Source organism: Rattus rattus, chromosome 6, assembly GCF_011064425.1.
Source record: "Rattus rattus isolate New Zealand chromosome 6, Rrattus_CSIRO_v1, whole genome shotgun sequence".
NCBI classification, from domain to species: domain Eukaryota; kingdom Metazoa; phylum Chordata; class Mammalia; order Rodentia; family Muridae; genus Rattus; species Rattus rattus.
Window position 1 is genome coordinate 28892264 of NC_046159.1, and position 144179 is coordinate 29036442.

General features: G+C 46.9%; 1 protein-coding gene and 1 pseudogene across 1 annotated transcript in view; one reads left to right on the plus strand and one right to left on the minus strand.

Annotated features, from left to right (window-relative positions):
- The window catches only part of Znf32 (zinc finger protein 32), a 4336-nt gene extending 685 nt beyond the window's left edge, over nucleotides 1-3651 (minus strand). Inside the window, exons 1-3 of the mRNA XM_032905830.1 lie at nucleotides 3553-3651; nucleotides 1703-1842; nucleotides 1-250 (exon numbers count right to left, since the gene is read on the minus strand). The exon at nucleotides 1-250 is cut by the window's left edge and continues 685 nt beyond it. Coding sequence (XP_032761721.1) covers nucleotides 1-250; nucleotides 1703-1772 — 320 coding nt within the window. The 5' untranslated portion in view covers nucleotides 1773-1842; nucleotides 3553-3651. The remainder of the gene's footprint in view (nucleotides 251-1702; nucleotides 1843-3552) is intronic.
- Nucleotides 3652-19102: 15451 nt separating this feature from the next.
- LOC116904253 lies at nucleotides 19103-102430 on the plus strand (annotated as a pseudogene).
- The last annotated feature ends 41749 nt before the right edge of the window (nucleotides 102431-144179 follow it).

Genomic DNA, 144179 nt, shown 5'->3' on the forward strand with positions numbered 1-144179 from the left:
GTGCACTCAAAGGGCTTCTGACCAGTGTGGATTCTCTCATGCAATGTTAGACTACCTTTCTGACGGAAAGACTTCCCACACTCCTGGCAATCATAGACCTTCTGTCTCACTCCAGGTGAGTCTTCCTGGAGTGACTTAGAATCTGGGGACTTTTGTTCCAGCTTCTCTCTTCTGAAAGAACTCTGGAAATCCCAGCTTGAGGATCCTGTGGCCTCTGAAGAATCATACTTGTGGGCTTCTGTCATCACATCTGGTAAAACGAGAGGGAAGTCATGTAAGATGCACCAATACGCTGAGTGAGAAGAACAGGGAGAGAGAAACACAATCCTTAGCGGGCTTATGTGCCAGGCGTTAGCCTGAGAACTCTGTATACATAACTGAGTCTTGACCATCCTGAGATTTCATAGATAAGAAACTAAGAGCATGGGGAGATCACCTAACTATTAATCTAGGATTCAAATATTAGCATGCTCCATAGCTAGGCCTTCAAATTTAATGTGGCCTCTCAAATTCTTGGGACGTAGACAGTATTATTACTATTAATTTTGTTGGAGGAGGTGTTTGGGAATGGGTCTTCTGGAAGAACAGCCAGTGCTACCCGCTAAGTCATCTATCTCTCCAGCCCTCACAAGATCATTTCAAAAGCCCCCCCAAAAAAGAGGCTCACAGGCCAGGTGGTGGTGGTGTACATCTTTGGGTCCAATGCTCAGGAGGCAGGGGCAGGCCGGTCTCTGTGAGTTCAAGGTCAGCCTGGTCTACAAAGTGAGTTCCAGAACAGCCAGGGGTACAGAGAAAGCCTGGTCCAAAAAGATAATAAAACAAAGGGCTCATAAAATTAAGGGGATTATATAGAGAATCACACAGAACCTTTTACCTAAGTTTTCGCTGACTCCCAAACAGGTGTGGAGCCAGGATAGGAAGGGACTAAAGCTTAAAAGCACTGCGTTCAAACAAGCATAAAGCCAAGCAAAGGAGAGACGGATCCCAGTGAGAAGCCACAAGGCTTACCCGGCACTGGCTTCATCACAGTCACCCTACCCCAGTCTGCTCCCTTACAGACGTTTATGATCTCAGAAAATATTTGGTATAATTTCAGATATTTTCCGTCCATGCCTTGAATTCTTACAAGATGCAGCTTACTGTCTGTTCCATTGCCCAGATGAAAAGCCTGAAGCTTCAGGAACTTCTTTAGTATTGCAAACAGGACTGGGATTCCTTCTTCTAAAACCCATGTTATTCCCTGCGCATTAAGCTACAGTAGCACTGAACAAGCATATACATTCTCTCTCTTCCTTGCTTCCCTATCTTTTTCATACTCAGTGTTAGAGCAGAGAGCTCTCCTTCAGCCGGAGACGACCTCGAGATCTCCTCCACATCAAACTGCTTTTCTTTTTTCTTTCTTTTCCCCCCAAGATAGGGTTTCTTTACATAGCCCCGGCTGTGCTAGAACTCAATCTATAGAACAGGCTAACTCATAGAGATCCACCTGCCACTGCCTCATAAGTGCAGGGATTAAAGGCATGCACCACCATCGTCCCGCCTCAAACTGTTTTCTTGCTTGGTTTTGACTCTCCCTTCCAATTCCCTTCCAATTCAGCCTGCAGGCTTTTCCTGCGACTGGAAGAACAGTGAGCTTCACCAAATGACTGCATCTTCTTAGAGGGACTCTGAAGTCATCCCAGCAAGCAGCTGGCGCACTCACTGAAAAATGCTACATTCTGCGCGTATCTTCCATGACAGTCCAGCAGAGTGGCTGTCGGAAACCCAAACATGTCCACGCCTGCTCGATGACTTTGGTCACCGCCTCTTCGTATGATTCTTCCATGGGCTGGGCTGGAGTACCTGAGGGACAGGAAAGCTTGGATAAACCAAACCAAAAACCAAAACAGTAAGGGGCAGAGCTGAGAGTTGAGATCAGTCTGGAGTGTAAACACAGGAAACCCGACTAACTGAGGTAATGTCACCGCAGAGTGGGCTACAGGTAACAGGACTGATGGAGCAGAAACGGATCTAGGAGCAAAGAAGCGGAGGAAATTGGACGGCAGAGAAGCAGGAGTTCCTACTGTTAGTCCCCAGGTAAGGGCCACTTCTGTTTGTATTTGGTCTTGACATGAAAGTGGGGTCCTCTACTTCCCAGGCAACTGCCGATTTTATTCGAGCCTAAGAAGTCAGCACTTCAGTCCTCCTGACCCGTGTTATGAAGGAATAGCATCAGGCCTCCTTTCCAGTTCCCCTGAGGTTACAGGGACCTAACAAAGGCGGTCTTGTTACCTTCTGGCAATTCTTAGTAGACTCTAAACCCAAACCATCACTTTTTCCCCCTCTGTGGAATGCTTATTTAAGGATCAAATTCCTGAATTTGTACACTTTATTTAGGAAGTGGTACAGTATAATCTTTGTTCAAGTATGGCCAATCAAAATGCTGGACTCCGAGTTTAATGAATTAGCAATCTGATGGTACACTTTTCTATTTTATTAACCAAGCGGTGAACCCGTCTATCCATTCAGTTATATATCCTGATGACAAGAAATCTTTGAAGGATTCACTTCCAACTTGGAACACAGGGGTCCCCTGTCATGCTCCAAATGCACTCAGTTAGAAATAAAGATATTTTTGATTAGAAATAAAACCAACAACCCCTCCCCACCCCCTCTTGCACATCCACAAAGAAAAGCACATGGTACCTCCTGGGGTTGGACATTTGTCTCTGGGAACATGGTAAAGTCAAAGTAAGAGAGCACAGTATGTACCTGAACCTCTCTACCTGCTAAGAGGTAGCCAGCTGTGTCTCCAGATCTCCCTGATTAATAACAGGGCAACTGACAACAGGAGATTGTCAAGTCAGAGCAATCAAATTCCTGAAGACATTGGAAGAGAGTGGTTTCATAGCACAAAACGCTTTTTCCTATCAGAAATGTTATCACGGCTCAGAATTAGGTTCTGACAGACTTGGATTTTTGCCTTATTTCCCTCGGTGATTGACCTGGAGCAAAACAGCCTAACAGCCCCGACTCCAGTTACTTCACTTAGTAAACAAGTTAACACTCTCTCATTAGACAGCTCTCAGAAGAACAGATGACCAGAAAGTGAGGGATCTCTTACATTTGAGACACGCCCTACACATCCAAGACCTAAAATGGTGCTTTTTCAGGAGACAGGGGCTGAAGGACAGACATGGTGATCTGTAGGGTTTGGCAGAAATCTAAGGAGGTATTAGGAGCTTTTGGGTGAGGATGAATTCCCCCCACGCTGGACGCCACTCCCTCTTAGCTCCCTAGGCGCGGACTTTGCATTTCCAGGCCTAGCTGGACATTCCTGTGGCCCCTCCCACGCTCGCGGGGCCCCAGCCCCCAGGACCCCCGACATCGCAGCAGGGCCCTTCCGCAGCAGACCGCGGCCCACCCGTTCTCCGACCAGCGCATCCTTGTCTGCGGCTGGCGATTTTGGCCCGGGCGGCCGGCCTGGTCTGCTCGCGCGCCCTGGCCGGAGAGGCAGGCTCAAGATACAGCCCCCTCTCTCGGGCGTACAGACCCGGCCTCAGCCTCACTCACCGCAGCGGCGCGCGCCCGCAGACAGACAAAGCCGGCGTCGAGCCCGTAGCAGCCGCTGCAATGCTGCGCGTCGCCGGACCACAACTCCCAGGAGCCTGCGCGCGCCTTGAGGCACTATGGGAAGCGTCGCCGCGGTGCTGCGGCAGAAACCAAGATCGCTGGCCCGGCGCTGGCTGGTTCTGGTTGGAGGGGAGCGCCGTCCAGTGGAGGAGCGGTAGTTAAAGCTTAGGGAAGCTTGTGGCGTTAAACTACAGAAGACTCAGGGTTCTCTGTAGGGCTCAGAAGCCGGGAGCAAGTATTTTGAACAAAGAATCAGGAGCACTCTCTGGTCTGAGTAATAAGTTTTTTTCACCCAAAAGATGGAGGAGGCACTGTAGGGCTTTGGAGTTTAGGTACTACCCGGACAGTTGGGCGACCCAGGGCGGGGATCTCACTTGTGGGGAGCCCTGGACCGACAGCTCCAGGACCCCACAGGGCACCTACGCGGGCTCGGAAGACTTTCGAGCCAAGGGAACTAACTCGAGGAAACAGTATTCCCTGAGTTGACAATATTTCCTTCTTAACTGACGAAGTGTGACCCAAGGGTTGAGATTTGAATGCTCTAAAAGTTACCGAGGAGATGGGAGAGTAGCCCTCTTCCAAGGAGCTGCGAGAGCTCCAGCAGTTGGGTAGCGCAGTCCTTGGCCCTGAAAAGGGCGTGGATGCTATTGAACATCCATAAAATAAAAGCTCTCTTAAAATGCCGTAAACGTCCATCGACTGCACTTATGTATATGCATTTCTAATAGACTTTCTTAAATTTTTGGTTGTGAGCCTAGCCTTTAACGGCCGAGCCATCTCTCCAGCCCTTAATAGCTTTTCTATTAGGACACTAGTCTCACCCTGGAGCCCTGAGTGCACCTCCTCCGAACTCCTCCCTTAGTGGACTTAGTTATCTATCCTATTGAATGAAAGAGACCATAAGAAATGTGTCCCCTTGCAGTTCCCTTGTTCTTTCCCCAGAATTACCAATGTCAGACTGGACGAAACATTTGACTTCACAGGATATCTCTGTTCTGTGAGACCAGATGTGGGATCAGGACAAGTTTCAGATCTTGCCAAGGAAATAGTTGAGAAAGCTTTGGTAGGAAGAGGGGGCCGTCAGGGGAGACAATAAATCACATTTCCTTCATAAATCTGCAAAGCTTCTCTTAAACAGCCTTGGGGATATGGGTACACTTATATTTTGAAAAAACTGACCCCATTTTGTTTAGTGTGTGTGGATGTGAGGGATGCCTTGCTAAACTTGTGGAGGCCAGAGAATCATTGGTATGAGTGGGCCTGCCCCTTCCTACAGGGGATAGAACTCAGGTCATCAGACTTGTCAGCAGGCATTATTAACTACACACCATCTTACAGATCCATTTGATAGAGTGACTAGGATTGGGTTTGAAAGATTAGAGTCCCCAGACATAGTCTTTGCCCAGATCTTAAATGGGGTGTAGTCCTCAGCTATCACTTGCATCTTAACATGTGCAAGGACATCTTAACATGTCCTTAACAGGAAGGGGGTGCTGAGGGAGGGCTCGAGGGGAGTTCCATCCGTGCAGATTCAAATGCTTGTTAAAGACATCCCCACCCCTGGCACTTTAGATCACTTGGGGAAGGAATGACAAGTCAGAAAGTGAGAGTTATGACAGTCTCACTATTTGGATGAAGAAACTGTTCAATGAACTCCTATTGTAAGACCCTCTCCACATGGATCAAATGTGAAATATAAAGCACAGAGCCATCAAAGCCCCACAAGAACAACTGAATCAATGCGATTATAATCTTAGCGTAGGAAAGGGTTTGTGCAGCCATGATAACGAGGACAAAAGTAGGCAAGGAAAAGATTAAAAGTCAACATTCTTTGTGGCCAACACCACCAAAGGAAGACAACACAAGACAAAGCTAAGGGGGGGAGGGGACCCTAGTGACAGGCACCATGTAAGGCAATAAGAAAAGACATAATATGCTAATAGAAATGTGGCCAACAACTGCAACACACACCAAAAGTAAATAAAAAAAATACAGAGACTCAACTATTAAAGAGACAGCAGACTGAAACAAAGAAAAATACTCCCCAGTTACTAAATGGCGTCTGTAAGGGGGATAGGGATGCTTATACTTCACTCTGGGTGTGTGAAGTGTCCTAGAAAGGATTGATGACATGGGTGACGAAGGGGACTTGCCCAGAGTCACAAAAACCAGAATCTGTTGAGATACACTGCAGGAGGCCGTGGACATGTTTCTAGAGAGAGAACACAGCTGAGGGGGGTTGGAGGTCCTTTATCATGGTTGGGGGAGGGGCTTCTTGGTCTTAAAATAATGCTCTCAGTTCTTTCATTTTCAGTTATACATTCCTGCTGGGTGTTTAAGAACAGTAAGGTGGTAGCCCCAAAGGAAGTTTTCTTTCCTTTTCTTTTTTAAGAAAGATGTGTGTGTGCGTGCGCACATGCACGTGTGTGTATGTATGTATGTATATATGTATGTATGTATGTATGTATGTGAGTGCTCTGTCTTTATGCACACCGGAAGAAGACATCAGATAGATGCCATGAGCCATCATGTGGGTGCTAGGAATTGAACTCAGGACCTCTGGAAGAGCAGCCAGTGCTCTAAACTGCTGAGCCACCTCTCCAGCCCCTAGTTTCTTTTCTTTTTTTCTGTCAAGATAAACTGATACTCTTTAGAAAGTTTTCTCTTACTCTTAGGGGCCTTTCAGGAGTCCCTTGGCTCTTCGTTTTTATGTAAAAAAAGGAAAAGACATGTGTGTGAGTGTTTTGCCTGCCTGTCTGTGCACCACATGCCTGTTTGGTGCCCACATGGTCAGAAGAGTAATAAAATGATAAAAACCAGTCCCAATGTTGTTAGGACTTATTACAAGGAATTAAAAGCCTGATAAACAGCAAAAATACAAGTACACATTCTTGATAAATTTGATAAACTTGTTTGGTAGGTCACATTTTGTAATGCTGGTGTAGATCAGAGCTTAAGAGAAGCACGTTGTTTCACACAGAGGACTGGGTTTTAGTTTATACCAGTGTACTTATCATCTTTGGAATGTTAACAACCTTTACACAGAATAGCTAACATTTATAAACATTTTAATACAGTTGAACCCAAATTATGCTTATGACATAATGTAACAAACTTAAGATTTTCTGTATGATGACTGTCCACCTGATAGGAATCACCTAGGAGACAGGTCTCCAGACATACCATTTGAGAGAGTTTTTAGGTCGGGTTAGCCTCTTGGCATGCCTTTGAGGAAGCATCTTTTTTTTTTTTTTAAGTTGAATATGTCTTTTTTCCCCCTTTTTTTTTTTGTTAGTTTTATTTTTTCATTTCAAATGTTATCCCCTTTCCTGGCTTCCCATCTATAAACCTCCTATCCCCCCCCCTGCTTCTATGAGGGTGCTCCCTCACCCACTCACCCACTCTCTCCCACATCCCCACCCTGACATTTCCCTATAGTGAGGCAGCAAGCCTTCACAGGACCAAGGACTTCTCCTCCCATTATTGATGTCCAAAAAAGCAATCCACTGCTACACATTCAGATGGAGCCATAGGTCCATCCTTGTGCTCTCTTGAGTTGGTGGTTTAGTTCCTGGGAGCTCTGGTTGGTTGGCATTGTTGTTCTTACAGGGTTGCAAGCCCCTTCAGCTCCTTTGATCCTTTCTCTAACTCCTCCAGTGGGGACCATGTTCTCAGTCCAATGGTTGGCTGTGAGCATCCACCTCTGTATTTGTCAGGCTCTGGCAGGGCCTCTCAGGAGACAGCTATATCAGGCTCCTGTCAGCGTGCACTTCTTGGCATCAGCAATATTGTCTGGGTTTGGTGGCTGTGTGTATATGGGCTGGATCCCCAGGTAGGGCAGGCTCTGGATGGGGGATAATCTTTATTAGGTTCACTGAGGTAGGAGGACAGACTCTGAAAGTGGGTGCAGCCATTCTTCTTTGGCTTGGACACTGGACTGGAAACAGATAAAGTGTTGCTGAGCAGTATCAGTTATCAGCTCTGCTTCCTGACTGCGGATGCACTGTAACCAACTGCTCCTCTGCCATGGTTTCCCTGCTGTGATGAACTCTATCTCGAAACTGTCAGCTAAAACAGGTCCTTATTTTCTTTAAAATTTTTTTATCTATGCAGTGGTAGTGTCTACCTTTAATGCCAGCACTTGGGAGGCAGAGGCAGGTAGACTGTTCGTTCAGGGCCAGCCTGGTCTACAGAAATGAGTTCCAGGACAGTCAAGGTTATAAAGAAAACCCTGTCTCAAAAAACCAAGGTGGGGGGAGGTATGTGGGTGTTCCGATTGTGTGCATGTCTGTTTACCACGTGTGTACCTAGTGCCTGAGGAGGTCAGAAGGGTGTTGGATCCTCCGGAACTGGAATTACATATGGCCATGACCTACCACATGGGTGTTGAGAACTGAACCGGGTAAGCCAGTACCCTAACCACTGAGACATCTATCTAGTCCCCTGTTGTTTTCTTAAGTTGTGTTTGTCGGGGTGTTTATTACAGCAATGGAAGACCAAGACAACCTGTCTCGGGATAGTTAAAGCGTAAGGGTTTGTTTGACAGAGGTATGCAAACTCTGTGATCTTGAGCAACACAACAAGCAGAGAAAACACACAAAGGACCAAAAATATTTATAAGTTTGGCTACAAAAGGCATCTTGCACTTTAAAACTTTGGGAGAGATAGTGATAATTTTTTGGAGAGACAAAGGAGAGAGCAGGGAGAAGGGGAGGGACAAGAGGGAGGAGAGGGAGGCGAGGGAGGAGAGGAAGGAGAGGGAAGAAAGGGAGAGAAGTTTAGCAATGTTGCACATTCTAAAGGCTGTGACAGACCAGATCAACCTGTACAGTGGTCTCAAGGCTGTCATGGAGGTGGAGAGGCCAGTCTTCCTGGCCTAGGGGTATATGTAGTTTAAGGATTTTTAAAAAAATACTTATCTTATGTATATGAGTACACTGTAGCTGTCTTCAGACACCAGAAGAGGACATTGGATCCCATTACATGGTTGTGAGTCACCATGTGGTTGCTGGGAATTGAACTCAGGACCTCTGGAAGAGCAGCCAGTGCTCTCAACCACTGAGCCATCTTTCCAGTCCCCCTCCCCCCCCAAGACAGGGTATCATTGGTATCACTGGCTGTTTTGGAATTCACTCTGTAGACCAAGCTGTCTTTGAACTCATGGAGAGCTGCCTGCCTCTGCCTCCCAAGTACTGGGATTAAAGGCATGTACCGTCACTTTTTAAGGATCTGTCTTTGAGATTATATCCCAGGAGCAAGCTGGAATAGAGGGTGAGCCTTTTGGGGGTGTGACCCCCAAAAGAAGGCTCCTGCTGTTGGTGCTAGACCCCTGTCCACTTGGGAGAAGCCTGAGGCAGTACCATAGTGAGGTGTCTCCTGAGGAAAGGAGGCCCCCTACGTGTAAAAGCTAAACTCACTTCATCCAAGAGCCATCCGTGGTGGTGGAAGCAGAACGTGGGCTGAGAAGCCTGGCTTGAGAAGGGCCTCACAGCTCAAAGGGCACAGACTGAGCGGTTGTGAGGAGAAGTGGGGAGACTCACTGTTCTGGAGAAGCAAAAGCATGGCCACCTGAAAGTTTCTTGGATCACAACATTTGGTTGGGAAGAAGTGGTGTATGTAGTATCTTAGTCAGCGTTTCTATTCCTGCACAAGACATCATGGCTAAGAAGCAAGTTGGGGAGGAAAGGGTTTATTTAGCTTACACTTCCATATTGATGTTCATCATCAAAGGAAGTCAGGACTGGAACCCACACAGGACAGGAGGCAGGAGCTGATGCAGAGGCCATGCTTACTAGATTGCTTCCCCTGGCTTGCTCAGCTGCTTTCTTATAGAGCCCAGGACCACCAGCCCAGGGATGGCACCACCCACAGGGGCTGGGTCCTCCCACTGATCATTAATTGCGAAAACACCTTACAGCTGGATCTCATGGAGGCATTTCCTCAAGGGAGGCTCCTTTCTCTGTGATAACTCCAGCCTGTGTCAAGTTGACACACAAAACCAGCCAGTACAGAGGGGCACACAAACACAGGTCATATTAGGATACCCCACCCGGAAGTTGCTGCAAGTGCTGGAGAGAGAAATGAAGACAGAGGAGAGAGAAAGGTGAGTCTTTACAAGCAGGACAGGGAATAGAGGCCAAGGGAGACTAGGAGAGAGGTCTCACATGCTGTTCACTGAGGGGTCCCGAGTTGGGAGAAAAGGAAGAGGAGATGTTAAGTCCCCCCACATTGTAAGATGTAGCCGGTAAGGGTTGCTGATAACCATTGCTGGCCAGCATTGCCTTTCCTGAGGGCAGCCGTCACAGGCAGTGACTGTGCGGTGTGACCCTGTCCGCACGTGCTGTGAGGTTTTTCCCTTTCTACAATGCAGTTTGGGAGAGAAGACCCCCTCTACTCCACCTACTCATTACGTTCGGGCTCAGTGGATTTTAACCCTGGGAGGGTCCAGGGGTAAAAGGGAGGCCATTGCCAGCGTCCTGGTTGGCTTCTAGTAGTTAGCTCTGATGAGGTGGTGCATGGGGAACTGGGAGAGGTGAGGAGGGATCTCCTGTGTGTCTCGTGGGTGAGAATGCAGAGGAAGTTCGAAGGAGATGTCCCACAATGGGAACATGGCCCCACCATCTCATGAATGGATGTCACATATTGAGAACACACAGAGAATGGTACCCTTATTTGTGATGGTGGGCCTGTCCGGTCTCTTAGAAAAAGAAACCCCAGTTTTAAAAGCCTTAGCCATCTCTTGCATTGCCTCAGCCCAAACTAGAAAAGCTCAAGGTTGGAAGTAGTGAGCGCATGGGCCCATCCTTCAGAGCAGCAGTAACAGTGCAGTCCCCATGGTCTCCCAGTTTGTCTAGGGGCTTTAGAGGAATCCCGTCATGGCAGTGGCAGGCTGTGAGTGACGCTCTGCACACTTACCCAGTCCCATCTCCACGCCTATGGGGTTCACAGTCTGGCCCCTTTATTGGATGTAGTTTAGAGACCTTGTATGATGTGATGTCCAGGTTCTTTGGGCCACAGCACTGAGAAAAACGCGGTAAAGCAGTAGCAAAAGTGTAGCTTTGTTAATAGTGAAAGTAAAAGCAGAGAGAGCAGCTGAGAGAACACGGCGGCGGATGTTAAGATTCCTCTCTGCACATCTACAGGTTGTTATGGTTATTCTTAAGGGATGGATGTGTACAGGGCTTTGTATGTCTAGATGAGCAAATTGTATCTTATTTAAATGGGCAATTATATCTTATCAATTGGACAAAAAAGAAAGTAAAAGCAGGGAGTTTCTGACACGGTGTGAGTGGGCGGGGCAAGCATGCAGCTCAAGACTCCCCTCCCAGTCCAGGGGCATTTCACAAAGGTCAGGGGATGGGAGGGGTCCTCTGTACCGTCAGACCTTTCTTTCTGATGTAGGCCATGGATAGGTCATGATACCGTCGCTGCACTGGCACCATCTCCAGATCGTCTGTTACAGGAATGAGATGTAGTCTGTGTAACCCTTACGTGGTTTGTGATGTCCCAGAGGTTACCTTGGGGTAGCCTTTTCTTCCGTGTATCTTCTTCAATATGCTTGCCTGTCTCTAGGGAACTCTCTTACTGGGTTTTGATTTTTTTCTTTTCAGAGCTGAGGATCGAACCCAGGGCCTTGCGCTTGCTAGGCAAGCACTCTACCACTGAGCTAAATCCCCAACCCCCCCCCCTTTTAAAAGATTTATTTATTTATTTATTTATTTATTTATAAGTACACTGTAGCTGTCTTCAGACACCAGAAGAGGGCATCAGATCTCATTACAGATGGTTGTGAGCCACCATGTGGTTGCTGGGATTTGAACTCAGGACCTCTGGAAGAGCAGTCAGTGCTCTTAATCACTGAGCCACCTTTCCAGCCCTGGGTTTTGTTTTTCAATTGTGGCCATTTGGTTACTTGTTACCTATTTTGATTGGAGGAGGTTTATACAAGGGCCTATATCAGTTGCAGGACACCAGCGTTAGCCTTCCTGTGGTGGAAAGTTATGTGCACCTGACTTTATCTCTCTGTCTCTGTCTCCTCTCAGTCTGAGGAAGGGTGTTTCTCTGGCTCTGATGGAATGGTAATGGAGGGAAGGAGAGGGAGTCTTGGCACCAGGGAGGCAGAGAGAGCTAAACTGCTTCTTTCCATTGGCACCCTGATGACCATCAGCCCCACAGAGGCACATGATAGAAGGACACAAGGAAGAGTGGTTGCATGTGTGTGTTTATGTCTGTGTGTATGTGTGTGTGCGTGTGTGTGTGTGTGTGTGTGTGTATGTGTATGTATGTATATGTGTGTTTAGGTGTGTATATATATGTGTGTTTATGTGTATATGTTTATGTGGGTGTGTATGTATGTGTGTGTGTGTATGTGTGTATATGTGTGTGTTTATGTGTGTGTGTGCATGCACATGCATTTCATGCTTCCCATTTATCTGCCTGTGGAGAGGAGCCTGGGAGGGGACAATAGAGGGAGGATTGGAGACCCTTTTCTTCTCTCAAGGAAATGAGCAGGAAGCAAGGGGATTACAGGGTTGAGGCATGGCAGAGAGATAAAAGTCTGGATATCAAACCCTCCCAAAGTTTAAGCCAACAGGGTGCTTTTAACAATTTTGGGGTATGGCATTTTTGGCTTCAGTTACCAGAAAAGAGAGGCAGAAATAACAGATAAGACAAGCAAAAATGAGATGAGGCATATCTGGGCTGTAGAATGTGGCCACTTGTCTTTTTCCTTGAGGTGTCTCCTTTTATTTCCCATATGGGCCACCACATGCCGTTTAAAATGCCATAGGGAAGGCTGTTGATGCAGGAAGTTGAACATGAAAATTTACCCAGAACATGAAAAAACAAAGACAATGTACCGAAATACACTGTCAGGGGCGGGGCCAGTCTCCAGAGAGGCTGCTCAGCTGAGACAGGTGGCTTCTGTTAAAGTAGTTGGAAGGAGAGTGGTTGGGTCTTACCTTGTGTGCCTTGAACATGGGGTCTACATCTGGGTAGAGACTGAAATATAGCTTGGCCATTTGTTTCAGCGTCACATGTCTGTGTTGGACATCGCAAGTCACTAAAAACCAGACTCATGTAGCCATTTATGCTAAAGTATTGGGAAATTGTTTTATTTTTGGCTTTGGTCTCTACAGTTTTGATTTGATGTTTTGAAATATGTGTCAAAGGTCCTAAAATGCATGAGGTGTGTGTGTGTGTGTGTATATATATATATATATATATATACACATATATGTATATATATGCACTCAGAATTATTTCAGAATATGTATAATATCTAAGAATTCTGAAATATATATATATATATATATATATATATATATATAAAAATTCAAATTATTTTCTTCAGGAGGAAACTTAGACGAGTGTATACTAGTGAAATGAGAACTGCAGGGTCTGTATTTCTGAAATGAACAATTGGCTTGGAAAGGCCTCTCAGTTTCTGTGAGTGGAGTGCCTACTCAAGAAGCTTCCGTGGGCTGGGCAGCTTAGGGAAAGAGGAGCCTCCACTTCCTGTCATCCTTCTTGTCCTGGAAGAGTTTATGAGAACAGTTTCCATCCTGCCTCAGGGCTGCGTTTATTTCCTCACAGAAGAGCAGGCTCATAGCCTGGGGGCAGCTGAGCCCCCCCCCCAGCAATGACCTCACATTCCACATCTCACATCTTTCTTACATCACAGAGGCCAGGGCTCAGGAGAGAGGTGACTTTCTCAGGCCCTCATGCTCAGTGACCACCTAGAGCTGCTGGGCTCATCTGAGAAGGAGAACCTATACTTTGGTGAAATTCTCTGGAAAGGCTCATGGACCCTTGGCCAGGGCCATGGCAGTGTCTTTTTGTTTTTGTGTTTTTGGAGACAAAATTTTTCTGTGTATCCCTGACTGCCCTGGAATTCTCTCTGTAGACCAGTCTGGCCTCGAACTCATAGATCCACCTGCCTCGGCCTTCTGAGTGCTGGGATTAAAGCATGGGCCACCGCTGCCCAGATCATGCCATGTCTTTTGACCTAGTCCCTATTTCTTGGGGCTGGAAATCATGTAAACGTCTGGTTCTCTGAAGTCACCGCTCTGTTCCTTCACACAGAAGTGTATTGAGTTTGAGTTCATGGTACCTGATTTGGTAACTCAGGACAATGTTTTTCCTGCATGAGCCTTAGGTGGCCATCACTGATCGTCTCCCCAGAACTATTTGAATCAAAAGCTATGGTTAAGCTTCAGCCATATTTTCACTCTTGCTATGTGGTTCTGCCCTCTAACGAGCCATGGTCTTCTCTCCTGCTGGAGCAGCATATAAAGGTAGTAGAAGTGTGGGAAGTGGTAATGACTGAATGTCGTCTGTGTTTGTATCTTTTCCCAGGGCTACGGGACAGACTGCCATTTCTTGTTTGGCATTATCATCCAGACCTGACTATCCTGGTTGGCGTCACTAAGCTTGGAAGGCTGCAGTTAGGACCCTTTCAAGATGTACTTGGGGGTGTTGCTTGACTTACAGATGGGAAGTGACCTTTGTTAGTGTCATTCTCTTAAAATGAGAAAGGCATGGTACAGGGCTCTGAACGTCTGTCACCCATTTTGTAGGAAGGCCTCTTACGAATGGCCAGAAGTAAAGTGTGATTGAAATTTGGATGTAGACAATGTAGCTCTTCAGATTCTGTTAACTGCCAGTTTCTCCCATAATTGACACCTCAGTTCAGACCCTTGGATCTGGAATTTTCTCTGAGGATCTCAAGATAGCTCTGTGTGGGACTGTGGATTCATGAATTGTAGAAGAGGGATTGGAGGACCTTGGGCTAGGTGGCCGACTTCTTTTTGTTATACAAGGTCTGGTTGAGCCTCCAAATGATTAGCATGGTTGCCACTATTTGAATATGTTCCTCAAGGTTCAGATGTTGGGAAATTTAGTGGCATTTGAAGTTGAGGCCCTTGGGAAGTAGCTTAGTTTCTTTTCTAGTTTGGTAATAGAACACTAGGACCAGTCAGGATTTGGTGGTATGTTCCTTTAATCCTAACACTCAGAGGTAGAAGCAGGCTGACCTCCGAGTTCTAGGCCAGCCTGGTTTACAGAGCAAGTTTCAGGATAGCTAGAATTTCACAGAGAAACCTGTCAAAACAAAAGCAAAAACAAAAACAAAAAACCACACAAAAAAAGAACACCCCCCAAACAAAACCAATTAATAAACCAGTGAGCCAATCAATTAACCAAACTGCCAACCAACCAACCAGTCAACCAGCCAGCCGGCCAGCCAGCCAACTAACTAAACAAACAAAAACCCCAGTACTACCAAGAGCAGCTTGGGAAAGCAAGAGTTTATTTTCTCTTATTGTAGTTCATCATGTGACAAATTGGCAGGAACTTAAGGCAGGAACCGGGGGCAGGAACTCTGGATGCAGAGGCCATGGAGGAATGCTGGTTCCTGGCTTGCTTAGCCTGCTTTCTAATACCATCCAGGACCACTATTATCACTCAGGGGCGGCACCACCCCTACAGGATAGGCCCACCGACACCAATCATCAGTTGAGAAAATGTACCACAGGCTTTTCTACAGGTCAGTCTGGTAAGAACATGTTCTCAACTAAGAGTCCGTTTTCCAGAATGACTCTCCCCTGTGTCAAGTTGCCATAAAAACTGGCTGGCAGATGAGGTAAATGAGATTAAATGAGGTCATGAGGGTGGGACTTCATGATGACTCCAGTGACTGCATAAGAGAGAGAGAGAGATCCCAGTGAGCATGCTTGAAGCAGGTGATGTTATGGTGCAGCGAGAAGCCAATCACCAGGAGTTAGTTCCATGCCTTTTAAACTTCCCACCCTCCCGAAGCCACAAGGCAAATCCATCTCTAGACTTTGTAAATTACTTGTTCTTATTATAGCAGCAGGAAATAATAGAGACCACAGTTTTTCGGAGAATCCTTTGGTAAAAGGTTATTTAAGAATTGAACTATGTATAGAAATACAAACTCTACAGACACACCAGAAGAGCAGATGGTGCTCTTGAACCACTGAGCCATCTCTCCAGCCCCAGTTGTTTAACGTTTTTTGAAAGAATTTTTAAAATGATTATAGGCTTGCCAAAGGTTTGCAAAGCAACACAAAAATTTAATGCCTTTTGCTTCTTCTAATAGTACACACTTACAGAATTGTAACATAAAGGACATTGTTACAACATGCCAGACTAATATTTAAGCATAAGTTTCTGGCTATTTAAATGTAATTAGTTTTTTAATGTGGTTGATTTTATGTTCCAAGATTCAACTCAGAGCCCCACACTTCACACAGTTCTCGTGTCTCCTTAATTTCTCCCAATTTGCATTTATGAAATTTAATGGCGATGGTAGTAATAATGTTGAAGTATACGGTCACTCTATAAGGGCATACAATGACCTGCTTCCTTTCTCTTCTTTTTGTCCTCATTTTTCCTTATCAAACAAGACTTAGATTAACTTTATTTTCATTTGTTTTATTTTTATTTCTGATTTTTATTTCTGAAATAGGCGGAAAGCAACGACAGTCATTTCAAAGGTTTTATGGCAGTCTCATCTGTGTTTAAGAATAGTTGAGGTCTTTCTTGGGATGTAGAGATCACAGCCATAATAGTCACACAGCTGATTTTATGGTTAATACATAATCTGAAATTTAGCCCAGGGCGGCTTTTTGAAGTAGCTGGGGGAGGTTGGGGGCGAGTGGCGTTATGCTCTTTGTCTCCTGTTGTGCGGCTTCAGCTGCTCCTGCTTCCACTCTTCAGAGGTATTTCTACCCAGGTAGAACATTTTTGGGTTTCCCTTCACAAGCTTGCCATTTCCTGGGGCTCCCAAGAGAGCCAACTTCTGACACTCTGTGTAGGCGATCTCTGAATTGAGGTGCAGGTCGCTCTTGGTGCCCATAGTTGACCTCGCTGTTCTGTATTTGGGCTTCTGTGTGCGCTCAGGTCCGAGTCTGTATGTGGTACACGGTAATTTCCAGACTTCTTAGAGATTTTCTTGCTTCACCTAGGGGCTTCCCTAACAAGTGTTCAGGAGGCGGAAATTTTTCCCAAGCCCAGAAGCCTTTTTGCCCTTACAGCAGCAGGGGGCGCTGCGGGCACGTACAAGACCAATTCTACCGCGGCAGTGGTCATGAGGCAAGAGTGGGATCCCAGGCCCTTGAGTTTGGATTTTTAACTCCAACCTGGAGCAAAGATTATAAAAGAAGAAAGATGGAACTTTCTTTGTCCCTTTTCTTTGGCTATCTGTTACCTTCGTAGGACAACCCGGCTCGGAGGAGGAAGAATTCACTGGAAGGTGGCTCTTTCCCACGTGAAGAGGGAAGGTAATTACCATCCTACTTTAACGGACAGAAACTTCCTTGCTGGGCCAATAACCCCAACTGGACCTGGGTATCTTAGTTCTTAGTGATGCTAGACTAGCTTTTCCTTTGGGCCTGAGAATGATAGTCAACCAATTTAGGGCTGTCTTCCACTCGGGTGATGAATTAGGCATGTTGGGCTAAACTTTTATGGTTGTCCTTCATTTATTATTTGGGTGGATTCTGCCAGGGGAGTTCCAGGTTCCATAGAGTGCCTACCTGGTGCCCGGGGACGACTGCTTCCTTCCTGGGCCTTGGTTTCTTCAGGCTTCTGTTGACCTGCCTATTTCCCTCACGTTTGCAACTTCTGGGGCTTTCACAGAGGGCTGGGAAAGGTTCTGGAATGGAGTCCCTGGGTGATATGGGCAGAGATGTGCTGTGGCAAGAACAGCGTGGGCACTTCTAAACCTCCATGGAAGATGGTTTTGAGGACTCCCGTGATGAATGTCACACACCCCAGTTCCTGCACTGTCTAGATCGTCAGTGGTGCCCAGCTTCCCAGTCACCTTGAACTTAGGGCTATACCCCCATGCTTTGCTGGTGGAGAGAGGATTGCTGTAAGGGTCCTCTGTTTTTTCTGCTTCCTACCGCCCCTTTGTCCCCCATCTCCCGTGACTGATGGCACATGTCTTACTCCTAGACAGTCTTTACACCTTCATGATGGAGCTTGGTTGTGTGTGCGGCAGCAGACCTGGCCAGACTCTGTCCAAGTAGTTGTGGGAAGAGGCTTTCCAGTCAGTTCTTCCTCCCTCATCTACAGGGGCTCCCACAGAGACCTCAGAGATGGAGACACAGAGACACTTTCACACTCGGAAACTCCGACATGGAGACACTTCCAGAGACACAGATACACAAAGAGACAGATATGTAATGATGATACAAATAGGCAGAGCTGTACTCATACAAGCATATCAGCAGAGAACATGGATGCACATAGAAGCACATAGGCATACACAAGACATACAGATAAGAACACACAGATGGAGACACACTCCCTCCAACAAGGCCACGCCCCTCCGTCAAGGCCACACCCCAATAAGACCACGCCTCCCAAGACCACACCCCAGCAAGACCACGCCTCCTCCAACAAGGCCACGCCCTTCCCACAAGGCCACGCCCCTCCGAGGCCACGCCTCCTCCAATAATGCCACACTTCATAAGAGTGCCACTCCCTATGGCCAAGCATTCCAACACATAAATGTATGGGAGCCAAACCTATTCAAACCACAGCAGATGGGCACACAGAGAGGTGTACATTGATGCACACAAAGAGATGGTGATACATGTGAACTTTAAGAGACAGAGATTCACATAGGAGTAGTAACATGCAGAGAGACACACAGAGACACGGGGACACATGGCACACATATTTGTTTACAGATGGAGGCTTGCACAGATATATAGACAGACATGCCTATGAGACACAAACAGACATACATACAAAGTTAGAAAGATAAAGACACCCTTGGCTTCTCATGCCACATACGTGCACGGGATAATGGACAGACCAACCTTTTGATCTTTCTGTCATTATCTTTTCAAGTCTTTGGTCTCACACCTGAGAGCAGGGTTTGGAATGAGAAGCTGTGAATGATGCCACTTTGTCTTTTGTTCTGTAAAGACACTCTTTACAGAGTGCCACAGCTCGTGTCCTGTGTCGCTGGGATCTAGCTGCTCTTCTTTGGGACAGTTTTGTATTAGAACTGCATCTGATGTTTGCACATGTTGTCCTTCCCTGCCCAGACCCCAGGTCTGACACGGGGCTGTCCGAGTCCAGACACCATGGCTTTATGACCTTCTGTGGGTCACACCTACTTTGTGTGGGATCTTGACTTGTTCTTTTCATGTCTGTAAGTGCTTGAAATGTCCAGAGAGGAGCAGGGCACCCCTATTTCTGCATTCCCTGATTTCCTAGTGAGTGGTAAGGTTTTAAAGGACAGTAGCCCCACAGCTTTTTATAGCATTGTAAATATCGTTTGGTCTCAGCCCTGACCTTTCTCCCTGACACTGGCAATTTGATGTGGGGTCCAGGAAGCCTGATCTTACTGACCCTCTGTGGGGCTCTTGTTACATGTAACTCCCTCTGCCAGCCCCTCACCTTCCGTTTTATCTCGAGCATTCCTGCTACAGGACTGCTGATCTGAATTACGATGGCGTTACAGCACAGTCTCTACGAGGCAGCAGCATCCAGACACGTGCTTCCCACTAAGGGCCGGAGAAACCACAGCAGGAGGATGGTAGGCGCTGGCTTGCAGTTAGGTGGGAGTGAAGTTGAGTCTCGTCAGTGCTTCTGATGTTCCTAGCCATGTTTTCAGAGTTAGCAGCATCTAGTGCTTGACCATATTGGTGCACGAGCTTGCCCTCTCCTACGCCGCCGCACGTTGCTACTCATATCACTCTTCCTCACACGTATATGGCCAAAGCATGGTTATAGGTTTCTCAGTAGCAGGGAACACCGCCCGTTTGCAGAACGCCTCTTGTACCAGCACAGCTCACATAACTGAGGATACATAGACTTCTTTTTCCCTTCCTCCACTTGCCCTTTTGGATCCCCTCACCCTGATATTAGCACAGTGTTCTCAAGCTCCCTAATGCTGCCACCCTTTAACACAGTTTATCATGCTGTGATGACCCCCACCCATATGAATTGTAATGAAAATATTTTTGGGGACAGAGGTTTGCCAAAGGGGTTGCATGAAAACTGCTGTACTAGTAAGCTATGGAATGAAGACGTTTTTGTCATTTACTTGGTGAGTTTTGTGACCCCTGTGAATTTATTTATTTTTCTTTTGTATTTTCTGGACCCGGGGCCAGAGTTCCAATCGAAGCATCACAAAACTCCAAGGGATGCGATTCAAATTTGGTGGGTGCTGAGCCGAATAACATTATAATAATGTTCCAGCAGGTGGCAGCAAAGAGCCAGGAAATTGAGTTGCCTTGTAATCACTGGGCTGCATCACTGAGTCCTGGGTGGCCTGCCCTCGGCACAATGGATTTACAATAGTCATTACTGCCATACATCCAGCCTCACATTTCTTTGTGCCTATTAGGTTGTCCCCAGAGAGCAAGGGCTCAGGGTGCAGGAGTCTCCCTTCCAGCCCAGTTAATTGGGGCCCAGGATTCGGGCCAGGGGTCCTTGAACTACTGCCAGAAAACCAGATCCAGCTTATGCTGGGCAGCAAGATCAGAAATGATTTTTAGGTAAAAAAATTAATTTAAAAACATCTATTTAGTTTTAATTTATGCCTATGTGTTTTCCCAGAGGTCGAAAGAGGGCATCTGATTCCCTGGAACTGAACTTACAGGCGGTTGCGAGCAGATTGACGTGGGTACGGGAAGTCACCTCGAGCCTTCTGCAAAAGCAGTAACTGCTGTTAATTGCCTTGTCTCTCAGCTTTCATGTGATTGAAAATAGTCAATCACATTTTGTGAGAGCTGAAAATGAGACAAAAATCAAGTTTCCGTGTTTATAAATAAAGTTTTATTTCAACACATTTGTGCTCACTTCTTTTCCGGTTACCTTTGCTGCATCTAACCTACAATGGCAAAGCTGAGAAATCCTGTCGGATGTTGTATGAGTGAAAAGCATAAAGCACTCTCTCTCCTGCTCTTTACAGAAATATGGTGCAAATCTCCGGATCAGTTGCCGAGGACTTCTGTGGACTCCCAACTGTTAAGCTGGTTTTGGAGAGAACTGAGGGTTGCTGGTGTGCTGTGGGGCCCTGAGAACCCTGGGAGATGTCAGTGATGGATCCTCTCTCAGTTCTATCCAGAGAGCATCCCTGGGGATGCTGGGTTCTGTCAGGCAGGGGTCTGGCTCCAGGAATTGTGGTTGTTTCCAAGGATGTGTTCTTGCTCAAATTCCCCAAGGGTCTTGGTTCATGTACTAACTTTGACCCTGGAATTAAAAGAATGCTTTCGACCCCTCAAACTCCTCTAGTGACAAGTTGAGCATCTCTTAATGTCTTAGCTCTGTCTAAAATTCCTGCTGAGCCGATATTGCTTCAAAGGTTACATAATGTCTTTGTGTATAGAAATGTCACGTGGTATTTCACAAACATGCAACATTTTATATGTTGACTTAAAAAAAAATCCCAGCTGATTGAAAATTTTGTAAGGGAAATAAATACTTTATGGCATTCTGGATAACAGGGTTCACTGTATTCTGAAAACCTGTGCTTGCAACCCCAAGGCAGGGGTCCGAGTTCTCCATGGAAGCATTCCAAACAGACCAACTCAGTGGAAGGTGCTTCCATAGCAGGATCCTTGATTTCCTGTACTGTGTTCTGTTGGACCTCCAGAGCAACTGATAACATTTTCACTTATTAGGAGCTTTGAGAGTTTTTCTTTTTAAAAGAGCTCTGGAACCCAACCTTGTCCCCTCCTTCTGCTGATGTTTATCTAAAGACACCGCCACATTGTTGCTCCTGAAGATTACTGAAGAGCTTCTAGGCAGCCCTGTTGGTGCTTGTTTCCTCCAGCTGCAGACTGCAGACCAGGACTGGGATGGTCGCCCCTGTACCGCAAGTCTATGCTTCCTTCTCCTTTGCCCAGGATCCTGCGAGGTCTTAGACTCACGGCAAGCAGAGGCTGGAGACCTTTCAGTGGTCCACACTACATCCACCTCTCTCTGACCTCTGATGCGTGTATGTCCCTCTTATTCCTGTGTGATCCCAGTGGCCTGCTGGAGGGCCAGTGTGCTGGGGCACACTGTCGGTGCTAGTTGGGGTCACCGCTCTTAGATTTTTCTCTTTCATTCCTTTCCTCAGATGTAGTTTTTGTCTAGGGGCCAATCTCCACCATCAGTGATATTACAACTTGTCCTTTACCCTTCCCACCACTACCCTGGGCTGCTCTGTTTCTTAGGTTGTGACATTTATCCCCACTGTCAGGACTGTTCAGTTCACAAATCACCTATCCCAAGGGGCTTATGACAATGTCTGTCATGTGCCAGGCCCTTAGCACTTATTTATTGAGTGAACCATCAAGTGACTTCTTAAGAGGTGAGACGCAAATTAGCAAGTTATCTCAAAAAAGGCTAGCCATTATTTTTTTAAAATTAAAATGTATTTTTATTTACTTGTGCTTATTTTTAGAATTTAATTTTTGAGGACGTCCTACGTGGGTGTTGTATTTACATTACTCATCCTCTCTCTGCTCCTCCAACTCTTCCTGTGTTTCCCTCACAGTTTTTCAAATTCAAGACGTCTTATTTCTCATTCTTTATTACTCGCCCCCCTACCCCCACACACTAACACAGTCTGCCAAATGCATTTAGTGTCACTGGTTTATGTGTGTGTTTAGGACTGACCACTTGGGACTGGATAATCTATCAGGGGCCTCGTTCTTGGAAAAATCATTCTCTGTCTCCCCAGACTTTAGTTGGCTATAGCTCTTCGTCTAAAGGGTGTTGTGAGATTTCCCTATCCATAGTGACATGTCCACTAGGTTGTCTCATGTAAGTCTTGTTTACTTAGGTGATCACAGTTTTGAGATTTTATGGGTACAGATTCCCAATCATGAATAAAAGACACTATCTTACAGCAGATGTTCAGGTCCTCTGGTTCTTATACACCCATTCCCTATCTTTCTGGGATGTTCCCTGAACCTTAGGTGTATGGGTTGTGCTATAGAAGAATCAGTTGGTGTTGGGCACTCCAGTCTATGTTTTGACCACCGTGGCTTTCTGTAATGACATCTGTATGCTACAAGAAGCTTCTTTGATGAGGGGCCAGGGTCACATTTGCATGTGGGTGTAAGGATAAGTATTTTGAATGTAGTTAGGAATTATATTGGTTTAGGAGAGCATCGGTATAGATTCCCCTCTGAGACGCACGAACTCACCAGCCACAAGCCAATGGTTGGCTGAGTTACAGGACCAGGCATGGTTTCCCTCTTGTCAAGTGGGTCTTACATCCAGTTAGAGGGTTGTTGGTTGTCCTCAGAATATAAGGACTGCCCTTGGGGACCTCTGGCCATAGTGGTCACTGCTGTGGTTTGCAGGCTTTGGGGTTGGGTAGGATGAGCCATTGCTTTTCTCTCTTGGCAGCTTCTTCTGGTACTTTCTGGTGCTACGAGATCTAGTCCTCAAGGAGGAGGCTTCCTGATTAGACCCAGCTTGAGTCCTCTAAGTCCCGAGTTGGAAGCTTGTGGTGTTCTCTGCAATAATAGCATCTGAATGTCAAGTTCTGGAAGGCAACCGAGGGCAGTGGCAAAGGCCCAGGCTGTCTTGAGAGTCTCTTTGACTCCACTGGCCAACAACTTGAAGGGAAGTTTCTCACGCCTGGCGCTGGGACTTTTGCTACATAGTCTATGGTTCTTGGGGGAACCATTATCACCCCAAGTGGAATAACTTATTCAGACTATACACATATGTCCATGTGTGTTCACACATTATACATATATATGTATAATGCATATATTATACATTTATATGTATATATTTTATGTAAGCTTAAAATAATGTTTTGGGTGGCTTTTTCAGGCTGGTTTTTTTTTTTTTTGAATTGCTGGCCAGCACCCTTAAGTTGGGATATTTAAGTGGGCTCATTCAATGTTTTTGTTTTGTTTTTCTCAGTATAACAAGCTAAGAATCACTTGGCAGGGTTGTGTTGGAAAGTCACTTATGAAACAAACCTGGAAACTCTGTAAGCGCCACCTGTCTTGAGTGTAGCTGTAATTAAATTACGGTAAAGACTCTGATCTTCAAGCCTGGGAAACTGTTGGCGAGGTGATGCGGATAGCTTCAAGAACTGGGTTAAAGCCTGCAGTACTCTGCGTTGGTTTATTTCATTAAAACCAGCCTACTTCAGCCTGACAACCATGACCAGCATACTATTTTGGCCTATTTCATATAATTTGGCACACCAAATGGAAGTAATCTTATTTTCTATGTGACAGTATATGCACACATAGCGTGGATGGTTGGAATAGAAAATTTTGCAGAACTTGAATGCTTACTTTAATACTACATACTCAATCATGCCTATAGCCTATGGCTTACCTGTGGTTAGTAAATATCATCCCACTTACATGTGCGTGGGAGCGGCAATGCCATTAGCTTCTCCTTAGAAACACCGGGAAGATGAAACAGAATTAACTGTGAAACGACATTCTGGCAGGGTCAGGGGATTTTCAAGATGGCGAGGATGTTCAAGATGGGTCTATTGTCGAGTTTGTCCAGAGGAAGGACACAGCTGCCGCCGCCGCCAGAGACACTTCCTGGCAGTGTACAGTCGTCTCCCGTCTTGCTAAATCATCACATTTGGCACGAACTCCAGAGGACTAGCAGGCCTCTCAGTCTCTTTCAATTAAATTCGACCATGCCATCCTTCCTGCCAACCTGCTGTTAATTTGCCCCCCCCCACTGCCTCATTTTTAGTGGCTTCCCATTTCCTTCAGGATCAGCTCCAGGAAACCTCATGCCCTGGCACCAGCATTCCTGAGGTTGTTTCTTCCTTCATTTATCCTTTGTTCTCGTCTTGGTCCTGGTATGAGCGCGGCCTTCCACACCGGGAGACCACTGTGTTCTGGGGGGTTCCAGAGTTAGAGGGCCAGGTGCATCTTGGGAAACTGCCTTATCCTTGGGTTCTAGGGTCCCGTGTGTTTATCTCCTCCCACTTCAGTTGAAGTGGTGACGATCAGGAAGGCCCGTCAATGCTACTAAACGGCGTGAGCCTTTCAAACAGCTGAGATCAGGGTCTCACGTGGGCGATACTCAATTAACAGCCAAACAGGGTCTCTCACGTGGATGAGCCTTCCTTAGTGCTAGAGGAACCTCGTGTGGGCTCTTCGTTTTTGTTCTTATAGAAGAATCATTCCTGCAGTTAATACAGGGTCCAAAAGTTCTCCCAATAGACTCTGCTGTAGTTGGGGTCCCAAATATCCCCAAAGGACAAGTGTCAAAGGCTTGGTCCCCAGACCACTGCACTACTGTATTATTAGGAAGTAGATTCTACTAGGAAAAAAAAAAAAAAAAGACAGGCCTTTGGGGAGCATGCCCAGAGAGGATACTGGGGCACGGCCCCTCCCCTTCCTCTCTCTTTCTTTCTGCCTGTCATAAAGTGAACAGCTCTCTTTGTAGCATGCAGCCTTCATGAACTGCTGTGCTACCCAACCCCAGAAGTAATGGGCCAAATGTCTATGGGCAGAAACCAAAGAATTTGTGCATTCAAATCAGCTTTTGTACCTTTAGGCTTGATTATTTAGGGTGATGTCATAATAGTAGGAAACCAACATGACCACTAAAAAGTTTTTGCCTTTAAAGGAATCGTGAATTCCTGTCATTTAAACTGTTCCAGAGACATCAGAACACATACAGAAACAAAGAAAGAAACAAAAACCAAACCCCAAATAAACAAACCCAAACAGAAAACCCCCCAAAGAAAAAGAAAACAGTCGACACGTTCCCGTTCACATCAGACAAAAGCACCGTGAAAAGAAAATTATACAGGTTAATTTGATGCAAAAACAAAGATCCGAGGATCTCAGTGAATTCTGAGCAAATCGAATAAGCAGTTCTTTGCAGGGCTATGGCTTGAGAGAAAACTGAGTGATGTGACTACAGCTGACCAAAGAGAGCTGTTAATGTGGCCTGAAGTGGAAAGGAGCACTCTACTGAACGAAGGTGACAAAATGTGGAGAGACTGGCGCAGTGCGAGGCGTGAAGGCGAGCAGCGTTCGCCAACCAGAGTCAAGTTTGAGGCCTGTCCCTAGGGGGAGTTCACGCCTGGCCATGGCTAAGGTCACAGGTCCTACTACTGTTGTCTTGCTAAATGGACATGTTGTCAGACTACCTTCTAAATATTAATACTTACACATACAGTTTAGTGCTGCTTTCAAGCTAGGCCAGACTGCTTCTCCCTGCAGTGGGTAGCAGTTAGGGGCCAAAGTGCAGAAAGAAAGTGAATATTGAGCATTCAGCCCTGGATGGACAACTGTATTAGTACATCCCACCCAAGACTAAAGAAACATTTAGGAAGAGAGGGTGGGAAGGATGAGAGAGCTAGAGGATGGGGAGGACTGAGGAGCGCTGTGATGGGGAGGAGCACTGTGATGGGGAGGAGCACTGTGATGGGGAGGAGCACTGTGATGGGGAGGAGCACTGTGATGGGGGAGCACTGTGATGGGGGAGCACTGTGATGGGGAGTACTGTATGGGGAGGAGCACTGTGATGGGGAGGAGCACTGTGATGGGGGAGCACTGTGATGGGGTGGAGCACTGTGATGGGGAGGAGCACTGTGATGGGGAGGAGCACTGTGATGGGGGAGCACTGTGATGGGGAGGAGCACTGTGATGGGGGAGCACTGTGATGGGGAGGAGCACTGTGATGGGGAGGAGCACTGTGATGGGGGAGCACTGTGATGGGGAGCACTGTGATGGGGAGTACTGTATGGGGAGCACTGTGATGGGGGAGCACTGTGATGGGGAGTACTGTATGGGAGTACTGTGATGGGGGAGCACTGTGATGGGGAGTACTGTATGGGGAGTACTGTGATGGGGGAGCACTGTGATGGGGAGTACTGTATGGGGAGGGCTGTGATGGGGAGGAGCACTGTGATGGGGAGGAGCACTGTGATGGGGAGGAGCACTGTGATGGGGAGCACTGTGATGGGGAGCACTGTGATGGGGAGCACTGTGATGGGGAGTACTGTATGGGGAGTGCTGTGATGGGGGAGCACTGTGATGGGGAGTACTGTATGGGGAGTGCTGTGATGGGGAGGAGCACTGTGATGGGGAGGAGCACTGTGAGGGGGAGGAGCACTGTGATGGGGGAGCACTGTGATGGGGAGCACTGTGATGGGGGAGCACTGTGATGGGGAGGAGCACTGTGATGGGGGAGCACTGTGATGGGGGAGCACGGTGAGGGGGGAGCGCTGTGAGGGGGAGTACTGTATGGGGAGTACTGTGATGGGGGGGCGCTGTGATGGGGAGTACAGTATGGGGAGTACTGTGATGGGGGAGCACTGTGATGGGGAGTACTGTATGGGAGTGCTGTGATGGGGAGGAGCACTGTGATGGGGAGCACTGTGATGGGGAGTACTGTATGGGGAGTGCTGTGATGGGGAGGAGCACTGTGATGGGGAGGAGCACTGTGATGGGGAGGAGCACTGTGATGGGGGAGCACTGTGATGGGGAGTACGGGGTGGGGAGGAGCACTGGGGTGGGGGAGGAGCACTGTGATGGGAGAGTGCTGTGATAGAGAGGACTGTTGTGATGGGGAGGAACACTGTGGTGGGGGGAGTGCTGTGAAATGCTGTCTTCTGGGGGAGCTTTGAGGAATGCTGTCTTCTGGGCATGACACCACTGATGCACTTGGGAACTCACTGTAGCTGAGGTTACATGCACAAGAGCAATGTTGGCTGAACTAGATCAACTGGCAGTGCTAATTGGAGAAGTGGAAAAGAAGAGGAGGAGGAGGATGAAAACATGGAAGGGAAGGAAGGAATTATCAAAGAAAAAATAAAAAAGGAAAATGTATTAAAAGAATTACAAAATCCTTCTTTGAGAGCCATCATGGAAGGATGTGCTTGACAAAGCAACCCAACACCAGTGTGACAATAGCCCCTCAATAACCCCAAAGGCAGATCCCAAGAGACTCCGTGCAAGTCGTTATGAATCATCGTACTCTGTCTTCAGCTCTGTCTTGGGCATTTCAAAGATAAACGCAGAGGGCTAGGAATGGGTTGGGTATGTAGCTCACCTCGTGTGTACAAGTCCTGAGTTTATCCTCCAGACATAAGAACACAAGTGAGCTTACTCAGGGCTCCGTGCTAGGCCTCATGACCTGAGTTAGGTTCCCAGAACCCTCCTCGTTAAAAGAGGAAGCTGACCCTCACCAGCTCTCCTCTGAGCTACGGTTTAACGCCCACCCCCATGTTCCCACCCTTACCTCTCCACGCTTCCTCCCATGCACGAGGACACACACACAAATCCATACTGACTTTCGGTCCAGGGCAGATGTGGGGTTGAAGTTTCTCAAGGTCCCACAGGGCACACATTGATGTTTCGGGGCCTCAGGTGAGGGCAGGAGGCTCTCATTCCAAATGGGAAAGGGCTGCAGTTGACCAAGCTGTCAACACGCACAGCCACACTTCAATCTCTCTCATGATTCAGAGTAACTGGAGGAGTCATACGACCAGGGTTTTAATCATAGCATAAGTTAATAATTTAAACCAGACAAAGTGCTCCTGGGAATCCCTCATTCCATGAAGCATTTTTACAAACATTCGTGATATTGCACCTAATTCTCCCATGTTTACTTTCATCGAGACGCTGCAATATTTTATAATTTGGCTTTTTCACCTTTGGAAATAAACCAGACTTGGATTAGAAAAAATGTTTTGTCAGGATTTTGGAAGAATTCAGTCATGTGGGTAACTTGTGAAATTGGGATGTGGATGGCTGAGATGAGGAAGTCATTCTGAGGGAGCCTTGCGTGTGGCCTCCTGACCCCCGCTCAGTCTCAGAGAGGACGTGGCCTTTTGAAACCCATCTTCATCTTGAGTCCCCTGGAGCAATCGTCCTGGCTCTCTGCCACACTTGGCATCCAAGCATTTGGCTCAAAAGTGATCTCGAGAGGAGCCGGCTGGTCAAGTTGGACGTTTGATTAGATCGGCTCACAGTCTGCACTGATCACCTTCACGCATGCGTCAAGTTTGTGGTGGGTAACGCAGCTAATTACCTAGTGACTGACTGTTCTTAAAGCCACACTCAGGGGGTCAGGGACCCATTGGCGAGCCCTTCAGCAGCTGTTCTTGCCTGTGTTCTCTTCAGTTTCTCCCCTGGGCTGCTGTTTACTGTTGGGGATGAAGCTGAGGACCCATCCTAGTTCTTTTAGTGGAAGCTTTTTGGCTTACTAGAGTACACGCAGTCTCTCCCTGACCATGATTCCTAGGCAAGGGTGCATGCGATTGGAAAGTGGGGTCTCTTTTCTAGAGTTTAGTTGAAGAGCTGGAGTTACCGTTGGGGCACAGAGAAGGAATTTTTTCTTTCTTTAAAAAGAGTTATTTATTTATTATACATAAGTACACTGTAGCTGTCTTCTGACACATCAGAAGAGGGCATCAGATCCCATTACAGATGGTTGTGAGCCACCATTTGGTTGCTGGGATTCAAACTCAGGACCTCTGGAAGAGCAGTCAGTGCTCTTATCCACTGAGCCATCCCTCCAAATCCAAATTAGGGATTCTTAATTCCTTCTTCCTAAGCTGACTTGGGGTGGAAAACAAAAAGTACAACCCAGCTTCACTAAAATATCCTTTAAAAGATTGTTTAATTATTAGTCAGCAACAGGAGAAGTCCAAGTAATGTTGATGCCTTCCCAGAGGACCGAGAATAGGGTGGCCTCAGGGAAACCTAAGGTGGAAGGATCCATTTTGGTCCCTGGTGCAAAAGGTGTGAGGTGAAGTCTAGGAGACGGGGCCTTCAGGACTTGTGGCCTTGTGAGGTCGCAAGGTATGGTCTTCAGTTACCAGCTCATCAGAGAAGCCAGGTTTTCTAACAGTCTGTGTCGCTGACTCGGTGGGCCCAGCCCGGGCTGCAATACTCCTTCCTCACCTGTCAGGTTCCACAGTTGCCACATTTGTCTCCACCCAGGTCCCAGCTCAGTCTGGGCAGCACTGCTCACCACCCTCATTTCTCCTTTTCCGCTCTGGACCTTAGTGTCCTCCCTGCCTTCCTCCTGTTCCTTCCCGGACCGGTTCTGGTTCTGGTTACTCCAACAAGCTCCCTGCCCACTGGGCCAGACTGGGCTAGCCTCCCTGCCTGGCCTCCTGCTAGTCCCTCACCTTTGGCTTCTTTGTCCTCTCTGCACCCCTCCCAACCTCCCCACCCCCACAGGCTTCCCTGCTCTCTACCCCTCTTCCCACATGGGCTGCCCTCACTTCCTCAGGGTCGCACCCATCCAAGCCCTTCTCAGACTCCCGGTTTGCTTTCTGCCTTCCCTTTTCCTCAGGCCACCATTAACAACAGTAAAGTCTGCACACATGCAAAGTAAGGGCTTCATTACAGCACTCTCACACGTATGTGCGATATGTGGGCAACACGCTGTTTTTGCTGTTCTGCACCTTCAGCCAAGGTCAGTCAGATGCAGAGCTGCGAGTGCATCCTGCTTACACAGGTCTCATCCTGTTCGGATTTACATAAGCACTTTCAGACTTTGATTCGAAGGCAAGGTGTGCTGAGCTGGAATGCAGATGCTGTTCATGGAGGTTGGCTCAAAACCCTGGCTGACTTCCACGGTCTGGTGTTGCTTTTTAAAATTTTTATTTTGCGTCTGTCCCTTTGACTTTTGGGTTTTCGGAATCTCCATGTTAGAGATCCATCCTACAGGTTAGACATAAAAATTTTTTTTTTCTTTCAAAAGTAATGACTGTGGTTCAAAATGATTTTTCCTGGTCCATCAACATCTTTTTAGTTACTGTTTTTGTTTAAAGCCATGGTAACATAATTGAATTACTTTTGGGAGTAGCCAATTTGCAGAACTTTAAAAAGCACTGAGCCAAATCCGTTTGACAGAATACTTCACAATGCTGGGTTAAATCTTCTTTGACAAATGTTTTAATTGCTGAAAGCTGAACCTTGGAGAGCTTTTGGCTGGAGTCCTGCTTAGGAGCTTGGGAAAAAGAGGCACTGGTGGTCAGACCTGGTCTGGGACTTCCCCTAGTCCCCTTCTTTCTGTGCTGCCATGTCCTCATGCCTTTGGGGACACAGTAGGGACTCACTGCTGCTTCAGCCCTGGCTTCCATGGGGATAAATGGAAGGAGGTCTGCTGAGGGGCAGGGGCACCAGAGGGTTTTCTCCTCCGGTCCTTTACTGTTTGAAACACTGCTTTCTTTTAAAACTCACCTGACAGGAAATTGCCATTGTCACAGTGCTGGGAGAGAGGACATTTAAGAGGTGACTGGACCATGACTGGACCATGAGGACTGTCCTAGTTAGGGGTACTATTGCTATGATAAAACACCATACTGAAAACAAGTTGGGGAGGAAAGGGTCCGTCTCTGAAGGAAGTCAGGACAGGAACTCAAACAGGACAGGACCCTGGAGGCAGGAGCTGATGCAGAGGCCATGGAGGGCGCTGCTTACTGACTTGCTCCTCATGGCTTGTTCATTCTGCTTTCTTCTTTCTTCTTTCTTTTCTTTTTCTCCCTGATTCAGGGTTTTTCTGTTTAACCTTGGCTGTCCTAGAACTCACTCTGTAGACGGGGTTGGCCTTGAACTCAAAGATCTGCCTGCTTCGGCCTCCAGAGTGCTGGAATTAAAGTTGCGTGCCACCACTGTCGGGCTCGGTCTGCTTTCTTATAAAATTAAGACCACAAGCCCAGGGATGGCATCACCCACTGTTAGAATATCTGGTGTACTCCCGGACAGATCACACCAGCGACAGGTCTCATGTGGCAGGTTTTATTGGTGGAGGCGGCCTCTGAGGGGCGAGAGGGAAGTAAGAAGAAGGGGGCTGTGGGTCAGAGTACTCATCTTTTAACTGCCATGATGCATGTGTGGCGGGTGCCATGGCAACGGATGCAGGAGCTCTGGGGTTTGGGAGCTGGCTATAAAGAGCTTTTGGCTGCACACGGATGCGCCTGATGCTAACACCCACAGTGGACTGTGCCCTTCAGTTCTGCCTCCAGCCCGGTCTTAGGGGGGAGGTACTTTCTTAGTTGGAGTTTCCTCCTCTCAGATGACTTCAGCTTGTGTCAACTTGACCAAAAACTATCCAGCACAACTGACCCCCTTGTCACCTTGACACACGCACACATCGCTTTTCAATTAGAACCTTTCCTTTCTTATTTATCTCCAAGATGGCATGCATGGTGATATTAAAACCACAATTTAAAACATAACAACTTTAAAAGTCCCACGGTTTTTTACCATGCCAAACACGTGAAAAGTTCAATCTCTTTAAAAATCTAAAACATCCTTTAAAAATTCAAGGTCTCTCAGCTGTAGCTTCTGCAACATTGAAATTAGGTTAAATGCATCCTTACCTCAGGAGAAAAGAGTCAGGGCACAGCCACAATCAAAGCAAAACCAGGTTCCCACTATAAATAGCTCAGTGTTCAGGGTCTGAGATCCACTCACAATTTTCTGAGCTCCTCCAAAGGGCTCGGGTGACTTTCCTGGCTCTGCTTTCTGCAGCCCCCACAGTTTGCCTTCTAAGCTTGGGTAGGTTCCTTTTGGCTGCTGCTGCTGTTCTTGACGGACAGTTGTCCCGTGGTACGACCATCTCCAAATGCTGGAGTATCCTACTGCAACTGGGCTGCACCTTTACTAATAGCTCTGGGACTTTCTTCATGGTGCTAAGCCTCAACTTCTCCATGAGCCCTGGACCGTCAGTCCTGGGGCTTCTACGGCTACTCTGGCCATCTTCACCAATGGCCTCTCCTGGCCTCTCTCAGTTCCAAGCCTCAGCTGCTCTCCATGACTCGTTCATGCCTTCAAAACTAAGCCGGTACCATCGGGGAGATCCTCACATAGTAAGGAATGCTATAATTGTGGTAGTGCACCCCCCCCTCCATCTCTTCCCCTCTCCTCTCCCTGCTTCCTCTCTTTTTATCTTTCCACTTTCCAACTTGGGATGACTCAGTGATAAGGGTCTCTTCCTAAGTTTCTGCTCTTTATAAATCATCTACCTGCAGATGCTTGTTACAGTAATATACCGAGACGTGTCCCTAGGATATCATATTCCTCATACCTTTGCTTGCTCTCCCATTCAGAGTCATTCGACTCTCACGTATATGACGCGGTTGTTGTTCATGGATTCGCAGTTGTTTAATCTTTAGGTTTTATTTATTTTTGAAAGCTCCATAGCTGTATGTAATGCATTTTGATCATATCCACCCATTGCCTGCATGTATCTCCTTCCCACTCCCACTGAACTCCCTCCTCCCAGGAAGTGCTCCTTTCCATGCATCTCCTTCCCACCCCCACTGAACTCCCTCCTCCCAGGAAGTGCTCCTTTCCATGTACCTCCTTCCCACTCCCTCTGAACTCCCTCCTCCCAGGAAGTGCTCCTTTCCATGCATCTCCTTCCCACCCCCACTGAACTCCCTCCTCCCACCCCCACTGAACTCCCTCCTCCCAGGAAGTGCTCCTTTCCATGCATCTCCTTCCCACCCCCACTGAACTCCCTCCTCCCAGGAAGTGCTCCTTTCCATGCATCTCCTTCCCACCCCCACTGATCTCCCTCCTCCCAGGAAGTGCTCCTTTCCATGCATCTCCTTCCCACCCCCACTGATCTCCCTCCTCCCAGGAAGTGCTCCTTTCTATGCATCTCCTCCCCACTCCCACTGAACTCCCTCCTCCCAGGAAGTGCTCCTTTCCATGCATCTCCTTCCCACCCCCACTGAACTCCCTCCTCCCAGGAAGTGCTCCTCCTTCCCACCCCCACTGATCTCCCTCCTCCCAGGAAGTGCTCCTTTCTATGCATCTCCTCCCCACTCCCACTGAACTCCCTCCTCCCAGGAAGTGCTCCTTTCACTTTTGTGTGGGACTCCCTGAGTGTGATCCGACTTTGGGTAAGTCTGAGCGGTGGATTACTTGCTGTAACGTGGCATCTTACCAGTGGCTACACCACTGAAAAAAATAATTCTCCTCCCCTCAGCAACCATTAACTTTCAATACCTATGTAAGGAGGGGCAGGCTTCAGGAATCCATTCTCTGTTCGAGACGGCACGTTTTCTGCCCAGCTCGTTCAGGTCTTGCACAGATAACCACATGGCTGTGGGTTCAGGACAACGGTGGTCGTGTCACTCCCAGAAGACAGTTTTCACGGCACTCCGTCGCATCTTCCAGCTCCTGCATCCCTTTTGCTCCCTCTTCTGTGTCCCTGAGCTGTAGAGGATGTAATTTGGATGTCCCATCTAGGGTTAAGCACTTAACGGTCCTCAGCACCTGGACCAGTGATGAGTCCCCACATTAACTGTTGCCCACCGCAGAGAGAAGCTTCTTTGAGTAACACTGAGACAAAGCTATAAACTACAAAGCCCTGAACACAGACATCCAGAAGCAGCTTGATAACACGACAACAGTAGTAGGTGTCCATCTGTGAGGTCGACGACCTCATCAGCCTTTTGACAAGGTTTCCAGTGTCACATGTGCTGCCATCCAGGGCGGGGTGGGGGTGGGGCTCACATCCAATCCTTGCCAGCGTTTGTAGTTACTTGGTTTCCTTTTTAAAACTTTATTTTTAATTTTCTTCTAGAGAATTTCATTCACTAGTAAATACCGTATTTACATCATGCCTCCAACTCCCCCTCCTCCCTCCAACTCCCCCTAACTCTCCCTCCCTCCAACTCCCCCTAACTCCTCCCCAACTCCCTCTAACTCTCCCTCCTCCCTCCAACTCCCCCAAATCCCCTTCCTCCCTCCAACTCCTTCTGTGTCCTCCCACTCCTCAGGTTCATGACCTCAGCCTTTAATTGCTATTGACATGCATTCATGCACATACATTTACAAAGACAACTTCCCTTTGTCATTGCCCCTATGTACACGTGTTTAGGGCTGACCTCTTGTGACTGGATAACCTATCAGGGGGCTCCTTCCTGAAGAACTGAGTCTCCCTCTCTTTGCAGCCATTTATTGCCTGTAGCTCTTCATTTAGGGATGGACCCTTCTGAAACCCTGGTCAATAACTTGGGGTTTCTTATGCCTGGTACCTGGAATTTTGTTAGACAGTCTACAGCCTTTTGGGGTTGCTTTGTTAGCCCAAGTGGTTTAATTTCATTAAAACTATATATACAGACACACATATATAGATTGTATATAATTTCAAATAAATAAATTTAAAGCAGTGTGATTCCATGTGGTTTTTCTTTTTTTTTTTTTTTTCCGGGGCTGGGGATCGAACCCAGGACCTTGCACTTCCTAGGCAAGTGCTCTACCATTGAGCCAAATCCCCAACCCCTTCTTTCTTTTTTTAAACAAACTACTTTTTAAAAATTTATTTTTATAAGTATACTGTTGCTGTCTTCAGACACACCAGAAGAAGGCATCAGATCCCATTACAGATGGCTGTGAGCCACCATGTGGTTGCTGGGATTTGAACTCAGGACCTCTGGAAGAGTAGTCAGTGCTCTTAACCACTGAGCCATCTCTCCAGCGCCGCCCCGCCATGACTTATTCTAGCCATCCCCCCTCATATCCCTCCATCCCATCTTTCCTCTCCAGAGCTCTTCTCTGCCCGTGCTACACTGACCCTCTTTACCTGCCTGGTTTCTGCACTCACTCCAGTTTATGAACTCATGTTTGAACATTTGGGTCAGCGAGAAAGTGTGGCATTTGTGTTTCTGGGTCTGGGCTACCTTACTCCATAGAATATTTTCTAGTTTCATCCATTTGTCTGAATGTTTTTCTTTACAGCGGAGTAGCATTCCATTCTATAGATGCACCCCACTTTCATTATCCATCCATCGGTTGGAGGACACCTGGGGCGCTTCCATTTCCTCACTGTGGTGATGAGTGCAGCAGCGGACACCGCTGCATAGGTTTCCGCAGAGTACGATGTTGAATCCCTTAGGATTACGCCGAATATGCCGAGGGCGCGCCGTAGCTGGATTATGTTAGCTTTCTGAGAATCCTCCACGCTGATTTCTAGCGTGTCTGCACCAGTGCGGTTGCGCCAGCATTGTCTGAGGTTCCCCTTTCCCTGCGTCCTCACGTTGGTTGGGGGCTGTTTTCTGACTGGGCACTTTGTGTTTTCCTGAGTGTCACCCAGCTGTTTCTAGCTATTGTCATTTTGTGGGAAACACCATTTTGGCTTTATCATGTTGCTTGTGTTTTCGTCATGGGTCCTGGGAGTGTGGACCCTTGACTTGTGAGTCTGATGTGCAGAGGGCTGTGGGACCATAAGGGGTCTGTTCAAGATGCATAAGTCCTACTGCACTTGGGCTCTGTGGAGAGAGTAATGGATGGGGAGTGGGAAGCAGAGAGGATCCTTCAGGGAGACTGAAGAGGTTAGGGGATGGCCCCAGGTGTCGCCTCCGTGCAGGGGAGACGAAATGGGGAACTTCACCTTTTCTGTTTTCTTAGGGAGATACGAGGGAAGATATCATCTCAAGGCCAAGATGTGCTGGGAGATTGAGAAAGGACAGGGCATCCAGAGTTGCCAAGGACACTGTGGGGTTGAAAGGTACAAGGACTTCAGAGAAGTTATTTCTTGGCAGCCCTGGACCCCCTTGAAGGTGCATGCTCACTAGTTTAAAGTGCCACCACTGTCCCCTATTAGTATCAGCTGAGGGGGTCAGGTCACCATGAGAACAATGAAGGGACTGACTCAAAAGATCATGTGATTCAAGCTGGGCAGGAGGTCAATCTGTAGAATGAAGCTCTCAGTGGGAGAAAGAACGTTGCAGTATAAGGCAAAACTTTGTGCTCATACATTTGTAGGGTCTTGGGTGTGTAAGCATGGAAATCTTGGGGGTGAGCGCCACCAGGCCTTGAACTGCTCAGGAGGGGAGGTCTACCTGCATCAGTTCCGCTGGCTTCAGTGCGGCCCTAAGTTATGGAGGAGAAGAAGGGAGGAAAAGGCCAATGATCTCCCACATCCATCTCCCTTTATCACAGTGGGATGAAGGCTCAAAATGGTGGCCTGGTGGGACACTCCACCTCGGGCCTCTGGCAGCACCTGTGCCCTGGGCAGGCCTCTATTCCTTGTTTCGTTTCGTTTCTTTCTTTCCTTCCTTCCTTCCTTCCTTCCTTCCTTCCTTCCTTTCTTTCTTTCTTTCTTTGTTGTTGTTGTCGTTGTCTGTGTGGACTTCACACATCTCAGCCCTCAGGTAGCTCTTCTGAAATTTCCATTTTTGCCTCTTACTCTGTCTACTCTGTCATGCCTTGTATGGCTCAGTTCATGGGGAAGTGAGTTCATCTGCAAATCTACAGGAGTGTCAGAAATGAGGTACCCAGATCTTCTAACATCCCAGCCTCTGGAAAAGAGATGCTCCATCAGAAGTGTCTGGGAGAGAGACGCCCCCCAGGAGCCTCTGGGAGAGAGACACCCCACAGAAGCCTCTGGGAGAGAGGCGCCCCACAGGAGCCTCTGGGAGAGAGACGCCCCACAGGAGCCTCTGGGAGAGAGACGCCCCACAGGAGCCTCTGGGAGAGAGACACCACACAGGAGCCTCTGGGAGAGAGACGCCACACAGGAGCCTCTGGGAGAGAGACACCACACAGGAGCCTCTGGGGGAGAGATGTCTTATAGGAGCCTCTGGGAGAGAGATGTCCCACAGGAGCCTCTAACGAACTATATTCTTGCCTGTTGGCTTGCCTGTTGCATCAGGCTTTCCACATTTTTGGGCCAAAACCTTCCTTGGCTTGGTGGCTCTGGGTACTTTGGGACAGCAATGGGACATATCTGGGGTTCTGCTTTTGCTTCAGCAAGCATCCCTGTTCCTCACTGGCCCTGCATGGTGCTCCTACAAGCAGCTGCTTGCCCACCCTCAAGCTTATTTGCGTGTTGGGCAAACTGTAGTTTTCTGGGAATTTGTATCTTCAATGGCTACAGAGAAGGCAGCCAAGTCTCCCAGTGTGGGAGAGACGAATCAGGTGGAAACCCACAGTAGCCCTGTCCAGGGAGGGAGCAGCCCACCCAGGTGGCACAGCACATGGTAACTATTGGGTCAGGAGGGGACAGGACGCCCATTTTAGATAAGAGAACAAAAGTTGTTTCCAGAAGATTACGAATAAAGATTTCAAGGAAGCTGAGTCCCCCAAGGACAGTGTTCCTGATACTGGCAGGGGGACATTATTAGTGTTTTTGACTGAGTTCCCAGGGACCAGGGGCCATGTAAGGGCACCAGGAACTTCCTATGCATGTGGACAATTCATGAACTCTCCAAGAGCCTTTGATTACTTTCTCAACTTCTTCTTCTGTTTCTGAGGCTGACTTGGAAGATGCCTCTTTAATATCAATTTATGATGTGTTGAAAGGGATCTGGGTGGGGGGACGGACACGATCAGGGAACCCTTTGACCAAACTATGTATTGAAAACAGGATCCTGGTGATACAGAGGTCTTCTTTCCAAGTCCCAAGACAACACACATTGCATCATGGATTCCTTCCTGTAAGTGTCTTCTCAAGGTCACGCCAGCCTCAGCTAACCACTCTTCCCCTGACCTTCTGCCAGCGTCCCACTGTGGCTCACTAGAGCCGTCTGCTCTTCCCTCTTCCTCACCTGCTGCTGAGGGCTGGTCAAGAAGATAGGAGAGCTATGTTGCTGTTTCGATGGCTAGCATGGGGCCTTGAAGCTCTACTGCACACAGGACTCGGTCTGGCATCTTCTGTTACCATTCGCCCTGACTCCCACCCCTCTACCCCCCTTCTCAGCATCTGCTCTCAAGTCTTCCTTGTGTTAAATGTCATCTTTCTGGCTCGACATCCCTGAATGCCCTTTCCCGATCTGCTTGGCTCCGAGGCAAAGACACCACCGCATCCATGGATCATCTATCTCTCCAGCTGGGATCTTGACAGTTCACCTCTCGTTGGGTACCTATTCTTTTCAATGTTCAAGCTCTTGCTTTCCCAAAGCCCATGTTTCCTTCCTCAACTCCTTCCTTGCAGGGGATGGGCAAGCAAGGCTTAGGATGCTAACAGCAGCAACTGCTCTCGTTAGGAAGACTGTATTGATGCCTGCTTCAAACTCACAGTGGAGATGCAGCCACAAACCTCCCCTTCCAGCCCCTCTATCAGACTGTGCAGTCCGGCTCCTACCCTCCAACCTCCATCTCCATTGTTAGAGATACCTGATGTCTTGCCAGATCCTGGAGGTATGGTCTGTCTGTTCTGTGGCAATCCTGATGCCGACACACACAGCCTGTGTTTGAGGGTCAGTCTCAATGGCAGGCCCACCAGGGATAACTCTGTGACTTTGGACTTCCAACATAATTGCTTGGATGCTCACTTCTCTCATCTTTCAAATATAGAAGGCATTGACTAAACCAGAGTGTTTGGGACGATGGAGGAGGTGTTACAGATGAGCAGGTGTCACCCAGGACGAGCTTTGTTCTCCGTCCTCCATCTGATGCCATGCCTACCCGTGTGCTTCCTGCTATGACAATGGACTGAACCTCTGAAAGTTTAAGCCATTCCCAATGAAATGTTGTCCTTCGTAAGAGTTGCCTTGGTCATGGTGCCTCCTCTCACAGCAATGGAAACCCTACAACACCATGCTGACCTATGACACTAACAAGTTAGGTGATGTTATCAGACTTGCTGGTATTGGAAATGGAAGCACTTTCAACTATTATTCTGGACCACCAGTCGGTTTTCTTGAACAGACTGAATAAGTAATTTTCTATGAGGGGAGAATTCCTGGCAGCTATGCCTTCTGTCTGTCCGAATGGTGTAGCAGCATCGAGACCTAGAGTCTCTCTTGGAAAACTGTCTCACACTTTCACAGGGAAGCATGGTGCTGGGGATGCACAGTGCCCTGATTAGGTTCCATGTCAACTTGATACAAGCTAGAGTTATCCGGAAAGAGAGAACCTCAACTGAGAAAACGCTGCCATCAGATTGGCATGTAGGCAAGTCCGCAGGTCATTTTCTTGATTAATGACCGATGTGGGAGGGCCCAGCTCACTGTGGGTAACACAATCATTTGGTAAGGTGATCTTGGGTTGTATAAGTGAACTGAGCAAGGCACGGGGACAAGCCAATAGTCAGTGTTTCTTTCTGGTCTCTGCTTTTCTTCCTGCCCCGATTCCCTGGTTCCCTTCGCAATGAACTACAAGCTGTAAGATGAATTAACTCTTCCCCAACCAAGTTGCTTTTGATTGTGGTGTTTGTCATAGCAGTAGAAAGCACACCAGGACAGAGAGCATGGGCTCCATGGTTTCTCCTGTCCTTTCACCCCCTTGCCATGTGCTTTTCCAGGTTCACCCTTCCTACTACTAAGTTTCACATCCTGGCCTACCGAAGTTTTAATTCTCTGGGGAGCCTCTCTCCTTACCAAATGCTGCTTCTTGCTGCTGAATTGGTAAATAAGAATTCCCATCAGTCGTCTGGTGATAAGCAAAGGGTCAGGAAGCAGGGCAGTGCACACTCCACACTCACGATGGACTCTGGAATCTACCGTCCTGGTTCCCAGGCAAGTCCTCTGTCTTCTTCTCTTGCTGACTCTCTGGCTGGCCTTTCAGCCCTCCCCTGGATTTTACCTTTCACGGACTTGACAGCTCTTTAACAGGGTCCAGTATAGGGAAGTTTCAGCAGAAGGGACACTGTGAAGGAATGTACTATAAACACTCTGCCTTTTCACACTGAGCCATCTTATCCCCAGAGGAATAATGACACATCATGGCTAACCCCAAAAGAAGGGATTCTGGGGATGTCAGCACAACAGTGTCTGAAGGGCTCCTTGTGACCAAACTTCAGGCAGGAATCTAGGGGGAGACTGGTGAAGGGCTTGCCTTAAGGAAAACTTAGGTCACTTGAGAGCAGAGGTAACAGTGGCAGGGTGAAAAAGGGTTTGAGGCAGTTCCCCTGGCCCTCTACACCCTGATGCATATACCAGAAAAACTCACACCACATATCTGTGGGACCGCAGAACATTCTGCTCTGCAGTGTGGGCCAGCAGTTTTAGCTGAGTGTAGGAAAGTAGCCGAGTGTAGTGTAGCTGAGTGTAGTGTAGGTGAGTGTAGTGTAGCTGAGTGTGGTGTGGTGTGTGGTGTGTAAGTGCAGGTGTAGTGTGGTATGTGGTGTAGCCAAGTGTGTAGTGTGGTGTAGTGTGTGGTAGGGTGTGGTGTGGTGTGGTGTGGCCAGTGTGGTGTGTAGTGTAGTGTAGCTGAATGTAGTGTAGTGTAGTCGAGTGTAGTACGGTGTAGCCAAGTGTAGTGTAGTGTAGCTGAGTGTAGTATAGTGTAGTATAGTGTAGTGTAGCCAAGTATAGTGTAGTGTAGTGTAGTGTCACCGAGTGTAGTGTAGTGTATTATAGTGTAGCCGAGTGTAGTATAGTGTAGTGTATTATAGTGTAGCTGAGTGTAGTGTAGTGTAGCTGAGTGTAGTGTAGTGTATACAGTTTAGTGTAGCCAAGTGTAGTGTAGTGTAGTGTAGCTGAGTGTAGTGTAGTGTAGTGTAGCCGAGTGTAGTGTAGTGTAGTGTAGCCAAATGTAGTGTCCTCAAGTTCTAACTTGCTATAGCTGATGGAATTCTTCCTCCAAGGTTGTCTGCTTGCTCTCTGAACAAGTTTCTCAGGGGACATGTGGTCTCTTCCCTCTCTCTGTTCCTGGTAATGATGATAATTGCTGATAATTGTCACTTTCCACACCCCCCACCCCCGGCAGCTCTAGAAAATTCTGTCCCCCTGCCGCAACCTTGCCTCCGCTGTGTGAGGGAATCCACAGCTTATATCTCTGTGACCTCTGACCTTTTCTGTCAGTCTCAGTTCGGTCCACGTTACGCCTGGATGTTAGGTAGCATACGAATGTAGACAGCATCTCACAGTCCTCTTCCCCATCCACTGGCTCTCACAGTCTTTCCACCTCCTCTTTTGAAATCTTCCCTGAGCCTTGGTGGTGGATAAGGATAAGTCTCAGTCTGCACTTTGACTAGCCACACCTCCATTGACTGCTGCCCACTGCAAAAGGAAACTTCTTGGACATAGTTCAGGTCTATGGGTATAAGCACAAATATTTTAAAGGCAATTTGATATCTGGAACATTTAGCAAAATAATAATAGCAGTTCTACCCTAGGGCCCATGTGGTGGCTTGTATAAAAATGACCCCATAGGCTCATAAGGAATGACACCGTCAGGAGGTGTGGCCTTGTTGAGGAAGTGTGCCACTAAAGGGTGCCTTTGTGGTTTCAGAAGTTCAAGCCAGACCATGCTCTCTTCCTGCCGCCTACCAGTCTAGATGTAGAACTCTCAGCTCCTCCAGCGCCATGTCTGCTTGCATGCGGCCATGCTTCCTGCCATGATGATAATCACTAAACTTCTGAAACAGTAAGCTGGTCCCAGTTAAATGTTCTTTTAAGAGTTGCCATGGTCATGGTGTCTCTCTACAGCAATAAAACCCTAATTAGGACAGTTTTCATTGGTGGAACTGTTTTGAAAGGATTAGATTGTGTGGCTTTGCTGGGATGGGCTTTGAGATTTCAAAAGACCAAGATTCCTAGGGCTTTCCCTTTCTGCCTCCTACTTGTGGATCAAGATGTGAGCTCTCAGCTGTTCCAAGCTCCATGCCTTTGCTCTGCCATCACATGCTGTAACTCTCTGAAATCATAAACACCACGAGACACTTTGTTTTATAAGTTGCATTGGTCATAGTGTCTTATCACGGCATGACAAGTAACTAAGGCAGCATTGACTTCCTTCCTTCCACGGGCTTTTGACCAGGATTACAGTACCAAGTGTGGAATTCCATTCTGAAATACAGACCTTAAAATCCCATCCAATTTACGTCTGTGTTAATCACTCCACAGCAACCATGCTTCTACGGAATCAGTGGGCACACCTTGCCTGGCTTGCCTGCATTGCAGCATACAGGGTTTATTTTGGGTAGGACTGTTTATGTCTTTACACTCTCAGCATCTTGGATAGCACCCTCTGGCACTGAGAGATGGCCAGCAGTGAGTATGTTTCCTTCTCAGCTTGGTTGATTTCTCTAGGTTCTGAAGCCAAAGTGTGTGGTGAATTCAGCAATGCAGTCTTTGAAAATTAAATTAGGGCTGAAGAGATGGCTCAGTGGTTAAGAGCACTGACTGCGCTTTCAGAGGTCCTGAGTTCAATTCCCAGCAACCACATGGTGGCTCATGACCATCTGTAATGAGATCCAAGGCCCTCTTCTGGTGTGTCTGAAGACAGGGACAGTGTACTTGTATAAATGAATAAATAAATAAATAAATAAATATATATACACACACATATATATATACAATTTTAATATATATATATATACAAATTTAATTTTATTTAAAAAAGAAAATTAAATTAAAAATATTTATTTTATTTAAAAATGTCTTTCACTGAATGGGTGTCTACATGTTTGTGTACCATGCACATGTCTGGTGCCAGCAGAGGTCAGAGATGGTATTGGGGCCCCTGGAACTAGACTACTCTTCATATCGGTGCTGGGAATTGAACTCATATCCTCTGGACAATCACAAGTGGTTTTAACACTGAGTCATCTCTCCCAGACCCTATATTAATGAAAACAATTAAATTAATTAATTATTTGTATTTATGTTAATTTGTATGTCTGCTTGTTTGTGTACTACACACATGCAATGCTCAGAAAAATCAGAAAAGGGTGTTGAATTCTTTTGACCAGGAGCTAACAGGTGGTTCTTAGCCCCTAATGTAGATGGTGGAATTGAACTCAGGTCCTCTGTAAGAGCAGCAAGTGCTTTTAACTGCTGAGCTATTTCTCCAGCCCTAGCAACGAGGTCTTCAGTAGTTACAGTGATTAAACAAGGCAGTGGCAATAGCTTGTGTGGTTTGGAGGCCACCAAAACTTTCCTGAACAATTATTTAGGGAGGTCCCCCAGCTCTGTATTGCCATTTTCATTTAATAATCCATGTCTTCTGGGAGCAGTGTGGTCCACCCCTTCTGGACAATAGTTCACTAACAGATGGGCTTCCATAGGTGATTACATAAGCCTTAGTTTGATAACCACCTCTTACCCTCCTCTTCTTCACTCTCTCACCCCACTCTCTCTTCCCTCAATCCCCAGTTTTTCCCAATTTCTTTCATTGTGTGTTTCACTACCTTCAGGTACACTTTTTTCCCTAAGAAAAGGTTTCTCTGTGTATCCCTGGCTGTCTTGGAACTTGCTCTGTAGACCAGGCTGGCCTCGAACTCAGAGATAGGCCTGTCTGTCTCCTAAGCACTGGGATTAAAGGAGTGTGCCACCACCATCCGGCCCTCCCTCCGGCCACCGTCCAGCCCTCTGGCCACATTTATTTAGAGCTGAGTTGTGAGAGTGTAGACTTCTGCTTGGTGTCTCAGTCCTACCCTGATTCTCCCCACACTACTATGGTTCCCCCTGGTTCTTTCTGCTCTATTGTTCCCCCTCTGTACCTTTGATTGGCCCGTAATCTGCTCTCCCCATCCCTTAATGTGTCCCTTGTTGAAGGCCCCTTTCTAGTTTTCTGGCTTCAAATTGCTCACGCAGAGCAGAGTTTTGAAGTTGGGATCTGCATGAGAAGGAACATGTGGCCTTTGTTCTCTGGGCCCAAGTAAAACCTCATCTCATGTAATTTTTTTCAGTTCCATTCATTTACCTGCAAATCTCATGATTTCATTTTTTTTCTTCACAGCCCAGTAATATTCCACTGTGCATGTGGACCACGATTTTCTTATCTATCCATCTGTTGATGGGCATCTAGATTGCTTCCGTTTCCTAGTGAATAGAGTAGCCATGAAATGAGTTGTGAGATGAGGATTTTACATTTTGAAGCAGGACAATTATGAAACTATGTGCAATACCTATAGTTTTTATGTTATCATTTAATGACTCAAGACTGAATTTCATCGAAACTCTATTCTCTCATCTCATGGGCATAGAGAGCCTCCTTCCTTTTGTCAGTACCCATTGCGAGAGGTATTAACACCGTGACCATCTGCTGCAGAAGGCTGAACATGAAGGCCATATGGCTGGGAGGCAGGAAACCACAATTGGCCCAGGTTCTTACCCAATAAGCTTCATGACTTTAGACATGCCACATGGTCATTCCACCCCTCAGACTCCTCATTATTCAGATGAAGTGATTAGCTAGCTTCCGCATGACTCCATGTAGCCATGCCACTTTAGAATCTTCCCACTTCGAGGTTTTCATTGGAGACTGGTTTTATTTATAAACCAGTATTACAGCTCTACCCAAATGGCTAGTCAGCAATTTGTATTCACTTAGCCCAAAGCATTGATAACTAGGCAACCCTTTGGGTCTGTGCTCAGCAGACAGTGGGTACTTACTTTGTATGCACTAAAAATGGCCACACTGCTTTGAAATTCATCCCATTTTAAAGGAGGCATGTGCTTCCCTTCTCCTGGATTCTAGGCTAGCCGCACCGTGTACTGTATCTCACAGTGACGTGAAAAAGGACAGAAGGAAAAGGAAAAAAGTCAGCCAGGCACAGGGATGCAAGTCTTTAATTCCAGCACTTGGGAGGCAGAGGCATGTGGACCTCTGTGAGTTCAAGGCCAGCCTTGTCTACACAGCGAGCTCCAGGACAGCCAGAGCTACACAGTGAAACCCTGCTTTGAAAAAAACCAAAAACCAAACCAAACCAAACCAACCACCACCACCAACAAAAAGGATAAAAGTTTCCCACTTCCAATTTTATTCTGTCTGAGTTTATGTTGACTTAAACTATGGTAACTTAGTCCAAAGTTTTGGCCAACTTCAAAATATACGCACAAGGCCACCTGTAATAAAATGTTAGAGAGAATCAACTCATAAAGAGACAAGGGTGAAGTGCCTCACAGTTTGGGGTGTCTAGTCCACAGGTATCCAACCTTCTGTCACTGTGGTGCAATTCCAGCTACAGTTGTGTGGGGTCTCACAGCCATCCTGGGGTGCAAGCAGCCTGTGGGCTGGACGCGTCTGTTCTACTCAACCATGAGCAGAGCCTGGAAGAGCACATGGTGATGCAAAACCATTCACACCGTGGTCAGAAAGCAAAGGAGAACAGGGGCTGAGGTCCCATTGTTCCCATTGAGGGTTTCCAGTCCTCAGTGTAAAGTCCCCAAATGGGGAGTGTCAGGGAGGGAGGCAATATTGGCTTTAGAATGAAACAAATGTATGATGCGCCCTAGAATAATCCTCACAGGTATCTGAACCTGTAGGGCTCTTTGCCAGTTATCGGTACCATGTCCCTGCCCATCCGTGAACCTGTCCACAGCCTCACTTACGGCACGGAACAGTCTGCTTTCCCCCCCAATGCCACAATTGAAGCATGCCAGCTCACACGTCAATGCTAAGGTCATGTTCTAGTGGCTTTATTTTTATTTTTATTTTTTTGAGACAGGGTTTCTGTGTAGCCCTGGGTGTCTTGGAACTCACTCTAGGCCAGGCTGGCCTCAAGCTCACAGAGATCCACATGCCTCTGCCTCCCAAGTGCTTCCTGAGTGCTGGGATTAAAGGCATGCACCACCATACCCAGCTGCTTCAGGGGCTTTTAAGCACTGAACACCTTAGATCCTTCTTGAAGGAATGGAGGTTTGCCAGCCACAGTCCTATGGATGCTAATGTAATTTGAACCACAGAGAAATCTAGACTTCCTGTCTAATAGTTTCATGCTAATTACTTCTTTTGTTTGAGATGCTGTCTCACCTCTCGGTCCAGTTCACCTCAAACGCTCAAGCTACAGTGGTCCTTCTGCCTCAGCCTCCCGAGTAGTGGCCAATAGGTGCACAGGAGTGTGCATATGAAGCATATAACAAGTTAACTCCTAAAAGCCACATTTCAGCGTGCCATTGACTTTAGTTAGAGGCTAGTTTCAGTGACTTTCTTCAATGCAAGGAAACAATAAATGAGAGGTACAAATAGAAATCCCTCTCTCTCCTCCCTCTCTCATTTCTTCTCTCTCTTCCCTCCTCTTCATCTGTGTCTGTGAGACCCAATTCTCTCACATTCAAATACTGAAGGGAACTCCAGATCTGTACGGAAGGAGAAAAGCCTTGTAAGTTCAAATCACTTGCATGCAAGTGTGGTCCTGGGACTGTCCCTGTGGAACATAACGGGGGCTGGCTGGCCCACTTGTCTGTAAGTCAGTCAGAATGAGGTTGCCCACGGTCATTTATTTACTTATGTGAAATGTTTTAAGTCCATCTACCGGGAAGCAGGCAGACCTTCATTCCGGCTGTGGCTGCAGGGCTTCGGTGGCCCAAGGTCTGGATGTGACATGGTTTACTTCCTCACACCACATGGACCTTGCCAACCGCATCACGGCAGTCATAGATTCCTTTCCTATGTAAGGAGTTGCTCAGAAGCCGTGAGTCTATTAGCCTGAACTCAGGGTTGCATAGCCCGGAGCTGACGGGGCTTCTTGAGCGTCTGACTATAGGGGAAGCTGCCATAAGTGTGGTAGCTCTTCCTGGTGCTCCAATGCACCACAGACCTGATTCCTTCACTGGGGCTGACCGATAGAAAACCAGTAGTTTCCTAACATTCATTGCTCCGCTTTCCCAGGCGGAGGGCACTGTCGTGAGTTTCCTGAGAGGAAGGGACTTTTTTTTTTTTTTTTTTTTTCCGGAGCTGGGGACCGATCCCAGGGCCTTGTGCTTGCTAGGCAAGTGCTCTACCACTGAGCTAAATCCCCAACCCCGAGGAAGGGACTTTTAATCGAGCAACTCTAGTGTTGTTCTGCCTTGGAAGTTCATTCTGAACCGGCAGAGACAAAAGCTGTCCACAAGGACGTTTGTTGACTAATGCAGCCTGGTGTTGTGCTCTCTGGTGGCAAAGCTACTGTGCTCCATACCTGAATTCCTGAATCCCGATGCTTCCGATCTTGCTGACCCTTGACCCCTTCTTCCTCCCTGAGCTGTAGGTGTCTGTTTAAAGTGTTCATCTGTTTCTCATACAGCATCTACCATCGAATGAAATCTTCCCTCACAGTCCAGTTGCCATACGTCCAATCTGTGGACACTTCTCAGGAGACCTGAGAATTGGCCCCACTTATTCCTAGATAACAGTGTCAACAGGCTGGACACTCCTGCCAGGAGGAGGGTGCCATTGCCCTTTCTTAACTGGCAGATGAGTTTGAAATCCCTACGTTCATAACACACTCGGTAAAGGATGTCAGTCCCACTGCTTCTTATGCATGAGTTTAATCGCTGGCTTTCAGTCAGAGGCTTGCTCGTGTCCAGGTCAGTTCTTTTGCAACAGAAAATCTGGGTTAGGGTTTGAGATGGCGCTCCTTCACAGTGATGCTGGAGTCATAGCTGCACGCCGGTGACTTGCACAGATGCCATGCACTCCTGGTGGCACTGTCCAGGCTGCGGGATTCCTTTATGGCCCAGGCACCACCCTCCATGTTGAGACCCCATGGCTGCCCTCATATTGTCTTTTTTTTTTTTTTTTTTTTTTTTTTTTTTTTTTTTTTCGGAGCTGGGGAGACCCCAGGGCCTTGCCTCCTAAGCGCTCTACCGCTGAGCTAAATCCCCAGCCCCTCATATTGTCTTTTGATAATAACCATCCCACTCAGGTTAGATAGCTCACTGCCGTTTGATGTGGACTTCCCTGACATGTAATGAAACTGAACGTTTTTCATAAATTAACCACTTGAATGTCTTCTCTCACAAGTGTCTAGTTCTGTATTTCCCTGCTTCGAAGTTGCACTATATAGGTTTCTTTTTTGGTCGCTAGTTTTAAAGTTCCTTTTATATTTCTTCTCTTTCTTTTCTTGAAGCAGCTGATATCAGACCCAAGGCCTGGCCCATTCGAGCAACTGCTCTTCCCCTGAGTCCCATCTCCAGCTCTCTCTCCTGGCTGCTAACCTTCACGCAGTGAGCGTGTTTCTGCGGCCCGTGTGCCTGCTCTTCTCTGCTGCCTGTCTGATTTCTCTGCAGCAGAGCAGCTCCTTAGCATGCTTGACACCATCTGTCCACGTTTGTTTTGGGTTCTTAACCAGAAAATCCATTCCGAAACCAACATCTTGAAATGTTTGCCCCGTGCTTTCTGCTGGTGGCTTTGTGGTTTCAGGTTGGTCTTAACAGCTCTGAAGAAGATTGATTCCGGTCTCATCTGGTTAGTCTCTGTAATTGAAAGGAGCTCACCGTGCTTTCCTAAAATCCAGCAAGTATTTCCCAAAGAAAACTAAGACAGTCGATCCCCACTCTTTCCACTTGTAACAACACAGGGGCGTTCCCTAAGGTTTAACAGTGAGTATCTTGAGAAAAGGAACGCATTGAATCTGGGAGGTTAGGCTTTGCTTCGATTTATCTGGGATTTAAGCATCTAGGATAAACACGTTTGAAAAGCTCTACTCTCGTTCTGCATCGTGGGGTGCACATCTTCATTTCACTTCTCCAGTATTTAGAGGTGCATCTTTGGGACCGTGGACTATATTACGTGCTGCATCCTTAGAGAAGGAAGCGTGTGCCCGCGGGAGGCAGCGCTGCCTTGTCTGTGCGTGTCTTCCTGGATGGCAACAGGGCCATCTCTGTGGGCTCCGTGTCAGCACAGCCAGGGGGCAGACCCTCCCTGAGGATGTGCGCCAACCTCTGCAGGTGCGGTTTCTACCAGAGCCATGCTGCAGCGTGGCATGGGTTAGGCTCTTGGGAGACAGTCCTACCTCGCCCATCTGCCCTTTCACTCATACCTCATCCTTTCTCCTGTCAAAAGAACTTTCTAGTGCCCCCCAAATCCCTGATTTTCCAGTGGAGAGACATGACATTGACATTTGAACGGATAGCTTTAGTTACCTCTACCTGGCTGTATATGTAGTAAGCAACAGTAGGGACCAGTGGCTGGCTGCAAGCATTCCCCAGTCACCACCCATCTCTGTCCTGCTCCGTGTGGCATCTTTGCTCTGCCTTTCTCTTGTGAAGGCTGATAACTCTCTGGGGTTGGCCATAGGAGACACAGGTTTCCCTTTTTTTTGCAGGAGAGAGAGGAAACGTGGGACAGAGAGTAACAGCTGGAATCATGTCCTATGCAAAGTAATTTATTTTCCAAAGCCACACATCCAAATTTTAGTTTATTTTTAGTTTTTATTTATTTATTTATTTATTTATTTATTTATTTATTTATTTATTTATTTATTTTTGAGATAGTCTCACTAGGTAGCCTTGATGGTCTGGAATTCAAGATCCTCCTGCCTCAGTCTTCCGGCTCGTGAGGGCACCGGCATGCACTTCCATACCTAGTATAATATTTAAGGGTTTTCTTTTTAAGGTTTGACTAAAAATAATTTTATTTTCAAACAGTTACTTTTTCTTTCTTTTTTTTTAATTTTACTTTATTCTATGTATGTAAGTACACTGTTACTGTTACACACACACCAGAAGAGGGCATCAGATCCCATTACAGATGGTTGTGAGCCACCATGTGGTTGCTGGGAGTTGAACTCAGGACCTCTGGAAGAGCAGTCAGTGCTCTTAACCACTGAGCCATCTCTCTAGCCCAACAGCTACTTTTTCTACTGCTTTAGTATTTTTCTCTCAGAAAATACAAGTTTTAGAACTGGATCACTTGGCCCTTTCTCTTCTTGTCTCCTCTTAGGTCTGAATGTGCCTCTCTCTCTCTCTCTCTCTCTCTCTCTCTCTCTCTCTCTCTCTCTCTCTCTCATTTACTTTTTATATATGCGAGCTGTCTTCAGACACACCAGAAGAGGGCATCGATTCCCATTACAGATGGTTGTGAGCCACCCTGTGGTTCCTGGGAATTGAACTCAGGACCTCTGGAAGAGCAGTCAGTGCCCTTAACCACTGAGCCATCTCTCCAGCCCCATGCTCATACTTCTTAATGGCCAGTGTCCTCTTGGATCTGCATTGGGCTCACACATTCAGCCTGAGCACAACCCTTTGTGGTTTTGCCTGTCTTCTGGCAAAACACCTTTGTCTGCCCTCAGTAGCGGCTCTGCTTCTGACTGACTGCAGAGCTGTTTTCCTTGGAAGCACAGGGAGGGAATTCTTGACCTTCCTACTCTAGGTCGCTTTGTGAGGCCGACACTGACCACATTGCTTACAGAAAAGCCTTTTTATTTATTTATTTATTTATTTATTTATTTATTTATTTATTTATTTATTGATAGGTTGATCGTCTTTGTAGTAGAGGTGTCTATGAGATGAAAAGGAGAGACTGGGTGTCAGGGATGGAGGCTGCCACAAGCGACTTGTGCCTAACGAAGAATCCCTAACGAGCTATCTTGGAGATGCCAAACAATGGCCGCTCTCTCCGTTTTTGTCGGGCTTGGGTTTCTGCAGGCTGCCTGAGGGCATTTAATCATTTACTGCCCGAGGGCATTTAATCATTTATGCTTTTAGGGAAGGGACCTATGGGACTCCTGAGAGTGTTCAGAAAAGATGGGGAGAGAGGAGACTCAGAGGGGGCCTCTCTCCCTGTGGGGTCAGAGGCTGAGGTACCCGTTACCTCTCTGTTTCAAGCTAGAGGGTAGGTCTCTGTGAGAGGTGGTTGAAAGTCTGGACCTACGCTTCCACAGCACGACAGGAAGCTGACAGAATCCAGCCATGCAGTACCATGGCTGTGCTTGCTCCATGATGTCTTCAGTGTCTGTGGGTGTGACAAACCAGGATGTGGTCATGCACGGATTTGCTTGTGTTCTTGGATGCCTAGGTACAGAGGCACTGGGGAAGGGCCATGGTCGAGTTTGTGTTTGCCTAGACTAGTCTGTGACAGGTCGTGAAGGATCATACTCCTTCACTTAACATCACTTAGACGCGTCCAGCTGCCGTCCTTCCTATCTGTTCCTTCCCTCCTGAAATCCGGCAGAAGGCGGTTTGGCCCAGCATCCCCCTGGAATGCTCTTTTGGAGCCTGCCTCACTGTTTGCTTTAAAGCATTTGGAAAGCCTTGTGAGAGAACCACTGCGAGTTTATCACACATTATTTGTAGTAAGAATTCTTTGGGGAAATGGAAGCTCCGAGGTACTGGCAAAAGTTTTCCCTTGTAAAAGTAAACAAGGATCCATTTTCTCTGCTAGTCACACATCATCTTTCCCTCTGCCTTTTAATCATCCTGCAAATGGACTCACAAAGTCCGGATGGGCAGGCACCGGGCCATTTCTGTGCATGGACCCACACAGGCCCTGTGAGGAAGCTCAAAGCCCTGAGGGAGGCAGGCTGTGAGGGGACCCAGGGTCAGGTGCTGATCTGAAACGCTGCCTGCTGTTTCGTGTCCACTCAGAGATCCAGATCAACACATGGTGCTCCTGATCGGTTGTAGCAGTTGGGCTAAGCTGTGAGTGTTCAGGTGTGTGCACAGATTGTGTGCATGTGTTTCATAGATGAATGAAAGCAGAGACCATCATTACCTCTCCATCAGAAAGTGGAGGTTGCTGTCCCATGTAGCGGCCCTGCAAACCATAACGTTCCCAGCACCCAGCTTGTGAGCTCCGAGGCCTGCTGGGAATTGGAGCAGTGTCCTTTTGCTATGGGCAGCAAAATTTCTTAACTCTGAGTGAGCAGAGGGGATGGCTCCCTTTGTGCCCTGGAAGAGTCACCCCCTTGTTTCAGTATCCCCCAGGACACTCTGATTTCAGCATCCGTGGGCCAAGCAGGAAGTTCTTTCTGTGCAAACAGAAAGGGATTTTGAGTCGCACACTGTTCTGCCTCGAACACTGCAGAGTTTAGAGTCAGTTGCTTTGTCCTGTGTGTAGGGAAAGAGTGGCCCCCGGCTGATAGCTCTGGGGGCCAACAGTTGAGTGGCAACTTCTATACCACTACCCTTCCAAAGCCTTGCTTTCTGCCCTCCTCATTCTTCTCACAAAAGTGTTTGAGCTCATCCCCCAGGCCATGTTTATAGGAACAGGATCTCGTGGGTGGAGAGCTTGCACGCCACTCAGCTCCTCCACTCACTCTCAGACCTGTGGTGTAAGTTCCAGAAGCCAAACAGAGGGAAGTGCCTGTTGTCTCTGGCCTTCGCGTTTCAGTTGCCTTCGTATCTGAGATTCCGTTTTTCATGGTTTTAGTCATTCAGGGCTAACCTTGGTTTGATTAAAAGCCAGGGAAAGTTCCAGAGACCAATAATCTATGAGATTAAGTTCCATGTCATCCTGGGCAGTGGTGCTAACTCCCTACGACATCCTGCTTTGTCCCGTGCAGACCCACATCAGCATCCCTTTGCCCAACCTCTTCACAGGGTTGTGGGTACCATCTCACTCGTCACAAGGTGGCTGGATTGGGCATAAGAGTACCACAATGCTGTCTTCAAGACAAATCAAACTTTATCACTGTGGTGGGACCTTTAAGAGGTAGGGCCTGGTGACCTAGAAGTGTCAGGTGACCTTGTTGTCCTTTCCTCTAACATGAGTGTGACCTCTGCCTTGGAGCTTTCACAGTCCTGGCACTTGGTGTATTTATGTTTTCCTGATGTGGTCGTGTGTCACTAGCACACAGGTGGCAGGAAGGAGAGTGGGGTGTTTGTTGAGCTTCTCTTCTCTCCCCACCTGCCCATTTTGTCACCTTCCAAGACGCTGTGGCCTCTGCTTTGCTAGAGAGGTTCTTGGGCGTCTGGGTTTTGGAGATTTAGAGGTCTCTTTCTATGGTAGAGGCATGACATTTAACATCTTCACAGTGCTTATGTAGAATGTGCTGGAGAACAGCTAGTGACAGCTGGAGTGTTCCAATAAGGGATCAGTCTACCCATGTGTGGTGGTGCACACCTGCAGTCCCAGCATTTGAGAGGCCAGGCAGGAGTTGAAGATTATCCTCTGTGCCATAGCAAGTCCTAGGTCACTTGGGCTATGTGAGACCCTGCCTCATAAAACAAGTCAGAAAAGAACTAGTCTTTTTATTTTTGAAATTAAAATGTAACAATACTTTCCAGCATTTCCTCTCTTAAATTCAAATCCATGGCTTTGTCCTTTTTTACTTTGTCATTGTCTCTCTGTCTGTCTGTCTGTCTGTCTGTCTGTCTGACACACACATGGACACACACATGTAGACAGACAGACGGACACACACACACACACACACACACACACACACACACACACACACAGAGCCTGTTTCTCTGGCTAATACAGTCTTACTATTTTTCTTCTGAGATGTTCCGTGAGCCTCAGGTGCAGATGTTGTACTGTAGATGGATTAGCTGGGCCAGGCACCACACTACCATTCATTTTATGAATTTTGATTGGTTGTGGCTTTCTGTAATGGTCTCTATCTATTGCAAAGAAAAGTTTCTTTGTTGAAGGGTGAGAGTTATACTTATTGTGGGAATACAGGTAAATGTTTAGAATGTAGTTAGGGATTAGGTTGGTTTAGTAAATGGTGGTTGTAGGCTCGTCTGTAAGACCTGTGACCACATTAGACCCAGTAGTGTGCTAGGTTTTCTGTACCAGGCATGCTCTCTTTTCTGGTGAGTGGACCATAGTCCAGTTAGAGAGCTCTTGGTTACTGCCAAGATAGGAGTCCCACTGCTGCCCCTTAGGGTTATGCCATGCTGGTCATTATTGTAGGCATTATAGACTGGTAGGTTGTTTCTCTCTTGGAACCTAGTGAGGCACCCTCTGCTGCACATTCTGATAAGACTGGGCTTGGTTTCTCTAAGTCCTGTGTCTGAGGTACATGGTGCTCACGGTAATAGGGACTTCAGCCTCTGGAAGGCAACAGAAAGCAGCAGTAACGATCTGTAATGTTGAGGGAGCCTCTTAGATTCTTGACCAGCAACTCAGGAGGGGGATTTTCATGCCTGATATTGGCTATTGGGGAGAGCATTGACAGTTCAGATGGGAAAATTTGATTTAAAATATAAACACACACACACACACACACTTACATGTATTAAGAGTAATTTTAGATAAATGGATAACAACACAATTCTTTATGACTTTTCAGACATCCTTATCTTTCTCTCACACCCCACTCCCTTTCCAATTAACCACCTCCGTGTTTCTCTCATTTCTTGCTTCATATTCAGTTTTGCCCGCTCTATTCCCCTGTCTATTGTTCTTCCTCCACTATGGTCCCTTTTTATTTTCTTGCTTTCTGAGTTACTCCAAGCGATGCACTTGCATCTGAAGATTTGGAACTAGGAACTACAGTCAAGAAAGAGCATTCAACATTCGTCTGACACAGGCCTTCATTACTCAGTATAATGCTTTCCAGTCCTATCCATTTGCCTGAAATTTTATTTTTTTCTGTACAGCTGAATAACATTTTATAGTGTCTTTGTACCACATTTTCATTATCTATTCATCAACCGAGAGGCATTTAGGGCGTTTCCATTTCTTAGTTATTGTGAAGTAGGGCGTCAGTGGACAAGGCTGAGCAGGTACCTATGGCGGAGGATGCTGAGTCCTCTGGGCACATGCCAAGGAGTACCATATGGTAGGTTTATTTTTTAGCTCTTTGAGGGTTTCTGATTTCAGTGGCTGGACCAGTTTGCAGTCCCACTGGAAGTGAGTGGGGGTTCCCTTCACCCACACCCCTCTAGCATTGCCTTCTGAGATAAGACGAACTCCCAAAGGTGTTTTGATTTACTAGGGATGAGCTCTTTGAATTTTTTCTTAGCCAGTTTTCTTTCTTTTTTTTGGGGGGGGGGAACATCTCTGTTTACTTTCATAGCCCTGTTTGAATTTTTTCTTCTTTGTTTTTCAAGTTCTTTATATATTCTGGGTATTCTATCCAAAGTTATGGGTTTCTTCTTCACCTTCCCCCCCCCTTCAGCTGTGTAGGAGCTTTTCAGTTTTATGATGTCCCGCTTGTCATTTTGTCATTTGAATTCTAGGACAAATGGTGTCCTATTCAGGAGGTCCTTTCCCACACCTATGTCATGTAGGATGGAATATACTGCTTATATTTTCTTCTTAGCGTGTCTTAGTTAGGGCTGCTACTACTGTGAAGGGACACCATGACCATGGCACTTCTTAATAAGGAACGTATTTAAATGGAGCTGGCTTATAGTTTCAAAGGTTTAGTCCGTTATCACCATGGCTGGAAGCATGGTGACACTCAGGCAGACATGGTATTAGAGAAAGAGCCAAGAATTCTACTTCTGGATCTGCAGGCAGCAGGAAGAGAGAGTGACACTGGGCCTGGCTTGAACATCTGAAACCTCAAAGCCCACCCCCAGTGACACACTTCCTTCAACAAGGCCACACCCACTCCAACAATGCCACACCTCCTAATGATCATATGAGGACCATTTTCATTCAAACCACCACATAGCAGTTTCAAGTTTTACATTGAAGTCCTTGATCCATTTGGAGTTAGTTTTTGTGCGAAGTGAGAATTATGGATGGATCTAATTTCATTCTTTCTATATGTGGACATTTTGTTTTCAGCTCAAATGACCCATCTCTCTCTCTCTCTCTCTCTCTCTCTCTCTCTCTCTCTCTCTCTCTCTCTCCCCCTCTCTCTCCCCCTCTCTCTCTCTCTCTCTCTCTCTCTCTCTCTCTCTCTCTCTCTCTCTCTCTCTCTCTCTCTCTCTCGACAGGGTTACTCTCTGTATCCCTGACTGTCTTGAAACTTACTCTGTAGACCAGACTGGAACTCCTCGAGTGCTGGGATTAAAAGCATACACCACCACTGCTTGGCAAATTTTTCTTTTCTCTCCTCTCCTCTCCCTCTTCCCTCTTCTCTCCTCTCCTCTCCCTTCTCCCTCCTCCTCCTCCCCCCCCCTCCCCCCTCCCCTCTCCCCCCTCCCCCCCCCCCCCCCCTCCCCTCCCCTCCCTCCCCTCTCCCCTCTCCCCTGGCCTCCCCTCCCTCCCCTCCCTCCTCCCCCCTCCCTCCCCTCCTCCCTTCCCCCCTTTCCTGACACAGGGTTTCTCTGTGTAGCCTTGGCTGTCTGGAACTCTCTTTGTAGACCAGGCTGGCCTAAAACTTAGAGATCCTCCTGTCTCTACCTCTGGAGTGCTAATATTTGCACCAACTGCCAGGCTGTATCTTCATCATTTCAATCAACCTTATGTTTTATTGAGCAACCTCAAGACATTTATTCTCTTTAAGTTCATTGTTTTAAAGTTTGTTTAGCTGTTTCTTTGTTTCTTCTTTAAACTCCTTGAATTCTTTGATAGATTTCTAATTCCTTTTAAATTCTGTATTCTGGTTACTAGGTAATTACCTAGGTGAATCACCTAGGCAATTCTCATTGGGAAGCATCTCTTTAGGACTGGTAGATTTTGGGAGGGAGTTACTGCTTTGATCTATTCCACTGTCTGTGTATTATGAGATCTGAACATGTAGACTTCTTTTGTTAGTATGTTGCCTGATGTGGACAGAGCAGACTGGGACAGCACACAACATGTATAGGCTGGGTTGGGCCTGAAGGTTGATATGGCTAAGGTGGGATGATGTCAGGTGGGCACAGGGGACTGGACTGGCACACAGGATGTCTATCCTGGTCCCAGCCTGGAACTTTGCGGGCAGATCCAGGGTTTGGGGAGTATTCTTGGAGGGGGAGAATCAGGTTGACTTAAATGCCTAGACCTTGGCTTAAGATGCAGAGGCTCTGGTTGGGCTGAGTGGTTGGATGTAGCATGAAAAGGCCGGTAGGCTGTGGAAGGTGCAAGCAGAGCTGTCCAGACCAGGCTGGGGCACTGGATGTGGAACTGAGAACAGACACCTGAACTACGAGTTCTTAGAGGCAAGGCCTGCTGTTTACCCCGGAACAGGACTGAGGAATTCACGTGGAATTGGAGGCTCACGTATGGAGGCAATGTTCTGAGAAGCCATGGTTTGACTATTAAACTCAGCTCTCCTATCTGTAGCCTGCAAGCATGAGTGGCTCTCTGTTTGGTTCTCATCAGCCTTTGTCTTCAGGGAGGATCTGAGGGAAGTCCCAAGTTCCCCGAGCCATCCAGGTTTCTACTGCTGCAACGACGAATCCAAGGCTTGGTCCTTTATCAAGAAAAGGGGGTTGGCTGGATGACAGTGATGTACACCTTTCATCCTAGCACTTGGGAAGCAGAGGCAGGTAGATCTCTGCGTCCAAAGCCTACACTCACTCTGGTCTACAGAGTGAGTTCCAGGGCAGTCAGGGCTGCACGGGGAAATCTTGTCTTGAAAACCAAAACCAAAGTGAAGAACCAAACCAACCAACCAAGCAAATAAGAAAGAGGGTCATTTGGTTCACAGTTCAGAAGATTGAAGGGGCATGGCTCTTCACCAGCATTTGATGTATTTATAAAAAGATAGAGTGGGGATATGCTTTATGGAGGTGTGGTGAGGTATGGGAAGGGGGTACTAATGTGGGCCTAGGCTGAGGGACCAGCTTTAGACTACGGTATAGTATAGAACAGAGTTTATTCAGGGCCTGGGGAGGGAGGGAGTTAAGAGGGTGACAGAGGCAAAGAAAGGCAGAGAGAGAGAGAGGAAGAGAGAGAGAGAGAGAGAGAGAGAGAGAGAGAGAGAGAGAGAGAGAGAAAGGAGGATGAGGGAGGAAGAGGGAAGAAGAAGGAGGAGGAGGAGAGGCTAGCCATGGAGAGAGAGGGGGAGGGGAATGGGGAGAGAAGGGGGAAGGGGCGAGGGGACAGAGCGGGAGCAAGAGCAAGAGAGTAAGGAGGGGGAAGCAGCCCCGTCTGTAGTGAGTCAGGCATACCTGGCTGTTGCCAGGTAACTGTGGAGCTTAGACAAGATGCTGTATCGCTTCAGTTCTGGTGAGACTTTGCAGTTGATGACATCATAATAGAGTATGAGAATCACATGATGAGAGAAGAAGCTGGAGGGTAACCAGGGAGGGTCAGTTGTCCTCTTTCATAACAACCTCTCCTAAAAACAAGTCAGAGTTTCCTGAGAACTTTATCAATTCCTCCCAAGGGCAACTCCCTAATTATTTGCTACTAGGCTTTACCTCTTAACACACTACTTGCCAACACTGCCATGCTAAGGATCAAGCTCACAATACATGGTTTGTGGGAGACATACTGAGACTACAAGGGAATCTCAGCCCTTCCTAATGCCAGTGTATGTGTGTAGCCTACACTGCTTCGCCAGTCAAATTCTTGCCTGGCCAGCTTGACTGCCTACTGTCCTTGCTTCTCACACATGGTGGCTTTGTATTGTTCCTCTTTGCCTGGGACCTATATGTTTCCAAAACCCTTGCCTTGTGATATCCTAGCCTGGTTCCAGGTCAGCTCTGGTCCAAGATACTTTGGTGAAAACTTGCTTACTAAGACCTATGATGTTCCAGGGTCTCAGGTTTGATTATGGGAATTCAGAGAATGAGGATGGCTGGGACCTGAAATCCCTTAGCCTCAAGTGATCTCTCTTCAAACTTGTACTTAAAAATATGCGTGGAAGTACTGAAAATGACCAAAAAAGCAACACAAAACTGCCCAGGAATAGCATCAACAATTGCTAGCCTTGACCAGGACTCCTATTATCTTCACAACAATGAGGGAGCCAGAAGGACAATTGGGGACATTTTCATTGTTAGTGGCTCAGTTGGCCAAAGGTGGAAGAAGCCTTGGCTCTAGTCAAGAGTCAAAGAAGTCACTGAGTCAGGTAGAGGCCTGAGAAGCCCCTTTCTCCCGTGGGGGTGGCTGTGAGTCTGGACCCTGTCTCCCCGCCTGCTTGCAATCCAGACAGAAATGAAAGCTTAGGTAGGGCTACACTGCACATTGAAAGGCACGGTACTCCCAAGCGCGCTGCTGCCGGCAGAGCTCAGATGAGCCTGGCTTTGCCTCTCAGGCAGAACTCTGCATGGAAGAGCAGTTCCTAAAGAGCCCCCACCCACAGGCATTCACGTTCCCTCAGAATGTCAGGAGAAGCTGGTTCTCTAAGTAGAGAAAGCAAGTGCCCAACACAATGGCCATGATCTCGGGCGGAGAGAGCTGGCTTTGTTTTTAGCTCTAGCTTCCTGGAGGGATTTGAGGGGACCAGGGGGTCAGAGAACAGGCAAAGAGAGTGACCCCATGCAGCATGCTCTCACCCATGGAGATCCTTCCGGAGACAGTTGGATAGCAACACTGAACCAACGAGCGTAGTGTAAGCGGCACACAGTGATGACGGCTGAAAACACACTTTTTGAAATGTTAGTTTTAGGAGGAAATAGACAACGACCTAAGGATCGGCATTTCATGCTTTCTAGGAGCTATAAGGATATGTGTAATTATTGGGTTTGCTAAGGGTGACAAGAAGGACAATAGTGTGAGGGACAGAGGGCTGTAACGTTAGGGAGGCTGTGAAGAAGTGGTTTACGAGGCACAGGCTGTTGAGAGGAAGGAAACACAAGTGAGAGGAAGCGATAACCAGAGACACAGCATTGGACCCCAGACTGAGCCCAGAGAGGCTCGACCCAGACAGTCACTTCGGGGAAGATGTGCCATTTGTGCTGAGACTCAGACCTGTCAGTTAATTCATTCAGCAATTCAGATGCACAGAGAAGCTTCCCATCTGAGAGTTAGTGCGAAGCAAGAGCGTTGTGGCAGCAAACGCAGAAGACAGCGGCGGGCAAGTTCAAAGTTTTCCGAAAAATCACGTTTGGTTTGTTTACCCCCAGTTTGAGTTTTATGTGACAATAAAGGCTTTTCGGTGTGCAAGGACTCTGGAAGGATGCTAAGTGTCACAAACACCACTAACGAGGGAAGACTCAAACACAAACACCCAGGGCCGGATGTGTCCACTCTTACTGTCTACACAGGGTGAAGAGGAAACTGCCAGCAGAAGGGAGGTTAAAGACGCAGAATGAACAAAGACCGCGATGTGCTACTGTGACATGTGCTTTGATCCCCATGGATGCTTTCAGACTGGAGCCAAGGAGTGAAGACAAACATTTCCTGCCGGGTGGCTTGATGATCCAAAGATACTAGAAAACGAAGAAGTGAAGGGGACAGTTTGAGAGAGTGGTGAAGTTACAGAGATAATAAGGGAAGGTGGTTGGTGTGGGAGAGGGCAGAGGCTGCTAGATTCTTCCCTTGAAGTGGCTCTGGGCTGGGGAGGTGAAGTGTGTCTGTCAGGTGGTAATGTTAGGGAAGCATTCAGGGAGTGGAGAGTAAGCTGGGCCTGAGGCTAGCTCTGTGAGCAGGAGAGGCAGTCACTGTGGTAAGACTGACACTGTGGAGAGGCTGTCACCATGGTGAGGTAGTTACCATGATGAGGCTGTCTCACCATGGAGAGGTGGTCATCATTCAAGGCCATCAGTGTGGTTGTTGGGAGCGTGGCATGAAGGTCCTTGCACCCACAGATCTCCAGAGAAAACAGGACTGTTAGGCACATAGGATTGTCTTTCCAATAGGAAAGATGAAAACCCTGTTCTTCCATTCAGAAAGCTGAGAATTGGAAGTCATTAACAGCCTGGTCATCTGCTATCTGTTGGGCCAGGCCTTATCAGGCTCCTAGGGGACTGAGGTGGCTGGTAATCTAAATGACCCTTAGAGCCAGAGGCTCCCCCAAGTCCCCATAACCAGCATGTCCTATTATCTCTACTGCTGTGACAAAAACACCATGACTATAAAGTTGGGGAGGGAAAGGTTAATTCAGCTTATACTTCAACACCATAGTCCATCATTGGAGGAAGTCAGGACAGGAACCCAAGCAGGGCTGAACCTGGAGGCAGGAGCTGATGCAGAGGCCATGGAGGGATGCTGCTAACTGACTTGCTTACCTTGACTTGCTCAGCTTGCTTTCTTGTAGAACCCATGACCATCAGCCCAGGGATCAGACCACCACCATGGGCTGGGTTCTCCCCTATTGATCACTAATTGAGAAAATGCCTTTACTCAACTGAGGCTTCTTCTTCTCTCATGACCAATTTGTGTCAAGATGACACAGCTAGTACACAGGACCCAAGGTGACCAATGGCCCGAATGACCTCTATGCTATCTGTATGACTGAGACCAGGCCAGACCCTTAGGGCCTTAAGCTAGAGCAGGCATATCTAGAACCCATCTTCTGGGAAGAAATGACATGCACCCTGAGCTGAGGTTCAATGTACTTACACTTTGCTGTGCACCAGGGACTGTATTAAACCAGGAAACGTTTTTCTTTAAGATTGTACTGGGCTTAAGTACACTGAGAACAATCTGCCTGTTATTAGACTCCGTGAGGGCTGATCCAGGTGGGCGGGGACAGTCTGCACTGGGTTTTCATTCTTATCTCTTTTTTTTCCTTTCCCTTCCCTGCATGACTCCTATAGGAACCCTCTCATGTGGTGAGGCGGTCGCCATTGCAGGGCGGTCACTGTGGCAGAAGGTGTAGGCCTGGGCAAGGAGGTGGGTGAGGGCAGACAAGATAGCCTCACGCACCGTGGTGAGGCATCTGGGTTTTCTTTTTAGTTGTTTCGGGTCAGAGAGCGAGAGCAGAGCTGAGACCTCCTGAGTGTGTCCGGGTACAAGAGTGACACTCGTTTGGAGTGTGGGAGAATGAGGGTTGATGGGCGGTGCTCACACAGAGCAAGAACTTGCTGATGGCTGGAGGGAAAGAGAGGACTCAAAGATCTGAAGCCCCGAGATCCTAGGAACAGTAGGGCTGTGTTGTGATGTAGGAAACCGAGGAGAGCAGGCTCAGAAAGGGTGAGGGTTCAGGCTCCCTTTTGCAAAAGGGAAATGAGTCTGGGGCTCTGGGAAGAGTCCCCCCGCCCCCAGTCACTTTAGGCTGTGGATCTGGGGAAGGCACCGGCCTGAGGCTGGTGTATTTCCTTGTCAGAGGGGAACCTAGGACAACAAGGTGAACAAGGGGGTGGGGGCAAGGTGGTAACGACAGAGAATTTGTTCACAGTTAGAATGGAGAAAACTAGTAATAGCATACAAGAGTGGTTGAAATCAGATAGAAATGCCACCCTCCAGCCTATCACAGAGAAAGTAAGATGTATGCTCTGGGACATGGCGGGCACACAGAAACTGTGGAGAGACATAGCTTCACTTTTTGCATTTTCCCATCCCTTAGCAGGTGACTTCCATCTTCTTGTCAACTCAGAGTTCATGATGGCTACTGGAGCTCCAGCCATTCCATCTGTGTTCTCAGCTTGGACAGAAGAACGGCAGAGGAGCAGGAACGGCTCCTGGCACCTGTCGGCCAGTCTTCCTCAGTCTGTTCTCCACTTACAGCTTCTATGTCTCCTTGACCACCAGCCTCTGTGGAAAGGAGGGTGCCTGAGACAGCTTTCCAGAGTCTTACTCTCTGTATCAGCAACAGGGAGCTCACCCGCTCAGTACCTGACTCATGTATAGTCACGTATTCACGAACCATATCAACGTGAACATGTCAAACATACGTAAAAGCGGTGTGCCTGGGCTGAACACAGAGCTTAATGCTCTGAGGCAGGACAGCCAGAGTGGCCAGGTAAGAGGGAGCAACTCCTATCTCTACTCGCCATTCGGCACAGGTCCTCTGATGCAGGATGGAAAGTCGCTGTCCCTGCTTCTCCATGGCTTACCACACCCAGAGTGGAAGTGGTCCCAGGTGGGATTTGGAGACCACAGCCTGAAAACTGGAGTCCTTGAGACTGTCCCACTGCTTGTGGCAGGGGCAGACTGGCGCCCTCCACACCTGTGTGCAGGGTGGTGGCCAACTATGAGGTCCTCCTGACTGGTCTCTGCAGGCCTTGCAGACTGGCTGGCTGGGACAGCTCAGGGCAGGAAACCATCAAACAATGGATGGCTACAGCCTGGAGCTCAGGGCACACCCACTGAGACTTCCCCTGAATGTTCTGGAATGCTCGCTGTGGCTGACCTTGGCACTGATTTATGAAGCACCTTAAAAATAGTTTTTACCTAGAGGTAACACGTGGCCTGATTCTTGAGGGCACAATGACCATTGTCCTGGTCGATGACTTCAGCTACAGTTGGGATCAGTATTATATTCATCCAGAACTCTTAACAAGGCCCAGCTTCTGAGTACAGTTTCCCCTAGAACTCAGGAAAACTGTCTTCTCTTTCCTTAAGCAGTGATGGATGAAATCATCCCCTCTGCTAAGTCCCTTCCGGAGCCTGTGTCTGGGCTTCCGTTGTGGCCATACCCAGGTTTCTGAGGTTGATGTCACTCAGCTGGCCAGCTGGGGATGGCTGCCTGTCTGCTCCTGCAGTCTGTCTTAAGTGGCCTTTGTCCCCAGGTGACAAACACTTTCCTCATTAGCCTACGGAAGGTGCCTCTGTTTCACCAGCCAGAACCCATGTCACCCTCCCCTTTGCAGGCTAGAGGGCCAGGCACCCTCAGCTTCCTCACTATCACCAGGTGATTGGCTGCAGTCCCTCAGGTGGGCAGGTTTCCTCCCACCTGCCAGAAGGGCCCAGTGAGGGCCTGCCACATCCTCCTGGCTGCTGTTGTGTTTTCTCCTTTTCCTTCCTTGCTTCTCTTCTCCTCCTTCCTTCCTCCTCCCCTCCTTCCCTTCCTCCTCCTCCTCCTCCTCCTCCTCCTCCTCCTCTCTTCCCTCCCCTCCTCCTCTTCCTCCTCCTCTCCTTCCCTCCTCCTTCTCTTTCCTCCTCCTCCTCCTCTTTTTCCTCCTCCTTTCCTCCTCCTCTCTCTTCCTCCTCCTCCTCCTCTCCCTCCTCCTATTCTCTTGTTCCTCCTCCTCCCATTCTCTTCCTCCTCCTCCTTCTCCTCCTCCTCTTCCTCCCCCTGCTCTTCCTTCTCCTCCCATTCTCTTCCTCCTCCTTCTTCTCCTCCTCCTCTTCCTCCCCCTCCTTCTCTTCTCTTCCTTCCTCCTTCTCCTCCCTCCTCCTTCCACCTCTTCTCTTCCCTCCTTCTCCTTCTCATCCTTTCCCCCACCTCCCTCCTTCTCCATCCTTTTCCATTTTCTTCTTCTAAGAATGTACCTAGAATTTACAGCCAAATTTGAGTGAGAACATGAAGCCAAGAATTCTAACTGATGTGTACCATGTCATGTCTGTCTCCCAGAGTGAGTATCACATCTGTGAGGGCTGCAGCACAGAGGGGAAGGACCTGGGCTTTCTGGGGAAGCAGACGTGGGTTCCACACATTTCTCAGGCAGGGAAAAGTACCCCAGAGTGTTGCGATGGGTGTCAGGTGAAATGCTGTTTATGAAGTGTCGTGGAGCACACCGGCCACAAGGCATACTGTGTTTTTGCAGAAGGCCATCAAAGATGGCGCAGTTGTCCTGGGTGCTGATTGTGCTGGGAAACTGTCCTCTCCTCCAGGGGTCCTTAGTTTATGCTGAAGTCAATATCGTGGTAGTGGAGCTGAAGCATGAGTTAGGCTAAGGCCCAACCTGTTGTGTGGCTCCCACTCCGCCCAGGGCCCTGCGTAACTGATGAGGCAGATCACATAAGAAGAGGGGAGAAAGTCCCTTGTGGAACTTGAGACCAGCAGATGGAGTTCCATGAATAAGGGCACGGCTGCTCTTTTCAACCAGGATACCAACAGCCATTGCATTTTATTGGAGTCTTTATAGCAGGACTTCCCTAGCTCATACTTGCTCATGTGCTTCTTACCACAGTCTTAGGGACTAGTGATGGATGGGTTGCCTTCCGTTTTGAAAATCTCAAGGAAGTGATGTTCAGAGCAGTTATTTAAAACTTTAAAAATTTATTCTTCGGAAATTTCATACATGTATGTGAATGAAGTATTTTGATCTTATCAACTTTTTATGACCTTCTTCCAACTCTGGGTTCCACTAACCCACCTCACTCAGGACTTCGTTTTAAAAAATTTATTGTAATTAATTAATAACCCCATTGATCTCAGTGACTGCTGACCGTATGTGACTGGGGTGAATGGGTGTGGGGTGGAGTTCTCTAACGGGGCATGGGCAATCTACCAGCAGCCACAACCCTAAGAGAAGGTGAATTTCCCATCCTCACCGACTGTCAACCACCAACCGTTCTTCAGCTCCAGAGCCCCACCCCCAGCCATGCTGGGATGCTGAGCTCAGCCTCAGGCTAGTCTTCCACAGACAGGCACGGCTATCCTCAGCCTCCAGCTCCATGTGTGAGTGTGAATGCACACTCCAGCTGGGCACTCACACTCACCAGGTCTCAGCATGTTGACAAGATTTTTGTGTACTAACTAGGACCTTTGTTAGGGTTTCTATTTCTGTGCTTGAGACCATGACCAAAAGCAACTTGGGGAGGAAAGAGTTTATTTTACACTTCCAGGTAAGCATAATCGTCCAAATTGGGAAGATGGGGCAGGAATCCCTGGTGCAGTGCCACTTACTGGCTTGCTCAGCCTGCTTTCTTATAGCATCCAGGACTAGCTGCCCAGGGGTGGCACCACCCACAGTGGACTAGGCCCTCCTGAATTAACCATTACTTAAGAAGTATACCACAGGCTTGTCCACAGCTCAGCCAGGTGGGGGTCTTTTCTCAACTGAGGGGCCCTCTTCCTAAATGACTCTGTCAAGTTAACTAAAAACCATCCAGCACACTAAAAAGAGAATCTTTCTGAGTCAGCCTGAACAGTAGCACAAATCTGAGTGTAAACACAAGGGTTAAGGAGCTGGTTCGACAGCATGACCAATGCAGCAGAAGAACATCAGTGAGTTCCCCTTTATGGCCTGTGATCTCCCCAGTTTTAGGAATTTTGACTGAGTTCACAGGATCAGGCATCAAATTTACCTTCTGTGCAACAGGCCTCAGATCCAATCGGAAAATAGTTGCTTGCCCACATACTCACCATGCCACTCTTTCATGAGTGGTCACAGCTTGTAGAATACAGGGTCCTACATGCTGCTAAGTAAGACCGTCGACGTCTGCCTTAACAAGCCGCTCGCATATCTTCTTCCAGCACCATGAAACGCATCCAGCAGGGAGAATTTTCTATCAGCTTGAGATTGATTTCTCCATGTCTTGTAATAAAAGTGGATAAGGTTTTTACAATAGGTCTTACCATTTAGTTATGGTGAGCAACCAAGAGCAATAAACTGTGTTTTTTGGGTGCTTTGGAACTTCTCTAACTAATATCTCATAGATATTAACTGTCTTTAACTATATTAACTTTCATTAATTAACCCATGTCTACTGGGAGTAGCACTGTCCTCCTATGCGGAGTGCTCCTGAAAACACAGACACGCACAGACAAACAGACACACACACAGACACACATAGATGCACACACACACACACTGTATTAGTCAAGGTTTTACTGCTGTGAACAGACATAGTGACCAAGGCAGCTTTTTTTTTTTTTTAATCTTTATTAACTTGAGTATTTCTTATTTACATTTCGATTGTTATTCCCCTTCCTGGTTTCCAGGCCAACATCCCCTAACCCCTCCCCCTTCCCTTCTATTTTAGCTTCCCCTCCCCATCCTCCCCCATTACCACCCTCCCCCAACAATCACCCTCACTGGGGGTTAAGTCTTGGCAGGACCAAGGGCTTCCCCTTCCACTGGTGCTCTTACTAGGCTATTCATTGCTACCTATGAGGTTGGAGCCCAGGGTCAGTCCATGTATAGTCTTTAGGTAGTGGCTTAGTCCCTGGACGCTCTGGTTGCTTGGCATTGTTGTTTATATGGGGTCTCGAGCCCCTTCAAGCTCTTCCAGTCCTTTCTCTGATTCCAAGGCAACTCTTATAAAGACAACATTTAATTGGGGCTGGCTTAGAGGTTCAGAGGTTCAGTCCATTATCATCAAGGTGGGAACATGGCAGTGTCCAGGCAGACATGGTGCAGGAGGAGCTGGGAGTTCTACATCTTCATGTGAAGGCCGCTAGGAGAAGACTGACTTCCAGGCATTTAGGATGAGGGTCTTAAAGCCCATACCTGCAGTGACACACAACAAGGTCACACCTCCTAATAATGCCACTCCCTGGGTCAAGCAAATACAAACTCTCATATTCCACTCCCTGGCCCACTGGATAGGCTTTTCAGACACATTAGCCTATGTGGGCCATACCTTAACATAAAGCAAAATACAATCAGTCCAAGTCCCTACAGTCTATAGCAGCCTCAATAATGTTATTTCTAATTGGATAGTTTATGTATTTACATCTAAAATGTTATCTCCTTTCCCAGTCCCCCCAATCCCTCCTCCCCTGCTTCTATGAGGATAGTCCCCCTCCCACCCACCCACTCCCACCTCAACACTCTGGCATTCCCCCTACACTGGGGAAATGAGCCTTCACAGGGCCAAGGGCCTCCCCTCCCACTGATGCCAGACAAGGCCATCCTCTGCTCCATATGCAGCTGGAGCCATGGGTTCCCCCATGTGCACTCTTAGGTTGGTGGTTTAATCCCTGGGTGCTCTGGTGGGTCTGGTTGATTGATATTGTTGTTCTTCCTACGGAGTTGCAAACCCCTTCAGCTCCTTCACTCCTTTCTCTAAGTCCTCCAATAGGGGTCCTTATACTCAGTCTAATGATTGGCTGCAAGCATCTTAGTCGGTATCAGTAAGGTCTGGCAGAGCCTCTCAGGAGACATCTGTATCAGGCTCCTGTCAGCAAGCACTTCTTGGCATCAGCAATAGTGACTGGTTTAGTGGCCGCATGTGGGATGGATCCCCAGGCAGTGTCTGGATGGCCTTTTCTTCAGTCTCTGCTCCACTCTTTGTCTCTTTATTTCCTTCCATGAGTATTTTGTTCCCCCTTCTTTTTTTTTTTAATTTTATTAGACATATTTTTTCACTTTTATTCCCCCTTCTAAGAAGGACTGAGGCATCCACATTTTAGTCATCCTCCTTCTTGAGCTTCATGTGGTTTGTGGATTGTATTGGGTAATCTGAGCTTTTGGGCTAATATCCACTTATTAGTGAGTGCATATCATGTGATAGAAAATATCACTCAGAATGATAATTTCTAGTTCCATCCATTTGCCTAAGAATTTCATGAAGTGATTGTTTTTAATAGCTGAGTAGTACTCCATTGAGTAAATGTACCACATTTTCTGTATCCGTTTCTCTGTAGTCTTAACAATACTAAAAGACCAAAGTTCAAAGTCTCTTCTGAGAATCATTCAACCACTTAAATGTAATCCCCAAAGCAAGACAGGAAACCAGCTGGGCAAACTCCAAACTCTGCATTTCCATGTCTGATGTCAACGTGGTCTTTAGATCTCCAAACCTTTTTCATCTTTGTTGACTGAAACAAACTTCTTTCTCCTGTGCTGGTTCCACTTCCTGGTGACAGGTGAGGAGTACAAGCTGAGAAAAGAACTGAAAAGGAAAATGAAGACTGAGGTGTACACAGGGGGCTTTATAAGGCTCTGGCACATTCCGTGGAACCTACTTGCACATACAAGACTGTGCACATGCTCAAAGATGTGTGCATCTTTTAGACAGACCCGGGGAATTCCTAATCCTTTGCTTCTGGTTGATCTTGAGGTTCTGGGGACCCAAAAGGGAAGGCTATGGCAAAGCTGTCAATCACTCGGCTGAGATTTGAAGGCTGCCTTTGAGATGCACAGGGAGCCAAGACTGATGGCCTCGGTGTTCCAGGCAGTGAAGGACGTTGGTGGAGGAGCATTGGCTGCTCACCCAGCTCACCAGACAGTGTTCTGTGGTCACAGACAGAGCTCAGAAAAGTCACCAAAAGAGCAAACAGTAGCACCGTCTTCAACAAATAACACAACAAGGTTTCTTTTCAGAGCTACGGACTGTATTGTTTCAAATAGCCAGCTTCATCATGAAGAAACAGCAGATTACCATTTTTGTAGTAAGTCCCCCGCCCCGCCCCCGACATGAAAACTGTTCTGGGGGGAGGGGCATAATTGTACCTATGACTAAGACTTAAGGCAGCTATGTCAAATATGTTCATAAAACTAAGGAGACCACACAGGACATCTAAGGGGAGAGCATGGGGATGTGTCTCACGAGATAGAGTGTCACAGTAGAAAGCAGCCCATAGGAGTCCTTGATTTGAGAGTGACAAAATGAAATGAAAAGTCCACAGGAGAGGCTCAGTAGCTGACCCAGGGCGTGACAGGCAGATGTCTCCTGAGAATGTGTCCTCTAAGGGGTGGAGAAAGAAATAAGAAATAAATATGAACTGAACTCAAAAGACCCAAGAGATGTCACCAAGCCTTCAAAATATGCATAAAGGGAGTCCCGGGAGGAGAGCAGGGAAAGGACCGAAAGAATAATCGTAATACCACCTGAAAATGTCCTGTTTGATGAAAGATATTTGTTCATATTAAAGCAACGCAAGAGACTTTGTATCACAACTGTGGAAGACCCTCCCCCTCCCTGCACACAAACCCCACACACATGCACACTGCCAAACCAAAGACAATTTAAGGGCAGCGTTAGGAAGTGGCTGATCCTGTACCTGCACAGTCTGACTAACGGCTGCTGTCTGTCTTATCAGATGGGGCAGAGACTGTGAGATGACATGTTCAGGCTGTAGAAGGAAAAAAAGCCCCAAGTGAACATTTCCTGTAGGGAAAACCTGCACTTACAAATGGAGGTGAGAGCTTGCAAGACTCCGGACACATGTGAATGAGGTACTGTACACGGAAGCCTGTTCGTCACAGAAAATGAAGAGTTTCTCACAGCCTCACAAAGAAAACAAAACATTATATAAACAACATAACAAAACACACAAACATATGTACACAAACATATGAAAAACAACACACTAGTGCACATACAAAACACAAGCACACAGACACACATGAATGTACAGAGAGGAATGTAAATAAAAAGGCCCACGTGTTGTGTTTCTCTTGTTGTTCTCATTTAAAAGACAGTGGAAAGCAGTAACTATAGAAGTAGGTCATTTCCATGACAACAAAGACGCCCAGAAGGAGATGGAAACAGTGAAGCAGCATGGAAGCCGAGTTCTATGTAGTACTAAAATTAAGTTGGCATTAATCTGAACTACATTCTTACATTACAATGTTGGTTATAGGGACTGGCATGATGGCTCAGTGGTTTAGGGCACTGGCTGCTCTTCCAGAGGACTCAGCTTCAATTCCCAGCACCCACATGGCAGCTCACAACTGACTGAAGTCCAGTTCCAGGGGATCCATCACCCTCACACAGATGTGCATGCAGGAAAACCACCAATGCACATAAAAATAAATCTGTTAAAAATGCTGGTTATAATCCACCCGCATCTGCTAAGGCAACATTTAGGAAACGAGAGTTAAAGCGGTTCATGGGAAAGCATCTATTTAACATATAAAAGAAGCCTTACATATACAGGAAATCATGACATAACAGTCAAATCCAGCTGTTCTTTTTCTCCCCCTCCCAGTTCGGGGGAAGCGGCGAGGAAGCCTGCATTCTCCTGGTGGTGGACCCTTAAAGGCTGGAGGTCAAGCTCCAGGAAGGAAGTCTTACTTACCTGACCATTCTTTTTCCAGCTTTTCTAAGCCACTTTTGGCTGCTGCGAGGTGTTCTTGGAGAGTGCGCTGTGTGTCACGACTTTGCATTTTGTGTCTGAGGGTGTGTGGAGCCATCTGTCTCCGCATCTGGGCCAGGTTTCTGATGAGCTTCATGCTTCCACCTGGGCTGGCTGTGGTGTCTTGAGGCAACTTTGTTGACAAATGCCTTGCCAGGGAAGATTGCTTACACTTCACTTGGATTGGTAAACTCATGGCGTCAAGGACTGTGGTACATTATATCTGCAATATCATGCAAGGACAGCCCTCTGTAGACAGGCTATACAGGCAGATATTCAGATCAGTAGGGAGCTATGCAGAACAAGAAAGTTCAAGTAACTCCCAGCAATCCTAAAGAGAGCGGAGTGGAAGGAAAAGCAGAGAGCAGTGAGTGGGACAGCACCTGGAAACCCTGACACACTAGTGATGACATCATCAAACCCAACTGGCCCCACCCCTCACCACCAGCCCTCCACGGGAGACAGCGTCTTTCTGTGTAGCCTGGCTGTCCTAGAACTCACTCTGTAGACCTCGGCCTCAGAGATCTGCTGCTGGTATTAAAGGCATGCGCTGCCATCACCTCTTGGCTTGGTGCTCCCCTCTTAACAGGTAAAGAACCAGCATGCTTGTAAAGGAATAAGGCCATCAGTCAATTGCACTGAGCACAATTACAGAAAATGCTACACCTGCAAACACAGGCCCCACAATTATGTACCTAGATAGGCCATAACCCAAGCCACCAAGTTACCTCGACAAATTTAAAGGAATTAAATTCATATGTCCTATTTCCTGTTAGATCAGAATCAAACCAGAAATCCATTCAGAAAAGCTGCAGGAAGAAGATTTCAAACACGAGGGAGTTCACACACATACTTGGAAGAACATATGGGTCAATGAGGACTCTCAAAGGGGCTCAGGCCAACACTGGATGAAGTGAAAATACAGCACATTAGAATTTGTGGGGACACCCCCACAACACAGCAGTGATGGGGTCTCCACACCTTCCCATGCAGAGGCCAGAAGCGGGGAGTCAGACACCAGTAACCAAAGCCTTTGGCTGGGAACGTAGGCAGCTTCCGAAAGCAAGCTGAAGTAAGGAAGTAAGGCAAGCAGCCATAAACAAAACCAGTCAAGAACAGTATGTGAAAGAAGCTAGGTCTTCACTGCATGGTGCCTTTGATCCCAGCACTTGGAAGGCAGAGGCAGGTGGATCCCTGTGAGTTTGAAGTCAGCCTGGTCTACAAAGTGAATTCCAGGATAGCCAGGGCTACAGAGAAACCTTGTCTTAAAAAACAGAACAAAACAAAACAAAACAAAACAAAACAGATCAGACTGAACCAACCAACCAATCAACCTACCTACCAGCCAACCAAATAATCTAGATCTTTGATGCTAATAAAGTTAATTGGAATTCTAATAGGGCAGAAAAAAATTAGTGGATACAATTATTACCAATATCAGGAGTGAAGCTGGTACATTCATCCCACTAGACCTGCAGACCCCGATATGATCCAAATCTCTCTACACACATAAGTTTGATAAATTCTTTAAAGTCAAAACTTCTACAGGTCATTAAACATGAAATAGATAATTTGGTTAGCCCTGTAACTCAAAAGAAAATTGAACTTGTAGTTAAACCACTCTTCAAAGAAACCCCCAAGTCATGAGTTTGGTTGGGTACGTCTTCGAAAAATTTAAGAATGACTCAGCATCAATTCTACACAGTCACTCCCAGGAAATATAAGTGAACACTTGGCAGTGTCTTTGTGAAGCACAAACCCACGCTGGCCTGATACCCAGACCAGACGTGGTATAAAATGACCTCAGCAGTTGCAAAAGCAAGAAGCTATTTATCGTGGTTTGAATGTGAAAGTCGAAGGCCTGTGGATCCGAATCTGGGTGTCCAGCTGGTAGTGATGTTTGGGAAAGCTGTAAAGCCTTTAGGAGGTGGGGCCTTCCTGGCAGAAGTGGGTAACTAGGGATGGACTAGGAGTTTTTCTGTAGCCCGGATCCCCTTCCTGTCTGCTCTCAGTATCTTAGCTGACGTGTAATGTGACCGTCTTATACCCCAGGCCATGATGAGTTGTCATCTCCTCCAGCTGGGAGCCAAAACAAATCCTTCCCCTCGTATGCTGCCTCTTGTAGAGCATGTCAGGTATGTGGCGGATATACTATGCTGGGTATGATTCCAGCCCTCCTGCCTCCCCCTTCTGTGGGTACAATCCTAGTTTAGCATTCAAAACCAATTTATGTCATTTTCTTGGTTGTAGAAGTTATGCCTGGTGCTTCCTCCCAGCCCCATGCTCCCAGAAATAAGACTCAGACCCAAAGTATATTTACAAATACCTTGGCTCTTCTTTGACTAGATCATAACTTAACCCACTTAGTTTAACCTGCATTCTGCCATGTGGTTAGTTACCTGTGCTGAGGTACCATTCACCCCTCTCCTCACACTCCCTGGGCGTATTTTCCAGGCCTCGCTCTGTCCCACAATCCTTTCTGCCTTCCAGATGTTCCACATTCTATTTCCTGCCTAAGCCATAGGCCATCAGATTTATTATCGACAGGTACCACATCCCTGCAGACATAAGATATTCTCTCTACACTTGCTAACACGCTAAGGTTGAAAAATTGCATCGCTACATCAAGCGAAACAGAAAGAAAACCATGCACGGGTCTAGTGTCGCTTCACAATCAAACTGTCAGGAGAGCAGCAACAGAAGAGAAACATCCTCGGTTTGGCAGAGAGAGGAAGAGCATCAGTGAGCCGGGACAAGCAAGAGCACACTCCAGGGTCTCCTCTGGAGGGAAGGACATGTGTTTTGGTCACGATTCAACTCTGTGCTAGAAGTTCTAGCACAGAACGACAAACAACAAGGGATAAGAAAAACATGTGGATTGTTAAGAAAAGGAAAGATCTAAGTGACTTGGAAATGACCCCTCCTGGAAACCTGCAAGGGTTCAGTGAACTAGAAGAGCCTGATATGGATGGTTGTGGGCATGGCTTCTGCACTGGTTGGCTTGCACATGAAGACCACACACACCTCATATGTTTGATATCCACAGGACCTGGCTAACCCTGGGATGGGCAGTCCTCTGGGGTCAGCAGGACTCCAGATGGCAAAGCTTCAGAACACAGAACATAAAAGATGTGATTAATATTCATGGGCTCAGGACTCCTGTGTGTTCTGAAGTCTAGAGCAGGCTCCCCTCACGGCTGGCTCTCTTGGCTTCTTGTCATCTAGCACATCTCAGCACAATAGTGACTTTTTAAGTAGTACCGTCAAAGACCAAAAAAAAAAAAAAAAAAAAAAAAAAAAGCCAGTACATTTTTAGACTTTTGGTCTGAACAGTTCCCATTCTGAGGCAGAACCTGTGATATGGAAGGGTGACAGCACCTTTGTGTCTTCCCTAAGAGCAGGACCACACCTACCTTGTCTACTGCTGTTATCCTGGGATTGGCAAAAGAACTCACCAATAAAGGGCATGCAAATTGATTGATCGATTGATCAACCAATCATCAATCAACAAATCCTTTTTCTTTTTCTTTTATTGTTTTTCATTTTATTTTGTGTGTATAAGTATCTTACCTAAAAGTATGTCACACCATGTGTGTTCCTGGTGCCTATCGAGGCCAAAAGAGGGCTCAGTTCTCTTGTGACTAGATGTTTGCAGTTGTGAGCAACCATGTGAGTGCCAGGAATTGAATCCTGTTCCTTTGGGGGAACATCCAGTGCTCTTAACCACAGAGTCATCTCTCTAGTCCTCTGTATTTCTTTTTATCATAATTTTTCAAAATTTATTTCATAAATTTTCCTGTTTATGTGTGTGTAGTCTGTGTGCATGTGTGTGCAAGTGCTGTGTGTGTGTGTGTGTGGTGTGTGTGTGTGTGTGTGTGTGTGTGTGTATGGTGTGTGTGTGTGTTTGGTGTGTGTGTGTTGTGTTGTGTGTGTGTATGTTGTGTGTGTGTATGTTGTGTGTGTGTGTGTGCATGTGTGTGTGTGTGTGTGTGTGCCTGTGCATGTGCATGTGCATGTGTATGTGCTTCTTTGCCTGCACAGGAGCATGTGCATGTGGAGCTCAGAGACAACTCTCAAGATTCAGTTGTTCCCTACTTTCACAGTGGGTTCTGAGAGCTGGACTCAGGCCACAGGCTTGATGATCAGTGCTCTCCCCACTGAGTCATTTTGCCAGCCTTTATTTTCAGAGACAGCCTCTCACTGGAGACTTGCTCATCCAGAGCCTATAGAATGGATGGTCTGTTTCTCCATCAGGCTTCAGGGATCCCCCTGTTTCACCTGTCCCCTTAGGGTTGCATGTGTGGGGTCTAGCTTTTCTGTGGGGTCTCGGGATCTGAACCCAGGTCCTTCTGCTTGTGCAGCAGGCACTTTATTACAGAGCCATCTCCCAAGCCCCAGCAAACATTTCCTTAGTGAAGAAAATAAACGAGGGGATCATGGGGCTCAAGGGCGGCTTTCCAAGTTTATGCAGACAGTGAGTGCGGGAGGCAGCAGGCAAACTTAGTTCTTTTTGACTTTAACTTTGTTTATTTTAATTCTGACATGGCCTGGTACTCCTCAAGGTCACAAAACAGATAGAGAGCCAGCTTGCCTGGCATCCCGGCCCCATGCAATGGTTTGGTAGTGGTGCCAACTGGTGCCACTGGTACCAAGTTCTGAGTCTGAGGGCACATGTGGCTGGTCAGCGTGTCTGGATTATGACTGCTGTCCCTTTGCCAGCGTCCCCAGCCCTTGCTGATGACCAAAATCACCTGAGAATTGGCTTGATTGAGTTCATCCTGGAAGTTTGTTGTTGTTGTTACTACTACTACTACTACTACTACTACTACTACTACTACTACTACTACTAAGGTGTAGACCTCGTTGGAGTTGCCAGATTTGGTGAATAGAAGCACAGGATGTGGGATGGCTGGAGAGTCTGTCCTGAGTGATCCTGCCGTTGCCGAGTGGGATGTTAGTGGGGTTATCAGGCCGCAGAAGGAACGATGGCAGAAGAATGACACACTGGGCCATCCCATGCTCTCCCTTGGGTGGGAAGACAATGGTGCTACTGGTAGTACTGGAAACAGATCAGGGAGTTTGGGGGAAGAAAAATTGTAGTAAGTTCATTTCTGGGAGTCATTCATATATCTTTTTGGACACATAGATCCCATATGGAGAAATTTGCCAGGCTGTTGGGTCTTTAGGCTTGGTATTTGAGACCATGATCTGTGTGAGGGACACAGGAGACAGGACTGTGAATGCAGGGGACAAGCACAGTCATAAGGAGCAAGGACGGTCGTAAGGAGAACATGTAAACAGCTGCTCCCTTCCTGTTTGTGTGGGTCTTTCTCCATTCCGAGCAGACCCCAAAGAATTAGCTATGTCTACCAATCCTCTTGCAGAGATGGTGCCCCTTGCTGGCCCACATTGTATAGTCCCAGAGACCTAGGTTTGATAACCCTGGTCACTGCAGGTCACGATGCTGGTGCTGTGATCTGTGAGATAGGTTCACACTGAAACCAGCGACAGTCATGTGCTCAGAGCAGTAACCTTTTTGTTATACTAATAGAAAGGTCATAGAAGGTAGTAAAAAATTGGTCTTCAGGAAAAACCCACGAGAAGGACAATGAAGTGGGGTTTTACTGCAACCTCTAAAAATGCTGGGTAGGTTAATCTCACCCCAATATTCTGCATACTTATCTGCAATGGTATAACTGAGATGCTTTCTTAGACAGTTATCCCTACAGTTATATGAACCCAGTGTTACATACATACTTACATACATACATACATACATTTGCATATATATGCACACACATATAAATACATAGTGCTTGGAACAAGGTCTGACATACACAGAAGACCTTTTGATCAAAGTTGTGGGCTGTTTTATGGCCTGTAAAGAGCCACTCAACCTGTGGTCCAACTTCTGTCCCTCGGAAGTGTGACTGCCACCTGCCATTCCTGAGACCCTGTCTCTACACAGATCTCAGAGAGTTCTGCGAATCCCACCAGAAAAGGTGTCATGATACTTTAGTACTTACAGCAAGGTTCCTGGAAACATGACCTAAAGCTGGATATTAAAGATGGGCCATTCGGATGAGTGATGAAGGCCACATCACTAGGCAGGTGGGCATTGACAGATTTGGTGTGAAACTGAGCCTTGAAAAGTGATGGCATAGTGTGATAGGAGGCGGCATGCTGGCAGGTGTGCTGGCAGGTGTACTGGCAGATGTGTTGGCAGGTGCACTGGAAAGAGGTATGTTGCAGGTGGCAGGTGTGCTGGCAGGTGTGCTGGCAGGTATGCTGGCAGGTGTGCTGGGAGGAGGCATGCTGGCAGGTGCAGAAGTTCAGGCTCCTAGGGCCAGAGATGGTCATATGAGGCCTTTGGAATCAGGTGACTGCTGCTGGGGACATCAACGCTTTGGAGAGGAGAAAAACAGTGAAGTTGGAGGATGACTGATGGGTCACCTCTGTGAGGCTGAGCGGTGTGAGAACTGGGAGAAATCTTGCCTTTTAGCATGATCAGTCTGTCACACCAAGATTAGGGCTTCGCCTGGAAAGCAGAGACACGCCATGTGCGGCATCAGTTTCCTTTGGGTAAATATGCAGTGGGCCATAGGGCAGGCCTAGGTTTACTATTTAAGGAACCTTCAAGTTGATTTCCAGAGTGGCCAGCTGTTTTCATCCCAGCCAGCACCGTGTGAGAGGTCCAGGTGCTTGCCAGGGGCTTCTGGTGTTCATCTGCAGTTGTAGCCATCTCGGCTCCTGTGTAGCATCATCCCGCTGTGGGTTCCCTGTGCTTATCACCAGTGATTAAAGCTGTGGGGACTGCATCACGTCTGCTACGCTATGATTGTTTCTGGTGAAATATCTGTTCAAGTAACTTGCTCATCTTAAAATTGGAGTTTGGATGCTAGCGAGATGGCCCAGTGATGAAGATCACTGGCTGTTTTTCCAGAGGACCTAGATTTGATTTCCAGCACCCACATGGTGGCTCACAACCATCTCCAGTTCCAGGAGATCTGTAGCCCTCTTTTGGTCCCCTGGTGCACAGGCATAGATGCTGGTGAAACACCTATACGCGTAAAACATTTCGGATTTCCCCCCTCTGTATTGAACTGTAGGGCTCTTCAGTATTCGAGTTCTTTGTGAGCGGTGTGAGTTGAGGGCTGGCCAGATTGTTCAGCAGGGAGGTCTGCTTGCCACTGGCGTTGCAAGGCTGCCTTAAGCAGTGTGTTCAAGTCAGTCTCTCTCCACAGTTTCCTTCCCCCACTGTGCTCACCGCTTTCTAACTCGGTGCTCACTCACTGTTCGTGATTTACTGAATTCTCCGGCACCTGTGGAACTGTCGGTTCACACATCCGTTAACAAGAGTCAAACACTTGGAGAAAGGTGCCATGGAGTGGTTCTGTCCTGCTGATGTCATGGAGCACACTTACCCCCCAAGTCATGTGGTAGACTGAGGTTCTTCAATGGGAGGGTTCTTAGGAGTTCTCTTAGCTGCCTCGCAATCTCCCAGAACCACTGCGTGTGCAGGGCACTGCTAAGGAAGCAACTGTGCTGTGCATGGCAGTCTTTGTTGTTTGCTGGTGAGATTAAGCATTTAGAACTGTTCCCGACACCCAGATGAGGCTTATTTGATATTTGCTGAACGAACGAACAGGCCAGCAAGTCTCCCCGGAGTGCTCTGGGCCCCTTCACACTAGCAAACAACTGTTAGGATAGTGGACCAGCTGCCCTGCTGGCCCCTTGCTCTCCTTCACGCATTTTAGGCTACCTGTGCTGTAAGCACCACACTACCTTGTCACTGTTTATTAATACTTATAAAATCTTATATATGACTATGATTTTGGATCCTCTTCATCCGTTTGAGAGGAGCCAGATCTCTGTGTGATGTCAGTTTCTTTCTACCTCCCCGAATTCCTTTCATGGCTGACAAAGTACAGGGAGATTAGTTCCAGAGAGAAAGGTTGGATGCGCAGAGATGAGATGATGATGTGTAAAGTACACTGGGCGTGATTAGCAGCAGGCAGGATGCTGCCTATGAAAAGATTGGTGACAACGGATATATAGAGATAATCCAAATACAAGAAAAAGAAAATAGACATATGGGACAAAGAATGGGGCAATACAATATTTTGAAAATAATTGACTGAAGATTTCCCAACTTGAGAAAAACTATAAATCTATATATTGAAGAAGCTCAACAAACTTTGAACTCAGGAACTGTGAAACTAATTTTCCATGTGACTTTTGAAAATGTATAATGTAGTTGTAGTGTTAGTGTCTGTTTGGAATGGTTTGGAAAGTGAGCTATGAGAGCCATAATTTTGATTTTGAGTGAGTTTATTAAGTATACATAAAGCCAAAGTAAAAGAGTAAGTAGCAAGTATCAGGTAGACAGTCAGACAGACAGATAGATATAGGGGGCAGTTCTGATGCTTATTTCTCTATTGGTTCTTGATCTGTCAGTAAAGAAAGCCATTTCCAATTGCTGGGTGGAAAGTTCAGTCAAGATTTTGGGGTCCTTGGAGGAGGCAGGGAGACGAGAGGAGGAGAACAGAATTTTTGCCATGCCCTGGAGGGAGAAGAACGCAGCAGCTATGTGAGGTTTAGGAATTGCTGGGGCCTGTGGCTACTATTACAGGCAGGTGGTCAGAGATGTTTGGCAGGGGCTGGATAGGACAAGCCACTGAAGTGGGAGGAACACAGCTAAGGGAATTGATAAGGACTTGCTTTTCCCAGTGGGAGAGAGTAGTGCCCAGCAATTGTGCCAAGAAGGCAAGTTGAAAATGAACAACTCTGTGTGTGTGTGTGTGTGTGTGTGTGTGTGTGTGTGTGTGTGTTTGTATGTGTCTTTTATCCAAGGATTCAAGGGAAGCTGGGTGGGGGGGGTAGTGCAGCTGATCCTGGAGCAAAGGTGCGTAGTGCCAACAAACAAACAAACAAACAAACAAACAAACAACCTAACCCCCCTAAACCAAACCAAACCAAACCAAAACAACGACCCCCCCAAAACCTACATGAAACAGACTGATATCAAAACACCACCAAATCAAGCAATCAAAATATCCAGCAAACCAATTGGGAAGCCCTTTCAGAACAGCCAGCTCTCAACAGAGAGAGTGCCAAGCAGATGTCACACATGTCTCCTGTGATGAAGTTTGAGGCGAAGAACAAAGAGGGATATATAGAGATATCATATTCCAATTGGGCACTCACGCGCCCAACTGAAACCAACTGGGGAATTGGAGGTAAGCAGCTCAGTCTATGGCCGAGCTCCTCATGGTTGATCTCCCTGCACCTCTTTCTACTTGATACATTTATATCACGGGAGGAACACCAGTAACATCTGTCGGAAATGGTTCATCTTCTAGCTGTTCTAAAGGATACTGTGTCTACTGTTGGGAAGTTTTTTGTCTTCTGTATCAAGGAGTTGGGCCAGCATCCCAGACAAGGGGCCTTGGAAGACACTTTGAGACAGATATGCTTGGGTCTGAAATGGGGAGGGGCTGCAGCCCTGTATCCAGAATCGGTTCCTTCCTGAGCTCAAACAGCACATGGCAATTTACCAATAAAAATTTACAGCGTCTTTGTTTTTTGTCAATTCTGGGTCCATGCTTGTCTTAGTTTGGGTTTTATCTCTGTGAAGAGACAACATGATCAAGGCAGCGCTTATAAAAAAAGAACATTTAGTTGGAGATGGCTTATAGTTTCGGATGCTCTGTCCATTATCACCACGGTGGGAAGCATGGCGTCGGCAGGCAGACATGGTGCTAGAGGAGCCAAGAGTTCTACATCTCGATCCAAAGGCAGCCAGGAGGAGTCTTATTCTTCCACACTGGGCAGAACTTGAGCATAGGACCTCAAAGCCCAGCCTCACAGTGACTTACTTCCTCCAACAAGGCCACACCTCCAGTGGTGCCACTTTCCATGGGCCAAGCATATTCAAACCACCACAATTCTGATCGGCTGATTTTTCTCATCATTATTGTGTGCTTCTTTGTTCTGTGGGTAATTTTCAACTGGATGACAGGCACTGTGAATTTCGTTCTACCTCATGCTATGTGTCTTTGCATTTCTGTCAATTTTTTTTTGTAAGTCTTATTTTACTATGTTTTTAATTTTCAGGGGTCCTAAGATTTGAACTTAGTACTGTCCCACAGAACTGTAGCTTTATACTGTTTTATTTACTTTTTATAACATTTATGTATGTACATGTATCACAGTTATGTATGTGTGCTTGAATATGTGTGCCATGGCGTGAGTGTGGAGGTCAGAGGAGAACTTGTGGGTTTTGGGAATTGCATACAAGTTGCTATCTTAGCACCTCCCCTCCCCCCCAGTTTGTTTAATCTTTGCTCAAGGAGCAATTAAACCACTTGGAAACAGTGTGATTCTCTTATGCCTTGCTTTGTAATATTTGTGATATTGGGACAGAGCTGGCTTTAACGTTGGGCTAATATGATCCACCACTATGGAAGGGAGTCTATGAGTGCTCTACCAACTTTCCTGAACCCAGAGCTGAGAGACTGTTCAGTCTGTATTCAGAGCTGTCTTGGTTAGATTTTCCATTGCTGTGATAAAACATGGTGACCAAAGGCAACTTAGAGAGGAAAGGGTTTGCCTTATCTTAAACTCTCAGGTCTCACTGCACCATTAAATGAAGCCAGGACAGGAACTCAGGACAAGAACTCGGAACAGGAATTTGGAGGCAGAAACTGAAGCAGAGGCCAAGTGTGGAGGGGTGGTGCTTACTGACTTGCTCTCTATGGCGTGCTCAGCCTGTTTCTTATACCACCCAGGACCACCTTCCCAGGGATGGCACTACCCACAGCGGGCTGTACCCTCTCACATCAATCATTATTCAAGAAAATGACCTATAGATTTACTTATAGGATAAGTTACCAGTCTGGTGGGGGCATTTTCTTAACTGAGGTTGCCTCTTCTCAGATAACTCTGGCTTATGTCTACATGATATACAAGTGACCAACACAGGGCAAGCTGCTGCTCCTGGTGGTGTGTGAACACGTACGCCATATGTCTCCTCACATGTATGCTGGAGCCTCAACAGTTCATATTTTGGCTGGAGAGGCACATAGAGGTATGGACTCTCTGTGGCTGGAGTGGCCCCACAGAAGCCACTTGCTACCCCACGTATAAGGATCACTGTCTTGAAACTACTTATTTAATATATTTGATCCATTACTTTTTTTGTTCTAGACAAGATGGTAGCCCCTAATCTTCCTATTTGGTTAGAAGCAGGAGTCCACCTCCAGTAGGTAGATGATGTGAGAGATTATTTCGTAGAGACAGACATGTACTAATGGCTGTGAAATGCTTAACCTAGAGCCCACTAGAAACTACATACTCCATGGACTAGAGAGATAGATTAGCAGTTAAGAGCACTGGCTGTTCTTCCAGAGGCCCTGAGTTCAATTCCCAGCAGCCACATGGTGGCTCACAACCATCTGTAATGAGATCTGATGCCCTCTTCTGTCATGCAGGAATACATGCAAATTGAATATTCATTTATATAAATAAATAAATCTTAAAAAAAGAAATGTGTGCACTACTAACTTGAGGTGTTGCTACTCAGGCCATACGCTTCATTTCTGCCACATGACTGCTGCCAGCAATCACGTTAGAGGCGAGCTGTGCTGGCCAACACGAGCTAACGGTTAGCCAGGTCTCCAAGTATGAGTGCTCTCAGCCGGCGTTTCTTCTCCTCTCTGTGTTCTGTGACCAGAAACAGTGGATAGTGTCACAACCCAATTAGCAACACTGGCCTAAGACAATCTCCTCTAAGCCAACTAAGAACTGACTAGGGAATCACTGGTCCATGTGGTTGTGACCCCCATGTTGGCTTGGGGGGATGCTCTTCTCTGAAACCTGGGGAACAATGGTGAGAATTCAGCATCTCTGTTCCCTGCTCACCTGTATACAAGGTTCTCTTTCCTTCCTTTCCATTTGGCTCAGGGCTTCTTAGAGGTTAGAAGGAAGTTATAGGGAAGGGAGCCAGCTTCTGCTGAGACCCCCATGGCATAGAAAACTGCTTCATGCTTCATGGTAATCTTAAACCTTAATTCCATCGCTAAAGATGGTGACAAGAGCTTTCATCTCTGCAGTGTTCTTATGAAAGTGACTTTGAGATGTGTTAAGTTCCTCAATACTATTCAGAGCGGTGTGTATTTCATAAAGCTTCCCAATGTTATCTTCTTCACGGAGTTCTTATGTTGCGGCTTGTATCATTAGTTTTACAGACACGTTGGAGGACTGATGGAGCCAAATCAGATCCACAGAGACTGACAAAGCTTCAATATCAATTTTTTTTTATTTCACTGGAGATTTACTGAGACCTTTCTGTGATCTAGGCGTAGGGAATACAGGTCTCTCACAAAACACAAGGCACGCACAGACAAATTTATAAGTGCAGTAAAAAAAAATCACAAGAATATCAATAAAACTTTATGTGGGAGGGACTAATTTCACGTGCTTCTGAGAGAGAACATTGGCACTAAACACTTTTCTTAGACTGAATGGTGAACAGTGTTTGCCCAAAGCATTGTAGGCAGAGGAAAAAGCATGGATCCAGGCCAGAATGCATTAGAAGGGAATGCAGAATAGCAGTAGCTGGAGAAAATGGCCAGCAGCAGAAGGCCAACACAAACAAACACACCGCGTGGTCACAATTAAAAGAGCGTGCGTTTGGGCGTGAGGGAGCTTGTGGTTCAGTGTGGGTGGCAGCACTGGCAGGTGGATTTGTCCCAGATGGAATTTGCTGGGGAGCCAGCATCACTTCCGGATGTGAAGGGGAGACGCTCGTGCCTGGATCTATGTCCTCAAGTTCCTGTCTGAGGAGAGGACGAACATGTAGACCCCCCCATCCCCTTCTCTTGCATTAGAAACACCCATGTGTGTGAGGTCAACCAACCTTCCCCTGTCATCAACCTAGGCCTGAGCACTTCTTAACCCCTGAAGTCCCCAAGCTGCTTGACTTGCTTGGTCCCTGAACCAATCATCACCACGCATGAGCCATTCCTGTCCCACAGTCTGCTGGTGCCTGGCTTCTATCCTCCCCCACACCTGTTCTCTGTCATTCAAACTCAGGGCTCCTCCCTCCCACTCAGTTTCTGGAGAGCTAAAATGGTTAATAACTGGCTTAAGTGTGACCACTGTTTGGAGCCATCTTTTACACTTCCTTCAGGGTTTCCCCTTTCCCTAAAGGGATCCTCTATGTCCTGCTTTCTCTAGACATCCCCCAAACAGGCTGTCTTGCTCCTGGATTTTAAGTCATCTCAAGACACTAGGCTACAAATTCCACTGGGCTGGTTTTCTAGAAACTGACAGCAGTGTTTTCCCCAGTATCCAATACAGCAGGAAGGGTATAAGCCAGAGATACCAGAAACAAACTGACTCGGCAACCATGGCATTTGTGAGGGTACAGCTTCAGGGCTAGCTTGACCAAGAGACTTCAGATCTGTTTCTGTTCTCTCTCATCTTGGTTGCTCAGTGTTATCTTGTAGAACTCAATTTGCCAAACAACTCCCTCCCCCTTTCCTCTAGCTCCCGGAAACCGCCATTCCTGCAGATGCGACTACTCTGTGGACCTCATAGAAGTGTCGTCACACAGCCTTTGTCCTACTGCAGCAGGCTTGGGTTACCCAGCACACTGTCCTAGGGATTCACCATAATGGAGCTCATGCCAGAATCTTGCCTTTCTAGTTCTGAATACTATTCCACTGCACACACACTCCCTGTGTTTGTCCATTCGCCTGCTGGTGAACACGTCCACACTGATGCTGCGTCGCACCTGGTCACGCTACTTCCATGTTAAGTTTTTCAGGAGGCAGACATCATATGTTTCCTATAGTGCCTACCCCTCAGTGTTCTCATCACTTGTTGGCTCTGTCCTGAAGCTTCCATTCTTCCACACTACGACATCTGAGGGAGAGCGGGCGTTCTTCCAAGCACTCCCAGCAGTGGTGAGCACATAGCTTGGCTAGTGACTGTGGCAGAGGTTGAGAGGAGGGTGAAAGCTTACCCAGGCTGCTTTGGGGCTGTCAATGGGTTTGGTCAATGTCACTATTAAGCACCATTGCTGTATAAAGCAGGGATTGTCAGGAGAGGGGGATTAGAGGGTCATGACTACTGGTGGCCAGGAACCTGCACTCAGAATGCTAAATCAGAGATATAATGAACTTGCCTGCTTTTAAAGCACAGTCTGTTTAGCGTCGATGGACAGGAGTATGGATTTGCCTGGCCATCAGTTTAAAGTATGACTCAATGCTTCTCCAAGTATGCTTGTAATTCTCCCCTGCACATCTGCATCACTTTACAATGTATTACACGATGCTGCCTGTTATCCGCACACTCACTTTCTTACACTCCTCTTCGAGGGGAACATCCTCCTGGTTTACACATTAGGAAACTGGGCTAGGGGATGCTGCCCCGGGCAGAAGAAACCCATCCTGTGAAAAGTGGCTCTGGGGTCCCAGCCAGGGGCATCTTTCTCCATCGGTGGCTTAGGAAGACCGTTTCATCCCTCGGTTGGGGTCCACATCCAGAGCTTTGGCCCCGTTAGTTAACTCAGTTCTCTTGTCTGACGCTGACCAGGCCACCATGCTGGCCAGGACATCTAGCGGTCTGGCAGGCCATCACACACGCACACCGAGTAATAAGACTAGAGCATGTGCAGGCCCGGAATGGAGGAGCCTGTGACCAGCATCCAGAGCCTCTGCTGTCAGCCTCGGACATCAGGGATCCAGAGGAGAAACGCATTTACAGCTGGGTCTCTATGGCCAGAGTCAGCTTCCTGGACACCCTTAAGGGAGTCACAGAATGGGAGACTGTTATGGTAAGGTAAGCTCAGAGGAAAAAGTTTGAACTTAATGCAGCATCGGTGACCTAAGGAAGTATAAACAACCGCCTGCTCCCACACCTCCATGCTTCCCCCATGTCCCCGAGGCTCTCCCCCAGCCTCCATTCTCTTTGCCCTTCTCACCCCCTTGCCCCAGATTGGGTTTAATTGGTCTGGATGGGACCCAGGCACCAGGACTCTCGGTGCTTCTGGCTTCCTGTGAGGACCCCTGGCACAAAGGCTCTGGGCCTTGATTATCTAGGTAAAATGACATTTTTACTTATTTATAAGTGGGGAGACCATTTCCACGAATTCAGAAGTCTCTGTCTTCCCTGCTGAGTTTGTCTCCTGGCTCATCTACGTCTTGGAGCAGTTCATTCAGAATTGCTCGGACAAGAGCCATCTTGTTGAAACACATGGCTTTCTCTTATTAACTGTACAACAAAGGCACCGGTTTCCAGATGTCGAGACTTTTCTTCACAGCTTTTCATCTGTCATGAAAGAAGACATCTTGGCCAGATGCCTCTGGCCTCTGAGAAGGATTTGTACTTCAGCCCTGGCGAGGCCACTTGCCCAGGACTGAAGCCTTGGCCTTGGGACTGTAGAGCCGAAACCTTTCTGGGAAAGCCCTGGCCGGACGCCATGGACACCTTTCTATGGCTGTGTAGATGATTCAGATACTGGTGACAAAGAACATGGATGCTGGGTCGAAGGTCTGTGCACAGACAGATGGGACACGAAAGGCTTGGCTTTTTCAGATGCAGAATGGACAGGGCAGCCCCTCAGCCCCCTTCACTGTGTCAACACAGCTCTTTGGGAAATGTCAAGGCCTTAATTTAGGCATTAATAGCCACTCTCCAGCCCTACAACCCAAATATGGATAAGGATCAGGTCTGACTGAGGTCCCTGTCCCCCAGTTAATGACACCAAGGATCTGTTAGCAGCTTGGTGCTTGTGGTGGTGTGAATAGATATGGCCCTCATAGACTCACATGTTTAAATGCCTGGCCCATCAGGAATGGCACTATTAGGGGGTGTGGCTTTATTGGAGTAGGTGTGGCCTTGTTGGAGGAAGTGTGTCACTGTGGAGGCGTGCTCTGAGGTCTCCTATGCTCAAGCCACACCCAGTCATGGTCTCCTTCTGCTGCTTGCGGATTAAGATGTAGAACGCTCAGCTCCTCCAGCACCATGTCTGCCTGTACACTGCCATTCTTCCTGTCATGATGAGAATGGACTGGAACCATGAGCTGTCTCTAGTTAAATATTTTCCTGTATTAGAGTTGCCCTGGACATGGTAGCTCTTCACAGCAATGGAACCCTGAGACAGCACTTCTCTGCCTGTCTCTTGATTCCTCCAATGGTGGACTTCACAGCCATCTCATGGAGGTGCAGATCTCCCTTTTCTCCACTTCTGGGTTAGGTGGGTGGATCTGCTCACTCTCAGTGCCCTTGGCAATCAGTTACCCTTTTTTCTACCTTTTTCCTTTTCCTTCCCTCTCTCATCCTTTCCCCCTTCCTTCCCCCTTTCCTCCTTTCTTATCCTTTTTTGTTTTCTGACACAGATCTCATTATTTATCCCAGGCTGGCCTCAGATCTGTGGTCCTCCTCTCTTGATTTCCCCAATGCCGGGGTCACAAGTGTGCACCACCACACCTGGCCAGGCATGTGCCACCAGCTCTCGTTGTCCCCTTTGAGAATGAGAAGTCCTTGGCCTGGAGAGGACCAGGCGCCCTCAGGAGCCTCCTCAGCCTCTCCTACTGTTTGAATAAGAAACTCATTCCGGTAGACAGAGTCTGACAGGGGCCAGGGAAGGCGTTGCCTTCTGCGTCACTTTTCCTTTATTCCCGGACTTCCTGAACATTGGCTACAAATAGTGACAGGCATTCCATAACCCAGTGTGAAGGTGGTGTGCCTGTCACAGCGGTCTGGGCCTGGTCAACCCGACTCAGGTCTCAGAGGGTGACTCCCTGTCTGCAGGGGACCTAGGAGACCCTGACCTCCAAGCTGCTGGTGCAGTGACCTTAGCTTTAAATGGCTCAGGGCAGGTCTCCCTAGGCCACAGAGAAAGAGTCTCCATCCCGTTTCCCACCCTCAACAGCGGGGGCTTTGGCTTCCTTGGCTGTTTCAGGCTGTTCTTGTTTCTACTGGAGAGCCTTGAGTGTTTGATCTCCAACTGGTCTCCTGCTGGAGAGACCCAAACAACCCAAGTCAAAACTATCAACAGGAAAAGTGTCTTAGGTCAAGAATGCAGCCGGAATAGCTCCAAGCCGATCATTCTGCCCCAAGCCTACTGGGGAGGCCTTTACCTGAGTGGGACAATGAGTGTAGGGCTGTCCCCAGATACTCTGCCTTCTTCTGCTCCCTCTGCACGACCCTGCTAGTGAAGGGACCTCCAGGGCCCAAAGGCACGTAGGCTGGTGGTGACAGCTGACTGACATCCAAGTCCTGAGACCTAGGGATTCCAGCTGCAATTCCACCATGCCACCTGATAACCCTGCAATAAAAAGACGTGCTTTGATCAAACAAGTTGCCATGTTTTGTGGACATTATTGGGAATTCCAAGAGAAAAATACTTTCTGGTAGTTAAAATTATTTTTATTTTATGTATGAGTTTTTGCATATGTATGTATATGTATATGTATATGTATGTGCACATGTGCTATGAACATGCCTAGTGTGCAGGAAGGACAGGACAGGACGTCAGATTGCCTGGGACTGGAGTTATAGATGGTTGTGTGTTGCCATGTGGTTGCTGGGAATTGAATCCAAGTTCCCTGGAAGAGCAGCCAGTGCTCTTAACTATTGAGCCATCCCTCCAGGTCCTAGTTTCTGGCATTTACAAGTATTTGAATATAGGTCACTGGGATATACTCAATGGTAAAGGCCTTCCCGTGACTCCCAGGTCCCCTGAGAGAAGTTCTCCCTGCCGAGAGAGAGGGAGAGAGAGAGAGAGAGAGAGAGAGAGAGAGAGAGAGAGAGCTTGTCTGAGAGAGAGAGAGAGAGAGAGAGAGAGAGAGAGAGAGACTCCCACTCCCATGCTGAGAGAGAGAGAGAGAGAGAGAGAGAGAGAGAGAGAGAGAGAGAGAGAGAGAGAGATCTGCCCACCTCTCTGTTGAGGGAGCGCTTCCTTTCTCAGAGAGGTTATCCTTCTCTGTGCCCTCACCTCTGGCTCTCTGTGCTGAGAGAGGTGTCCCTCTTTTTTGCTCCCTCCTGCCTGTCCCCTCTTTGATCAGGTTTGATTGTGGAACAATTTCTTGTGACTTCTTTACTTTGCCTGATGCCAGAAGCTGAAGAACGATGCATAAAACAGAATCTTTTCCCTTTCCCATCCCAGTCTCAAAGGTGCTTTCCCTCAAATATGACAAAACCACACAGGTCCTTCATTCAATTATTTTCTGACTTACTCCCTGTCCACTGACCAAGCCAGTTCAGTGTGGCCACTGGTCCACAGTTCAGTGTGGCCACTGGTCCATGCATCCAGCTCCCTCAGAGTGTGAAATAGCAATGGCTCCTGCATTCTGATCCATGTCACCAGGCTGGCCTCAAATTTAGAGAACCGACTGCCTCTGCCTCCCGAGTGCTGGATTTAAAGGCAGGTGCTACTCTCCCTGGCGTGGGAGGATGCCTTTCATGACGAGGTTTTGAAGATCTGTAGCTGCAGGTGCTCTTGCAGAGAGCGTCAGCCTGGTGCAATAGGAGGATATAGGATGGGGTATAGGACAGGAGAGCCGATATAAAGCACCTATAAGGATATGAACATGGTGGGAGGAAATAGGGAGGCAAAGTTTAGAACAGAGGCAGAAGGAACACCCATTCAGAGCCTGCCCCACATGTGGCCCATACATATATAGCCACCCAATTAGACAAGATGGATGAAGCAAAGAAGTGCAGACCGACAGGAGCCGGATGTAGATCGCTCCTGAGAGACACAGCCAGAATACAGCAAATACAGAGGCAAATGCCAGCAGCAAACCACTGAACTGAGAACAGGACCCCTGTTGAAGGAATCAGAGAAAGGACTGAAAGAGCTTGAAGGGGCTTGAGACCCCATATGAACAACAATGCCAAGCAACCAGAGCTGCCAGGGACTAAGCCACTACCCAAAGACTATATATACATGGACTGACCCTGGCCTCCAACCTCATAGGTAGCAATGAATAGCCTAGTAAGAGCACCAGTGGAAGGGGAAGCCCTTGGTCTTGCCAAGACTGAACCCCCAGTGAACGTGATTGTTGAGGGAAGGGTGGTAATGTGGGGAGGATGGGGAGGTGAACACCCATAGAGAAGGGGAAAGGAAGTTGTTAGGGGGATGTTGGTCTAGAAACCAGAGAAACCGGGAAGGGGAATAACAATTGAAATGTAAATAAGAAATACTCAAGTTAATAAAGATTGGGGGAAAAAAAGGATATGAACATGGTCATTACCGGTCAACATGCATGTATTTAATTTCCATGCTGTACCCCATTATCCTGTTAGAGGAAGTGTGTCACTGTGGGCATGGGCCTCGAGGTTTCAAAAGCTTATGCCAGCCCAGTGGCTCTCTCTGCCTGCCTGCCTGTGGATTACGATGTAAAGCTCTCAGCTATTACCCCAGCACCATGCATGCCACCATTCTCCCGGCCATGATGGTAATGGACCAAACCTCTGAAATGAAAGCCAGCCCCAGTTAAGTTCTTTTCTTTATAAGAGTTGCCTTGGTCATGGTGTCTCTTCACAGCAATAGAACTCTCTAAACAGTGACCCAGCATCCAGGAGGCAGAGGCAAGTGAATCTCTGTGAGTTTGAGTTAAGCCTTGTCTAAGGAGTAAATTCCAGGACAGCCAGGGCTACATAGAAAGAGCCTGTCTCAATAACCAATTACCCCAAAAAGAACAAACAAGCCTCCCACCCCCCGGCAACAACGATATGACAGAAGATCAAGTCTATGGGTGTTGTTATTGATTAGACCATGTTTAGGCAGCTGAGTTGGGGAAGCTTCATATAGCTTACCTTTATTTGCATTCAACACACATATTTAATCTGTGTTTGGAACGTCCTCTTGATCCATAATCACTGCTTGGCAAATACATTCCCAGGAGTATAAATATCAATGCTATATTGGCAGAAATCACAGCTATTAGCACAATAGATCCTTTTTCTTAGTCTTGCTTTTTGATGAGAATTCTGCTGTGACATCAGAATTTGCCTCGTTTGATTTTGGATCATTTTTATCAATCTCCCTCTTTGGATATTTTTGCTTAGTATTGTCTTTTATACAATAGAGTGGATTTTTTTTTGTTGTTGCTAGTACATTTGATACTTACCAACCTCAAGTGATATCCTTGCACTCTCATCTAATAGCAAGAAGCAACCAGTAGCCGTCTCTGTAACCTGTCCCTTTCTCTTCATCCAGTAGAGCATCTGCTGAACTGTCTACTTTCTTTCTTTTTTTTTTCTTGGTTCTTTTTTTCAGAGCTGGGGACTGAACCCAGGGCCTTGTGCTTCCTAGGCAAGCGCCTACCTCTGAGCTAAATCCCAACCCCGTCTACTTTCTTTTTAACATGGAGCAGTTGGCAAACCGAGTTTGAGAGTTGTGGGTACTCGCCCCTTTGAAACTGACTTTCGATAGTCTCTCACCTGCGTTTTATGCTTTCTTTCTCTCTTTTCTTGAAAAAGAGGAAATTACTTTTAATATCAGGGGTTATAAAGAGACTCATTATTCTCACATTCATACAAGCTCAATTAGCTACGGAGCAGGTTGCAAGCCTACTTACTCCCTAACACTTCTTAGTTAGCCACCAAGCGACCCAGAGACCGAAGCAGTCAGTGCCTCAGTCAGGACCAGTGTCAGCACTTAGGAAGGTGACCCAGAAGGTTTGCCTAGCTCCAAGCAGCCTGGGTTACATAGTGAATTCCAGATTAGCCAGAGGAAGAAAGAAGACTCTCTCCATATATGACGTAACACGTGCTACGTGCATAGAAAGGAACGGCAAACATCAGAAAGAAGGCCCTGTAGAGAAGAAAGCGAAACAAAAGCTGCTGTGCCATTTGGGATAATTTGATGAGATTGCTTGACAAATTCACGTGTGGTCGCCTTGCCTGCTGCCCTGGAGGTTAGGACTGAGGCCTGGGCACAAATGCACCCAAGGCTGACTGAATGCAGTAGGATCTCAGAAGACATGGGGCGGGGGAGGAGTGGGGGTTGGGGGAGGGGTTGCGGAAGGCGCTGCCAAGGAGTCACATCCTCAAGGGCTTGTCCTCCCCCCCCTTTAAAAAGTAATTAATTAATTAGTGTTATGTGTGTCCGCTCATGCTCACACGAACCCTGGTGGATGCGTGGAGACCTGAAAACAACTTTGGGGAGTCAGTTTATGCCACTGTGTGGGACTCAGGGATTGACCTCGGGAGAGTCAGGCGTGGCAGCATTCCACTGGTCCCCTTTGCTACCATTTTATCCAGAGTCTCTTCTGTACGCCTTGGTTGAAAGTGTAAGCGCACACACATGCACGGATCATTTTCTGGCCCCCTCTCTTGGGTTCTGCTGCTCTGTGTGGGTGTTTACGCCAGTTCAATACCGCCTTGATTATTTATTGTAAGTTGTGAATTGGCTTCATTTATTTTGGCTGCTCTTTCCTTGCATTTGTTAAATATGAAGATTGTTTTCAGCCTTTATGTTTAACAGTTGGTTTTGGTATGTGTAAGGTCTTTGGCTTCCTTCCTGCCTTCGGGCATCTTAAGTCACTCAACAGAGTGTTGCTGTCTAAATGTCTGACACCTGATCTTTTCCCTTCAAATGACCTGGTGTTTTCACTTAAATAATAACCAAGACCTAAGATTGTATCAGTGTCCATTTTCATCTCCTGTTCTCTGATTGGCTGCAGACACTTCCTGCTCGGTACTGTTTCATTGGTTGCTGGTGTTGTAGGTGTCTCATGCAGTCTATGTTGCACAGGTACCTTGTTCTTGTGCATTTATAATTTGGGGTTCATGAAAATGTGCTACTGTCTGACTGTCTTGGTAGATACTGCCTGTGCGATTTTGGTTTTCCTACGCTGGGTGCTCTGTCTCTTAGGGAGGAGCCCCGGGGAGGATTCACATCTGTGCACAGGTCACTATAGCTGTATTCCCAGAACTCTTCTAGTAGGCTTGGCCAATTTCAGACACGACTTTTGCTGTTTTTTTCTTTCTCTTCCTTGTTTAGCAGCTTGTGAGGCATCCCTCTGATGTGTCTAATGAGAGTCCTTTGCCGCGAATACAGCCAAGACAGCCATGTACGCTCCCGACCCCCACTCAGGGGTGTGGAGGATCAGCTATTGCTTCATTTGCTGAGGGTGTTTACCTTTCCCACTCTCCTGTTCATTTTGTTTAATTGAGAGAGTCTGGGAGATCTGAATGTAATTCAGCTGATGTATTCTGTCACGCCACCGAAAGCTCCTGGCTTAAAGAAAAATTTACAAGGCTTATCCCTTAAATAGCATTATGTTGCTATGGGATTTCACTTAGAAGCATAACCATGTTTATATATCAAGCATATACGCCTACAGAGCTTTACAATTTCTGCATAACATTTCCTCTTCTCATCAATGTGTTTCTTAATTTACGTATTTCATCGAGTTTTTGCTATGAGGAATTTTTCACTACAACAAAAAGGACACAGTAAAAATTCTGACGTATTTTAGTTGGGGTTAATGTATAAATTTACACATTTATAAAGCTGTAACTGGAATGTCATATACAAATTCTTTCCTTTGGATTGTAGGCACCTGACATTATTTATTTATTTTTACAGCTTGGGGCTAGAGAGATGGATCGCTCAGTAGTTAAGGGCACCGGCTGCTCTTGCAGAGAATCAGGGTTCGAGTCCAAGCAGCTCACACACTGCTGGAAAACCATTTGCAGCTCCAGGTCCTGGGAATCCAGTGTTGTCTTCTGTCTCTGTGGGCACCAAGCTCTCACGTGGTACACAGACACAACATGCAGGGAAACGCTCATCTGTTGCAGTAAATCTCTAACCCCAATAAGCCCATGCAAAAACCACACAACTCAGTTACAATATTTATAAGCTGCACACTTAGACTGGGCAGATTCACCACTGCACTACTGTATTTCCCAGCTATGAGATCGTTTCTTACTTGTGCCTTCTCCAGGTCACGTGGATCTGCCCCACCTTCCTTCTACCCCCTCTTCCTCTGTCTTCTTCCTCTCTCCTCTTTCTGTTGCTTGTCTTGACCTGTAAAATCCTCAACCTTTAGTTCTAGTATTTTGCGCTCCCTATATTTTCAGGTAATATTTAAGTTGTTCTTTGATTTCTGACGGGATTTGAGATTGGTTGCAGTCTCATAGTTTTGAGAGGACGTTTTTCAGATGGTATGCAAGCTAAAACCAGGACACGATTCAGGTATAGAACTGTAGCAAGCCTTTGAAGTTAGGGTAGATGGGAGAGTGCCTTATCTAAATTGACAATATGATGGACTGGGTGTTAAGTGTATCTTATACTTTATAATTTGCATAACTGTAAAGTTGTACTCGATTTATATCTGAGAGAAGAGAGTCTTTTAATTGGACAAAAAGGGGGGAAATGTTGTGGGTGGCCCTGGTGCTGTTTGTATTCTGAGGCTAATTCTGCTTCCCCAAGAGGGGCTGCCCTGATGAGTAATGGACCACGTACTCAGTGATTTCATGCGAACACTCTCCTCATTTTAACTGGTCAAATAAAGGCTAGACACTGTGATTGGGCAGTGGAAGGGACAGATGGGGCTAGAGGTTTTAGAGAGTGGGGGAAAAGAGGGAAGGAGAGAGGGGGAAGATGGAGGAAGAGAGGAAGGAAGGTGGAGCAGAACCACATGACCTGAAGAAGCCACAAGTAGCATGGGATCTCATAGCTGGGGAATAGAGTCAGGTAGTGGTCGATCTGCCCAGTCTAGGCATGCAGCTTGTAAATATTGTAACAGGCTTATTGGGGTTGGAGCAACACTCATACACATAAAATAAATTAATCTAAAATATTTAAAAGCTTTAGTTTGTCAAATAAACATTCCTTCTTGTCTTGACAAACTCCTTAAATGTATTAACTTTCTCTTTAGTTACTCAGTATTCCAGTTGCATAAGGAAACACACACACACACACACACATACACACACACACACACATGCACACATATACACACACACACACACCCATACATATATTTGTTGAGGGATTAGGAGCCTCATGTCTTTTTTTAGGTTTATTTAATTTAATTATATATATGTGTGTCTCCATGTTGATATTTGCCCCTTAGTGCAGGTTCTTGCTATGAACATCCTGGCATGGATCCTGGGACCTGAACTTGGGTTCTCTGCAAGAGCAGTACATGCGCCCTCCAGCCTGATCTTAGTTTTTTTGTACATTATCTAGGGAGCCATGACTACTCCAAACTAGGGTAAGTGACATTTCCATCTCACTCCAGTTCCTGATTCACTGTTTTATATTGGTTTGCTCATTCTTTCGAGAGCTTTCTTAAGCACCTGCTGAATGCCAGTCACGGTAGGAAGCAGAGATGCATTGAGCAGACCAGATGCACAGGTGCTGTGCACAGGTGTGTCCTTTCCTATGGCAGCTGGGGTGTTCAGCAGGTGCTGTGCACAGGTGTGTCCTTTCCTATGGCAGCTGGGGTGTTCAGCAGGTGTTGCACACAGGTGTGTCCTTTCCTATGGCAGCTGGGGTGTTCAGCAGGTGTTGCACACAGGTGTGTCCTTTCCTATGGCAGGTGGGGTGTTCAGCAGGTGTTGCACACAGGTGTGTCCTTTCCTATGGCAGCTGGGGTGTTGAGCAGGTGCTGCTCACAGGTGTGTCCTTTCCTATGGCAGCTGGGGTGTTCAGCAGGTGCTGCTCACAGGTGTGTCCTTTCCTATGGCAGCTGGGGTGTTCAGCAGGTGTTGCCCACAGGGGTGTCCTTTCCTATGGCAGCTGGGGTGTTCAGCAGGTGCTGTGCACAGGTGTGTCCTTTCTATGGCAGCTGGGGTGTTCAGCAGGTGCTGCTCACAGGTGTGTCCTTTCCTATGGCAGCTGGGATGTTCATATCTAAATGGTTAGTTCCACTCCTCATTCACGTCTAGGTCATGTCACAATGTTTGCAATACATGTGTGTTTACTCTTTTCATCTTCACCATACTCCTGTATGGTTGGCAATATTCTCCATGCTCCCATTTCCAGATGCAGACAAGAGCGCATAAATGTTTAGGTGGGCTTCTCCTAAGTGTTAGCAGCAGGTAAACCTGGGGGTCTATCCTAGGCAACCTGCCTTCAGAGACCACACTTTTCTCATTGGCCTCAGAGGTAGCCCCTGTCTCAAGGAGCTTCACATGCAAATAAACCAACCATACAATGTAGTAAGGGGAAAAAAAGAGTCCAAGTTTGGTGCGGTGGTGGTGCACACCTTTAACCCTGGCTCTTGGGAGGCAGAGGCAGGTGGATCTCCACAACTTTGAGGCTAGTCTGGTCTACAAAATAAGTTCTATTATAGCCAAGGCTATGTATAGAGACCCTGTTTTGTTTTGTTTTTTGGTTGTTGTTGTTTTTAAAGTCAATGGACTGGAGAGATGGCTCAGTGGTTAAGAGCACTGACTGCTCTTCCAGAGGTCCTGAGTTCAAATCCCAGCAACCACATTGTGGCTCACAACCATCTGTAATGAGACCTAATGCCCTCTTCTGTCTGAAGACAGCTACAGCATACTTTAAACAAACAAACAAACAAACAAACAAACAAACAAACAAACAAATCCGTGAAGAAGAGGGGTTAACTTATTTCTGCTGGTAAGGTTCAGTTTGCCAGGGACAACATCTTGTTTTGCGGAGACGAAGGCTTGGATAATCAGCGGCAACCCTTGGAAGAAGTCTCATGCACTATGGACACTGGTGGAGTGGGCCGATAACATGAGACCATGTGGGTGGGGTGGTCCAGGGCCAAGGGGGCTGCTTCTGTACTGAGTTCAGTCTGGGTCAGAAGTTCAGTCTCCACACCCTCAAGTCTTATAGCCGCTGGGCAACCACTTAGCTCCCCCTACGTGGTCCTTGCTTAACAATCTCACACGCTGGTGTCCGGCTCAAAGGGAGTAATTAGTGTAGAATGCTGAGAGCTAGGCAATGTGAAAGCTGTTGCTATTCCTGAGAAAGAACAATGGCATCCAGTGTGTCTGATGGGGGCAATACGGAAACACAACTGTGCTGCCTCACTCTACTGATTGCCTAATAAAATTGAATTTAATGTCTGGGTTCAAACCCTGAGCTCCTAGGAAGAGTGTCAAGTGCCAAATGCCAGGTTCCACTGCAAATTCTAAGCTGTGCAGTGTTGACTGACAGGCTCAGTCCTGACAGGGGATGACCATGTGACTCTCCACACCACTCTACTGTGGTGGTCTTTTTTTCCACCTCAAGGAAAATATAAATATGCATCCCTGTACTACAGTTAGAACAAGTTTGCTGCCGATACGGCCAGTAAAGTGGCCCCAGCCACCACAGTTACTGTCAGGGAGCTCCATGAACAGAAGCAGACGTTTTCCTGAGATCAGTCCTCAGAGGCTGTGGCTGGGGTTTGCTGTGGGAGAAGTCAGCAGAAGGGCTGCCTTGCTAAGACGGGCATGCCAGTCTAAAGTCCCAAGAACCCTCTCTCCAGCAGCGTTTCCTCCAACAGCAAACAACCTGAGAGAGATGTGAGAATATGCAATCAGTGTGGTAATGGAGATAAAATATTACTATTACAAATTGGGCTTAGTTGGTTATCAAAAAAAGAATGAAGTTAGGAAAATGTGTTGGGAAAATATGGGATGTTTGAGGGGGAGAAATGGGGTACATGTGATTATATTTCAAATGATCATTCTTATACATGTGAAATTATCGATAAAACAAGTATAATAAGGATAAGTAATACATATATATTTGTAGATATGACATGAAAGAAAGGGGGATTGGGGATTATTTGAGTGGAGGAGGGGAACAGTGACTGGGATGTAGGGACAAAGGAGAATGGAGGTGTTGAGCACAGTATAATGTATGCTCATGGATGTATGAACACGTCAAGCAGTATAATGTATGTTCATGTATGTGTGAACATGTCAAACAGTATAATGTATGTTCATGTATGTGTGAACATGTCAAACAGTATAATGTATGTTCATGTATGTGTGAACATGTCAAACAGTATAATGTATATTCATGGATGTGTGAACATGTCAAACAATATAATGTATATTCATGTATGTATGAACATGTCAAATGAAATTCCTTCTTTTGTATGCCAACTAATAGAGATTTAAAGAGAAAAACTTTACAATAGAATGCGGAGTTTGTGAAAGTATAAAGAAAAACATGGGGTTTTGAAACAATTACATTATGTGGATTTCTCTAGGTAGGTCCTGGGTCCTTTCCTTGAATAACACTGTTCTATTCTCCAGGCCATAAACACTACATTTAAATGATCCCTTGGTTGAGGCCTTTGGCATCCAGTAGCTGGCCAGGCCAGGCCAGGCCAGGCCAGAAGAACCTTGCATTGGATGAAAAGTTCCCTCCTACCCAGCTTTGAGTCATTCCTGAGCAGGCCTGTGGTCCTCGTGTTCTCCTGGGGTTGCAGATGGTGTCCTTCCTTGGTGTGTATCATTGTGAGAAAGACGCCAGGCCCAACTTGTCGAGAGCTTCATCTGACCTAATGGAAGGTTTGTGTACCACAATATACCACTGAAGAAAGTAGGGGAAAGGCTTATCTTTGGGATGAGTTGCCGTGTTCTGCATGGTTTGTGGGTCTTTCTTGGGAACTGGTTTGTGGGAGGAACATGAAAGAGTTGGGACTTGGGGCTAGAAAAGCCTTAGAATGCTCTAATCAGGGATTAATGTGGTACTACTGTGGAAGTTTGGAAGATTGGAATCCTGACAGAAATGTGGACAATGGAGGTGTGTCTCCTGAGGTTTCAGAGGGAAGGCTAGAGGCATTTGGTATATTGGCAGAGGATCTGTCTTTATTCTGCTTATGTCCCGAGAACTCAGCAGAGCTCAATTCAAAAGCAATGGAGTGATTTGTTTGGTGGAGGAAGTTCCATGTCAGGGTAACATTATTTAGATCCAGAAGTGGGGGGGGGGGAGAGACAGAGAGACAGAGAGACAGGGAAGATGAGAGGAGAAAGAGAGAGGGGAGAGAAAGAGAGGAGAGAGAGGGGAGAGAGAGAGAGGGAGAGAGGGAGAGAGGGAGAGAGGGAGAGAGAGAGAGAGAGAGAGAGAGAGAGAGGGATTATCAGTTTTACCTTCTATTTTATTTAGTCTTTATTTTATTTAAGTCTTACTTAAGGGCATGGTTTGGTGCCTGTCGCATTCAGGGCCAGTATTTTCTACCAATTCAAGTCCCTCCCAGATGACACAGAAACCGCCTTCTTCAGTGATTTAACACCCAGTCACGTTGACCCTAAAGATTAACCATTGCACACACTAAGACCGGAAAGTGGTTTCCTACTGTTCAGTGTATCAGTTTCAAGTCTCACAGCCTAGTCAGATTCAAAGGGGAGCAGATTCAAAGGTGCAACTCCCATAATCCTCAGCGCCGTGCAGATCCCAGACCATAGACGAGATCTATTAGTGCTGCAGCTCACAGAGGGGACTTGCTTCTAAGTGTGGAGGGACCTCTCGGGCACTCCAGCTCAGCATCTCAGTCTCTGGGTCCGGGCCACAGTGAGAGTTCCTGTCCTGCAGATACCCCAGCGTTCTCTCTGGACCTGGGTGTTGCACGTAGTTTTAAAAGCTACTGCCTTTGCCCAGGATCCACTGTGCTACCAGCCCCTCATGGCTTCCCCTTTGTTTACCTGCCTTTGCTTTAGGAGGTAATTGTGCTATGAGCTCCCACCCAGGACCCTTGAATCAGAGGATAAAACACACACACACACACACACACACAACACACACACACACACACACACACACACACACACACACACACACACACAGAGTTAATTCCTTTACAATTTGCCTTCTTGACACAATTGTTGAGCATTACTATCTCCCACCTGGAAAAGCATGACCTCACCAATTTCTTGTCTCTGTTTCTACACCTGCCCTAACCTTCAGTGGCTAGTCCCACCTAGCTTATGCCGAACATCCTTGGCCACCCGCCTATAGTGGAGACCTCACGTGACTGCTGCGTTCTTCCTCCCCTTTTCTGCATCTCCTTTCCCTCCTGGGACCGGGAAGTCCCACCTGTACCTTCCACCCAGCAATTGGCCCATCAGCCTTCTTTACTGATAAAATCAAGAACCAATTGGGGAACAGGATTTTAACATCAGGACCTCCCTGTACACCCGGACAGGCTATTTCCCTAGGTAGATTCATTTTCTCCTCTACTTTGCTGCCTCTGTCCTTTGCCAGCAGGCTTCCCTCAGCCCTTCTGCACCAGCGACTTGAACCTTGAGTTAACCTGCTTCTACTTGAGCAAACTGGTCCAAGGAGCTCATGCACAAGCATGGGCATCTCTCTGCAAGTGCATCTGACAGCTCACAGGGATTCTCAGTTCGATCGAAGGGAGCTCGGCTGCTTTGTTCATAGCATCACATCCTCTGCACCGCTGACCTGCCTCCCAGAGCCATCCGATCAAATAAGCTGTCCAAGACCAGGCTCCTGATAAACTGGCAAGAGGCCTGAATTTTAGAAAACACTTTTTATCAAATTAAAAAAAAATTAAGCCCCCTTCCTCTCCAGTTCCATGGGAGCATATAGCTTTGGTAAAGGTGAGCATGCCTGTATTTGCTGGGCCTCAAAGGTTGTGTAGCTCCTGCCAGAAGCAACTTAGAAGTCCCATTGGTTGCATGATCTTGGTCAGATGAAATGTCTTCTGGCTAGCATGTGTTCTATTTGTTGGCTGTTCCACCCCATTGCAACCCACTTTCAGCCCAGATTTTCTGTGTCAGGAGGGATGGATAGTTGAAAAGGCCTGTCACTCCCCAGCCAAAGCTCACAGGGTGTGTTGAGCCAAAGCTCACAGGGTGGGGGTGGGAGAAGTGGGCTTGGATTTGCTGCAGTTGACAAGGAAATGTTCTCGCTGCAGCACCATCAGACCACTTGCCCTCTGGAGTGAATTCTCAGTGGGAAGGGGTGTCAACGAAACTCAGCGTTTTCACCTTAACCTTGTGGACCTTGAATCTGGACACCCCAAGTCCCCCCACTGCCTCATGGGTCCTTGCAGAGCCTAGCAACTACATTCTATAAGGCTCTGGATATGTAAATCTGACCTCTGTTTCTGTAAGAGGAAAATCCACCAGGGCCTGTGTATACTCTGAAGACAAAAGGCCTCTCTTCCACACTAAACAGGACTCAGTTCTTTATATTGTGAAGTGTGAGGAATTCACCCTCAGCTGGGGTTCAGAGGGCTTCCTGGCTGTCAGGCATCTCCATCACAGGACTGAAGCACACTGCAGATTCACACCTCCGACAATCTCAACCAGATGGGGAAAGGCCTTTTGGGGGATTTAGCTTCTAGCCTTTCTGCTGTAGCTATACTGTGAAATGCATGCTCTGGGAGCTATTTTAAGGCATAGGGAAATATTCATAGGGCAACACTAAGTTTAAACAGAGAGCCGAGTCCCAAGCTGCTTTTTCAGGAGGATCTCAGCTTTTGTGGTCTAGATGCATCTGGAATGTTGATGATGGCAAGTTTGCACTGAGTCTTTGTCATCACCTTTCAAACGTCTGCAATGAGTGTAATTATTGTGTGTGGTCAATATGTAGTCGGTGTCAATGTGTGTGTGAGCGTGCACATGCATGCATGTGTGTGCATGTGTGTGTGCACGCGTGTGTGTGTGTGTGTGTGCGCATGTGTGTGTGTGGTGAGAGGGAGAGAGAGAGAGAAGAGAAATAGACACAGAGACAGACACAGAGACAAAGATATAGAGAGTCAGAGAGACAAACAGACACAGCGAAACAGGAAGAGAGAAGAGCCGGAGCCAGAGCCAGAGCCAGAGCCAGAGCCAGAGCCAGAGCCAGAGCCAGAGCCAGAGCCAGAGCCAGAGCCAGAGCCAGAGCCAGAGCCAGAGGAGTCCATATGGAGGTGAAAACATGTCAGAGCAGGCAGCGGGAACAGAAAACTGGCTCCTTCACACCCAAGGCTGGGCAAACAAATTGGACATGGCGGGAGGCTACAGACTTCCAAAGCCCTTGTGACGTACTTCCTCTGTTAAGTATCCAGGTTCGAGGGCCTGCGAGGGGGCGGGGTTTCCTGGGGCAGTGCTCTCAGGCATCGACTGACGCAGAGTGGACAACCGTCATGTGACACGGAAGTGACTCCGAACAGGAAGAGGTCTAGAAAAATAACTGTCCACGACACCGAGTGGAAGTGGACTTGGAGTCACCATGAACAGCAAAAGGTCAATATCCAACACAGCCTACCTACCCTGTGCAGCCTCCTAAGAATCCAGTATCTCCTCAGACCTCACATCTTCCTCAGACTCCACTCTATACCTGCATACTCAGAGCTCTATCGTCTAAGCTTTGTTCATTCAGGGACTGCCACAGCCCCTACCAAGTCAGCTGCAGTTCCTGGTGCCTCATTGTATGTGCCTATGGCCCAGTCCGTGGCTGTTGGGCATTTAGGCTGTGCGATCCCCAGGCCCATTACCCAGTTGGTCCCATCTATCCACCTGGCTCAGCAGTGCTGGTGGAGGGAGGGTATGATGCAGGTGCCAGATTTAGAGCTGGTACCACCGCCGGTGACATTCCTCCTCCACCTCCTGGATGCCCTCCCAACGCTGCCCAGCTTGCCGTCATGCAGGGAGACAGTCATGACTCCTTGTAACTCAGCGCAAGGGAAACTACTTCATGGGTGGCTCAGAGGGTGGCTACACCCTTTGGTGAGGAGCCATGGCCACTCCTGTGCTGGGGAAGACATCACATACCTTCAGTTCTCCTCACAATGTAACTGCTTTAGTCATATGAACCTGAAGTTGCAGTTTAGACACATGTTTTTGGGGTGTCTTTCTGGTGTCGAAACTTTGAGGCACTTTTCAAATTTAATAAGGAACCGTGTAAGGGTAGCATCCCCTCCATAAAGCATTCTAAGAAGGGAGGTGTCCATTCTTCAGATGAATGTGAGTGAAGCAGCCCCAAGACTTAATCTCCTTTAAGTCTCTGGTTTATCTTACTTGTTAATGAAACACATTAGCTGTCTGCCTTTTCCTTCCCATCCTCTGCCTCCACTTGTCCTGCCCCAGTCCTCCACCCCTCCCATCGGTGTCCATGGAATCAGTGGTGCAGGACCGAGAGCCAGTCAGACTCAGCCCCCTGTCTCCCTGCGCCTGTTCTACCTGACATTTTTTAACTCGTCTTTCATAAGGATCCTCTGATGCAACCTGAACCCAACTGTTCTCAGTGTAAACTGTCCTAGGAAAATTTAAAAAATGACAGGCAGGGAAGAAGATGCGTACCAAAAGCTTGACTTTAAAACCTAATTAAGGGAGTTTTAGATAAAAAACTAGCTATCACTTCCTGAGTGTCCCATGCAGCCACTTGGGCTCCCAGGAGTTTCCTGAGGTGGATCAGTAGGGTCATGTGAACGCCTCATTATGACATAACTTGAGTTCAGCGAGAGCGCTTTAGGATTAATACTTCAGTGATCCTTAATGTATTGATTTGTTTTCCAAGATTGGATTTTATTTTATCTGAGATTTCCGTTCATCTAAATCTTGTGTTCTGTACATGCGATGTTTGACTGTACCATCCACTGTTATGGAAGTGTATGTCTCTCTACACTGTGGTGCTCTTAACGTGTGGATTTTTTTTTATACTAAAAATGTAGAATAAAGACTATTTTGAAGATTTGAATCAAGTGATGAAGTTGCATTAAAAAAAGTATTCATGTTCCCTAACTTCCACAATCAGCGCCATCAATAGGGAACAAGTGTTCAAATACCCAAGCCTAAGAGGAACATGGAAACCATCATAGTAACCCTTCCTCACAACTTGTTACAATGTTGCACAGTCGGTATGGTGTTGTTATGTTATATGTTATGTATATGTTGTTACTATATTTGTTGGTATGTTATTACTAGGTACAGTTCCTGGCTTGCAGTGTGGGTTACTCTGTTCTGTGCTGATCTTTGATAACAAGCTTTTTATTGCACAGTTTACAAAGTGGATTATCTCAGAGGCTGCAAATTCCTGAATTAAATTACACATTTTAAGCCTGTAAATCCAGGGTAGCCAAGGACCCAGGAAGGCGATGAAAAGCCCTTTTGCAAAATCTGAAGGAAAAAAAGAAAGAAAGAAAGAAACAACCCACGGAGTTGAGAAGACAGCTGGTCATATTGAAATCCCCGCCAATCTTTGTTTCACAAAGAGACTGAAGTGCTGGCAGGTGGCTGCCGTGTGGGTAGGGGTGGGTGGGGCTTGAGTGGGGCTCGCAGGTGGGACCCTTTTCCCAGAGGTGTAGTGTCAGCTAAAGCAGAGGGGGCTGGACCAGAGCCAGAGTCTACAGAGGTTTTAAAAAGAAAAACAGGTAATTCTGGCAAGCCAATTAACAGAGGAATGGAGGAGGGGTGCTATGTGGCCACGGTGACCTCAGCTGGCCCAAAGTCCTTTCCTGATGCCCTCCAGATGCCAATTAACCCTGTTCCCCAGAGCAGGGAGCCAGGTGGTCATGTGCTAGAGGTCACTTCCCCTGAACATTTGCAACAGGTTTGTTTAATGCCTGACCTTTCCACCAAGCACTAGACTTCTGCTTCTGCATGTTATGAGGGTATCAATAATTGTCACAGCTAGCTGACAGGGTCCCTCAATCTATCATGCCAGTTGTAGAGACCACCTTGAGAGGTTGGTGTTCATCAGTGTCATCACACATTTACTGAACACGTGTGAGTACTGGCAAGGCAGTGCCAGGCTTGGTGTGTTTACCTCCCACTGTGGGACCATAAAGGCGCTGAGGATAGATAATGGGGTCTACTTCATCTATCCCGTGTGTGATCAAAGGGACATGTTCGTTCACACTACAGGTATTCACGGTATCAGAGAGTCCAGTAGAATGAAAACAGAATTCTACCAAATATTTAAATCATGGTGATGTGTGGCCAGCCTTTCCTGGGTTGGCAGAAGTCACAGAGGGCTGGAGTGGGGTTCATGGTTTTCTTCTAGCTTCATTCGGGATGTATGCATGCAGTATCACTCCTCGTCACTGGGTTGTCAAGCCTGCCAATCAGAAGCATTAACCCATCCAGGACAACTCCAACTCTAAGAGGCACTTAGGTTAATTTGCACAACGTGAGAACCATCTTAAAAACTTCAGGAAGCTAGAAAGGGTTAGTGCTACGATAAACTGCATTTTAGTTTTCATTACAAAAAGGGGGTACCTGGTAAGAATTTAAGATCCAGCCTCGCCTTTCTCCCATAATTATCTCTGGGGCGAACTTTGTACAAATAGCAGGGGTTCACACTGAGTGTGTGCTCTGAGCGTGTGCTCTGTTAGGCATGTCCAACAACTCACTGAGGTCACCAAAGGAAGTGTTTTCATTTCACAGAGAATTATGCGCATCCCCTTGGAAAGCTGGTGACGTTCAGGTTCCAGTCAGCAAGGGGCATTGTGAGTGTCAGTCCAGCTCTTCCTGGATCTTTGACGTGTCACTACTGTGGGCACTAAATTGGTCTTAGGAGTCATGGAGAGATTTTCACAAATATGAAGACCCCAGGAGCTGGACTGTGAGTCTTGTGCAGAGCCCTGTAAGAGTCTGAACCCAAAATGGGTTTGGAGGGACAGTGGCTGGGGTCTACAGGATTGTCACTTCTCCATACATGGAAGTTGGCTGGCAGAGCTTAAGGTAGCTATGTCTGAGCAGTAGTTGATTCTTAGAGAATCTCAAGTGGATATCAACGACTGACTGACTTTTCCTTCAACCAGAGACAGAGAAACTATGCTAGTCCTGTTCAAGGGAGACATTGCCTTCTCTCTGGGCTCCGAATCCCAGGGTACAACACAGAACTACTACGTCCCATATGTAAATTGCTCTCTAAGTCTATTAGAGAATTGTTTCTCTTCCAGTTCCCTAGATAAGTCTCTGCAGATTCACTCAGGAGAATGACGTCTTCAGATTGCAGACCTACACCAGGCCAACATCAACATCAGAGATGCTTGGCCTCCTCCCTCTTCTCTTGTTTCTTTCTTCCTCTTCTGGTAACTACAGTCAGACCTTAGAATGTGTCAGAGCATAAAAATCCTGCTCAAGCCCCTCCAGGGCTATCTCTCCCATGTGCACTACTCCTGAGGATGGTGTATTTGGTCTTTAATATACCAGGAGAGCTCCCACTTTAGAGTCTTGGCCTTCACAGTGGCCCTCCTCATAGAATGCTCTCGCTCCAGGTGCCTGTGTGCTCCATCACACCAACTATCACTCGGAACCAGATGAGTTCTGTTTTTTTTCCAACCAGAAGACCTTGATTCTGGAATGGTAGTAATTTTGAACTTTGGTTTGAACTTGAGCAGTTGGGCTCATCCAACTTTAGGGAGTCTCTCAGGAGTGCTTTGAAGTAAATCAAGGCAATGTGAGCTGACTTCCCCTTCCAGGTCATCACAGAGGACAGCAAAGGGAATCCAGAATCTTCAGGAACAAAGTCATCTTCTATTCAGTAATAGACATCTTCTAGGCACTGACTGAGGCAATGAACAAGTGGCCAGGACACCACAGAGAGTTCTCACCCTCAGTGGGCTCACAGACTATTCAAGGTGTCAGTCAGTAAGCAGGTGGCCATGTAAGGAATACTAAAATTATATGTGAGTGTGTACAGTCACGGTGAGGTGACTAGTCTGAGGTGTTTTCAGGAAAGACTCCCCTCACAAGGGACACTGATCACTGGGTTGTAGGGACCTTTGTGTGCTTCAGTAGAAGTAAGGGATGGCTGCAACCTTATCCTCATTTCAAGACTGATTGTTATAAGCGGGGACTAGTTGGGACAGGCCTGTGGCCCTTGTAAAAGTAAGTGAAGAGAAGTTTTACTAATAGAAGAAATGAACAAGGGTCAACTCTCTTCTGTGCCAGGGGTCAGGGTGGTTGATTTTTTTCCCCTTCTCCAACTTGCAATCTAAACTTCCCTTAATTTGGGGCAGATAAGAACGATTTTGGGCAGATAAAACTAATTTTGGGCAGATAAGGACTTCTGGGAAGTTAACATTCCCTGGGGCTTGGCAATGATTCTGCTTGAAATGATTACCTCAGATTTTTCTTTTAATCTACTTGGAATTATTAAAGCACGTGCGCGCACGCGCACACACACTCACACTAGCACACACACTCACAGAACTGTCAGGTTTCATAATAGATGAACATCTTCTGGAACTATTGAAATTCCCAGAGCAAGCCTCGGTGTCACTCGAGAAACTACCCAGAGGCCCAGGCTTTGGCAGATGCAATGCTTCATCATTTTTGGCTTCGTTAGCCTCCATGGTTACACATGATAGAAACAGCAGAGAGCGTGGGGTTGTGTGTCACAGAGAGGAATCAAAGAGAAAACTTTCATGTGTTAGGTTAGCGACTTGGCGGGAATGTTGGAGTGCTCTCCTGGGAGGATTTACTGAAGTGGTCCCCGGGAGGGTTTACTTCACAGAGAGGCAATTTGACCAGGTCCACTTCTGGCTGAATGGAGAAATCTCAGCCCTTGAGGCCGCACCTCATTCTTCATTCTGCCTCAGCTACCAGTGGGAGATACAGGTGACTGAACAGAGTAACGTGTAGATAGTGTGCGTGATTGGCCCTCTTCTCTGGACTGGAGGGCCTTATTGATAGTGTAGGCTGTGAGCAGGCCAAGGACAGCCATCCTGGCTGCCTCTCCTGAGGCTTCCTCGCCGCTGGGTGTCGCATACACAACTTCTCTGCCTGGCCTGGACTGTGTGTGACCTATGCTAGGCAGAGAGGTAGTCTTTCTACTATCTGGAATCCCAGACCCACAAGGGCTCACTGGCCTAAGGCCCAGCCAGGAAGGTAAAAAGTGAGGAAGAGGATGAGTGAGTGGGGCCTCCATACTACAGAGAAGGAACAGTGATGGCATCGAAGTGACAGGCAGGCTTTCAGACTCCAGAAAGCACCACGGTAAGTGCTTACACAATCCTGCATCCTCTCAGATGGTATTTGCCACATCCAGATGATAAAGGAAGGATTTGGGAGACACAGGTGACCTTCTACTGGCTGATGGATTGGTAGTCAGCCTGAGGGTGGTCGCTCTGTGGGGCCCTGGCCAAGGCCGTTGTCATTGGAACCCTCCGGAGCAGAGGACCCAGAGAGGCTAAAGGCAGCCCTCACTTCTCCAATGCTACACTTGTTTGTGTTTGCACCCAAGGGAGTTCCAGCCTGCGGCGAGATGTTCCTGACTATAAGGACACAGTCCTCTAGCAGTCAAGGCGGATGGGTATAGCAGTGAATTAAATGCCTATGGATGGCACTGGTTCATTAACTGTTGGTAATGCTACATCTTGAGGGTGGCTGTCTTGGCTAGTTTTATGTCAACTTGACAGAGGCTACAGTTGTCTGAGAGGAAGGAACCTCAATTGAGAAAAAGCCTCCATAAGATCTAGCTGTAGATCTGGCAAGCCTGTAGGGCTGGTGGTCCTGGGTTCTATAAGAAAGCAGGCTGAGCAAGACATGGGGAGCAAGCCAGTAAGCAGTATTCCTCTCTATGACCTCTGCATTGGCTCCTGCCTCCAGGTTCCTGCTCTGCTTGGGTTCTTGTCCCGACTTCCTTTGATGATGAACAGTGCTGTGAAAACATAAGCCAAACAAACCCTTTCCTCCCCGACTTGCTTTGGTCACGGTGTTTCATTGCAGCAATAGTAACTCTAAGACAGGGCCTTCTGTTCATTTGCGAAGGCATTCAAGAAGTGTCCAGGGACACAGGCTCCTCCTCACTTCATGGTCCCCTTAGGCTTCTTGACTGAGGACAACAGAGAGATAAGAGTGATGTCCCTCAGGAGCAATCACAGGCTTGAGAAGTCAGACTGAAACCACAGGTCTGCCAAGTATAGTGCCAGGAGCAAGATTGGAATTACAGCCTTTTCTGAGCTGTATTTAGGATACAGGAAAATCCTGTAATGAACAATAAGAGGACCCCTTCATATCCTCTGAACTGATCAGTAATTTTAGTACACGCTAGTCTAGACTTATGGCATTGTATCACACAGAAACTTTATGTTCCTTTTAATTGCTTTTTATTGTTACTGGCATTTAGGGGCAGAGGCCCTGGATATGGGCCCTAACAGGTCAGGCCGAGCCACCTGTCCGCACCTGTATAATAAAGACTAGGGAGAGGGAGGGGCCAACAATATGAGGCATTATAAAGATTAGGAGGTCCAATAACCCCAAAGCCCATTTTCAGAGCAACAGGGGCGGGGATAAGAGGTCTGTGTAATTGAGTAGTCCTGGTCAGAGTGTGGTCTAGCTCATCACCGTGTTAGCCATTAGTCTACAAGATGCTTCAAAGAAGTCCTCCTCGCCTGAGGGGAGCAACCTGGTTCTCATTAGATGATTGCTTCTGCATGGGGGTGATCTCATGATGGAGTGATGGTCTCTCCATAGTCTCTGCTGTTTCTGGAATCTGAGGTGACTTCAGGCTCAGGATAGTGACTGAAGATCTCCACTGCCTATGGAGGTTTGGAGGGAGACTGTGAAAGCTGATGTCAAGATGCCTCAGTTTCTCTTATCTGTTTGCCCCAGCCTTGTAGGGGGTAAGAGGGGTTGGTGGCCACTAGGTTTTACACAGACATCTTGAGTGGTTAGCATTTTCAAATACAGGGGCAACCAGCCCCAAGTAAAGAGTATAGATACAAAATGAAGGCAGATGCCAGGCTAACATCTGCTTGTGGGCTGGAGACCAGTCAACGTTTTTTTCAGCAAACAGTTTTTAAATGCCTGTAACAAAGTCTTAGCAGCATCAGGCATGGTTTTGTACAGTAGTTTCGAAAGTGGATTTGACCTTTTCTTATTTTTGGTGAATCCAAAAATAAGCCTATGAATTCATCTTTTAAGTTTCAGAAAAGACATTACACATGCACACACCCAGACACACACAGTGCACACATAAGCACACACATATACATATGCATGCATACATGCACGCACACACAATGCATGCACATGTATAACATATGCACCTGCATAAAAACATATGTGTATGCATGCACATCCATACATCATACACATGCATACACGCACACACACATGCACACTCTGAAATCTAACACAAGTGAACATCTGGAATATTCCATAAAACCCGAGATGCCTCCTGTACTCCTCTCAGGTTCCACCCCTTTCTTCCATGGAATCCTAGTTTTTTAATATTTTTCACTTGTAACTTTCCATGTGTTATGTTATATCTTCATTTATGCTCTTTAACGTCTACAGTTGCTGGTTGCATTGAGGGGTGTAACATAGAGCTGGCTGTCACGGACAGTGGTTCTGGAATCAAATAGATCGTGCTGAGATAGAGAATGGAGCATTTGCTAGTTATGCGACCCTGAGTGCATGGTTTGCCCTTTCTGAAGATCAGTTTGTTCAGCTCCAAATGGCCTTAACCCTGCACTTCACTCCCTACAGTGGCTCTGAGGATTTGGAGGAAGAGGTAATGACAAGGGTCTTGTAATTTCTTTTAAAAATATTCTTATTTTATCATTTTATTTTATGTGTATGCATGCGTACCTGAATGTATGTATAGGCACCATGCGTAGGCAGGTTCCTGCAGAGGCCAGGTCACTGGGTTGTTTGTGGGCTGCCATGTGGGTGCTGGGAACTGAACTCAGATCCTCTGCAAGAACAATGAGTTCCTTCTGACACATCCCTTAAGACTCCCTTGTACATTTATTTTCTTCTGGTCCATAACTGACTCTTTTGTAACATCACTTCCCCCTGCTCCTATGTCCCAGATGTCCCCAGGATGCTTGTGGCACGCACTGACCCTTCCCCACTAGCATTTCCTCCAGGCCCCCGGACCGTAAGGGAGCAGCTAGAAAGGAACCCGTGCACTGAGCGAGATCTCCAGAATTTAATGGATCTCCACAGGGAAGACAAATGAGTCGGGCAGCAGACTGCAGATGACAATACTAGATTGCTAATTAGCAAGTTTCTTGGCCCGAGCAGGAAGTCATTCATCAATTTCAGATGAGTAGAGATTGCAGAGCCACCCAGCTGTCCTCCCTCCTTCTGCACCAGGGTGGCAGCTGCGGTTGCCCCCTCTGGAGTTGTCCCTCCCACGATGTCTTACTGAGGGAAGTGACCAGGATTCTAGATAAATGTAAGCGTCCCGAACTTGGAAAGAGCTCCAGCCAAAGGTTCCCAGAGCTGGAGATCCAAGCCAGAAACCCCCAAATAGATGCAAAGACCTCTGGAAGGAGATGAGAAGATGGATGGACTATTTACATGGACACGATGTTCCAAACGGTCCACTTCTCCTGCCAAAGTCACCCCTTGAAATTCATGAGGAGCCTCTCTTGGGCTTGGTGGTGGGGGCCAGCACACGGAGGAAGAGTGGGACGCCCAGAAAGTGAAAGTCAATGCTCACATTCAAATATCTAGAGAGAAGCTGCTTTGGGTTCCAGCCAACATCTGTCTGATTTTCTGGTTCAGGCCCACCCTGTTACATCATCTTAACGTCCCTCACATGACAGGTCACTTGAACACTAAAGCTGTGTCCTAGAGGGTCTTGGTCACCGATCCCCTTTCACACCCCCAGGGCGCACAGCTGCACAACTGAGGTGTCTGATATGGCTGCCCTACCTCCAGCAGCCGATCATCTCTGGTTGCATCGAACTCAGATTGGCTGAGCTCTGTGGGCCCTGGCCATTGACACATTTGTTAGATGTTCATGGGAACCACGTTATCCCTCATGCTGAGAATGTAGAGAGGCCACCACAACCTGCTCATCGAGGCAGCAAAGGCTGTGGATGACTTTTCTCTAAGGAGAGACAGAGAGGGCTTGTCAGGAATGTGTCTTCATCGACTCTCCAGTGTGAGCATATAGGAACAGTCTGGAGGGTATCAGGAAATGGGGCGGAAAACAAGCCAGGAACCCTAACAGTTTGCCTGGAAATAGAGGCCACAATCTTGGAGATGGGCTAGCAGGTAATTGTGTGTCTTCACATGAGAAGTCTGTGCAACTGCAGTGCCTGGCCCTGGCCACGGGTGCGAACAAGGGAGGCACCCTCATCGCGACTACCACCGAGTTTCTTTCCCAGCAAGGGACACAGCGCGGAGGAGGGGCGCTGGCTTTGCCAATCTGTTACAGTTGGGCTGAGTGACAGTTTTAGGAGGTATTTTATAGTCTTAAATATAAAAAAAAAATTACCAAAAAACCCGTGTGTGATTCTTATTCTCTGATAGAATTAAGAGCTAATTTATTTATTATTTATTGGTTCATAAAGGCCTTATTTCTGGATGTCTATATACTTTTTAAACTTTGATTCTTTGTGAGTTTCACATCATGCACCCCATCCCACTCATCTCCCCATCTGTTCATATCTGCCTCTGTCCTTGCAAACTCTTCCCATAGAAGAATAAAAATAAAAATAAAAAAAACAACCACTCCCTAAAAAATCCATCTTGTCATGGAAGCTGTAATTGTCAAGGGTGTCCACACTACACCCTTTTGTCCACACATCTTTGTGTGCACAATGATGCACACGGCTCGTTGGTCAGGTTCAAGACCTCTGGCTTCTGCTACACTAACAATACTGCATCCTCACTGGGAGTCCTCATCGCTTATCCTGTTGTTGCCCAGTGTCACAGAGATCCTGTAGTTTTGGATCTGTAAGGCTGTCCATTTTACGTGCTCCAGCATTTCCTAGATGGGGTAGATGTTGGGATGGGTCAGCTCAAAGCCCTGGATCTGGGCCTGGATGATAGCTGAGTTGGTCAGCCTGCTAGCTCTCCTGCGCCCTCACCACCAAGGGGAGCTCTCTGACACTGCCCCAGCTAGCTCATCCAGTGCCACAGCTGGCAAGGGGAGCGGCCAGGTTTCTTGCTCTCATGCCATTGGGGCTGACATACCTGCACCCACGGCACTAGGGCCAGCTCTTTTGTGCTGTCCAAGTGAGGTGTTGCTGCTCTTCCTAGTGCTACAGATGGTGAGGAGGAGGGCGAGCTGTCCCGCTATCAAGACACCAGGGCCAACTCTTCTGCCTGCTGCAGGTGGTGAGGTGGGACTCTCGTTTGCCACCAAGCTGCAGAGGAGGGATCCAATGTTCATGCCCTTGGCTCACCTGTGTACCCCTCTTCTGCCACTAGGGCCAGCTCTACTGTGCTACCCAGGCCTGGTACCACCGGGCCTGTTCTCCTGAATGCTGCAGCCAAGAACTACTTTATTAGTACCCATAGAGAAGAAATATTTAGATTGGGGAAACCTGAGCCTCAGATTTAGCTACAACTTTCTCTTGCTTTAGTTACAAAAATATCCCCTTCATTTCTACTGTAATGCTCCGAATAAATAATGCACAAGAAAGTCAGTCTTATACTAGTTTATTTATAATTTCTTAACTATGCATTTGTAAGAGAAATGGACTACTGAAAAAGGTAAGTCATTTTATCATTATCCACAGTAGAAGTTCAAAGTAATTCCTTCGTATCACCCAACGACCAGTCAGTGACCAGAATTCCCTGCTTCTTGTCACAGTTAGTTAATAACAGGAAATGAAAGAACGCACATGTGTTTGTCATACACACAGCCTCGCTCACCCCATTTCGCCTTGTAGTTCACTTGGAGAAACTTGATGAAGTATCTTATGTAAATTTCCACGAGCTGGCTTTGGCTGACTGTATTCCATGACACGCCGTCTGTTTTTCGTGAACTGATAACTGATTGGCTTGGGTTTTAATTCATAGGAATGTTTACTATGTGTTTCTGGGCTCCAGAGAGCTGGGAGCCTGGTATCTCTCCTTTTTGGATCTATAGTTCTGTAAGTGGGAATTTTCTTCTCGGTTTTCCACGTATTGGATTTGCCGGTCATTGCGAATCCATGGTTTTTTGAGGGGTTCAGATAGTGATATTTCAAGACAGCCAATCTTTCTTCGTCTGTTGGTTGGACTTTTTCTACAGACGAGGACTTCCAGACATTTACTGATCAGCTCCTCCACGGAGAGCATGTGTACAAAGTCCACAGAAGTCACTTTTCCCTTTTCACTTACCAGTTTTTGGAATAGCGATTTGGTGTGACCCACACAGGTGGTTTATCGCAGCTATTTTACCCAGGGACTTTAACTTGTTTCATGTAATTTATCCCGCTGGTCTCTCTGATGCTTAACTTATCTTGTTCTCGGCTAGTGGGAATCCTTCCAGCCCGGTCCCTGGATATTTTAGAGATTTCTCAGATAACTTGGTTAGCTTTCTTGTTTTCCATTAAGATGAAATCTAGAGTTAAGCGCATCGGATTTCTGCTGAGAGATGAGTCAGACTCCTCTTCTGTGCAATGGAGCCCTAAAAAGCACACTTAGACACAGACGTGCAGATGCTGGGGGGGGGGGTCATCGTAACCGACATGATGCTCCCTGCTTCTGGCCATTTTTCTTGGAAATCAAAGAAATCTGAATTGCTACTGCATTAGAAAATATGCGCTCCCCCCCTTTTTTTTTTTTGAAAAGAAAAGTGTGCTGTGAGTTCATGTTTATATTTCTAGGGAAAATTCAAGACTTCAAGGGAGTTTAGCTTTTTCTGATCTTTATATTATTTTCCCTTAGTCTTGGTTTTTAGGCATTTTGTTTGAGAGTGCACGTGCAGAACTTTAAAACAAGACGACCAAAGGCTACTGAGAGTGTCCTTGCATTTGTTGTCCATAATTACCAGCCACGTCTGAGTAACTGCCATCCTATGGCTTAGGTTTATTTAAAAATGTTGCTTCTCTGTGTAGTTAAACACTGCACCAACAGGTTCCTTTATTTTGTTTTGATTTGTGAGAATTTTCCTCCGAGTTTGGTTTAATTTTATCTTCTAACTTCATGATAAGGTTCTAAAGCTGAACTGCCCAGCAAGTCATAGAGAGCTGCTCCCGGTCCCTTCTTTACCTATTTTAAATTAAATGTTGTAGTCTTCATATTTTAAACAAGAGAGAGCAGGCATCCACATAGCACACTGCTTCTTTCCATAGATAGAACTGTACTCACTATCAAGCACACTGCAGGCGTGAGAACTGAGCCATTTTTTAGCCTCTTAACAGTGCGGGGTCCACCATCAGGGCACTCGTCAGTTCGCTCAGTGTGGAAGCCGCTGAGGAACACCGGGGAAGAGCATTCCATTTCTTCCTTTTACAAATAAATAGCTTTCGTGCCGCGTCCTTTTGCTTTTTGGCTAAGAGACTGAATTTAGAAGGTATTAGTATTAATTTTGTATTCCTTGGGGTAGAGACACAGCCATTCTCACTTTGTATACAGGTTTTTCTTGGTGCTTATTATACACCAAAAGTCTGTCCTAATTTTTGGGCAAAGGGCTGAGCAAAGTCTTGAGCAAAGAAGGATGATTATTGTCCTTGTGGAACTTCCAACCACGTGACTAATGTTGGAAATAAGTGTTAATCTTACACCCATCTAATGGATAGAAGCCAAGGACCCCTGCAGTTGAATTAGGGAGAGCCAGGAAGAAGCTGAGGAGGAGGACGGCCCCATGGGAAGACCAGTGGTCTCAGTTAACCTGAATCTCCGAGGTCTCTCAGACACTGAGCCACCAGCCAGGCAGCATATAAAAGCCGGTACAAGGCACCCGACATGTATACAGCAGCGGACGGCCAGTCTGGCCTCAGTGAGAGAAGACACAACTAACCATTGAGAGACTTGAGGCCCCAGGGAGTGGGGAGGCCTGTCGGGTGGAGTTGGGTGGTGGGGCAGAGTGGGCTGGTGAGGACATCCTCTCGGAGACAGGGGAGGAGGAATGGGATGAGGAACTGTCGGAGAGCAGACAGGGAGGGGGATAACGACTGGACTGTAAAGGATTAAAGATAATTAAAAAAAGTGTGATACCTGAAGGACATCTCAGTGGGTAAAGTCACTGGTTACCCAAGTGTGGAGGCCTGAGTGCAATCCCTGGAAGCCATGTAAAGGTGGATCGGGAGAGCTGACTCAACCAGGCTGCCCTCTGCCCTCTGCACAAATATGTGTGCACATGCACACATGCATATACACTAATAATCAGTAATTACAAAGTGCTTTAAGTGATGTGGGGAAAATAGACAGGTCAGTTGAAAGGGGCCCAAGGAGACAGCGACTAGCCAGGGATGGCCTCTGAAGGGAAGAAACTGTTAGCTGAATACGCTGGGAGGACACAGGCCAGACAAAGGAGGAGAGGAAACGCAGGCCTGGCAGAGGGACAAAGGGGCAGAGGCAGAAGAAAGATTCACACGGTAAGGTGAGTAGACAGTCAGGGTGCTGTGAACAAGAGGGGAAAGGCAGGTGCCATGATGAAGTGTGCAAGCTGGCCAGGACTTGGAACACCATCTTAAACAAAGAGGATTCCATCAAAGAGTTTATACAGGTGACAGGACTCATTTTACCGTATTGTTCTTCTCTTTCTTTTTTCTTTCTTTCTTTCTTTCTTTTTTTGGATACAGGATTTTACACTATTGTTCAGACTAGTTTCAAACTCACTGTGTCTTGAAGCTGGAGCGAATCTCCCAAGGGCCGGGTTTATAAATGTGTGGCACAATACCCACCTTCAATTTGTGCTTTAACATAATAAACATTCCCCTAAAAATCACGTCCTCGGAGGACTGGAGAGGAGTGAGAGCCAAAGCACAAAGACAAGTGAGGAGTGATCGCACAGAGAACTGGACACAGCTGCACGGTGTGGGTAAGGCAGAGGGGAGCGTGGGCTGGACCCTCCGGAGGTAAGATGGGCCATGATTACTACATGGGCAGGAAGAGAGGGAGAGTGTGGGGAAAGGGGAGAGGGAGAGGGAAAGAGAAAGAGAAGGGGGAGAGAGAAACAGAGAGGGGGTGAATGGGAAAGGGAGGGGATGGGGGAGGGAGAGGGGAAGGAGAAGGGGGAGGGGGAAGGAGAGGGGAAGGAGGAGTGGAAGGGGAGAGAGAGGGGAAGGAGAAGGGGGAGACTTATTAGAAAAAATGCTTGGTTTTCATCATGGGTAGGGGTGGTTGTTTCCTGAGGTAGATGACCTTCATGGAACAGAAGGGAAGATGCCCAGTCTGAGACAATTTAATTTGGGACATTTACTGGGAAGGCAGGTGAGGTGCAGGGCAACAGACTGGAAGTGTCTGTCTGGAATTCTAAAGGTGTCATTGGAGGTTGTGTGTGCTTACAGGAGATGGTGTCTCCCCAGGGAAAAGATTCTGAGTGAGCAAAGGGGCCTCCGAGTACATATGTATATACACACATACACACACATGCATTCACACACTTGCATACACACATATGCACACAAGCATTCACACTGGCATACACCCACATGCAACACATGCATTCACACAATGCTTACACATACATGTGCATTCTCACACACACACACACACACACACACACACACACACACACACACACACACACACACACACACACACACACGTTCATAAGGGCCCAGGGAGAATGAAATGCCAACTGAGAAGACAGGATTATTTGTTTTAACTATAACAGCAGTGACAACTGATTTTCCTTAATAATTTATATTTACAACGTTTTCCAACAAAGATCTTAGTGATATGTAGCTTGGCTCCTTCACGTAATTGAGAAGAAAACAAGCCGGGGAACTATTCCCCACCAGCCAGCAGATGACTGAGTCTAAGACAGGTACTGATTTTCTCACAGCAGGAAATGTCAGCTTGGTTCTGCCCAGAGTTCACTAGTCATTTAGTCAAGGCACAGTCCATGATTGGTGCTACTCTTGAAGCTAATTCCATGAGCTAAGTACAACCCAGGTAGATGAGTTAGATTTCAAACACAGGAAAAAGGGAAAGGAAAATTAAAACCAGAAGAGAAGAAGCCTTCTCCATGCCTAGACATGGTTTCCCCTCTCACATGGGCCTTGGCTCCTAATTGGGTCACAGCTGTCTGGGAGACTGGGCTGCTTGTGAATCACATGGATCTTGGCACCACTGACTGTCGTAGGCTGAGGTAGGTAGAACTTACAAGTTGTTTGCCACATTTTCCCTTTCTACAAGCACACAGTAGGGCTATACCTCTCTGTGTGTTTGTGGTTGGGTAGAGGCGTGAGATCATTTCTGGGGAATGGATTATGAATGGAATCCATGTGGGGTTTTGAACTGTCAGCATCAGAATCTTCCCGGTGCTCCTGCCTTCTTGCCTAATGATCAGAATCCTTGAAATAGCAGCTGCCATAAATGAATGAGCAGTCGATGTATTCATTTTTCCAAAGCCAGGTATATATATCTCCATGTTCCCACACTCCAGAACTTTACCCATAGATGAATTTCATGCTAAAGGGAAGAAACTTGTGGGGAATATCATGGCTTATTTTAGTGTTTTATTATTATTTTTTTCTGTCAAGGATATGAAGACCAATAGGGCCTTCCTACTGGAGTGGTCTAAGGGGGATGGAATGTGCAAACAGTGAAAAGCAAACAAGTTAGCAGACATGTTGGTTAATAAACAGTAAACAAACAAAAGCCAGGAAGGGAAGAGGGGGGTGTCTTAGTTAGGGTTTTACTGCTATGAACAGACACCATGACCAATGCAAGTCTTATAAAAGACAACAGTTAATTGGGGATGGCTTACAGGCTCAGAGGTTCAGTCTATCATCAGCAAGGAGGGAGCATGGCAGCGTCCAAGCAGGCATAGTGCAGGCAGAGCTGAGAGTTCTCTATCACATCTGAAGGCTGCTAGCAGAATACTGACTTCCAGGCAGCTAGGATAAGGTCTTAAGGCCCACACTCTCCGTGATACACCTACTCCAACAGGGCCATATCTCCTAATAGTGCCACTCTCAGCCCAGCATATACAAAACATCACAGAGGGTAATCAGAGCTCAGGAATAATGACTGTGAATTTCCTTTGCACCCATAAACCTGTTTCTTGCTACTTTTTGACTCTGCCCCACCTCCCACCAAGGGCATGGAAAAACAATATCCCATTTGTGAAGGTTAATATTAATTGTAAACTTGATGAGATCTAGAATTATTTAAGAAGCAAATTCTAGGCACATCAGTGGGGGAATTTCTAGATTGTACTGGCTGAGAGAGGATGATTCAGTCTTTTTTTTTTTTTCTTTTTTTTTTTCGGAGCTGGGGACCGAACCCAGGGCCTTCTGCTTGCTAGGCAAGCGCTCTACCACTGAGCTAAATCCCCAACGCCGGGGATGATTCAGTCTTGATGTGATTGGCATCTTCCTTGATTTGGATTCCCAGACTGGGCCAAGAAGAGAGCAAATGACATCTTAACATTATTCTTACCCTGCTTCCTGACCGTGGTGTGTCATCACAGCTGCCTCATGCAGAGCCATCTCTGATACGATGGACTGTGTCCCCTCAAACTGTGAGTCAAACAAACTCTTCCTCGAGTTATTTTTGTCAGCGGAGTCGCTGGTATGATAAACCTGGCCATGTGGTTTATCTTTAGAGCTGGTTTGTGGGAACGATGTGGGAGGAATGTTTGGAGCTTGAGACCAGAAAAACCTTAGAGCAGAGCCTAATAGGTTGCTCTAATGGGAGTTTGGAAAATTCAAATCCTAAGAGAGCTGTGGGCAGTGGAAACTCAGCTCAGGAACTTTCAGAGAAGAACAAGGATTCTATTTGGAACTTGGACAGGGGTCACTGGAGTTACAGTTTGGCAAAGAATTTGGTTGTATTCTGTGCATATCCTGAGAATATGATTGGGGTTAAACTGAAAAGTAATAATTTGGTTAAAGGAGGAAATATCAAACCAGGATAGAATTTAGGTTGCGGCATGGTCATTGCTTACTGATCTTACCCAGATCTATAGTGAGAAAGAGCAACACGTGGAGCAGGCTGTGTTCCTTTCAAGGAGGCACTTGGAGGCCACTGTATGATGCTTTGAAGGTGAAGTGTTAGTTTCAGTGGAAACCCTGGGATGTTGAAGATGCCAGGACCATAGGCTACCCACCAAGGAAAGCTGAAGACACACAGAGGAGCTGGCCCAAGAAAGGGGCTATGTGTGTAAGGGGCAGAATTGGTGAGGCAGTGCTACACCGAACCTTTTGGATCCCAGGTGATTTCATCATGAGTCTTCTGTGCTGGACATGGAGTAACAGGACTTAACATTTGCTGTGTTTACTTTGTTCCCATCATTCCTTGCTCTTTACTCATTTAGTTATGGGGATTTTATGTGTTATGTATATTGGAAATAAATAATTTATTTTTAGATTTTTTCCAGAGGTTCATAGAGTTAAGAGATTGCCTCAATGAGGTTGGAGAGACTCTGCATTTCCCTATTTGAACAGTGTGGGACTCTTAAAGACAACTGGGACTTTTGAAGTTGGACTGGGTACATTTTACATTATGAGATGGCGATGAACCTAAGGGGATAAAAGGTAGAAGGATGTGGCTTAAAAGTGATGCAATCACATGGCATACTGACAAGGGATGGACTCGTGGTTGGTATTAATTATCAATCTCATGGGATTCGGAGTTGGCTGTGAAGGCGTTTCTAGAGTGGTCAACTGACATGGGAAGACTCACCCTAAATGAGTGAGGTGAAGTTACATGGGTGGGGTCCCAGACGGAACAAAAGGAAAAGCCAGTGGAACATCAGCATTTCTGTTTTCTGGTGTCAGACACAGTGTGGTCAGTCACCCCAAGCTCCTGCTACCCTGTTGTGGTAGCTTGAATAGGATTCTTGGGTTTGAATACTTGGCCCCTGGGGAATGGCAATATTAAAGGTGTGGCCTTGTTGGAGTAGGTGTGGCCTTGTTGGAGTAGGTGTGGCCTTGTGGGAGTAGGTGTGGCCTTGTTGGAGTAGGCGTGGCCTTGTTGGAGAAGGTGTGTCACCGTGGAGGCAGGCTTTGAGGTCTCCTTTGCTCAAGCTACCCCAATTCACAGTCCCTTCTGCTGCCTGTGGATCAAGATGTAGAACTCTTGGCTCTGTCAGCACCATGTCTGCCTGCATGCTGCCATGTTTCCCACCATGACAACAATGGACTAAACCTCTGAAACTGTCAGCCAGCTCCCAACTAAATGTTTTCCTTTATAAAAGTTGCCACGGTCATGGTGTCTCTTCATAGAAATAAAACCCAAGCTGAAGTGGAAACTTCTAGTTCTTTGGAAAGTGATGTCAAATGATGTTTTGCTGGGGGCACACAGGTGAAAGGGATGTTTTGATATAACAAATATGTGATAAACAAGTATAAATGTGACTCCACAGATAGTGGGGTGTGAGCACTGAGCATTGGTTTACCTCGCCTTGTTGTTCTAAACACACACATGTATTGGTTCACCTTGTTGAGCATTGTTGAGCTCAACTTGTGGTAATGCTGCCACTGAGAGAAACTCACTAAAGAACTGCTTATGAGGTCCTGGAGCAGCTTGCTGCTTCTGTGGCCTCACCTCAGGCTGATTGGTGAGCCTAGAGGATTCTTCAGGATTGAACTACAGCTGCCGGTTCATGCCTGGTGTCTGCCTGCCTAGAGGACAGGTCTGCAGTTGCTGAGTTGTATTTGGTGTTTGCTACTAGACTGAACCGCTGCCAAAGAAGATCGAGCTCGCCCCCAAGAACTACTCCTGAACAGGTCCACTTCCCCCACATCCTAATAACTTTTCTGTTCTACTCCCTCTGCTGGGTGGTGGGCTAGAGGAGAGACTGAACCCTAATTAAAAGTAGGTTGTAAAAATTTATGCCTACACCAAACTAAGACACCCACTTTCCCTGCGACAATGGACTGTACCCTCAAACGAAGCCAAACTAAACCCTGGTTTTTGTTCTTTTATCAGGTATTATGACCACAGTCTTGACTCGCCCATCCATTCTTGGGCAGAAAGGCCCCGGTGAAGGGCACGCTATATCCCAGATTGTTGTGCTCCTTCAGAAGAGGCTGATAACTGTCAATAGAATGGAATTCCATCTTTAAAGTCTGTGTGGTCTCTGCTAAGTCATCGTATCTGAGCTCAGTTCCGCCATCCATAAAGTCAGCTTCGTAAGAACAGCACTCCACTCCACTCTGTGGAGCTGCCGTGAAGATGGAGGGAATAATGCACACAGAGTTCTCCTCACTGTGCTTCCATCAGCTTCCCACGAGGATAGCATGGTTCTGACTTTCATTTATAGAAAGAGAACTCAAGAGGAGAAAGGAGAGATACCGTCTATTTGCTTGCTGTAACAAAAGCCCATAGATGGAGTAGCTTATAAACACTAGAAATTTACTTCTGAGTTTTGGAGGCCAGAAGTTCATGATCAAAGCACCAGCAGATTTGCTGCCTGGTGAGGCGAGATGACATTTCTCACTGTGCTCTCTCATGGCGGGAGGGAGGGTGCTTTCTGATGCCTCTCTTCCAAGGGTTCCGATTGTCTCCACAGGCCTCCACCGTCATGAACTAGTCAATCTCTCAAAGCATAGGCTCCTAATCCATCCCTTGCAGTCTCATCACAGAGATGGGGTTAGGCAGTGGTGCATGAAGTGGTGGGCAGATTTTATTTGTTACAGATCCTTAATGGGGTCTGGCATACACAGGAGACACCATCATCACCGCACTGAGATCTGTGACCAGTTCTACCCGGGAGACTGCTCAAAGGGAAGATGGGGCCAAGGGCTCTATTAATTCTTTGGACAGTTGTTGGATGGGGCTGCTGACCTCCCCTGGGAGAGCAAAAAGTGAATGGCCCAAGACAATCTACATCCTGTGCTTGTCTGCAGATGCCAAGCTTGGAGACATGGCTTTGCTGTTTTCTAAGAGGGGCAGAGATTAAAATGAAGTTGTCTTGAGATCACCCTGAAACTCCAGAAAACAGAGCCGACTAAAGGACTTGGACAAAGAACAGACCTCTAAACCCGGTCTCTACAGGAAACAGAAGGATGCTTTAAAAAAAAAATGTCTGCTTTGTGTCTACAGAAAACAGGGGCAGGAGAACCCAGATTCTATAACACAGCAAAAAACCACAAAGAAAACATGGGAGTTCTGTGGGGAAGCGTCGGACAGCAAGCGACATTAGAGGTAGAGCCAGGGTGCTTTTTTCTCAGGGCACCTTTGTCTCTGGGGGCAGAAGTCCAAGTGTAACACAGGCAGCTCTGTGGGCAGTCCATTCAGCTCAGCAAGAGCTTGGACTGCAGGACACAAGCCATTCAGTATGGGCCCTGTCACTCTGGATCCCATTCCTGCCTCCCAGATCTTCCCAGAAGGTGGCCTGAAAACAGGGTGCTGCTAATTCGGACTTCTCTACTCTTCAGTCTTTGCAGGGGAGACTTTACCTTGGAGCCAACTTTCCATGATAGTTCCTCCCGAGGTTACGTGGGCCTCCTTTTATAAAGATGTATAGGCAAAAGCATAAAGAGCCCAAATATTCTAAAATCCAGACAAAATTGAAAAAGAACAACAAATCCACCATATTGATTTCAATTTGTAGTAAGGGCCAGTGTCCCTTCAGGAAATGGATCCACTCCAAGAAAAAGGACAAATCATTTGAAAATCCAGATTTGGAGTCTCAGGATAATGTCAGAGCAGTGTAAGTTTATGAAAGACAGCAATATGCGATGAAAAAAATATTTAAATTGATAAACATGGTTGCCCCCAATATAACTATGCAGAAACAGCAAAGAGGGACCAGGCAGAGAAGCCAGCATGCGCAGTTGGTGGGAATTAGTGGGCGTCTGTAAAAGCCAGCACCAAAGGCTTTCCTCAGGGAAGGAAAACTACAGAGCCCTAAAGAGGATGCAGACCAAGCTGAGAACCAACTAGAGACCCAGGAGAGACTCCACAGGGACAGAATTGTGGACTTGTGCTTCGTGCAGTGCTCAGGGCTCTTAACTGAACAAACCCAGAAGTGGCAAAAGGCTGGGCAGGCACAGCTGGAAACACTAAAGGACCCTAAGGCAGTTCTTCCCGTCACAGAAAAAAACGTGTACTCGTTACAGATGCTTTAGCAGTGACTGCAGACAGGACACGGCTGTCTAGTAAGAATGATCGTCTGCTACCGAAGATGTTCCCGATCCTGCTGCGGGAAGGAGTACCATTTGTGGGCTCCCTTAAATGAGATGGCTCAGACCCGATAAGAATCGCAGTAAAACGGTGATTAAAACATAAAACTATGAAGTCTCCAGGATGAAAACACAGAGTGGTGTGGCCTCAGTTCTTCCTGGCGACAGGCAGACAGACAGACAGACAGACTGTCCCACCAGGGCTTCTTTTTAGAACTTAACCAAAAGGTTTTAAGGCTTATCCAGGACTCTAAAGAAAACCAAGAAAGTTCTGGGGGGGAAATACCCTGGGTAATTGTCTGGTAATTGCTTGAGCTATTAAGGCACATAGCTGCGTTTCAGTGATCAGAATACCCTTGCACTGACCTCAGGGGAGGCGGGGCAGAAGCACGTGCCCAGAAACGTGGACAGACGTCGGAAGATTTCCTGAACAGTAAGAGTGACATTAAATCACGTTTGGAAAAGGGTTTTTACCCGGTAAAATATATTAGTGCAACTCATTATGCATTTGGCAAAACACTGCCACAAAATTACAGCAGCAATAAACTGAGATCTTTATCAAGTTAATTAAATGTGCGACAGAATGCCACAGAGAGTTAGAGGAAAGTGCAGGGCTACGCTGTAATCTTGAGCCAGAATCTCAAAGCTTGAGGGGATTGGATAGAATCAACTGTGTAAACAAACGAGCCAACGGCACCACAGCCACCAAAACATCTTCAGGATGGAAACGTGATAATGAACATTAAAATAAAGCAGAATCGAATCGTGTGTGTGTGTGTGTGTGTGTGTGTGTGTGTGTGTGTCTATGAGTGTGTGGTGCTGTCTGTGAGTGTGTGTGGTACTGTGTGAATATGTGTGTGTGTTGCTGTGTGAGTGTGTGTGTGGCACCCAGCCTGTGTGAGTGTGTGTATGTGTTGCTGTGTGTGTGTTGCTGTGTGTGGTACCCAGCCTGTGTGTGTGTGTGTGTGTGTGTGTGTGTGTGTATGTGTGTGGCACTCAGACTCATGCATCACAGAAAAATGCTCTCCTTTCACGGTGCCTCTGCTCCTACAGCTGAGCTGGGAACATTTGATAGGAAGATGAATTTGATTGTATACAGAGGTTTTTCAAACAATTATGTAAAATCCTGGCGCCTTGATTGCTACCACCCACGCCCACACCCTTTCTGCAGGGCTGCATCCATCCCTTCATCCACGGACAAGAGTTCTGGCTCTCCAGGACCTTCCCAAGAGTTGCCGTCTGCAGAGGAAAGCTGTGCTCCAAACGCTGCAGCTCCTTCTAGTGGCCTGCACGGGTCAGCTCCCCAAGGCTGTCCAGAATCAGGTGCCCATGCAATAGCAATCTGAGGATTAGGCGATGTCACAGCTGAGCTTGTCCTGTCCTGCTGTCCCCTCTCCCTCCAGGAGTTGCTCAGAAAGTCTGCTCTATTCGTTACTTTTCTATGCTGTGATAAAGCGTCATGGACAAGGCCACTTACAACATGAAGGGCTTCTTTAGGGCTTCCGGCTCCACAGGTATAAGGGCCTGTCGCTATCATGTCAGGGAAATGTGGCAGCAGGCAGGTGTGGTGGCTGGAGCTGGGAGCTGAGAGCCGAGGGCTCACATCTCGAAGCACAAACAGAAGGCAGAGAAACCGAGCTGGGAATTGCTCGAGTCTTTTGAAAGGTCAACGCCTGACCTCAGCGACATACTTCCTGCAGGAAGGCTACTTCCTTCAGCCCCTAAACCTACCAAGCAGAGTCATCAAGTAGAGACCAAGTATTCAAGTGCTTGAGCGTCTGGAGGCCCTCTCAGTCCACCCAGCACCCCTGCTAAGTCTGCCGTATGTGCGCACATTGTCACGTCAGTCTGGTTATTAGACGTGTGACTTAGAGGTTTAGTCTGATTTCTGTCACTGTGACAAAACACCAGTGATAGTTAACTTATAAGATAATCTATAAGAAAGGATTTATAAGATAAGATTTATTTTTGGCACAGTTTTGGTCCATGGGCACCTAACATGTTTTGGAGACTGGACTGTGCCAGTATCTCCTTTAAGGACGTGCTCCTAAAGGCCTAATGTTTTCTCACGGGATGTACCTCTAAAGTTATCATTTCCTCAAGTAGCATCATGCTGGGGGCTAAGACTTTATCATATGGGCCTTTGGAAGACATTTATCTAATTCTAAGGAGACACCAACTAAGTAAAATGTATGAAAAACGTAAGCACAGAGGAACAAGGGGGCACAAAGGAACAAGAGAAGTGCGAACTCGATGACTAACAGTACTGAGTACTGAGTGTGCGAACACAGCCCGCCCGGGCAAAGCGGCCGAGAGCTGCCTGGGAAGGTCAGCATTTCTAAGCCACGATGTGGGTGTGCACTGAGCATTCAGAAAGCCCGCGGCGATGCCGGGGAAGAGTTCTCCTGCTGCACTCACTCTAAGGAGATAACTATACAAAGGCAGGTGCCTTAGAGTTCTCCCAAGAAACAGAAACAATACTGTATGTGCGTGTGTGTGTACATGTGTATGTGCATGGATGGATGTATATGTGAATTATGTAATGTTTGTCTATGTGTGTATGCATGTTTGTGTATGTGTGTCTATACTTGTGTATATGTGTATATGTTTGTGTGTATTGTATGTATGTGTATATGTTGGTGCATGTGAGTATATGTATGTACATGTATATGTATGTATATATGTATGTATATGTTTGTGTATGTGTGTCTGTATATTTGTGTGTATGTATGTGTATATGTTTGTATGTATGTTTGCATGTGTATGTTTATGTGTGGTGTATATATGTTTGTGTATGTGCATATGTACGTTTGTGTATATGTTCATGCGGATGTGTCTAGCTATGTGTATGTGTATATGTGTATGTATGCATGTGTATGTATGTGTATATGTGTATGTATGCATGTGTATATGTTTGTGAATGTGTGTATATGTATGTGCATGTGTATGCATGTATATGTATGTATGTGTGTATGTGTGTATATGCCTATATGTATGTGTATGTTTGTATGTATTTACATGTATGTGTGTAAGTGTGTGTATATATGCTTATTTGTGGTGTATGTATAAATTTGTGTGTATATATATGTGTAAGTTTGTGCATGCATGTGTATGTTTGTGTGTATAAGAGACTTATTAACTCATATGATACAAAGGCTGAAAAGTCTACAGCTGCAGGTTCTGCATGCTTAACGGTTTCCTGTTTGGAGATTGATGGCTTGGATGTGGTCACTCCATACCGAGGACGATGTAGTCTACTTAGTCTATCAGTTCAGATTTAGTCTTGTCCTTTCACCTTCTTACACATACACAGGGTACAGTCTGACCAAGTGTCAAGGCACCCATGGCTTAGTCAAATTGGAGCGGTATGCTAACATTCACAGCAGCTGTGCACACTCTCTAGTTAGCTTTTGCTAACCAACCATTGGACCCAGCCAGAGCCATAGCTAACCAACCATTGCACTCAGCCAGAGCCATAGCTAACCAACCATTGCACACAGCCATAGCCAGAGCCATAGGCCAAGAGTGCGGCAAAGCCACAGGAAGGCACAGCCCAAGGGAACCATGCCTTCTTTCAGGTCTGAGGCACTTGGAACCCAGCTTTCTACCTCAGGAATACCCCAGGGTACCTCACACTTTTGGCTTCTGTGCTACCCAGGGTGGGTACCTCTCTCTCTCCTCCCCAGCTGGAAGTGACTGGAAAGGGAAGAAGAGCCACAGGAGCGGTCCTTCGATCCTTCCTAATCTCAACCCCAGCTCTGAGTGCACTCCAGTCCCCGGGGTCACCACCCACTCCATTTCCATTTATCAGTGACTCTTAGTTTTCAATTTAATGTACCCTCAGACTCAATTTTGAGGCTTCTTTGGACATTAAACACTTAATTGTGCATTTCCTGTGTTCTTTGTAAAATCTTGTTCTAACCCAAGTTACCCAGGATCCTTGCCAGCTGCGCAGTGAGGGGAATTTGGCCCAAGAGAGTGCTTCAGCTAGGGAGAGGCATTTACTGTGTTGGGCTCTCTCACCCTTCCTTCCTTCCTTCCTTCCTTCCTTCCTTCCTTCCTTCCTTCCTTCCTTTTTTTCTTCCTCCCTTCCTTTTTTCTTTCTTCCTTTCGCTTTTTCTAGACAGTGTCTCACTATGAAGCTCTAGTTGTCCTGAAATTCAATTTGTAGACCAGGCTAGCCTCCAACTCAGATCTGCCCTGTGTGTGCTGGAATTACAGTCTCTGCTCTGTCTTGGGCTTGACATGACTTCAGTCTTGAGGTGGCCCTAGGAATTTGTACCAACATATTCTGTCTGGCATGCTTAGCACCTTTGACACTGTCCCCAGAAGGAAGGAAGAAAGGAAGGAAGGAAGGAAGGAAGGAAGGAAGGAAGGAAGGAAGGAAGGAAGGAAGGACTCTAGACAGGGGCCAGGGATGTAGTTTGAGATGGGTAACACAGATTCTCTCCCTTTCCCCAGTTCCCCCTCCCCCTCCCTCCCTTCTCATATTTCAAAGTGAAGGCACCATCAGGTTAACGAGATAATAATTAGCTCTTGGACCTTCCCCGGGCACTAAATAAATGTAACAGCTTAGCGATCTCTTTGGGAAGTATAAGGAGTCAGACTGTTTTTCTTGTGGGACTTCTAACAGTTCATAGGGTGTCAGGATTTTCAATGGGTTTCTGCTCCATTTTGAGAACCAGCTCGCCAAATGCCCAGCTCTCAGTATCTCCCAATCCTCTCCTGCTTCTGAAAGCTACATACAAAGACATGTTAGGAAGTTTTATTTACTTGTTTCCTGCGTGCATGTCTGAGAACCATGTGTGGGCCTGGTACCCAAGGAGGCCGGAGGAGGTGTCAAATCCTCTGGGGCTGCCATATGGGGGCTGGGAATGGCGCTAACTAACCATTGGGCAATCCTTCCGTCTCCTACAAAACATTTTTCAAACGCAATACCTGCCCAAAGTAGCAGCTTCTGCCAGCATAGCGCAGTACGACACGAGGAAAGTGCCACTGTTTTCAGACACGTGTGTGCTCTCTCCAGCGCCACCCTCCACACGTACTGTTATCTTTTCTCTAGAACGTCCCCTGCACACACGGAGGAATGTGGGTTGATGCGATTGTTAGTAAAGACGTTGAAGCAGTGATGAGTGAAGGCGCGCTCCCTGCGCTCGCACAGTTCATCCTCATTCGGGTACTTCTGGCCTTCGGCAGCAGCCGGTACCCTTTTCAGGTGTGTGCTTTGTTCTGTGACAGCAGCTGCTGTCATTTACCAGCCAACATCGCCACCCATGGGCACACAGATTAGATCACACATTTTAACAATACACGTTCTAATAAATGGCCTTTTATACGTGTATCTCAGAAGAACGGGGTGAGTGTATTACTAACGGGGAGAAAGTTAAACGTCTTTGAGCTTTCTCTTTCACTGAAATAAAAAGTTAATAACCCTCGAATCAAGAGGATGTTTTTAAAAGTTTGGCTCTGTTTGAGTTTTTTCTTATTATCAAATGACTTTTTTTGGGGGGGGTCTGTAACCTCCCCCTACGCTGTGACAAAATTAATCTTAAAATAAAATCTATGTTGACCCACTGTATCCATAATTTTTTTTCGTAGGTCATTTAAACAATTATGTCTTGGACAGCTCCGGGCTGGCCTTTTAGTACCAACTCCTCCCCTGCCTCCGTGAACCAGGCATTCCTCCGCCTGGCTTGTGACCTTCCCTGATTTTACTTGGAGCTATTATCCCAATTGCCCGAGCCTCGGCTGACATCTGGATGTATTTTATAACAGACTGTTTTCATAATTCCACAGAAAAGTTCTCAGGATTAATACTTGTTTATTTTCATCTTCCATTGGACCTTAAATAAATCGGCAGTGCTCCTTACTGGAAGCCATTTTACACAGACGGGATGGAAAATCCATTAGACTTCAGGTTCTGCTGCTTCAAAACCTCTCGGCCACCGGACATTACTCCGGGATGGCAGTAAAGTCAACGCAGAGCTCCGTGCTAAGGAGCAATGGCGATAGCCCGTACAGTGCCGCCAGATGTGCTACGGGGTCACCTTCCCCGTGTGAGTGGGGGCTGACAGGACGCCAGGCCCCTAAGAGCACGTACACAGTGATAAGATATTTTGGGGTGCTACCATTTTTGTTCTCTCTGTTGTGTTTTTCTTGCTTCAAGTGTTAAGATTTTTCTCCTTGCCCCTGGGCCAGAGCGCTTGCCCAGCTTCTGCGAGGCACCGCTCCAATTCCCAGTACAGAGGCATCTTCATCCAGAAAGGGGCTTTTTGGTTTTTGAAGAGCTAAGATGACCGAAGGGGTTCAGTTAGACCTTTCTGTTAGTAACACAAGTGACTGCCTTGGAAAGGAATGAGAGTGTTTTTTGTTGGTTTGTCCTTAAAGCCAAGATAAAAACCAACAACTTAAGATAAATCCTGCGTTAGGTAGGAATGGTGGCAGGTGCCCGCCATCTTAGAACTAGGAAAGTAGAGGCAGAGGGATCCAGTATTCAGCCATGTAGTGAGTTTGGGGTGAGCCTGGGCATGTAAGATATTGATAACATCATCTATCATCATCATCACCATCGCCACCATTGCCGCCGCCACCGCCACCGCCGCCGCCGCCGCCGTCACCGGGAGTGGCTAAGCATGGTGACTCTTAACAAAGGAAAGTTTCCAGCATGCATGAGGAAGCTAAGGTAGGAAGATTATCAGAATTTCTAAGTAAGTATGGACTATAGGATTAAGAGCTTATTTTAAAGAAAGCAAGGAAGGAAGGAAGAAAGGAAGGGAAGAAGGAAGGAAGGACCCGACAAAACAAAAATAACAGAAGTAAACTGTGTCGGCTTGTGTCTGAGAATTCTATTGCTATGAGGTATGAACTTTGATCCTTTTTACAAACCTTACTTTTAATATGGGTTCTTAAATGCTTTAACCTCCCTTCTAGCCCACCACCCACCGGAGGTCGTAGAGAAGAAAAGTTATTGGGATATGAGGGAAGTGGATCTGCTTAGAAATTTTTCTTTAGAGCAAATCCTATCTGCACCGTCAGGAAACCAGCAGTTCGGTTTACAGCATTCAACAGCGGCAGCTCGATCCATTCCTGAATACCTGGTGAACACACCAGCAGTCCAGCTCAGTACTGTTGGGATAGCAAGCATGAATCGGCATGATCTGGTAGAAGCAGCCAGGCCTCAGCCAAATCAGCATGAGTCAGCAGGAGCAACCAAGACCACCAGGGACACCAGGGGAAGTTCTCTGCTGTGCCTCTCTCAACAAAGCAAAAGATCAGCGAAGATGTGAGACCAAGGAGCGGTGCAAAGCTAGCTATGCAAGTTGGCCACTGTCACTGTCCACCGAGTCCTATTTAAACTCCCTTCCAACATCACATGCCCTCCATGTGTCTTGCCTCACCATGTGAGTCTGTCTTAGCAAAACTCCACATGAGTCTGTATCGGCTGACATCTGTCTGTCAATCAGCCCGAGTATGAGGAAGCAGCAGGAAGCCACCAGAACACCACCAGAAGTTTTTTGATGCATTTCTCTCTACGGAGTCACGACACACGGAGCTCAGCTATGCAAGGTAAGGTGAACTAATACATGTGTGTCTTTTTTTTTTTTTTTTTTTTTGGTTCTTTTTTTCGGAGCTGGGGATCGAACCCAGGGCCTTGTGCTTGCTAGGCAAGCGCTCTACCACTGAGCTAAATCCCCAACCCCTATACATGTGTGTCTTTAGAGAAGAATCCTTTATCACGTGTCCTTCACATGCTTGCTTTAGTAAAATGCCCTTTCACTTGTGTCTGCTTCAGGACAACACTCCTTCACATGTTTGCTCCAACAAAACACCATCCGACACAACTGACTTTCCAAAGAACCTATGTTTGCATTTCAGTGAGGAGACACCATGACCAAGGGAAGGAAACTCTGATAACAGGTACCCAAGGGCCACAAGAGGACATCTGATCTCCTGGAATCACCCTACTTGGGTTCAGGAAGCCAAATTAGGGTGTTTTGGAATAGCAGGGTGTGTTCTTAATGCTTATCCAAGTCTTCAACCTCCTTAACTTTTACTTGTTATTCTTTGACAGTTCCATACACATGTATAATGAATTTTGTTCCTTCTCACCTCTGAGTTCCCTGTCTCATTCCCCCATCTTCTCTCACTGAAATCCTTCCTACTTCAGGTCTTCTGGATGTCTGTGACCCACTGAGTAGGCTTGCCTGTGTGAGCACGGGGTCGGGAGGGGAGATTTACTGGAGCGTGGGCAACTTCTCAGTAAATATATCACTGAGAAAAGTGATGTGCCTTCCAGCTACCATGAACTGTCAAGAATCCCTCAAGGAGAGGGAAAGGCTGGGTGAGCCCTTCTGATTCCCTAATGAATGAGATGGCTCAGTCTTGTACATGTAACCACAGCTGTAGTGAGTTCAGGAGTGCAGCGGCCGTCACGTGTCTAGAAAACTCTGTTTCCCAGAATTCCTCAACTTCTGGCTCTGGTGTCTTTCTTCCCACTCTTCCTAGGAGTTCCCTAAGCCCTGGGTGTGTTCGAATGTGTGATAGACAATATGCTGCAGCCACTGTATTCTCTTTGACCAGTTGTCTCTGTATTAACTGCCTTGCATGGAAAAGAAGCTTCTTAAATGAAACAAAGCAGCAGGAGTAAGTTCCTCTCCCTCTGAGGGCCTATGCCCTCCTCAGCCATGGGTTCTTGGCCAGCTTACAATACAGTGGAAAACTCTTATTAAGATGGTTCAGTGAGCTCCACTTACAGTGTTCAGCCACATTTCTGAAAGTTTCAGTCTTTTACATTCTCCAAAACAAACAACGAATGAGCAAACCCCATCAAAAAGCAGGCAAGCAAACAATCAAAAATAATAAAAAATACAATAAAACCACAAAAACCCCACTCTCCAGCATGGTCAGCTCTGCCATTAGAAAAGCCCATTTCCTGGCATCAATTACTGTCGTAGTTACTCTTCTACTGTTGTGACAAGATGGCACGACCAACTGGAAGAAGGTTTTCTTTGGACATATAGTTCCTGGGAGATAGGAGTCTATCACCATAAAGGGGATGCAGCAGGCACAGTGGCTGGAACAGCGAGATGAGGGGTTACATCTGGGACCTCAGAACCAAGGCAGAATAATGAATCTTTAAAGTCTTGAAGCCCGCCCCTGGTGCCACACTTGCTGTGACAAGGCTGTACCCCTGAAAGCTCCCCAGACAGCACCACCAGCTGGGAAGAATTCAAATATTCAGGTATTCAAATGCCTGGGACCGAGAGGAAGGTATCATTCAGATTACCATAGTTCCCAACATCGGTACCCAGATAGATAAACATTAAAATATATGATCTGCATATAAGGGAACATGTGAAATATTTATTTTTCTGAGTCTGGCTTACATCACTTGACATAATCATTTCCACTCCCCCCATTTGCCTCTAAACGCACAACTTCACTGTTCTTTATGGCCGGGTGAGATTCCACCAGTCGTGTGCACCACACGTTGGGTGACAGTTACAGTTTTAGTTTCTCCAGAAACCTCCATACTTCTTTCCACAGTGGCTGTAACAACTCACACTCCTAATAGTGATGAACAAGGGTCCTTCCCCTACATTCTCATTACACTTCCATTGTAATCCTATTTTTTTTGGAATTTCATATGAGGACCTTATTTATGTCATTTCTATTCCCTTCCTCCCTTCTCCAACTCTTCGGTGTTCTTTCTCCCCCTCCCAAACCCAAACTTTGGCTATTATTGCCCCATGCACACATGTCATGTGCATAATCTACTAAATCTGTAAGAACTAGAGGAGGAGGAGGAGGGGGAGGAGGGGGAGGAGGAAGAAGAGGGGGAGAGGAAGAGGAGGAAGAGGAGGGGAAGAAGAAGGGGGAGGAGGAAGAGGAGGAGAAGGAGGAGGAAGAGGAGGGGGAGGAGGAGGAAGAGGAGGGGGAGGAGGAAGAGAAGGAAGAGGAGGAAGAGGAAGAAGAGGAGACCAGGGTCATATAATTCTCTTTAAGGATACATGCACAATGAGTAAAAGACTTCCCCTAGATTCCGCCTTTTAAAGTTCCCACATTGCCCAGCAGTGCCACTCTGTCATAGCTTTACAAATTGTATTCTAGGGGAAAGCCAAGAGCTAACCCACAGTAATAAAGGAAAGAAACTGGGAATTCCTCTCTCAAACAAACTTGTCCTATTTTAGTCTTCAGGCATATTTCCTGAGAGTGTGTAGGACTTAAGGAATTAAGCAATGTGAAATGCAGGAACTGTAACAGAAAACACCAATGACTATGAGTGTACACAGACAAGATTAAAGTCTACCAACGGGAAAAACGATGGAACTGAAGTTACAGCGTGAAGCTGGAAAAATATTTGCCAAATATGTCAGATGAGGAAAAGCCAGGAATGATATAAATCCATTTCTAAAACCCAGAAACTCAGTGGACAGATTGCGAAAGAAAATGCCCAGGCAATCTGCTGCAAAAGGAAAGATCAGGAAGACAAAGTGTGGGGTGCTGACATTGTTTCCTGTCAGCCAGGAGAGAGTGCGTAAGCCAGTTTAGTAAACCAAAGGTGACAGCCGCTTGTGCTTTGGTGGGAGTGCAAACTTAGGCAATGTTCTTAGAGCACAATTTAGTAGTTTGCAGTAGATGGACAAAGGATCTTGAGGTCACCCCTCTAAGGGTGTGTCACACAGGCACGCTCACATATGTGCAGAGCTCACACACGCACAGGTGTGGCATTTTCTGCAGTCGAAAGCAGAAGGCACCTAAGTGCCAATCTGCAGGAGTTTGGGGAGATACGCTCTCATTTTTCTATATAGTGAAGCAGCACAGTGAAAAAGGACTGAGTGCTCCTGGACATGCAGAGAGAAATACGTTACAATGGGCACTGGATGCTCTATTTCTGTCACGAGACTGTGAATGCACTGAATGGAAGGCACCAGGGCTTACATCTGCAAGGCCCTTTGTGGAGGCATAGAGACACCACTCATAATGGCTCCCTATGCAGGGAGCCTGGGGCCATGATTTGTGAGGGGGGATTTGCTATGCATTTTTTAACCTTTTTTTTTTTTTATAAGATTTGAATTTTTTCCCAAACACATGGCTTGGCCTTACTTTTCAATGCATAAATGAGAGAGGATTAGATCAGAGCCCGAAAGTGAATCTGGGATCTGAATTGTCACTGTCCCTTAAACAAATATGTGAACTGTCTTTCTGGATTGTGACTTTCAGGAGTGGCACAGTTGTAAGTCTTTGGGTTTTGTAAAGACTGGAGTTCAGTCCCGATCTGCTTTTACAGTGTAGAAGCAGATGGCTTGAGCTCCAGATGTGAGGAGAACTGCATGCCAGGGCTCCTGTTCATGTTTAAAGACAGTTTTAGGTCATCAAGATTTATGGAGTAGGGCAGTGAGGTGGGGTGAACAGAGACTATTGTAATGTCCCATGTTCTGCAGCAGTGTACCCTGCCCTGAATGCAGCAGTGTCCCCTGTCCTGCACGTGGCAGTGTCCCCTGTCCTGCATGCAGCTGTGTCCCTAGTCCTGCATGCACCAGTGTCACCTGTTCTTCATGCAACAGTGTCCCCTGTCCTGCATGCAGCTGTGTCCCTAGTCCTGCATGCAGCAGTGTCCCCTGTCCTGCATGCAGTAATGTCCCTGTTCTGCATGCAGCAGTGTCCCCTGTCCTGAATGCAACCGTGTCCCTAGTCCTGCATGTGGCAGTGTCCCCTGTCCTGCATGCAGCAGTGTCCCTCGTCCTGCATGTGGCAGTGTCCCCTGTTCTGCATGCAACAGGGTCCCCTGTCCTGCATGTAGCAGTGTCCCTAGTCCTGCATGTGGCAGTGTCCCCTGTCCTGCATGCAGCAGTGTCCCTAGTCCTGCACGTGGCAGTGTCCCCTGTTCTGCATGCAGCAGGATCCCCTGTCCTGCACACTCTGTTTAACCTTTGCTTTCTTCCTTTACCTACTCAGGGCCCTGTGTTACTGTTGTTGCTGTTGTGATTGCAATAGTGTTGCACTATGTAGCTTAGGCTGGCCTGAAACTTGCAATCCTTTTGCTTAGCTTTCCAAATGCTGCTACTGTAAGAGTGTGTCAGCCTCTCAGCAGGCCTGTCCTTTTTCTTTCTCTCTCTCTTTTTTTTTTGTTATTGTTAAATTTCTGCTCCCAGGGATTACAGATGTTCCTTGACTCATGATAGGTTGTATCCCTAATAAACCCACCCCAAATTAAAAAAAAATTCAAGATGTATTTAATATACCTTGTTCCAACATGCCATTAGCCTAGCGTATCTTAAATATGCACAGAACACTTACTCGAGCCTCGTGTTGAGCAGAATCATCAAACATGAAACGTTAACTATCATATGTGATTTTTCTGAGAGTGAAAAACAGATCGGTTGCATGGATACGCCTCTGCCCTTTGACACACTGCCTAAGTCCTAAGTAGATCCACCATAAATCAGGGACGGTCTGGACTTTTTGTTTCTATCCTCTCTGGTTTAAGAATTCTAGTTGTTCTCGTTGCCTTTGCTGTGACCAAGGTTGGAGTCAATTACTTCTTACAAGGTCTTAGCAAATTGCTGGCTGCGAGGCTGCCCGTGGGAGTCCTGCAAAATAGGGTGCAATCTGTTAATGGGGTGATGGCCCATCTATCCTCTGGTGCTGAGAGCTTGGCGGAGAGGTCTGCAGATAATACCTACCTTGTCCAGGCTCAGTTTTGAGACAAAGCAGATGTGGGGTAATTAGTAGTTGGGTCCAGAATTTTTGAAAGTTTTTGGAAGACATAAGTAATTTTCTTTCCTGAAAAAAAAAAAAAGAAAGAAAAGAGAAAACCACACAAAGCAGACACATTCCACCACAGCAGGATGGGGTGCTGGGCAGGAGTTTTCGGGAGAAGGGAGAATGAAAGTGCATAAAGGATGAGGAAAAAAAATCCCCCGAGGGGAGCATAGTCTCAGAAGAGCATCAGAGAAGAAGGGTATGAAGGCATGGAGAACACCCCTTGACTTAGCGAGGTAAAACATCTTTGAGCCAGAGACCCCCAGAGAGGACAGAACTCCCTTGAGATCATTATTTAAAAGCACCGGGGAGTCCTCCTACTTCCACGTCACTCCTTTTGAGGCACTGGGCTCTGCGGAATAATTCCTACAATCAGATGTGTATTAACGCATAAAGCACTCACCCGTGGGCACCTCTGTGTCCCCATCAATGACAGGCGAACAGCCTCCTGCCATCTTGTGCCCAGCACATCACAGGTGCTCGGCAAGCATATTTCCTTGTATCCCCTGTGGACTCCTTTCAACCAATCGTTTATCAACTCAGCATCTTGGTTTTGTGTGAATGTGACCTTCTGAAGTCTCTCAGAGCACTTGACTTTTAATGATTAAAAATTTAATGAAGTTAACCAATTAATATCATCTTAGCAAACTAACTCACGTTAGTCTTCTAGAACCTTCTATCAACTGCATTCTGATGCTAGAATCAATATGGTCCCGAAAGCACAGGTTCAGAATTGGGAACAGAGGTGTGACAGGAGACCCACCATATGAGCAAGGGACCTAGGCATGCCTCCATGCCCGACTTTGGATCTCTTGCCTGAGGTAGCAGTACGTGCCCCAAGAGTAAAGTGGCATACCTCTTCAGGGAAGGCAGGCTTCATAGACTTCAGCGGGAGAAGGAAACAGGGGAAATGTTAGTAGGTGTCTGAGGAGAAGTCTTTTATTGCTCTGGAAGTATTTGTTTTCCTTCTTATAATACTTAAGGAGGGTAGAAATGACCTATTAGAAAGTTTTCGATTGGATGTCACTATAGAATGATGCCAATTGATACAAAAATTGTACTTAGGTGTCATGATGAGCCTATTGTTTTGGTCTTAATAAAAGCAACTAAGGATCAGAACCACATTTTTAAATTAAAAAAAAAATTAAGTGTATTGTGTTTTATCTGCATGTGAGTATGTGTACCATCAACTGGCCTGGTACCCATAAAGGACAGAAGAGGGTGTCAGATCTCCTTGGGCTGCAGTAGACAACCATGAGCTGCTATATGGGTGCTGGGAATTGAACCCTAGTCATCTGAAAGCCTAGTCTGTGCTCTTAACCACCGAGCCATTGTTCCAGTCTTCCTGACCCTGTGGCACCTTATCTGAAATAGCGGTGGGTTTATCTGCTGTGTTCATCTTTGGTAGCAAGTGTGCCACATTTACCATTAGCCAGAAGCAGAGCTGCTGTGATTCTGGGCCCTTGTTACCTGAGGCAGGAATTGCTGGGAGTAAGACCCAGCTGTTCCCCGGAGTAAGGTCCAGCTGTTCCCTGGAGTAAGGTCCAGCTGTTCCCTGAAGTAAGGTCCAACTGTTCCCCAGAGTAAGGTCCAGCTCTTCCCTGGAGTAAGGTCTAGCTGTTCCCTGGAGTAAGGTCCAGCTGTTCCCTGGAGTAAGGTCCAGCTGTTCCCTGGAGTAAGGTCCAACTGTTCCCCAGAGTAAGGTCCAGCTGTTCCCTAGAGTAAAGTCCAGCTGTTCCCCAGAGTAAGGTCCAGCTGTTCCCTGAAGTAAGGTCCAGCTGTTCCCTGAAGTAAGGTCCAGCTGTTCCCCAGAGTAAGGTCCAGCTGTTCCCTGGAGTAAGGTCCAGCTGTTCCCTGGAGTAAGGTCCAGCTGTTCCCTGGAGTAAGGTCCAGCTGTTCCCTGGAGTAAGGTCCAGCTGTTCCCTGGAGTAAGGTCCAGCTGTTCCCTGGAGTAAGGTCCAGCTGTTCCCTGGAGTAAGGTCCAGCTGTTCCCTGGAGTAAGGTCCAGCTGTTCCCTGGAGTAAGGTCCAACTGTTCCCTGGAGTAAGGTCCAACTGTTCCCCGGAGTAAGGTCCAACTGTTCCCCAGAGTAAGGTCCAGCTGTTTCCTGGAGTAAGGTTCAATTGTTCTTGGTTCTTTCCTTTAAGATTCATGGTCTGATTGTTTGTTTCTCTTAAAGTCTTTATGGTGTTTCTCCACAGCAACAGAACAGTGACTATGACAGGTTGTAACCAGAATTATGAGCCTATTAATCCCTTCATCCACCAAGTTGCTTTTTGTCCAGATATTTTATCCCAGTCACAGAAATGAAACCAGAACAAGGTCCATCTCTAAGTCATTAACTTGCGATCTCTCTAAAGCTGTGAGGTGTCTTGGAGAAAGGGCTTCCCTCTTTGTAGTCTCTGGATTACTTCCCTCAGTGGAAGTGAGATATCAGTCACCTCCTGTAACAGTATTGGATTGATCTGTGGGTTAATCCCTCAGTTTTGGGAAATTGGGTGTGCTCAAGTTTGGTACATGTATGCTTAAAATAGTGTGTCTGCATTCTTGCAGGTCTTGAATTATGTTGCTCCAAGCATTTCTGTCTCTTAAAGTTTTCACTGAGGGCTGGAGAAGAGGCTCAGTGGTCAAGGGCATCCACTGCTCTAGTAGGGGACTCGAGTTTGTTTTCTAGCATCCAGATCAGGGATCCGCGCCCACAACCACCTATAACTTCAGCTCCAGGGGATACAATGCCCCTTTCTTTTCTTTTCTTTTCTTTTCTCTTCTTTTCTTTTCTTTTCTTTTCTTTTTATTCTTCTTCCATATATTACATCCTGACTGGAGTTTCCCCTTCCTCCCCTCTCTCCCCTCCCCCTAGCATCCCCCCACACCTTCTATTTCCCTTAAATCCACTCCCTCCCCCTTTCTTGTTTCTGTGGACACTGCACTTACAAACACAAGCCCACATTCAGCATACATGTATGCACAAAATGACAAAACAAAATCTTAAAGGTTTCCACTGAGAGACAGCTGTCATTCTGATCGCTGTCTTTATAGACGATGTGGGTCCTTTCTTTGCCAGCTCCCAGTGCCTCCGTTTGTCCTGGACTTTTAGTGTTTCAGCTCTAATACGGCGTGGTCTTTCTTTTATGCTCCTGTCTGTTTGGTGTTCTGTATGCTGCTTGGCCGTCTCATTCCCTAGATTTTGTAAAAATTTTTTTAGTGACTTTATTAAAAACATTTTCCATGCCTTTAACCTGGAATTCTCCTTCTTCTATATCAATTATTTATAGATTCGCTCATTTCGTGGTGTCTCAGGATCCCGCATATATTACTGTTCAATTTTTCGTTTGACTGAACGGTCCAGTTCCTCTACCCTGTCTGCAGACTCCAGTCTTCTTCCTCCTGTGTGATCCATCCTTTGGGTGGGCTTTCCACTGAGGGTCTCTTTTTTTCCTTATTGAATTTCTTTTTATATCCAGCTTCATTTCAGTTTGGGTTTCCTTCAGTATTTTTATCTCTATTGAATTCTATTTTCATGTACTGGATTGTCTTTATTTCTTTCAGTTCTTTGTTTGTGTTTTCTGAGCTTCAATTAGTTTATTCCTGTCCTTTCTCTGCTAATTCAGGTGTTTATTTGTGTCTCCTTTGAATTCTCTAAGCTCTTTGAACAAGTTTATTTATAATTGTTCTTTTGAACACCGTGTCATGCATTTCATATCCAAACTTGGTTGTCCTTATTAGGGACTATGGGATTGGCGCTTGACATTTTTTATTACATTTATTTATTCATTCACCTAGTTATTTCTAATTAATTAATTATATATAATATAATTTATATGATATAGATATAACTATATGACATATAACTGTGTAAATATATTAATAAATAATTAATATGGTTGTGGTTGTCATGGTATACATGCTGAGCTATGATTGAGGAAGTCGAAGACAACTCGTGGGAGTCAGTGCTTTCTCGTCACGTCACCATATGGGTTCTGAAATTGGTCATCAGGCTTCAAGGCAGGTGCTTTGATCTGGGCGATAAGGAAAGGTAAACTCAGAGAAAAAGGCTGAAGAGTCAAACCGCTTGGATTCAGGTCACCCTGGGCTTGGATGGGGTTGTCCTGGGCTGGAGTCACTGGTGTAGCTGAGACCAGCTGGATGCTTGTGAATTCATGTTTCCCCAACCCCCACACCCTTTGGAGCTAGCCATTCTAGGGCAGCCTTTAGAAAGAGGGTGTGGCTGGAAGTTCTTGAGGCGTCCCACAGGAAATAGCTCCCTCTGTTGGTAACAGGCGAGGGTGCACCGGAAACCGGGCGAGGTCATTTGTAAAGGGTGCCTTGAGGAATCGGTTCACTGAACTTGTAAATAATTTACAGGAAGAGAAAGTGTGTTAGAGGGGTCACCAAGGAGAAGATTAACACTCCTGTTTTTAAATATCTTAGGGTAAACTTTCTGGAAATGTGTACTCTTCTCCTTAACAAAAGACAGCCAGCCTTTTCTGAGTCCTGTGGCTTCTGAGCTCCACAGGGCTGGAGTGCCTCAGTGTACTGGGCTGTGTAAAACATGTGCGTGCGTGCGTGCGTGCGTGCGTGCGTGTGTGTGTGTGTGTGACTTATCATCTTCCAGAAACAGATGTTTGATTTTTCTTCTGGTTGTGACAGTCTCTAGCTAAAAGCATAGTAGACTTGGTTTTAGTTCTCCTAAGACAGAGACAAGAAGAATTGTTTCTGGACCCTAGAAGATGATGCAGAATGGACAACAGATGTTTAAATAGAGAAAAACCCCAATGAGCCTTTAGAAGAAGAAAGATGAACAGCTAGGGCTCTTATAAAATGGGTGTTCCAAGAGTATCTCATTCAATATGAGAACTGAGTTGGAAGTAGGGACCCTGGACAAGCCCCAGAAAGATGACTCCCCCGCCCCCAGACCTACAATCAACCACCCCCTCCCCAGGAAAGAGGTCTTCCTGATAGTGTTGCCATCAAGTTCAGTTTCCAGTGAGATTCAGCCCTGGGTGGGAGGAGGCCTTGACCCCCAAGCGCCTCGCCAGCTAGGTGGTAAAGCCAGGAGCCGGAGTATTGACTCTGAGCAGTTTGAGCTGAGAGAGCATCCCCAGAGTTTGGCTGTCACCAGGAGCAGATGCTAAGGCAAAGCTGGACTCACGTGTGATGATTGTGACAGCTTCAGCTACCCTGAAAGTAGAAGTGACTTTTTGTGAAACACGATTCACAGAGAGGCATCTGGGCTGCTCCATCACTGCTGCTACCTACCACCTGTTCCTGAACGATGCTAGCACAGGAGCGCCTGCCCTCATCCTTTCAGTGTGGTCTCAAAACCTATTGACTTAGATCAGGAGGGGACAGCAGCTCCACCCAGCTGTCTGCACCTTTACTCAAGGATAGGCTCAGAGATCCATGAATCCAGAGTTCTTGGTTGCAAAGATGTTGCTGTCTTTCTGATTGGTGAACTATGGCCCTTTTTACTCTAGGCATAACATACTCACTCCATGTCATCTTGGGGCAGAGAATATCTTGACAAGTTACCATGGTGTCTTAGTTAGGGTCTTCTGCTGTGGACAGACACCATGACCGAGGCAACTCTCATAAGGACAACATTTAATTGGGCTGGCTTACAGGTTCAGAGGTTCAGTTCATCATCATCAAGGTGAGAGCATGGCAGCCTCCAGGTAGGCATGGTGTAGGCAGAGCTAAGAGTTCTATGTCTTCATTTGAAGGCTGCTAGAGGAATATTGTCTTCCAGACAGCTAGGGTAAGGGTATTAAGCCCACACCCACAGTGACACACCTACCCCAACAAGGCCACACCTCCTAATAGTGCCACTCCCTGGGCCAAGCATATACAAGCTGTCACACGTGGCAACCAAGTGAGCAGAGCAATATGGAGGTAGCTTAGGTCTACATTAATGTTATTGGAACTGTTGACGATCTCTTTTGAGAGGGACATGAGGGTCTCAGGACTCTCACATAAGATTCTTGTCTCCAACAACTGCTTAGTAGCTATAAGAGTATATAGGAATGGAAGGGTAACAGAAAGGGTACCAGCCATCCTTGTGGTGATTGAGCTGTTTGGAGGTCACTCAAACGCCTGTAAGTAACTCTTCCCTCATGCTCTGTAGGAACGCCCAGTAAACTCGCTGGCCTAAGGCGGACTCTGGTAGAATCATAGCGTGTCTACTGCTGTCCTATCTGGGTTGAGCAGATGGTTGTGTCTCCAGGAAAGGTGCATGCGACACTGCTGTGTCTTAGAATCATGGTGAGACTAGGAATGGAAGTCATTTCTCTCATTTATAATGCCTGGGAATTAATGAGGACTTTCTAAGGTCTTTGAGAACATCTGTTTCCAATCGCTTAGGAGTTTACACTTGCAAAGTAAAGGCACCCCCTCCCCCACTTCCTAGGAAGTGTTCTTTCTTTCAAGCTTCAAGTAAGATGGAGAAAAGCAGAGCTGGGAACCTCTCCTTCCACCCAGAATTCCACAGTTGCTTCCTACCTCCTCCTGTGTGGGTAGGTGTGTGTGTAGGTCAGTCGTGTGTGTGTGTGTGTGTGTGTGTGTGTGTGTGTGTGTGTGTGTGTGTGTGTGTGTGTGTCAGTCGTGTGTGTGTGTGTATGTGTAGGTCAGGTGTGTGTGTGTGTGTATAGGTCAGTTGTGTGTGTGTATGTGTAGGTCAGGTGTGTGTGTGTGTATGTCGTGTAGGGTGTGTGTGTGTGAGTGTGCGTGTAGGTCATGTGTGTGTGTGTGTGTGAGTGTGTGTGTGTGTGTGTGTGTGTGTGTGTGTGTAGGTCAGGTGTATGTGTGTGTCTGTGTATGTGTGTGTGTGTAGGTTAGGTATGTGTAAGTCAGAGGACAATCCTTGGTCTCCATCTTCCACCTTGTTTGAGACAGAGTCTCTCTTTGGCTGCTGCATGTGCCAGTCTAGCCAGTCTAGACAGTCCTCACCCTTCCAAGACTTCTGACTCCACCTCTCATGGGAACAGAAATGCTGGGATCAGAGTCATGTGCACATGTTCAGCTTTACGTGGGTTCTGAGGTTCTGACGTCATACCCTCACATGTGCACGACAAATACTTTCTCTGCTGAGCCATCTCCTCAGCCTTGGGGCAATCTTCTTAAGCAAGCAGGGCACTGTGGCTATGCCTTATGTCAGCCACCAATGGTGTTCTGAGACGTTCAGCTGCTTCTAGTAAGGGCTGTAAATAAGGGAAAAGGGAGAGGTCTGACTGTGGTCAGGCAGAGGGGGTAGCAGGTTCCGTTGACCGAGAAATGTTTTGAACACAGGGCTGGCACTATGCAGGTGAGCTCATGAGAGCGGGTACTTGGTAGCAACCTAGCCAGCCAAGGGAGAAGCAGAAATGGATAGCATCCTACTTCGAGATGGCACACATAAAGGGGAAACATTCTCCAGTCCCCTGAGGCTGGATCCCTGTGTGGTTGAGGCTGAGCTTGTTTCCTACTGAGCACTGGGATGCAAAACTGACCTGGTGGTAGGCAGACAGGATTGGCCAATGGATGGAGGCAATCCCAGTTGGGGAACTGTGTCACTGCCATTATCAATGTCCTCTTGACACGGCCATCAGCTCCTTAATATCTCTGAATGCTATGAGGGGGTTAGGTCTTCGGGCCTTCACTTTGAATCTGGGTGGCTTTGACAGCTTCCACCAATGACGTGAGACAGGAAAGACACTGAGTCACATGGTTGAATTGAAATGCATGCTCTTGGGACACTGACAGGGAACAGAACTGCCCCAGTACTATGAAGCTACATGATGGTGCCTCCAAGCC